This window comes from Salvelinus fontinalis, chromosome 3 (assembly GCF_029448725.1).
Source record: "Salvelinus fontinalis isolate EN_2023a chromosome 3, ASM2944872v1, whole genome shotgun sequence".
Classification (NCBI taxonomy): domain Eukaryota; kingdom Metazoa; phylum Chordata; class Actinopteri; order Salmoniformes; family Salmonidae; genus Salvelinus; species Salvelinus fontinalis.
The window spans coordinates 32,394,120-32,513,432 of record NC_074667.1 but is presented as its reverse complement, the minus strand read 5'-3'; the positions used below and the strand labels follow the sequence as shown (position 1 = coordinate 32,513,432).

Sequence of the window (119,313 nt, the reverse complement as noted above, 5' to 3'; positions counted from 1 at the left end):
TTGGGGAAGGGGGGATGGGGGTCAAGTGTATAAATTGAGCAGTATAATAAGAGTCTCGTAGCAGCAGTTGTGATGTGTGTGTAGCATGAATGTATATGTGTGTGTGTGTGTGTGTGTGTGTGTGTGTGTGTGTGTGTGTGTGTGTGTGTGTGTGTGTGTGTGTGTGTGTGTGTGTGTGTGTGTGTGTGTGTGTGTGTGTGTGTGTGTGTGTGTGTGTGTGTGTGTATGTCTGTGTGGGTGGGTGTGTGCATGAGTGAGTACATGTGTGCTATGGTGCAGAGAATCAGAGCAGGTGGTCAATCCAGTTCAAGTGTTCAGCAGTCTAATGGCTTGTGGATAGAAACGGATCTGAGCCTGTTAGTATCAGACCTCATGCTCCGATACCGTCTGCCCGTCTGTAAGGGAGTGAACAACTTGTGGCTGGGGTGTGGGTTCCTTGATGATGCTGCGTGCCTTCCTCAAGCACTTTTTTGAGTAGATGTCTTGGATAGGGTGGGAGCACGGTCCCAGTGATGTACTGGGCCATCTTCACCACCCGATGGACGGCCTTGCGGTCTTGGACGAAGCATTTCACGTACCAGGCCGTGATTCAACAGGTCAGAACGCTCTCGATGGTTCAGCGATAGTATTTCGAGAGGACCTGGGGCGGCATGCCAAATTTCTTCAGCTGCCTTAGGAAGTAGAGATGCTGTTGTACCCTCTGTAAAAGAGTAGTGGTGTTGTGGGTCCATGAAAAGTCCTCTGTGATGTGGACGCCGAGGACTCTCTCTACTGCAGTCCTGTTGATGTGGATTGGGGCATGTTCCATACTTTGCTTCCTGAAATCAACAATACACTCCTTTGTTCTGGTGGCACTGAGGAAGAGGTTGTTGTCATGACACCACAATGCCAGTTCACTTACCTCCTCCTTATAGGCTGATTCGTCATTGTTGATTATCAGGCCTACAACTGTGGCGTCGAGAGCGAACTTGATGATGGAGTTGGTGTCGTGCAAAACCACACAGCCATGGGTGAATAGGGAGAAAAACTGAGGGCTGAGGACACAACCCTGGGTGGCCCCTGTGTTAAAGACAATTTATGCTTTATCCGGAAAGTGGTCGGAGGCTTGGTATGGAGGGTGTGACGTAATTGCTGAGCCTCTGAAGGCATGCAGAGGCCAAATCAAGCTCCGTACCGCATCACCGTGCGCCTCTCAATTTTTTTAACAATGCGGAGCGCTCCGTATAGACATGATTGGTTGATGGTAGGTGGGGGCGGTAGGTCCTGTATAAATACACACTCACTTCCTTGACAACTTCCTTCACAACAGCTCTGTTCTGCTCCGCTAAGCGCAAGAAGTATGAAAGCCCTGACATCTGCGTAGGCTGCATCGCAGTAAATGCTGTACGGCCACTTCAGACTCCGGATTGACTATGCAGAGCCTTTTAAGAGTCAGCGTGGAGGAGGTGTTGTTGAGAAATCCTCACAGCCTGTGGACTGCCTATTAGAAAGTCCAGGATCCAGTTGCAGAGGGTGGTTTTCAGACCCAGGGCTCTGAGCTTGGAGTCAAGCTTGGAGGGAACAATAGTGTTGAATGCTGAACTGTTGTCAATGAACCGCAATCTCACACAGGGGTTCCTCGTTTCCAGTTATGGCTGTGTGAATAGCGATGGAAATGGCATGTCATGGATGAGTGTACCTTTGAGTGTGCCTTTGATGCACTGAGAGTAAATCATAAATCATAGACTAGTAAATTAATACTGTATCTGGACTGACATAACAGTCATCTTCAGGATAAATTGTTATTTAGCCTATACCCCAGTTTATTTTGAGCTTTTGCTTACATGAAGTTGAGCACAGAGTTGAGCACAAAGTCAAAGATGGCCACCTGGACAACTAGGGCTACATCTGTTCATCTCTATCTTCCCCCAACCCCTGCCTCTCTTACTTAGTCCATCTTCCTGAAACCCACCTCTCCCCTTTTCTTTTTTGTTGTTGTCACTATGTCAGCCTTTGTGCTTTTACTCACATACCCTCTATCTTCTTCTCTCCATTCTCAAGACAATCCTATACAGTAATATGACAATTATAGGCAAACTATGTTGAAAGAAATAGATACAATATTGAATGAAAATGCCGCAAATAAATATTATCCCCCCCCCCAACTCCAGAAGCATAATGAGATTACTTTGCTTTCCCTAATGTAACCCCATAGAATTAGGAATTAGAATACTAGGATCTCTATGTGTAACCCTTGGTGATATGTAGGGCTACTGTAACTTGCTTGGTGATATGTAGGCCTAGACTGTAACTTGCTCTATAGACTGGTACAGTATACTGTACGTGGGAATACATTTTTGCTTTTTCACGCAGTCTCCCTGGCTGTGCCCCAATTTCTCCCAGCTGGCAGGCACAGCATACTGTGTACACTATACTGTATGTAATCGGTGACTTTTATGAGCTATACAGCACAGGAAGTCTTATATGGTCTTGGCAGTCAACATGGCTTTCTACTACTTCCACTTGTATACAATATTTGGTTAAATCATATCGGATAACAAAGATAAAACGTGTTGTTGGTCAAATGTAAGCTGCACTGACATATTCTTTCTTCGTCTTTATGAGAATGATGAAACAACATCAGGGATAAAGGTACAGTACCTTCAGGGCGGTGTGTTTGTGTGGCTTGGTACCCATGGTTACACTGTCGTAACAGGACTCCCTGAGCTGAACTCACCATCCCCACAGGGTCTGTCTCTGTCTGTGTACCAGTAGCTACATCATTCCCACAACTCCCATTCCACCTGTAGCTGTGACATGACATCTGTCTCTGGGTGATCTTCTTTATGTATTATGTATAAAGGCAGGGAGGTACCGGAGTATCTGAGTGAGGTCATGGGATTGACAATGTTTGACAATTCGTTTGTGGTTTAACCACTGTATAATCAATGCAAGGCAGATGTCTTGAGTTGGAAGCGGAATCAGCCAGTTAATTGGCTTGTTTGGTTGCTGCTTTGCTTCCCAGATTTACCTGGTCCCATGGGGCTCTGGGGGTAGTCATTTGAATCCCCTGCACTGCCCCACCTGGTGCACAAACATCCTGCTGGGCCCAATTACCTGGGAGTGCAAGTCAGAGCACAGCCTTGTTGCTTGGGTGCATGTGTTCTCTGATGATTACCCCATGCCCAAAGATGAACTCACAGTCACACCAAATGGAAGATCTCAAAGCCTTTGTCTGCTATTATACAGTGGACTAGAGTTAAATATTAGAGCTAATGAAATATTTAAATGTAGAGTTTATTGTTTGAATAATTAATCAAAAACATTTGACCTCTCTAATATTAGATACTAGTTATTAGTGGCTGGTTCTGTATTGCTCATTCGTGGTTTTAAGTGAGGTAAGATTAGTTGTGTCTCATATAACCTGATCAATGACACCTAAACAAAATAAACCATAAAAATGTATAAAATCTAAAAACACAAATGAAAAAGCAATTGTTGAGGATATACACTCCCCTTTGTATTTATTTGGAAGTGAAACAAACATTTTTTTGCGCCCTATCCTCCAGCATTTTGGATTTGAGATAAAATGTTTCATATGAGGCGACAGCACAGAATGACACCTTTTATATTAGGGTATATTCTAACATACGGTATCTGTTTTACTGTTTAGAAATTAAAGCACTTTATGTATCTAGTCTCCCCATTTGAAATGTCTTATTTTTTTCATAAGTATTTGCACAAATTCACAAAGATCATAACCCCCCCCAAAATGCTACCCTCCCCTGTTATTGGTGATGAGAGGTTAGCATATCTTGGGGGTATGATCTTTGTGCCTCGGTACCTTTCTCACTCATCATTATTCACAATCCACAAATGATTATCTGTTATCATGGTAGCATCCACATTAACCCACTTATTCCCAAATTTGTATGCCATTAGTGACACTAAAATGGAATTCTTATTATTATTTATTATTACACGTAAAAAGGTATGTTTTATTCTTGGTCACAATTGTAACCGATGTGAACGTACAGTGTTCTGCCTATAATACAATTTACCACTATTCCTCAGCCCCAATATCTATATACCTCAGCCCAATTACCCACACACCCCAGCCATGTTACCCCATGCCCTAACCCCCATATCCTACCCTTAAATTACCTATTAATTACTCACAGACCCCAGTACCTTTGCCAATATACCTCATCCATGTTGCTTGACTATCTCATCCCTGTTTTCCACTTTCCTTAGGCTTATATTGCCCAAGTCGCCAACAGTAACCTATATCCAGATATTCGCTGCACACTCCAGCCCTGTCTATATCTTATTCCTGTGACCTCTCACCTGTATACGCTATTCATTTCATAGATACACTCAGTACAGTGGTATAACACATGTGCCGCAGCCCCATTCACTTTCTTCTTACCACAAACGTGTTGCAAGAAAGGATTTGACTAGGAAATAGACATCCATCCAGACCCATTACCTGTGTGAGCCTTGACTATCCCTACACCACATTACGCATATAAACCAGGTAAATCCATGGGCATACTCATATAAAACAGTTCTACCCCAGTGCCCAAGCCTCAACTTTCATACAAACCAGGTCTACACTAGTATATCACCCCCAATATTCTTACAGGCCAGATGTACACCTGTATGTCTAGCCCAATATTGATTTGTTTTAAATAAATAAATAAAAACAGGTCTACTGCTATGTCAACCACACTTGTCATAAAAGTAGGTGTACTTGTGCATTTCAGTCCCAATATTCATACAAACCAGGTTTACACCTGTACTTCAACTCCAATTTACAGATATACAATGTCTGCACCTGTGCTTTAACCCATTTAGTCAACTAAGCCAGGTCGAAATGTGCTTTATCCTATCCTAGGTATTCCTTAAAGAGGTGGGGTTTCAGGTGTCTCCGGAAGGTGGTGATTGACTCCGCTGACCTGGCGTCGTGAGGGAGTTTGTTCCACCATTGGGGTGCCAGAGCAGCGAACAGTTTTGACTGGGCTGAGCGGGAACTGTACTTCCTCAGAGGTAGGGAGGCGAGCAGGCCAGAGGTGGATGAACGCAGTGCCCTTGTTTGGGTGTAGGGCCTGATCAGAGCCTGAAGGTACGGAGGTGCCGTTCCCCTCACAGCTCCGTAGGCAAGCACCATGGTCTTGTAGCGGATGCGAGCTTCAACTGGAAGCCAGTGGAGAGAGCGGAGGAGCGGGGTGACGTGAGAGAACTTGGGAAGGTTGAACATCAGACGGGCTGTGGCGTTCTGGATGAGTTGTAGGGGTTTAATGGCACTGGCAGGGAGCCCAGCCAACAGCGAGTTGCAGTAATCCAGACGGGAGATGACAAGTGCCTGGATTAGGACCTGCGCCGCTTCCTGTGTGAGGCAGGGTCGTACTCTGCGAATGTTGTAGAGCATGAACCTACAGGAACGTGTCACCGCCTTGATGTTAGTTGAGAACGACAGGGTGTTGTCCAGGATCACGCCAAGGTTCTTAGCACTCTGGGAGGAGGACACAATGGAGTTGTCAACCGTGATGGCGAGATCATGGAACGGGCAGTCCTTCCCCGGGAGGAAGAGCAGCTCCATCTTGCCGAGGTTCAGCTTGAGGTGGTGATCCGTCATCCACACTGATATGTCTGCCAGACATGCAGAGATGCGATTCGCCACCTGGTTATCAGAAGGGGGAAAGGAGAAGATTAATTGTGTGTCGTCTGCATAGCAATGATAGGAGAGACCATGTGAGGATATGACAGAGCCAAGTGACTTGGTGTATAGCGAGAATAGGAGAGGGCCTAGAACAGAGCCCTGGGGGACACCAGTGGTGAGAGCACGTGGTGCGGAGACAGATTCTCGCCACGCCACCTGGTAGGTGCGACCTGTCAGGTAGGACGCAATCCAAGCGTGGGCCGCGCCGGAGATGCCCAACTCGGAGAGGGTGGAGAGGAGGATCTGATGGTAGGATCTAAGGAATACCTAGGATAGGATAAAGCAATCCTTCTGCCCCCCCCCCCCCCCTTAAAAGATCTAGATGCACTATTGTAAAGTGGCTGTTCCACTGGATGTCATAAGGTGAATGCACCAATTTGTAAGTCGCTCTGGATAAGAGCGTCTGCTAAATGACTTAAATGTAAATGTAAATGTAATGGTTCACAGTATCAAAGGCAGCCGATAGGTCTAGAAGGATGAGAGCAGAGGAGAGAGAGTTAGCTTTAGCAGTGCGGAGCGCCTCCGTGACACAGAGAAGAGCAGTCTCAGTTGAATGACTAGTCTTGAAACCTGACTGATTTGGATCAAGAAGGTCATTCTGAGAGAGATAGCAGGAGAGCTGGCCAAGGACGGCACGTTCAAGAGTTTTGGAGAGAAAAGAAAGAAGGGATACTGGTCTGTAGTTGTTGACATTGGAGGGATCGAGTGTAGGTTTTTTCAGAAGGGGTGCAACTCTCGCTCTCTTGAAGACGGAAGGGACGTAGCCAGCGGTCAAGGATGAGTTGATGAGCGAGGTGAGGTAAGGGAGAAGGTCTCCGGAAATGGTCTGGAGAAGAGAGGAGGGGATAGGGTCAAGCGGGCAGGTTGTTGGGCGGCCGGCCGTCACAAGACGCGAGATTTCATCTGGAGAGAGAGGGGAGAAAGAGGTCAAAGCACAGGGTAGGGCAGTGTGAGCAGAACCAGCGGTGTCGTTTGACTTAGTAAACGAGGATCGGATGTCGTCGACCTTCTTTTCAAAATGGTTGACGAAGTCATCCGCAGAGAGGGAGGAGGGGGGGGGGGATTCAGGAGGGAGGAGAAGGTGGCAAAGAGCTTCCTAGGGTTAGAGGCAGATGCTTGGAATTTAGAGTGGTAGAAAGTGGCTTTAGCAGCAGAGACAGAAGAGGAAAATGTAGAGAGGAGGGAGTGAAAGGATGCCAAGTCCGCAGGGAGGCGAGTTTTCCTCCATTTCCGCTCGGCTGCCCGGAGCCCTGTTCTTCCCCCTGAAATAACAAAATATGAAGTTTTACAGTCAAAATCAAAAAGTCAAAAGTTTTACAGTCAAAAAATTTTCCTCCATTTCCGCTCGGCTGCCCGGAGCCCTGTTCTTCTCCCTGAAATAACAAAATATAAAGTTTTACAGTCAAAATCAGTGATTTAAACATACTCTACATGACCAAAAGTATGTGGACACCGGCTTGTCGAACATCTCAGTCCAAAATCATGGGCATTAATATGGAGTTGGTCCCTCCTTTAATGCTATAACAGCCTCCACTCTTCTGGGAAGGCTTTCCACTAGATGTTGGAACATTGCTGCATGGACTTTCTTCCATTCAGGCACAAGAGCTGAGGTCGGGCGATTAGGCCTGGCTCGCCATTGGTTTCCAATTCATCCCAAAGGTGTTCAATGGGGTTGAAGTCAGGGCTCTGTGCAGGCCAGTCAAGTTCTTCCACACCAACCTTCCCCAAACTGCTGACAGAAAGTTGGAAGCACAGAATTGTCTAGAACAGGGGTGTCAAACTCATTCCACGGAGAGCCTAGTGTCTGCAGGTTTTTGGTTTTTCCTTTCAATAAAGCCCTAGACAACCAGGTGTGGGGAGTTCCTAACTAATTAGTGATGTTAATTCATCAATCAAGTACAAGGGAGGAGCGAAAACCCGCAGACACTCGGCCCCCCGTGGAATGAGTTTGACACCTGTGGTCTAGAATGTCATTGTATAATGTAGCGTTACGATTTCCCTTCACTGGAACTAAGGGGCCTAGCTCAAAGCATGAAAAACAGCCCTAGGCAATTATTCCTCCTCCACCAAACTTTACAGTTGGCACTATGCATTGGGGCATGTAGCGTTCTCCTTGCATTCACCAAACCCAGATTAGTCCATCGGACATCAGACATTTTACGAACGGACTTGTTGGAAAGTTGACTTCCTATGACGGTGCCACGTTGAAAGTCACTGAGCTCTTCAGTAAGGCCATTCTACTGCCAATGTTTGTCTATGGAGATTGCATGGCTGTGTGCTCGATTTTATACTCCTGTCAGCAACGGGTGTGGCTGAAATAGCTGAATAGCTGATTTGAAAGGGTGTCCACATGCTTTTGTATATATATACTGTATATTGTATGTAAAGGCTAATGGATAATGGTAAAATAATCTGTAAGATCATCTTAAATCAAGTATATCTATAACCAACTCACCTTCAATCTACTGAAAAAAATAAATACTCTTCTATGATTAAATATATATAATAAGTTAGAGCCACTGTATTTTCCCATTGGTCATAAATGTAACTGCTGAGATATTTTCATATACCACGAGCATCATGGATCCAATGTATTGAAAATGAAGGCACATATGTTATCTACAGTAGCTAGACCCATTAAACATTATATTTACAAAAAAATATATGACAAAAAAAAAATCTACCAAGTATTTTTTTTTCAAGCTGTTGAATTCAGACTTCTGGTGCCAAATTTGTCCGTAAAAGTAGGCCTTGGAGATGTATGTGTCACGTGTGCTCCCTCTCCGGCCTCTAGATCGCCAGGCTGCTCGTTATGGCGCACACCCGCCACAATTGTTACGCGCACCTGCGCATCGTCAGACTCACCTGGACTCCATCACTTCCCTGATTACCTTCCCTATATATGCCACTCCCTTTGGTTGCTTCCCCAGGTGTCATTGTTTCAGTTCGTTTCATGTCTGTGTGTTGTTAGTGCTTCTTGTTTTGGATTATGTTTATTTTAATAGAACACTCACTCCCTGAACTTGCTTCCCGACTCTCACTGCATATCATTACAGTATGCTTGTTCTTATGGCCATTTAGAGGATTCCTATGAAACTGCTCTGAATCATACTACACAACTTAGTAATGCATAATACATTACTTTCTTGACATGTACAACTTTAATCTAGAGCCTGTAAAGTAAAACATATTTGTATCTCTCCATTGTGACCGATGGGATTATATAGGTTGTAGAAGTGTTCATAAACAGATTATATTCTTATTAAAAATAAGTGACTCCAAAATTACACAATATATGATGTACCGTTCATTTCTATTGAGCACAACAGACTCCGAAACACAACCAAAACAAACAGCAAATGTACCCAACAAGTTGGTATAGTCACAAGCTGTAATCATTGTGTGCTATGAATATGGGACCAAAGACTAAACTTTTGACTACTTTAATACACATATAAGTGAATTTGTCAAATACTTATGACACCTTCCAATGGGGGGACAAGCACATAAAGTGCTTTCATTTCTAAATGGTGAAACAAATAAAAGGTTATGTTCTGTACTGTCAACTTATATGAAACATTTGATCTCAAATCCAAAATTCTGGAGAAGAGAGCAAATTAAACATTTTAGCTTCACCGCCCAAATAAATAAGTAGGGGAGTGTATAGTTAAACCAGTCAAAAAAGAAAACTGTTGCTAGGCTATCAGCTAAATTGACATAGCCCTAAATAGCTCAGCTGTATAAACTTCCAGTCAGTGTTACAGGTGTGTAAAGCTAGTCTGGTGGTCTTTTCTCTCAGTTAATTTCAGTACCACCATGTCTATGACTCCATGGCCTTTTGTCAGTTTTACCTGCAGGGACCCAAACAGTGCGCAGCCTTATTTTATTTCAGTTTAGTACTAGTCCAGCACACCTGAGTTGAACAAATCAACTAATCATCAAGCCCTTGATCAGTTGAGTGAGGTACTGTATGTTAGTACTGTCTTAGAGAATATGTTTAGATACTGCTTTAGAAAATATGTTTAGACTTGATAGATGTATGTATTCTGACCAAGAATGTACTTTTACCTCAAGGTTTTACTATTACTTATACCTTATACCTTTTACTGTGTTTACACTCCAATAGGAGTTCAATTATGATGTTGTTCTGTATACCCACGCACTTTGTTCATTCATTTGAATCTTCAATGTGAGCTCAGGTCATAGGGGAAAGGTGTGTTTGAGACGAGGAAGAGAAGCCATGCCGGATAAGGCGTGGTTCTCAACTGTAAAGCTGATGTCATACATGCACGAACACACATACCCCAGTGGACTCTCAGTAGGTTGGCCCGACCAATCACATTGAAGGAGACACACCTGCTTGGTGCTTGGTGCAAGGTGATTGGTTACATCGTGGAGAGACACTGAGGTAAGGCTGGTAGGTGTACATGTAAACCAAGCCCTTTACAATTTCAGACTCTTTGCATTAAGAGCTTAACCAGGTAACATCACTACCACTTCGGGGCCCCTTGTCGATGGACATCACCCGAAACCTCTACCTCTGATGTCTTCCTTCTACATCAACTGATCAACTGATCCTGAATCTCGGAGGCCTCTGCCTTTTGAATATGACCCAGCTATGGAAGAAATCATTCATCGTTCAACAAGAGGAGGAAAAGGGAAGAGGAAGAAAAAATGCAACAAGACCCGGCAACACAATGGTATCTCTTGTTATGTCTTCTGGCTCTCTGGCTGCTCCAAGGAAGGATAGAGTAACTCGTAATTATAAAACCAAAGTTTTTAAACAGTCCTATCTTTATACTTTTTTCTTAATTGTTGTCAGATTTTTTACTTTAACTTTTATGCAAGGGACTTTTTGAAAATAATCATATCACTACCACAGAATAATATTATTTGAAGGACCGTATTTGTATATTTTCCTGTTTTACTTATCTGCAGTAAGATTGTTCTTATGGGAAAATAAGTCAAGTTTGAAGGGTGTTTGACTGTGATGGCATCAGATTAGAGACACCTGTCATTTCACTGAGGAAGCCTCTCTCCCTAGCTTGTGCTCTAAACAGAGGAGAATGGAAAACCTCTATTCTTTGACTAGACAAACCAGTTATGGCACATATGTCTAAAAACTCTAAACAGAATGAGTTGTGTCAACAGTTTCTCAATGCCACTATGTACAGGATAAGCAAATCATGATGGCCTCGTGGATGAATTTACTTGATGCTGTGGTTGATATGCTGTAAAGAGACAGTTTCTCTATTCAATGATTCAAAGAAAATTATGCTCAGACAATTGTTCGGCTCCAGATTTAAAGGGGAAAAGGCGGAGAGTGAAAGAGCCTCTTCTTTTCAGTACAGTAGATGTACTGTAATGCTTGTCTTCTCTCAGAATAACTTCAAAAGGCTCTGGTCAGGCTTGTTCTTACTTGTATTTTACTCATATGATTAGAGAAGAGACTAAATAAGAGCTTTCCCCCTTCTCATTCAACTGGAAGTTGCGATAGGAAAATGCATTAAAACAGTCTGTTTTAGGCAGTAGTTGATGCTACTGTATACACAACTAACACCTGTCATCTACAGGTAATGATAATGTCATTTTCTCAAGATATCATTGCATATGGCTTTTTACGATTTCCTCCTGCGAGAATAAGATACATCATGTGGCGATGTGCATAGCCTCATATACACTACGTGTGGTAAAAATGTATAAAGATATAATGTTGTTCACAGGTGAGAGGTCAAGTAGTGCATAGCTTGGTTTTGTGTGGTTAAGACCATGCAGCCATTTTGTCAGAATGACTAAGCACCCGGTTGGGTCCTTTGTTTCATTTCTGTTTGTTCACGCATGCAAAACACTCAGGGTAGGTGGTGACCATGCAGATGCTGATTTACCAGTATGGCTTTGAAGCAAAATAGATTTTTGCATATTGCGTAAAGTCATATATATATTTGTATCAGTTGAAATGTATCAATATTCTGTTCAAACAATTTAGAGGTTTATTAAATTATTCAAGAACAAAGCTATTAATTGTTAAAACGTCATGTAAACCCAATAGTAAGGTTTTACTCAGGAGTATTGAAAACAAGTTTCATCCAAGGAGAATATAATATCACATCCTCCTTAGCCCCGAGGATAGATTAGGGACAAGACTAGGGATAAGGATCAGATTATTATCTGATAGAGTCCAAATATGTAAATTGTTTGTATATCAAATTGCTTCCTTATTTAACTGTGCTTTCAGCCTCCTAAAATATTTGTTCTCTATTTTCTTTCCCTCTCTCCTTTTCTCCCTTTGAGGGCCTCTAGTGCTGGTCTGTCTACTGAAATGGTGCCTGGCTGAAGACTGGGAGGGAGCAGGGCATGTCTGTGGGGTTTGCCTTTCGTGGGGCCTTGAATGACCGAGAGAGACTGGATGTGGCTCTCTCTTGAGCTCCAAGGGGAAATTTGAGATATGTCCCCCTCTACGTTCTCCCTTTACAACTCCTCACTTTTTAAAAATTACTTTTTTTCTTTACTGCTCTACTCACAAAGGTAAGATTACAGGTGTTTCTGTTTGATTTCCTTCTCAGTCCACTCCTCCCCTTTTGCCCCCCTCCCCTTTTGCCCTCCTCCCCCTTTGCCATCCACCCCCCTCTCCCAGAGTATTGTCCTACATTTTTACATGCTCCCGCTGCCATTCAACCTTTCCTGCTCTGACAACATTTGCATCAAGTAATGTTTGCTTTGTTTGTTTCAGAGCAAAACCTTTTCTTTATGCTTGTTCTGACAGCAATGGAGCTATGTATTTTGAACATTAATAATTTTTTCACCTTTATTTAACTAGGCAAGTCAGTTAAGAACAAATTCTTATTTACAATGATGGCCTGCCCTGGAACAGTGGGTTAACTGCCTTGTTCAGGGGCAGATTTTTACCTTGTCAGCTCGGGGGAATTGATCCAGCAACATTTTGGTTACTGGCTTAACGCTCTAACCACACCTGCCACACCAAAAGAAAGAAATCAAATAATATTTTACTTGTAGACTGTCAAACATCTACTACTGAAAGTAATGTTACTTCACATGAAAGGGCTAATGTAATCGGACAATATGCATATGGTAAAATAACACAATAACAATTTTTAAATGCTATATTAGTGTATTTACCAGTGCAGGAACTGTGTGATCTGTGCACAGTGCATACAGGTTGTACATATAGTTATTTAGGCTTGCCATAACAAAGTGGTTGAATACTTATTGACTCAAGACATTTCAGCTTTTAATTCCACTTTGACATTATACAATATTGTGTTTAGATCAGTGAACCCAAATCTCAATTTAATCCATTTCAAATTCAGGCTACAACAACACAACAAAATGTGTAAAAGCAAAGGGGTTTGAATACTTTCTGAAGGCACTGTAGATGTTGTGTAATGTATAATGTTTGCCATGAAATGTCAATGAGGGCATTCTACAACGGTGGTGGCAGTTTGCCAATGTGGCAATGATAAGGAAATAATAGAGTTAACTGTATTATGGTTCAACAGTCATAATCTAGTATGACTAGGATTGCAAAGGGAGGGTATATTACTGGAAACTTTCACATTTACCAGTAAACTACCAGAATTTCGGGTTCTTTCAAGGATGTTATGTAATCTATTGCGAGACATCTAGTGGCCAATTTGGGTACTTCAGATGTCTGTAATAATCTCTGACCCTCTGCGTGGCTTCATCACATGTAAAAGATATGAAATAATGAAATAAGAGATTTAAAAATATATATAATTCAATGACAAAGCTGTAAAACATTATCCTAAATATAAACCATAAACTTAGTGAATACCATTGGTGTTTAATATGAGGGCTTCAGCATGAAATATCCTTTATATTTGTTTTTACACACTTTTATTTATTTTACTATGTCAATATGTATTTGATGTCAATGTTTTAGATTCAAATTGGTGGCAGTTGTGAGTATATGGAAGACAGGCAATAGTTAGAAGAATTGCATAAAAAATAATGCCATTGAAAATAACGCCATTGTTGATTAGATGCTTTTTATTATTAATTAGGCGATTTTCTCTTGAACCATATGGCCTCTTTACTAGAAACTCATGGACAGCGTGGCCACAGATATAAAAAAATTAATGCTTTATATGATTTTTTTTTTTTTTTTAAGTTATTCAAGTATAAATTAACAAAATTACGATAGATTGCCATAGATTTTCTGTTCATTACCAAAATTCCTGAAGATTCCAGTAACTTCAGTAAATTACCGGTGGCTTTGCAACCCTAACTATGACATAGTCTGATAAATCTAGACATGACAGTAATCTGATTTCTGAAGTCAGTCCAGTTTTTCTGATATTCTTGTCACTGTGGTACTCTAGAATACTAAATTATCGACGTTATACTTTAGCGGTTTGATGCAGCTGAAGCTTGACTTTGCGATGGCCCAGTGCCATACTTTTTTAAAACTAACAGCGCAAATCGCATAACGTCAAGGAACTTTTGTAAAAACGCAGCCTCTTAAACTATACTTTAGGTTCTTGGATCATAAAAAGGAACGGTTATGATGTGTTTGGATAATTATTAACAGTGACTTAGTCTACTGATGTTGTCGCACAATTATGGAATGAAACCATCAAAAAAATCCGACAGGTGTTAGTAAACACAGCAGTCAGTAAGTGCTTTTCTTGACCAGTAGCCTCCCCTATTGACACTGTCCGCATCTGTGTTGCTCTTGTAAATGAAATGTTGATATTTGGATGGCCATCTCCATCTTACAAGGCAGTTTTGGATGTCATAACTCTCTCTAATACTGCCTGGTAATGATGATGATGACCCTCTGCAAGCATCATAGAGTAAACACATAACACACAAACACAATCCCGTTTAGCACTGTATTTTCTTAGTCCTTGAGCCAGTGTGTAGTAATATCGAATGAGTTGCTGGTAGCTTTGAGTAGTATTTTAAGGGTTGTGTAGACTTAGATATGCTCTGAGTTGGATATAGATAGATATAGTTATGTGCTTTTGATATTCACTTTCTCTGGCTTCCAGGACACATCTTACCTGACAGTGCTCGGCTGTACACAGATGTTCTAACACTGTCTGGTAATGATGTTCCCTGAAAGCCCTTCAAACAACCACATCAATAATCCCAACAACCAATAGGGGTGCAACTGCACTGTAGCATACCTGAAGCAGGAAGCATTTGCTGTTTGTAAATAGTTTTTAGTACATTTTCTGGTCAATGCTATATGTTTAATAGTGAGGCCCTTGTATGGCATTATCATAGTTCAGCTGTAGACTCCAAATCAGGTGATCTCCAGTTTACAGTACAGCACATGAAAATATGGATGCTGTAGTAGGGTAGTTATTTTTAAAGGACTACATAGGTAAATAATTAGATGATGGAACAACTGGCTGGAGGAAGCAACCAGAACAGGTGGCAGACTCTAGACAGTGGCGGCTGACAGAGATAGTCCCATAGGAAAAGAGATTGACGCTGTCTGTGGTGAACACCTTCTGCCTAACCCCCATTTTGTGATAGGTAGTTCCTCCCTGCCTCCTGCCCTTTGTGTAGATTTTCCACCCAACCCAGTTGTTAAAGAATACCAGTGAAATTACTGTTGCAGTATGAGCCACTTCCTCTACCCCTCCCCCAGTCGGAGCTGAGCCTGGGCTTTTGTTGGCTTGTGATTGGTCCAGCGCTACTGTACCTGCGTGGCATATTGTGCAGCTGACACCTGAGATCTGTGTGAGAAAAATAAACACAACGACCTCTATTGCTCTCTCTCTCTCTCTCTCGCTCTCTCTCGCTCTCTCTCGCTCTCTCTCGCTCTCTCTCGCTCTCTCTCTCTCGCTCTCTCTCGCTCTCTCGCTCTCTCTCTCGCTCTCTCGCTCTCTCTCTCGCTCTCTCTCTTTCTATTCTCCTTTATAACTCTCAACCTATTTATAACTCTCAACCAATTGGCCTGATTTACTATTCAACACACTATTCTCAAGGAAAAGTGAAGGGAGACGAGGAACTAGGCGGCTCCCACCTGGTACTCTACCCTGCACCTTAGAGACAGCTGCCCTATGTACATAGAGTCATTGAAAACTGGTAACTTTAATAATGTTTACATACTGTTTTACCCATTCTATATGTATATACTGTATTTTAGTCATGGATCATCCTATATAACTACTGTTGAATCATCCTATACAACTACTTTTCTTTTCATATACTGTCTAACACACTACATTATATGCATATACAGTACCAGTCAAAAGTTTAGACCCACTACTCATTCAAGGGTTTTCTTTATATTTACTATTTTCTACATTGTGAAATAATAATGAAGACATCCAAACTATGAAATAACACATATGGAATCATCTAGTAACCAAAAAAGTGTTAAACAAATCAAAATATATTTTATATTTGAGATTCTTCAAAGTAGCCACTCATTGCCTTGATCACAGCTTTGCAAACTCTTGGCATACTCTCAACCAGCTTCATGACGTAGTCACCTGGAATGCATTTCAGTTAACAGGTCTTCCTTGTTAAAAGTTAATTTGTGGAATTTCTTTACTTCTTAATGCTTTTGAGACAATGTTATTTTGTGACAAGGTGGGGTGGTATACAGAAGATAGCCCTATTTGGGGAAAGACCAAGTCCATATTATGGCAAGAACAGCTCAAATAAGCAAAGTAAATCGACAGTCCATCATTACTTTAAGACATGAAGGTCTGTCCATGCGGAGAATTTAAAGAACTTTGATAGTTTCTTCAAGCGCAGTCGCAAAAAACATCAAGCGCTATGATGAAACTGTCTCTCATTAGGACCGCCATAGGAAAGGAAGACCCAGAGTTACCTCTGCTGCAGAGGATAAGTTTCATTAGAGTTACCAACCTCAGATTGCAGCCCAAATAAATGCTTCACATAGTTCAAGTAACAGACACATCTCAACATCAACTGTTCAGAGGAGACTGCATGAATCAGGCCTTCATGGTGGAATTGCTGCAAAGAAACCACTACTAATGGACATCAATAATAATAAGAGAATATTCTTGGGCAAAGAAACATGAGCAATGGACATTAGACTGGTGGAAATCTGTCCTTTGGTCTGATGAGTGCAAATATGAGATTTTTGTTTCCAACCGCCGTGTCTTTGTGAGACGCAGAGTAGGTGAACGGATGATCCCTGCATGTGTGGTTCCCACCGTGAAGCATGGAGGAGGAGGTGTGGGCGTGCTTTGCTGGTGACAGTGTCAGTGATTTATTTAGAATTCAAGGCACACGTAACCAGCTTGGCTGTTGGAAAAGCATTCCTCATGAAGCTGTTTGAGAGATTGCCAAGAGTGTGCAAAGCTGTCATGAAGGCAAAGGGTGGCTACTTTGAATGATCTAAAATCTAAAATACTTTTTTGGTTACTACATTATTCCATGTGTGTTATTTCCTAGTTTTGATGTCTTCACTATTATTCTACAATGTAGAAGATATATAAAAAATAAAGAAAAACCTTTGAATGAGTAGGTGTGTCCAAACTTTCGACTGGTACTGTATGTATTTATATTCCAGTCTTTGACATAGAAACTTCTGATATTTCTTATTTTCTTAATTTTTTATCTGGATAATGTGTATATTTTTACTTTTTTTTGCATTCCGCTGCATCTACAATAATTTCTGCAAATCTGTGTATGCGGCCAATAAACTTTGATTTGAAAATGTATGCACGGATGACTGTAATTTGCTTTGGATAAAAGAATCTGCTCAATGGCATATTTTATTATATTATAATTTGAATCATTTTTTCAGACTGTGAGTTCTCAAACAATAGGTTGACTGTACAAGTCAATGGACAACAGAGATAAAAGCATAAGGTGATTGAGGTGTTTCAAAGGTGATGTTTGTCAAGGGCTGTACTTCTGAGTTCTGGTTTAACACACGAATATCAAATCACCCCTTTGCGTACTCATTCTGAACTCTCGGAAATTGTAGGCCAATTACATACGGTATTAATTTGCATGTCCTTTTAAAGTTCAAATTATTGAAAGATTGTGTCATCTTGCTTTTTGACATGTTTTGCTAAACTGATAAACTATTACCTCTGATAGATTTTTTATTTTTTCACCACTGGTATCTTGATGATGTATTTCTATAAACTATTCCAATTCTCCAACTTATTTCTGTCTTCTGTCTTTACAGCTTGTCTGTCATCAAGCTGCTGTAGCAACAAAGACCCTGGCTACTTTTCTCTGATGCTACTACCTAAACCTTGTAATTGTCGTCTTACCAGACAAGTTTAGATCTAGCTACTCTGTCTAATACTGTCTGGTAATGCCGTCCATTACAAGGTGTCTCATCGCTCTTTCTCTGTCAGTCTCTTGGACAATCTGTACAAATGAACTGGTATCGGGTCATGTGATGTTTTCACCCCTCAATGATTTCTCCAATTACTAGCTTAGAATGTTTAATTGCAGGTAAAATTTTTTTGTTGAATTATGTATTTGTATGTAAAATGTCTTGAACAGATATTTGCTAACAGTATTTTGTTGATTATGTTAATAAAGATCATCAACGTTCTTTTGTGCTTTTCATTATCATATGAATCATTATAAACAGCATGAGCGAGCGCCCACGAATTCACACACACACACACACATACACACACACACACACACACACACACACACACACACACACACACACACACACACACACACACACACACACACACACACACACACACACACACACACACACACACACACACACACACACACTGAGCAACTCACACACACACACATATTATTAAGCAATAATGCCAGAAGGGGTGTGGTATATGGCCAATATACCACAGCTAAGGGCTGTTCTTATGCACAACGCAACGCGGAGTGCCTGGACACAGCCCTTAGCCGTGGTATATTGGCCATATATCACAAACCACTGAGGTGCCTTATTACTATTATAAACTGGTTACCAACGTAATTAGAGCAGTAAAAATAAATGTTTTGTTATTCCCTGTGGTATACGGTCTGATATACCACGGCTGTCAGCCAATCACCATTCAGGGCTCTAACCACCCAGTTTATAATTGCTGATGAAGCATGATTACACCAACTAGAACAGACTGATGCTGCCACACATGAAGCATAGATGGGAGTCTCATTTTTTTTTTTATATCTACCGCAAAAAAATGCTCTGGTTGTACTATACTTTTTGTGCACTAGGGTGCGGTAAAGTTCCATTCTGAACTCAGACCATTAAAAAAATGCATTTCCGGCACAGTGCACAGTGTTACTTCCGGTTTCTACCACAGTAGCCGTTACAGTTTTCATTGATAAATCGCACAACATTCGCTACTTTGCAGTTTTAATATATTTATTTATACAATTACTCTAGATTTGTTAAGTCACCATGTCGGGAATACCACCAGATACATGGCAGCCACCAACAGTGAGCCTGGAGACAACGTAAGTTCTCATAGCTTGCTAGCCTACGTTAGCTAACTAGCCTTAGCTAAATGTTTTGAGTGAATGAATAGCTAACGTTAGCTAGTTAGCTAACTCGTTAGGAGTTACGCAAATGGTTGCTGATCAATCATTCATGTTTTTCGAATACCAAATGCTGTCCATTGGTTCATTTAATATCCGATGGGAAATTAATGCTCTATCTTAGCAACATGTCACGCTCTCTTGTGTTCCAGAATGGGTACAATTGCAGTGGAACTATACTGGAGACATGCTCCCAAAACCTGCAAGAACTTTTCTGAGTTGGCCAGGAGAGGTTACTATAACAACACAAAGTTTCATCGTATCATCAAGGACTTCATGGTGCAGGGAGGAGACCCCACAGGAACAGGTGAGACAGACACACACACAGATATACACACACTAACATAGATGAGGCCTGGAGAAATTCTTCAGAATGCCACTTGTTCCACTGCCAGGCTTTTGTCTTCCTGAGCATGAATCAGCTGTACACTTTTTTAGATGCATTCAGAATGTTCCAGGGAGACAGAAAAGAAGACTCACTAACTCAAATGATGACTAAATCTGTTGATGTCAACATCAGATTCTTACTCCCTGTAATGTGTGTTGCTTATAGGTCGTGGCGGTGCCTCCATATTTGGCAAAGAGTTTGAAGATGAACTTCACCCTGACCTGAAATTCACAGGTAACTATAGTCTCACAGTAATAAAATGGAGAAAAAACATATCATAGTACCAAAATGTTATATTTTTATGGTGCTTTCTACTGCTCTTTTATGGTGTTCTCTCCCTAGGTGCAGGGATCCTAGCGATGGCCAATGCAGGACCAGATACAAACGGAAGCCAGTTCTTCCTGACCCTGGGGCCAACTCAGTGGTTGGATGGGAAGCACAGTATCTTTGGAAGGGTATGCCAAGGTATGGCAGTGGTCAACCGCGTCGGCATGGTGGAAACAAACACACAAGACCGACCTGCCGATGACATAAAAATCCTCAGGACGACTGTACCCAACTGAGATACATTCATACAACCAAGGGCTACATTTTTTATTTGTACAGTCATTTTGTCATGATTTTTTTGTAATAAAAATGCCTTTCATTCATTTTACTATTCTCAAATAAATAATGTAACCATTGTCATAATCGCTTAAATTGTTGTGGGTGACCAGTAGTGGTGTGTGGGTAAAATCACTGGGCAAGGCCCACCCCCATCTTTTTTTTAAACTTTTGCTCTATAATCTGTTAGTTCATATGCCTTGCAACCGTATAGGCCTAAGGCCGAGGCAATAAGACGGAGTGGCAGAATAAATTCAACCACACCTATGTTTCATCATAAATCCGGAGAGCAACCTCAGTTACATGACTTACAGCATGGTCAAGCAAGTAAATGCTTCCAACATTTTCGGACTACTAAACAACTTGATTTAGAACCACAGAGTACCGCAAGTCGCAAAGAAAACAGGAGCTGCCTCCACTATTCCAGCAACCATTTCAACATCATCAAATCACCTATGCTTAGTCTAGAACTAAATGATACCAAAAACAATTTGGTGCAATCACAGTAAGCTAAATATGATGTGGCTGTCCATAGTTCTGATTTCTCTGTGCGTATGTGCATGTACGTATTTGTGCAAGTTGAAAAAATATGCTGACACCCTATTTGTATAGAAATGCCAATACCATCTTCCTCTCAAGTTGACGAAAAAGTCTTGACTGTCGTACAGTACACACTTTTATTTTTTGTTTTCGTAGGCTACATGGCTAAAATGTTCTCGCTAGCCTAACTTTCTTTCATTGGCAACAATGCGCCAGGCCAGCTAGTTAACATTAGCCTACTACATCTAGCTACATATCAAACTTTCATCCTCTCAAGCCAGGGGCTTTGACGTTATTGGCCAGTACGGAGAATTAAGTAAAACCGCAAGTCCAAATCCCTATTTCCATCCATTTCTAATTTAGGGAACTAGCAACCAGAGGACAACAACACAAGGCTACAATTCAAGTTTTATTTTCTGTCAAATGCATTTTGCTCTCAATGTAACTTTAGTGAATCCAAATCCAAACTGGCTTCCCTTGACACTTTTTTGTGATGCGCCTGGACCATTCATAGCTGAGTTCCCTCAGTTTAGCTCAACAGTTGATTGTTTATTATTTTATACTTTTTTTATCAAGGGAGGCCAAATGCTCGCTGGCTTCCCATGCATACAATGCTACAGGCGGCAACAATGTCATATTCCTTTTGACCAGACAGCATCAGATAGATGGCCTACACATACAGATATAGAGGGGCGCTGTTTCGCTCCCTCGGATGCTTTCTCTGGTGAGATACAGTACATTCAGCCTCTTGCAAACTGAAAGAAAATTATGAAGCACAGAGAGACGAAAGATACATTATTTTTCAGAAATGTGTTATTGGTCAATTTTGAATACACACCACTGTGGGTGACATGGTCGGAGTGACAAACTTGAAATAAAGCTGCGAGCAGCAATGAACGGGGTTCACAGTATGACTGAAAGGACACAAGATCAGTTGAATAACAAAGTAAGAACTCTGTCATGTAGGAACTATCTTCATTTATGCGCAATCATGAGTCTAAATACAAAATGGAGTGAATCTGAAGTTTGGTTCATGAGGAGAAGGTGATTGCAGATTATTTTGCATGAATCGTTTCCTTATTTTTTGAGATATATAAAACTGAATAACAAATTCAGTGTGGTTAATCTTGGGGACGTCCATGATAGCGATGACAAGTTTAAAGTTGAAAAGCTGCTGTGGAGTTGATTTACAGTGGTTTTAATTGACACGTACAAACAGATTTTTGATTTGTCTATACAGTGGCTTGCGAAATTATTCACCCCCCTTGGCATTTTTCCTATTTTGTATCATTTGATTTACACAACAACACTTTGAAGATGCAAAATATTTTTTATTGTGAAACAAACAAGACAAAAAAACAGAAAACTTGAGCGTGCATAACTGTTAACCCCCCCAAAGTCAATACTTCATTAGAGCCACCTTTTGCAGCAATTACAGCTGCAAGTCTCTTGGGGTATGTCTCTATAAGCTTGGCACATCTAGCCACTGGGATTTTTGCCCATTTGCCCAGCTCCTTCAAGTTGGATGAGTTCCACTGGTGTACAGCAATCTTTGACTAGGCCATTCCAAGACATTTAAATGTTTCCCCTTAAACCACTCAAGTGTTGCTTTAGCAGTATGCTTAGGGTCATTTTCCTGCTGGAAGGTGAACCTCCGTCCCAGTGTCAAATCTCTGGAAGACTGAAACAGGTTTCCCTCAAGAATTTTCTGGTGTTTAGCGCCCTCCATCATTCTTTCAATTCTGACCAGTTTCCCAGTCCCTGCCGATGGAAAAACATCCCCTCAGCACGATGCTGCCACCACCATGCTTCACTGTGGGGATGGTGTTCTCGGGGTGATGAGAGGTGTTGGGTTTGCGCCAGACATAATGTTTTCCTTGATGGCCTAAAAGCTAAAAGCTCAAGTTTAGTCTCGTCTGACCAGAGTACATTCTTCCATATGTTTTGGCGAACACCAAACGTGTTTGCTTATTTTTTTCTTTAAGCAATGGCTTTTTCCTGGCCACTCTTCCATAAAGCCCAGCTCTGTGGAGTGTACGGCTTAAAGTGGTCCTATGGACAGATACTCCAATCTCTGCTGTGGAGCTTTGCAGCTACTTCAGGGTTATCTTTGCTCTCTTTGTTGCCTCTCTGATTAATGCCCTGCTTGCCTTGTCTGTGAGTTTTGGTGGGCGGCCCTCTCTTGGCAGGTTTGTTGTGGTGCCATATTCTTTCCATTTTTTAATAATGGATTTAATGATGCTCCGTGGGATGTTCAAAGTTTCTGATATTTTTTTTATTTTTTATAACCCAACCCTGATCTGTACTTCTCCACAACTTTGTCTCTGACCTGTTTGGAGAGCTCCTTGGTCTTCATGGTGCCGCTTGCTTGGTGGTGCCCCTTGCTTAGTGATGTTGCAGACTCTGGGGCCTTTCAGAACAGGTGTATATATACTGAGATCATGTGACAGATCATGTGACATTTAGATTGCACACAGGTGGACTTTATTTAACTAATTATGTGACTTCTGAAGGTAATTGGTTGCACCAGATCTTATTTAGGGGCTTCATAGCAATGGAGGTGAATACATTTGCACGCACCATTTTTCCTTTGTAAATTTATTAGCATTTTTTGTAACAAGTTATTTTTTTTGATTTCACTTCTCAAATTTAGATGTCCATTGCAAATAAAACATCTATTTGAATTACAGGTTGTAATGCAAAAAAAATAGGAAAACGGGATGGCGGATATGAGGATGCGAGACTGCTTTTAACAGTGCCAACTATAGGCCAATCGGTGGCATTCTTTTAGAACAATTTTCTCATGGCCTCTAGTTTCTGTGTGCAAATCTAGAAAAAAAGTTATCAATCTAGGCTTGAGTTAGTTGACCATGTCAAGGGTAAAAAAATCTAAGAATAACAGATTTCACAGCTTAGCTGAGAACCCCTAAATATGCCTGCTGTTTCTTATCTGATGCTTGCAGATAAGTCTCATCCTATAACTTGAACAGACTACCTCTGGAGGGAGACAAACAACAAAGCATACAACAAAGCATAAAGGCCTTCTAAAGGCCTTCTATTTCATTAGACGGTTATGTGACATAAGAAATTACCAACTCTTGTGGACACAGATAGGATGTTTTGGTTATACTGTTTGGTTAATCTCCCTATGGCTTAAGGCAGGGTTCCCCAAGTGGCATTAAAAAAAAAAAAATTGGCCCCACAAGTTTTCTGAGCAAATATTATATCATTATATATTATATCTGTTTGGGCTTCTTTTGCAGTCTATTTGCAGTCTACAAATTATTTGTAATTATGTTCCACCCCCCGACCATTCACTCAAGAAAAAATCGTCCTGCGGCTAAATCTAGTTGATGATCCCTTTTTTAAGGGTTATCCAAGTTCACCTGGCATCTGCCCTTAGCAGGGTTTCGACTACTCATTTACCGGCTCCCACGGTTCATTGCATAGGATGCCAAACTTGCGTGCCAATTTGACAAAGGACCAAATTCACTGAAACGTTTTGTAACATCTAAAAGGTCCCTTATACAACCTTGGAAATCTGCCAATTTAGGAGGATTTTATGGATCCTAATTTTGTCTGTAGGCTATATTATAACACAGTTCTGAGTCTCGAGTACACAACTTGGTCAAAGACAGAACGTGTCCTACGAGATAACATTTATTTAATCATGACATTTTCAATGATCATTTTTAGCATTCAATGTGTAAGCAAATTTGGATCGGTTACAGGAAGGTATAAGGAAGTAGGTATAAGGAAGTAATACCTAAGACAAGATTCCAACATTAGTAGGAGACCACTGCCATATCTTTAACTCATCATAATGAATCTGAAGTAGAGTTTCTCCATGAGCAAGCAAATCTTATATAACTGAATTAAGTGTTAACAGGTTTTTTGACAAAGTAGAGAGGAGAAGTTGGTTTTCACAGCCTGCCGTCAACTTTACATGACTTAATCATGCCAGGAGAAGAAGCAAAACTGAAATGTTTTCATGGGGCTGTACACACCTACAACATTAAACACAAATCCTCCATCAACACAAATGTCTCCATAAAAAAAGAAAATCCATATTTTAACTAAATCGATTTGTGGCCGCCCCTCACTTTTTTTGCTGACCTTAGCTGATCTCTGTGAGATAAAGCGGTGCATCACTGTTACACCAAACTCACTCAGCTAAGAAAAGTGCTATCTTCTTCTAATCAGTTGAGCGAACACATTTTTGTTAAGTCCACCAGACCAAACAGATGTGTTATGAAACGTTCCCCTTTATCCTCTTCAAGCAGAGGTCTGGATCAGAGTTGGGGTTATTGGGTTTGAAATGGAATGCCGACTGCGAGCCAGGCCTAATCGCCCAACATCAGTGACCGTCCTCACTAATACTCTTGTGGCTGAATGGAGGCAAGTACCCACGGCAATGTTCCAACATCTAGTGGAAAGCCTTCCCAGAATAGCGGAGGCTGTTATAGCAGCAAAGGGGGAAACAACTCCATTTTAATGCCCATGATTTTGGAATGAGATGTTTGAGCAGGTGTCCACATACTTTTGGTCATGTCGTGTATTTATGTCAAACTCTTTCAATTTTGGCATTTTCAATTCAAATCCCTTAATTGAAAGACTTCATTTCGAATTGACTCCGACGCCGGTCTGTATCACATATTGTAGGCTATATGATACATAGGCCTACATCCCACCAGACACTCTTACTGACAGTTGTGGCTGCTTTGCGTGATGTATTGTTGTCTCTACCTTCTTGCCCTTTGTGCTGTTGTCTGTGCCCAATAATGTTTGTACCCTGTTTTGTGCTGCTACCATGTTGTGTTGTCATGTGTTGTGCCGCTACCATGTTGTTGTCATAGGTCTCTCTTTAAGTTACAAAAATAAACTGGAATAGGCAAAAAAAGGGCAGATTTCATGGACACAGAATAAGCCTTGTCCTGGATGCTATGTTGTTGTCTTAGGTCTCTTTTTATGTAGTGTTGTGTTGTCTCTCTAGTCGTGACGTGTGTTTTGTCCTATATTTTAATTAAATGTATTTGTACTTTTAATCCTAGCCCCCGTCTCCGCAGGAGGCCTTTTCGTAGGCCATCATTGTAAATAAGAATTTGTTCTTAACTGACTCGCCTGGTAAAATAAATACAAATAAGGAGTAAGAAGGATCAGTGTTCTGTTTTAAAGTATTTTATTACAGAAACGTTAACAAAAATATCTTATAAAACAATATTAGTTCAAATAGAACACTTCTACATACGTTGATATAATGAGATACAGGTAACTGCGAAAATAAAGGAAACACCAACATAAAGTGTCTTAATAGGGCGTTGGGCCACGAGCCACCAGCGCAGCATCAATTCGCATTGGCATAGATTCTACAAGTGTCTGGAAATCTATTAGAGGGATACAACACCATTCTTCCACAAGAAATTCTATAATTTGGTATTTTGTTGATGGTTGTGGAAAACGCTGTCTCAGGTACCAGTCCAGAATCTCCCATAAGTGTTCGATTGGGTTGAGATCTGGTGACTGAGACACACAAACATACTTTAAACCCCTCTTTGCTCCTTTGAGACCCCTCTTTCAAAGTCAGAGATCTCTTCTTCTAGCCATGGTAGCCAAAACAATGGGCAACTGGGAGTTTTTATACATGACCCTAAGAATGACGGGATGTTTTAATTGCTTAATTAATTCAGGAATCACACCCGTGTGAAAGCAACTGCTTTCAATTGACCTTGTATCCCTCATTTATCCCTCAAGTGTTTCCGTTCTTTTGGCAATTACCTGTATATACAATGTTCCAGGTGTACTTGTTGACTTTCAAAAAATACATAAAAAACCCTGCTGTGGTAGATTTGTATTGCAAGACCAACACTTCCGCAAGATACAACATGATACACACAGGGGGTTTATAACATTATTCTATAGAATTAGATCCTGAGGTTGTTCATTTTGGTTGTTCAAATAATAATAGTTCATTACAAATGGGGTGATTGCATGTCAATTTACCCGGTAAAATAAAAGGTACACGTCAATGCCTTGATTTGATGAACTACTGTATACTGAGTAAATGCACAGATTAAGCCTAATCCTGGACTAAAAAGCATGTTCAATGGAGATTCTCTGTGTGTGGGAAACCGGCCCAAAATGTTTAGGTGATCTAGGTGTAGCTATTTTATGATTGGTCTACAACACACTAATCATTTCAATCTTAAGAAAAATATATTTCTATGATTTCACACATTATGCTATAGATATTAAGTTGATTAAGCTAAATAAAACTATGATATTACACTCACTATACATCATACAGTTCAAACCTAATACCCCACATTACTCAAGCACAACTCTGAGCAGCTACATGAACTATATAAAACACAAAGTCCCTTAAAAAAAACAAAAAACTTAATATATATACAGTGGCGAGAAAAAGTATGTGAACCCTTTGGAAATACCTGGATTTCTGCATAAATTGGTCATAAAATGTAATCTGATCTTCATCTAGGTAACAACAATAGACAAACACAGTCTGCTTAAACTAATAACACACAAACAATTATACGTTTTCATGTCTTTATTGAACACACCGTGTAAACATTCACAGTGCAGGGTGGGAAAAGTATGTGAACCCTTGGATTTAATAAATGGTTGACCCTCCTTTGGCAGCAATAACCGCAACCAAACGTTTTCTGTAGTTACAGATCAGACCTGCACAAAGTCAGGAGGAATTTTGGACCATTCCTCTTTACAAAACTGTTTCAGTTCAACAATATTCTTGGGATGTCTGGTGTGAACTGCTCTCTTGAGGTCATGCCACAGTATCTCAATCGGGTTGAGTCCTGACCTGAGTCCTGACCTTTACTTCTGTGTTTTGGTTCGTTGTCCTGTTGCATCACCCAACTTCTGTTGAGCTTCAATTGGCGGACAGGTAACCTAACTTTCTCCTGCAAAATGTCTTGATAAACTTGGGAATTCATTTTTCCGTCGATGATAGCAAGCTGTCCAGACCCTGAGGCAGCAAAGCAGCCCCAAACCTTAATGCTCCCTCCACCATACTTTACAGTTGGGATGAGGTTTGGATGTTGGTGTGCTGTGCATTTTTTTCTCCACACATAGTGTTGTGTGTTCCTTTCAAACAACACAACTGTAGTTTCATCTGTCCACAGAATATTTTGCCAGTAGCGCTGTGGAACATCCAGGTTCATTTTTGCAAACTTCAGATGTGCAGCAATGTTTTTTTTGGACAGCAGTGGCTTCTTCCGTGGTGTCCTCCCCTGAACACCATTATTGTTTAGTGTTTTACGTATCGTAGACTCGTCAACAGAGATGTTAGCATGTTCCAGAGATTTTTGTAAGTCTTTAGCTGACACTCTAGGATTCTTCTTAACCTCATTGAGCATTCTACACTGTGCTCTTGCAGTCATCTTTGCAGGACGGCCACTCCTAGGGAGAGTAGCTACAGTGCCAAACTTTCTCCATTTATATACAATTTGTCTTGCACATCAAGGCATTTAGAGATACTTTTGTAACCCTTTCCAGCTTTATGCAAGTCAACAATTCTTAATCTTAGGTCTACTGAGATCTCTTTTGTTCGAGGCATGGTTCACATCAGGCAATGCTTCTTGTGAATAGCAAACTCAAATTATGTGAGCGTTTTTTTAATAGGGCAAGGCAGCTCTAACCAACATCTCCAATCTCATTGATTGGACTCCAGTTTTTTTTATTTTACCTTTATTTAACTTGGCAAGTCAGTTAAGAACAAATTCTTATTTTCAATGACGGCCTAGGAACAGTGGGTTAACTGCCTTGTTCAGGGGCAGAACAAGAGATTTGTACCTTGTCAGCTCAGGGATTCAAACTTGCAACCTTTCGGTTACTAGTACAAAACCCTAACCACTAGGCTACCCTGCCGCCAGGTTAGCTGACTCCTGACTCCAATTAGCTTTTGGAGAAGTCATTAGCCTAGGGGTTCACATACCTTTTCCAACCTACACTGTGAATGTTTAAATGATGTATTCAATATAGACAAAAAATAAATAAATTGAGTGTTATTAGTTTAAGCACACTATGTTTGTCTATTATTAAGATCAGATAAAATTTGATTACCAATTTATGCAGAAATCCAGGTAATTCCAAAAGGTACACATACGTTTTCTTGCCACTGTGTATATATATATATATATATATATATATATATATATATATTTTTTATTTTTTTTAAATTACAAAAATAGACAAAAAAAAAGACACATATTAAGCCTAGTCCTGGACGAAAAAGCATGGTCTCAGTCCCACTAGGCTTAATCTGTGTCTGGGAAACCAGCCCGAAAAGTAGTAGTGGAACAGTCAGTCTATAGATTATTGCTGTATGTCTTCTCATCGTCAGTAACATGATCCAGAGCATAGAGACCTACCATCTCCTCCTTCATCATCATAGGAAGGTCATCTGCTGGCCGACAGATTGTCTGGAGGCGCTTGGGAGCAAAGGGATCTCAAAGTAAGTATAATCAATGTGCTTCAAAAGTATTCTTACAAATCTCAGAATAGTGCATAAACTATATGCTAGAGATGAAAGAACCAGATGAAAGGTCCCAGCCTTTCCGATCAGATTAATTTTATTTAGCCTTTCTAATTTACATTTTCTAGATTGTTAACTTTGTAAATATGACAAAGTGCAACAACAAGAATTTGATGCAATCATTCACACTTTTAAATGTTCCAGGGAAAACTTCCCATCATACTGACCTGCCAGAAAGTCCCTTTGCCCCGGTACAATTTGTAGACCATGGTGATGGGAATGAGAGATAGGGAAGACATAGCCAGGAACCAGCCTAGCCAGTAGGCCCACCACGGGTACACATATGTGTTGTTGAACTTCAAAGGGCTGTACTTCAGCAAGGAGAATACAAAGGTTCCCTTGAAGAGAGAAAAGAAGATGTCAGAAATATGTTGTTTCATTGTTGTTTTGATTATGTCTTGCCTTGCCATTGATAGACAGCAGAAAGTTTTGTAAGCATAATTGCAGTTGTATCCATAAAAAAGAAGGAACGAAATAATGATAAAAATGGACTGGGTTTAAACTCACTGTGCAGATAGTAGGGGTAATGTAGAGCCAACAATACTTGACCAGGGAGGAGGGCCTATAGCCAATCATGTCCTCAATGTTGTCACAGAAGCGTTCAGCACCTTCGGAAGAGACAGACATGTTACAGGATGTAACGTGTACGCTAAGAATTGGGAAGCAAGTACAGGGAGTGCATTTCATAAAAGTTACATGGAACAAAACAAGAAACACGAGTAGCGTACAGACATGAAACATATAAACAGAAACAATAACGCCTGAGGAAAGAACCAAAGGGAGTGACAGATATAGGGGAGGTAATCAGGAAGGTGATGGAGTCCAGATGAGTCTCAAGAGGCACAGGTGCTTGTAACGATGGTGACAGGTGTGTGTAATAATGAGTAAACTGGTGACAATGAGTGCCAGAGAGGAGGAGCGGGAGTAGACGTGACAGTACCCCTTCCCTGACACATGGCTCCAGCCGCAGGACACCGACCAGAGGGACGGTCCCAAGGACCAGGGTGGTCGTTTCTGTTGAGACACGGGAGCCCGACGAGCCGGCTGAGGTGCGAGAACCTGCAGAGCCGGCTGAGGCGCGAGAACCCGCAGAGCCGGCTGAGGCGCGAGAACCCGTAGAGCCGGCATAGGCGCGAGAACCCGCAGAGCCGGCATGAGGCGCGTGAACCCGCAGAGCCGGCATGAGGCGCGTGAACCCGCAGAGCCGGCTGAGGCGCGAGAACCCGCAGAGCCAGAGCCGGCATGAGGCGCGTGAACCCGCAGAGCCGGCATGAGGCGCGTGAACCCGCAGAGCCGGCATGAGGCCCGTGAACCCGCAGAGCCGGCATGAGGCGCGTGAACCCGCAGAGCCGGCATGAGGCGCGTGAACCCGCAGAGACGGCATGAGGCGCGTGAACCCGCAGAGCCGGCATGAGGCGCGTGAACCCGCAGAGAAGGCTGAGGCATGGGAGCTCGATGAGCCCGTGGGATCCCGACAATCCGACTGGGGCATGGGAGCCAAATGAGCCAGCTGAGGTACGGGAGCCCGACCAGCTGAGGTATGGGAGTCTGACGAGGCAACAGTTGCGCGTAACGATGGTGACAGGTGTGCGTAATGATGAGTAAACTGGGGACAATGAGCGCCAGAGAGGAGGAGCGGGAGTAGACGTGGCAGTACCCCTTCCCTGACGCATGGCTCCAGCCGCAGGACACCGACCAGAGGGACGGTCCCAAGGACCAGGGTGGTCGTTTCTGTTGAGACACTGGAGCCCGACGAGCCGTCTGAGGCGCGGGAAGCCACAGAGCCGGCTGAGGCACGTGTACCCACAGAGCCGGCTGTGGCGAGTTGCTTCAGCAGCCGGCCTTGGACCTGACGTCACCAGTAAAAAAGCAAAAAAAATACAATTAATCCCTGTTGCTTCCCTTTGGTGAGGCGTTATTCTGTAACGTGTATGCTAAGAATCGGGAAGCAACTACAGGGAGTGCAAATTTTATAATAAATGAAAACTAGTACAAAAACAAGAAACACGAAAAGTGTACAGACATGAAATCGAGTCAATAATGCCTGGGTAATGAACCAAAGGGAGTGACTGATATAGGGGAGGTAATCAGGAAGGTGATGGAGTCCAGGTGAGTCTCATGAAGCGCAGGTGCGCGTAACAATGGTGGCAGGTGTGAGTAATGATGAGTAAACTGGCGACAACGAGCACCAGAGAGGAGGAGCGGGAGCAGACGTGACAGAAGCCCACTTTAAATCGTATCTTTTTAACTAGCTCTTCTGTGTGTTTTTTAAACGTTAGATCTTTATCAATCCAAACGCCCAGATATTTATAGGCGGGAACACACTCGATGAGAGAACGAGTCCAATTAGTAAAAGTGTAGTCCATCTGAGACATTTTTGCGTGAATTATAGAATAGGCAAATCAAAATATATTTTATATTTGAGATTCTTCAAATAGCCACTCTTTGCCTAGATGACAGCTTTGCACACTCTTGACATTCTCTCAACCAGCTTCACCTGGAATGCTTTCCCAACAGTTTTGAAGGAGTTCCCACGTATGCTGAGCACTTGTTGGCTGCTTTTCCTTCACTCTGCTGTCCGACTCATCCCAAAACATTTCAATTTGGTTGAGGTCGGGGGATTGTGGAGGCCAGGTCAACTAATGCAGCACTCCATCACTCTCCTTCTTGGTAAAATAGCTTTTTTTATGAGTAGGGAATGGTCAACGGTGTTGAAGGCTTTGGAAAGGTCTATAAATAAGGCAGCACAATGATTTTATGATCTAGGCAATTTAACACAACATGTAAAACAAGCATAGACTTAAAAGAGTGCTATGTCCAAATCTAAACCAGACTGGTTCACATTCAGAAAAAAGTGAGAAAGTTAAAAAATTAGCTGTGAGTTGGTCAGGGATTCTAATACCTTGGCTAGGCAGGTTGAGAACTTCAAGTTCCTTGGTGTCCACATCACCAACAAACTATCATGGTCCAAACACACTAAGACAGTCGTGAAGAGGGCACGACAAAGCCTATTCCCCATCAGGAGACTGAAAAGATTTGGCATGGGTTCTCAGATCCTCAAAATGTTCTACAGCTGCACCATCGAGAGCATCCTGACTGGTTCCATCATTGCCTGGTATGGCAACTGCTCAGCCTCCGACCACAAGGCACTACAGAGGGTAGTGCTTATGGACCAGTACATCACTGGTGCTTTGCTGCCTGCCATCCAGGACCTCTACACCAGATGGTGTCAGAGGAAGGCCCTAAAAATTGTCAAAGGTAATCAAATGGCTACCGGGACTATTTCCGTTGTGTGCCCCCCCAACTCCTCTTTTACGTTGCTGCTACTCTCTGTTGATCATATATGCATAGTCACTTTAACTATACATTCATGTACATACTACCTCAATTGGCCCGACCAACCAGTGCTCCCGCACTTTGGCTAACCGGGGCTATCTGCATTGTGTCCCACCCACAACCCGCCAACCCATCTTTTACGCTACTGCTACTCTCTGTTTATAATATATGCATAGTCACTTTAACCATATCTACATGTACATACTACCTCAATCAGCCCGACTACCCAGTGTCTGTATGTAGCCTCGCTACTTTTATAGCCTCGCTACTGTTATTTTCACTGTCTTTTTACTCTTGTTTTTATTTCTTTACTTACCTATTGTTCACCTAATACCTTTATTGCACTATTAGTTAGAGCCTGTAAGTAAGCATTTCACTGTAAGGTCTACACCTGTTGTATTCGGCGCACGTGACAAATAAACTTTGATTTGATTTGATCATTGCATAATGCAGAAAATGCACGGGAGTTCAGGGGCCTTGTTTTAACAAAGTTAACCATTTTAACTGTAGTGCCCAAAATATCTTTCAAGCTGTCAGGCATTCCCTTGGCAGCAAGAGCCTCTCGGTGGTTGCTGCAGTGTACCCAAGTGGCGTTGGGAGCAACTGCTTGCACGCGCGTTACCTCTCCACTGTGTCTCCCTGTCATGGCTTTTGTGCCATCAGTACAGATACCAACTCATCTTGACCACCAAAGTCCATTTGATGTCACAAAGCTGTCCAGTAGTTTACAAATATCCTCTCATGTTTTCCTTGTTTCCAGTGGTTTGCAGAAGAGGATGGCATCCTTAATTGACCCCCCATAAACGTAACGGACATATACCAGGAGCTGTGCCAGGCCCGCCACGGTCTGTTGACTCAGCTGTAACGCATAGAATTCACTGGCTTGTATGTGAAGCAGTAATTGTTTCAAAACATGTCACTGATGCGTCGTGAAACAGTGTTGTTTGATGAAGTCATTGTCTGTATAGTTTTTGGGCCTTTTCCCCCAGCATTGTCCCAGCCATATCTGCAGCAGCAGGTAGAATTATGCCACGCTCAAAAACTCCCGTGGCTTGTTTTTTTACATTGTCATGTTTCGTTTCTATATGTCTGTGCAAGAGTGAAGGTTTCCCGCGAAAGAGTAACGGTTAATGCGATTGGATGTTCATTATTTGACTAGGCTGCCTGTATTTGACATTGTGTTGTTATTTCGCTGAACACTAGATGGTTTAATTTTATTTTTGTCAGTGAAACAAGGCTACTCAGGCGAGAAAAAAACCTCACCCAAATGTATAGGCCCATTGGAAAATATAAATGTACTGAAAATGAAAAAAATTTGAAAATATGATTCACATTTTTATTTGGCGTTCCCCCGACGGCATTGTGCGTACCCGTACCCCAGTTTGGGAATACCTGATATAGGGGACAGATCAGAGTGACAGCAAGTCGCAAACCTGTCATGGTTGAGTGGCTGGCCTTGTCCTTTTGATCTGTTTGTCCCTGTAGTCACTGTCAGTTTAGACGCCTTTGTCAAGGCTTGCAAGTGATATAAAACACCAAATATCAGTTGGTATGCTGTAATATATAGTTACATATTCACTATTAGAAATTCCTGAATAGATTTTCAATACAATTCAACAATAACGTACTGTATTGTTGTTTTGCTGTATATTTAATGCTGCATACTATAAATGATGGTGCATTGTAGAAAAGTATTGTGAGAGGGGAAAGAACCGCTGGCTCATTAACATATTTTAAGGCATGCCTTGAAAGTGGCTATATTTGTTCCACCCGGTTAGTGAGAGTCCTGTATCAATTTAAGTGATATGTGTTAGTAGTTCCCTAACAATTCAAAATGTATATAGGGGACAGATCAGACTGGCAGTGGATCTTAAAACCTCTACAGGATCGGTGGGTCCCCCATGGGACGGTTGAGCTAACGTAGGCTAATGTGATTAGCATGAGGTTGTAAGTTACAAGAACATTTCCCAGGACATAGACATATCTGATATTGGCAGAAAGCTTCAATTCATGTTAATCTAACTGCACTGTCGAATTTACAGTAGATTTTACAGTGAAAGAATACCATGCTATTGTTTGAGGATAGTGCACAGTTATAAACCAATTAGGCACAGTTGGGCAGTCTTGATACCAAATGTTGAACAGAAACGCAATGGTTCATTGGATCAGTCTAAAACTTTGCACATACACTGCTGCCATCTAGTGGCCAAAATCAAAATTTCACCTGGGCTGGAATAATACATTTTGGTCTTTCTCTTACATTTCAAAGATGATGGTACAAAAAAAAAATACAAAAAAACACATGTTTCTTTGTATTATCTTTTACCAGATCTAATGTGTTATATTCTACTATATTAATTTAACATTTCCACAAACTTCAAATTGTTTCCTTTCAAATGGTATCAATAATATGCATATCCTTGCTTCAGGTCCTGAGCTACAGACAGTTAGATTTGGGTATGTCATTTTAGGTGAAAATTGGAAAAAAAGAGTCCGATCCTTAAGAGGATTTATTAAACCTATAATGGTTGAATATTCAACCATGTCCATTTGATCTGTTTTACCCTGTAATCACAGACAGTTTGAAAGCCTTTGTTTAGGCCTCTAGAAGTGCAAGTGATATAAAACACCTAGTATTAATATGCTGTAATATACAAATGCCTAGGAGCCAACCGACTTGCTCCAATCCCTCGTAATAAGGGGCTGGAACCAGTTTAGAGAACAGAATTAAAAAACAGAAAATAATACAATTATTTGAGGAACAGAATTAGAACCGGGATCTATATTTTTCTGGAACAGAACCGTTATTTTAAAAGCAATGGAACAGGTAAATAACATTATTTAACCTGTTGGGGATGGGGGCGCTGTTTAGACTATTTATGCTAATGTGGCTAATTTTTTAAACGGCTTCCCACAAAATCCTTGATCGTACAATATGCATATTATTATTATTATTGGATAGAAAACAGTCTATAGTTTCTATAGGAGTTGAAATTTTGTCTCTAAGTGGAACAGAGCCCATTCTACAGCAATTTCCCTGACATGGAGTCAGATTTGAGAAACGTTGGCCACTTTTCTGAAGTCATTTAAACGGGCACTGTCGTTGCTATGACTATACGGACACTTCTTACGTCTTCCCCTGGATGCCTTTACGTGATGACGATTCCAACGGGCTCGATTGCTCGTTCACAGGCCCTACAAATGAAAAAAACCTTTAGCTAGCAAGTCTTTTCTTGCTGCGTAACGCGCGTGGAAGACACCGACCCTCTCCTGTTCCAAGCATTAGTTTAGCCTGTTATATTTCTCCGGTCATCTTTTCACTCGTTATAGGAGTTACAAACATCACAAAGTAGTTAATTTAAAGCGTTTTATAGCAATTTATATCCGTTTAGTGCGATTTTGTGACATTTATTTTTGCAACGATGTGAAAAGTTGGACACGCTTTTCAGTTCATCCCGAACGTAGTTGACATTTCCACATGGCAAGAGGACAGCTTTCCACCAAAAGACGATTTCTCCCAAGAAAGGATCCTTTGCCCAAGATACTGATGGAAGAACAGCTCAAGGTAGGACATTTTTATTATGATAAATCGTGTTTCTGTCGAAACATTTTAGTGGCTTAGGACGCCATGTTTTTTGACGTAGCTTCGCTTGGCGCAAACTGTATTGAAAAGTAAGGATAAATTAAAAAATGTAATAACGCAATTGTATTAAGAATTAAATTGTCTATCAATCCCTGTCCACCCTATATTTTTTAGTCACGTTTATGAGTATTTATGTATAAGAGTAGATCACTGTCTAAGTGGCGCAAGGACAAATTCTGACCAGCCGAGTTACATTTCACATTGTCTAACCATGATTTTGGTGGCTAAATATAAACATTTTCGATCAAACTGTATATGCATGTTGTAATGTGATGTTACAGGAGTGTCATCGGAAGAATTCTGAGAAGGTTAGTGAAAAAATTAATATCTTTTGGCGATGTTGACTTTTATCGCTCACTTTGGCTAGAATCAATGCTGGGCTGCTAATTGCTATGTGCTAAGCTAATATAACGATTTATTGTGTTTTCGCTGTAAGACACTTAGAAAATCTGAAATATTGTCTGTATTCACAGGATCTGTGTCTTTCGATTCGTGTATGCTGTGTATTTTTACGAAATGTTTGATGATTAGTAGTTAGGTAAACACGTTGCTCATTGTAATTATTCTAGTCCATTTGTGATGGTGGGTGCAATTGTAAACTATGCCATATACCTGAAATATGCACTTTTTTCTAACAAAACCTATCCCATACCATAAATATGTTATCAGACTGTCATCTAATGAGTTTTTTTGTTGGTTAGGGGCTATAAATATCTTAGTTTAGCCGAATTGGTGATGGCTACTGGTGTTGGTGGACAAATAAAAGATGGTGGAATATGCTAATGTGTTTTTAGGTAATAGATGTACATCTTTACATATTGTGTCTTCCCTGTAAAACATTTTAAAAATCGGAAATGTTGACTGGATTCATAAGATCTGTGTCTTTCATTAGCTGTATTGGACTTTAATGTGTGAAAGTTAAATATTTTAAAAAAATATTTTTTTTGAATTTCGCGGCACTGGTTTTTCAGTGGGGGGGGGGGGGGTGTGCCGCTAGCGCCACGCTGATCCTAGACAGGTTAATGTTACAAGTCTTTTTTTCCAGTCCCACAAAAATCACAACAAAGTTCCTATGCAAGCCCTCACTCTGTCACTCAAAAGTATTCTAGTGTCTGCCTGCCAGCTGGAAATCTTTGCCAGTGTGTGTGTGTGTGTGTGTAAACTGCCGGGCCCTTCCCCTCCGAAGCATTGCTTATTATAGCCTACTGACGACATTACAAATGTGATTCAAAAATTAGGAAGAGAGATTTTTAAATAGTGAGGAATGGATTAACTTTTTCAAAATGTAGTTAAGGATACTATAATTATCAAGTTCCACATTGGATTTATTAACTACAGAAAGGTATGTTGTGTTTTAATTCTAGTGCTGCTCTGCACACAAGATTGTTAGCTCTGATCCAACGTTAACCTGTTGAGGACAGAGGGCGCTGTTTTCACTTTGGGGGAAAATCGTGCCCAATTTAAACGGCCTCGTACTCAATTCTTGCTCGTACAATATGCATATTATTATTACTATTGGATAGAAAACACTCTCTGGTTTCTAAAACCGTTTGAATTATATCTGTGAGTAAAACAGAACTCCTTTTGCAGCAAACTTCCTGACAGGAAGTGGAAAATCTGAAATCGATGCTCTCTTCTAGGGCCTGCCTATTAAAGTCCTTGATATTTAAAAGTTTAGATGCACTTCATACGTCTTCCACTAGATGTCGACAAGCAGTGAGAGAAGAAATTGAGTGTGTAACTTGATCTGGGCTCGAATAATAGCTCTTGTCATGACGTGTCACCAGTTTCCTGTTTTCTGGAGAGCGCGAGAAGGGACCTGGATTTGCCTTCTAATAAACTGTCGTTATGGACGACTAATATCTCCGGCTTTGATTTTATTTGATACATGTGACAATATCATCGTAAAGTATGTTTTTTCAATATAGTTTAATCAGATTATTGAAATTTTTTCGGGAGTTTTGCCGTGTTCCGTTCTCTGAGTTTGTTGACGATGGAGAGATTCGCGCCACTTGGCAAGTGTGCTTGCTAAATCGAGAGGGAAAAAGGCCGTTCTAAAACCAAACAACGATTGTTCCCGACAAAGGACCCCTTGTACAACATTCTGATGAAAGATCAGCAAAAGTAGGACCCATTTTATGATGCTATTTCATACATCTGTCGAACATGTTGTACTAGTCGTTTGCGCCCAGCTTTTGGGTACTCTCTCGCTATACCTAAGCTGGATGTCGTAATTAAGTTATTTTTAGAATTCTAACACAGCGATTGCATTAAGAACTAGTGTATCTATCATTTCCTATACAACATGTATTTTTTAGTTATGTTTATGAATAGTTATTTGGTCAGAATATGTGTGTCAGAAAAAGAGTCAGAAAAATATCCGGACGTTGTGGGAAAAAGATGCTACGTTAGCACAATGTATAACCACTGATTCCAGCTCTAAATATGCACATTTTCGAACAAAACATAAGTGTATGTATAACCTGATGTTATAGGACTGTCATCTGATGAAGCTTATCAAGGTTAGTCAAAAATTATATATCTTGCTGGTTTATTCGCTATCTCTAACGTGCCTATTGCTATCGCTAACGTGCCTTGATGAATGAATGCGGTAGTGTGGTAGGCTATTGTAGTAAGCTAATATAATGCTATATTGTGTTTTCGCTGTAAAACACTTAAAAAATCGGAAATATTGGCTGGATTCACAAGATGTTTGTCTTTAATTTGCTTTACACCATCGATTTTTCAGAAATGTTTTATGATGAGTATTTAGGTATTTGACGTTGGTGTCTGTAATTATTATGGCTGCTTTCGGTGCAATTTCTGATTGTAGCTGCAATGTAAACTATGATTTATACCTGAAATATGCACATTTTTTGAACAAAACATAGATTTATTGAATAACATGTTATAAGACTGTCATCTGATGAAGTTGTTTGTTGGTTAGTTTGGTTGGTTCTTGGTTAGTTAGGTTGGCTTTATGTATGCTACCTGTGCTGTGAAAAATGTCTGTCCTTTTTTGAATTTGGTGGTGAGCTAACATAAATATATGTGGTGTTTTCTCTGTAAAACATTTTAAAAATCGGACATGTTGACTGGATTCACAAGATGTGTATCTTTCATTTGCTGTATTGGACTTGTTAATGTGTGAAAGTTAAATATTTCAAAAAAATATCTTTTGAATTTCGCGCTCTGTCTTTTCAGTGGAATGTGGGAGGAGTTCCGCTGGCGGAACGCCAGAGCCAGACACCAAATCTCTGAAGTTCAAAGACATTCAAAATTCCTCCATAGAAGCCTAATTCCGGTAAATCATGTCATAACAAGATGCCCAGCACTTCAAGCCAAGCCTCCTCCTCCACCCTCTCTCCCCACCTGCAAAATTTCAGTCGCATCTCACACCCTACACGTGTCTGTCCATAGTGACTGGCAGCACAGTGCAGTGTGTGTGTTTGTCTTTCATTATGATTAAATTAAACCATGCTGTTACAGCAAAATACAATTTGCTCTTAACGACTTCCCTATAAAGATGAAATCCCTTACCCACTCCATAGCAAGCTGCTCGATCCGCACTGATTGGTGAAGTAATTTAATGTTCAGCTAAATGTTTAAAAAAATCAATGTCAGAGGTTTCTAAAGGAACAGAAAAGAACGATATAAAGCAGTACTTTTTTTTGGTTCGAACCATTTCAGAACTTTATTTTGCTGTTCGGAACAGTGCAATGAAAAAAAACATGTTTTACGAATTACAATTTGTATTATATGTTACGAATTTACTAAACGTACAACATGTTACGTTTTTGCAAAACGTATGGTATGTTATGAATTCTAGCTAGGTGGCTAACTTTAGCTAGTTTATAAGTTAGGTTAAAGGGTTAAGGTTAGGAGAAAGGGTTAGTAAGGTGTTCTTAACGTTTTGTACACTCCGTGTACAATTGAATATAGGATGGAAAAGATTTGTTTACGTTTCTACGTGAAATATTCCACACACTTTCAACGTATACATAGTTCTGATGATTATGTTGAAATTAAATTGATGTAACAACCTGTTAGTCAGGTTAAGTCAATGTATTCAAGTTGAAATTTTACCCTTATTTCAATGTTTACAAACACTGGTTGAAATGAGATGAAAGCAGTACTGGTTGATGACTTTTTTTTAAATCCAATCTATTTTCCACGTTGATTCCACATCACAATACGTTGACCAATTACTTTGAAACAATGTTGATTCAACCAGTGTCTGATCAGTGGGTATCCTGTGTCACGTCTACTCCAGCTCCTCCTCTCTGGCGCTCGTTGTCGCCAGTTTACTCATTATTTCGCCCACCTGTCACCATCGTTACGTGCACCTGCGCCTCATTAGAATCACCTGGATTCCATCACCTTCCTGAATCCCTCCACTATATCTGTCACTCCCTTTGGTTCTTTCCTCAGGCGTTATTGTTTCTGTTTATATGTTTCATGTCTGTATGCTAGTCGTGGTTCTTTGTTTGTTCCATATACCGTTATTTATTAAATACACTCCCTGTACTTGCTTCCCAATTCTTAGCGTACACGTTACAGAATAACGCCTTACAGAATAACAGGGATTTTCTTTTGCTTTTTTTTACTGGTGATGTCAGGTCGAAGGGCAGCTGCCGAAGCAACCGGGGTTATCTCAGCTGGCTCGTCAGGCTTCCATGCCTCAGCTGGCTTGACAGGTTCACAAGCCTTGGTTGGCTCGTCAGGCTTCCATTGCCGAAGCTACCAGGAATGCCTCAGCTAGCTCGTCGGGCTTTCATGCCTCAGCTGGCTCGACAGGTTCTCAAGCCTCAGTTGACTCGTCAGGCTGTCATTGCCAATGCTACCGGGGATGCCTGAGCTGGCTCGACAGGTTCTCAAGTCTCGGTTGGCTCGTCAGGCTTCCATGCCTCAGCCGGCTCGCCGGGATCCTATGCCTGAGCCAGCTCATCAGGCTCCCGCGCCTCAGCCGGCTCGACAGGTTCCCGCACCACACCCGTCTCTACAGGTTCCCGCGCCTCAGCCGGCTCTACAGGCTCCCGTCCCTCAGCAGACCATAATTCTATCCTCCTGATTCCTGCTTACAAGCAAAAATTTAAGCAGGAAGCACCAGTCACTAGATCAATAAAAAAGTGGTCAGATGAAGCAGATGCTAAGCTACAGGACTGTTTTGCTAGCACAGACTGGAATATGTTCCGCGATTCCTCTAATGCCATTGAGGAGTACACCACATCTGTCATTGGCTTCATCAATAAGTGCATCGATGACATCATCACCACAGTGACCGTACATTCATACCCCAACCAGAAAACATGGATTACAGGCAGCCTCCGCATTGAGCTAAAGGCTAGAGCTGCCGCTTTCAAGGTGCTGGACTCTAACCCGGAAGCTTAAAAGAAATCCTGCCATGCCCTCCGACGAACCATCAAACAGGCAAAGCATCAATACAGGACTAAGATCGAGTCGTACTACACCGGCTATGACGCTCGTCGGATGTGGCAGGGCCTGCAAACCATCACAGACTTCAAAGGGAAGCACAGTCGAGAGCTGCCCAGTGGCACAAGCCTACCGGACGAGCTAAACTACTTCTATGCTCGCTTCGAGGCAAATAACACTGAAACATGCATGAGAGCACCAGCTGTACCGGAAGACTGTGTGATCACGCTCTCCACAGCCAATGTGAGTAAGACCTTTAGACAGGTCAACATTCACATGGCCACAAGGCCAGACGGATTATCAGGACATGTACTGCGAGCATGCGCTGACCAACTAGCAAGTGTCTTCACTGACATTTTCAACCTCTCCCTGTCCGAGTCTGTAATACCAATATGTTTTAAGCAGGCCACCATAGTACCTGTGCACAAGAACACTAAGGTAACCTGCCTAAATGACTACCGACTCCATCACCTTCCTGATTACCTCCCCTATATCTGTCACTCCCTTTGGTTCTTTCCCCAGGCGTTATTGACTCTGTTTCTGTTTCATTTCTGTACACTTTCCATGTTTCTTATTTTGTACTATGTTCAATTTATTATTAAATGTGCTCTTCCTAAGGCCTCCCGGGTGGCGCAGTGGTCTAGGGCACTGCATCGCAGAGTCTCTGGGTTCGCCCCCAGGCTCTGTCGCAGCCGGCCGCGACCGGGAGGTCTGTGGGGCGACGCACAATTGGGCTAGCGTCGTCCGGGTTTGGCCGGTAGGGATTTCCTTGTCTCATCGCGCTCCAGCGACTCCTGTGGCGGGCTGGGCGCAGTGCGTGCTAACCAAGGGGGCCAGGTGCACGGTGTTTCCTCCGACACATTGGTGCGGCTGGCTTCCGTGTTGGAGGCGCGCTGTGTTAAAGAAGCAGTGCGGCTTGGTTGGGTTGTGCCTCGGAGGACGCATGGCTTTCGACCTTCGTCTCTCCCGGGCCCGTACGGGAGTTGTAGCGATGAGACAAGATAGTAATTACTAGCGATTGGATACCACGAAAATTGGGGAGAAAAGGGGATAATTATTATTATTATTATATATTTTTTTAAAGTGCTCTTCCTGTAGTTGCTTCCCAATTCTTAGCGTACACGTTACAGTTTCAGTAAAAAAAATTATATGAGACACCAAACCTGTTCACAGGGATGGGTAACTCTCAAAGTTCCAATAGTCCATACTGGTCTAGGTAGATCCACTTTCAGTTTTAATGTGCAGTTGCCATACCAGACGGTGATACAAACAGTAAGGATGTTCTCAATGGTGCAGCTGTAAAGTTCCTAAGGATCTGAAGGGCCATGCAAAATCGTTTCAGCCTCCTGAGGGAGAAGAGGGACTACCGTGCCTTCTTCCCGACTGTGCTGGAGTTAGAGGACATTGATGTGTACACTGAGGAACTTGAAGCTCTTGACCCTCTCCACAGCGGCCCCGTTGATATGGATGGGGGCGTGCACCTGCCCCTGTTTCCTGTAATACATGACAGCTCCTTGTTCTTGCTGACATTGAGAGAGAGGTTGTTGTCCTGGCACCACACTGCCAGGTCTCTGACCTCCTCCCTGTAGGCTGTCTCATCGTCGTTGGTGATCAGGTCTCCCACTGTCGCACCTTCAGCAAACTTGAATTTGTTTTTAACTGACTTAACTGACTTGCCTAGTTAAATAAATACAAATAAAATACAAATAAAAATGTGATGATGGAGTTGGAGTTGTGCATGGACACACAGTCGTGGGTGAACGGGGAGTACAGGAGGGGCTAAGCACACACTCCTGGGGGGCCCCGTGTAGCATGACGTTGAAATGAGGTCAATTAAAATACGTCTAGTTAAATCTCAAATTCAACATACACTGAATAAATAAATACGCAACATGTAAAGTGTTGGTCCCATGTTTCATGAGCTGAATTATAATTTTCTTTACATCCCTGTTCGTGAGAATTTCTCCTTTGCCAAGATAATCCATCCACCTGACATGTGTAGCATGTCAAGAAACAGCATGATCATTACACAGGTGCTGGGGACAATAAAAGGCCACTCTAAAATGTGCAGTTTTGTTAAACAACACAATGCCACAGCTGTCTCAAATTTTGGGGGAGTGTGCATTTGGCATGCTGAGTGCAGGAATTTCCACCAGAGCTGTTGCCAGAGAATGTAATGTTAATTTCTCTACCATAAGCCACTTCTAATGTCGTTTTAGAGAATTTGGCAGTACGTCCAACCGGCCTCACAACCGCATAACACGTGTAACCACGCCAAACCAGTACCTCCACATCGGGCTTCTTCCCCTGCGGGATCGTCTGAGACCAGCCACACGGACAGCTGATGAAATTGTGGGTTTGCAGAACCAAAGAAGTTCTGCACAAACTGTCGGAAACCGTCTCAGGGAAGCTTGTCTGCGTGCTCGTCGTCCTCACCAGGGTCTTGACCTGACTGCAGTTTGGCGTCGTAAATGACGTCAGCGGGCAAATACTCACCTTCGATGACCACTGGCACACTGGAGAAGTGTGCTCTTCACGAATGAATCCCGGTTTCAACTGTACCAGGCAGATGGTAGACAGCTTGTATTGCATCGTGTGGGCGAGTGATTTGCTGATGTCAACGTTATGAACAGATGGTATCAATGGGGTTATGGTATGGGCAGGCATATGCTACAGACAACAAAGACAATTGAATTTTATAAATAGCCATTTGAATGCACAGAGATACCGTGATGAGATCCTGAGGCCCTTTATTGTGCCATTCATCCGTCGCCTTAATCTCATTTTTCAGCATGACAATGCATGGCCCCATGTTGCAAGGATTGGTACACAATTCCTGGAAGCTGAACATTTCTCAGTTCTTCCATGGCCTGCATACTCACCAGACACGTCACCCATTGAGCATGTTTGGGATGCTCTGGATCGACTTATACGACAGCGAGTTCCAATTCTCTCCAATATCCAGCAACTTCGCACAGCCATTGAAGAGGAGTGGGACAACATTACACAGGCCACAATCAACAGTCTGATAAAGTCTATGCGAAGGAGACGTGTCGCGCTGCATGCCGAAAATGGTGGTCAACAAGTCAGTTCATAAAATTTCTGCCCTGCTTGAGCTGCCACGGCCAACTGTAAGTGATGTTATTGTGAAGTGGAAACGTTTTGGAGCAACAATGGCTCAGCCGTGAAGTGGTAGGTCACACAAGCTCACAGAATGGGACCGCTGAGTGCTGAAGCGTGTAGCACGTAAGAAATCGTCTGTCCTCGGTTGCAAAACTCACTACCGAGTTCCAAACTGCCTCTGGAAGCAACGTCAGCACAAGAACTGTTGGCCGGGAGCTTCATGAAATGGGTTTCCATGGCCGAGCAGCCGCACACACCATGCGCAATGCCAAGTGTCGGCTGGAGGGGTTTAAAGCTCGCCGCCATTGGACTCTGGCGCAGTGGAAATAGGTTCTCTGGAGTGATGAATCACACTTCACCATCTGGCAGTCCAAGGAGAAATCTGGTTTTGGCGATGCCAGGAGAATGTTACCTGCCCCAATGCATAGTGCCAACTGTAAAGTTTGGTGGAGAAATAATGGTCTGGGGCTGTTTTTCATGGTTCGATATAGGCCCCTTAGTTCCAGTGAAGAGAAATCTTAACACTACAGCATACAGTGACATTCTAGACAATGCTTTGCTTCCAACTTTGTGGCAACAGTTTGGGGAAGGCCCTTTCCTGTTTCCGCATGACAATGCCCCCATGCACAAAGCAAGGTCCATAGAGAAATGGTTTGGCGAGTTTGGTGTGGAAGAACTTGACTGGCCTGCACAGGGCCCTGACCTCAACCCCATCGAACACCTTTGAGATGAATTGGAACACCGACCTCGAGCCAGGCCTAATCGCCCAACAGTGCCCAACCTCACTAATACTCTTGTGGCTGAATGGAAGCAAGTCCCCGCAGCAATGTTCCAACATCTAGTGGAAAGCCTTCCCAGAAGAGTGGAGGCTGTTATAGCAGCAAAGGGGGGACCAACTCCATATTAATGCCCATGATTTTGGAATGAGATGTACGGCATGCAGGTGTCCACATTCTTTGGGTCATGTAGTGTATCAGTGTAACCAACAACATATCAGTGTAATTTCAACCACCCAGTCAATGTTCCCTCTAAGCGGCCACACACTTCCTCCAGGACTGCCGCGCAGAAGAAATGCCAGCCCTTACAAAGACGCAGGAGATTGAACTTCACAGTTCGCTCCATTAGTTTGCACTATAGATCAAAGTTTTCTCTAATGTGATCTAATCAACATAATATCAGCCTCTTTTCAATGCAACAAACCAAACCAAATTGAACTTTGCAAGATTGAGTCTGTGATTTTGTTGTAGTCAGCCAGAGTGCATCGAAGTAGAATTCTATTGACCCTAGCCCACGAGCAGTCTTTCAATCACCCGCCAGTGGATGCCCTTTTCAGATCAGGGCGCAGAGCCACGCGTGTGCACATTTGTTGATGTTCTTTGCTAGTTAGCGAGTTATTAGCCCAGGAATTACTTCTTCCTACAAGAGCACAAAACGTGTACATTTCAAACTGTCTTTGAAAAGCGAGTCAGGAAAAAAAGCTTGTTTATTTGTATTAAAGGGACAATGTTGTATTTTGAAATAGGCTTGATTATGCAAATACGCCAATAGGCAGAGGGTAGCCTACATTGTCTCGTTCTCGGTATAATAATAATAATAAATGATTCATTTTAAGTGGTCTTGCATCATGCAAGATAATACAATGCAATTACAGTCACATAATTACAGTCACCTATTTACAGTCACCTATTTGGCCCATGGTGTTACAGACCAAGTAAAAATACATAAATTAATGTCAAGCCCTGCATAATCTAAAAAAGTTTTTAAAGGTCTCATTATGGAATGTAGGCTGTTTTGAACACTACATATGCTGCTGTAGGCTATATCATAGAAATCAAAAACTATTTCCATGTTAAAATGCTAATGGATTTGCCACTCTTATTGACCTACATTATGCTCAAATAGCTACAATAGCCTATTGGCTACAGTCTAAAACGGTAACTTAAAGTGGGTACAGCCTCAGTTTTCACTGTAAACACAAGCCGGAAGTTGCACAGAATTCTCACAATTCTCGCTCACAAGACCTGAAATGTTCTCAGTGCCAAAAATAATTAGAGGGAACATTGCACCCAACAAACAGTATATTGAATATAGGATGAAAAATACTTTGGTTTCTATGTGGAATTTTCTATTAAATTTCAACGTATAGGTAGTTCTGTTGATTATGTTGAAATTAGATTGATGTAAGAACCTGTTAGTCAGGTTAAGTCAATGTATTTAAGTTGAAATTTTACCATACTTTAAATGTTTACAACACTGGATGAAATGAGATGAAAACAGTACTGGTTGAGGACTTTTGAAAAATCCTATGTATTTTCCACGTTGATTCCATGTCACAATATGTTAACAAATGACGTTGAAACAACATTGATTCAACCAGTGTGTGCCCAGTGCGTACTCATGTCCCTTTCAGGACATTCAATTATTAAAACATTTTATAGTGAGAGAAAATCTGTAGAGGAAGCTAGATTTGCATATGTATGTGCTTGCCCATGAATACATAGTGTAATTTCTCTATTCTTACCATATATCCATCCAATACTGAGTGACTGGCATATGGAGAGGAGCAGCAGAGTGGCACCACTGCACACATAATGGTCAAACAGCTGGATGATGTAGAGGCCACCCTGCGGGGAAAAGAATGAGGCTTCAATATACAGTACAATCAATGTTTACAGATCTACAGTGCATTCGGAAATTATTCAGACCCATTGACATTTTTTATGTTACAGCCTTATTCTAAAATGTATTAAATTAATCTGTCACGATTTCCACCGAAGGTAGTTCCTCTCCCTGTTCGGGCGGCGCTCGGCGCTCGGCGTCGCAGGTCTACTAGCCATCACCGATCCCTTTTTCCTTTTGTTTGTTTTGTCTTTGGTTCTTTCACACCTGGTTTCATTTGCCTTAATTTCTGTGTGTAGATATTTACCCTGTTGCCTGCCTAGGTTTGTGCGAGATTATTTTTTTTATAGTGATGTAGCTCGGTGAGGTTATGCCCTATTTCTTGTTTTCACGGATTTAACAAGAGTGTGTTATTGTCGGAGCGTTGTTTGTTCCTCTGTGCGTGAGTACGGGTTCTCTGTTGTCGAGGGCGTTTTACTTTTGGATTGTGCCATACCTTTATTGGTGGACTTGCCTATTAAAGTACGCTTCTCAGACATCTCTGCTCTCCTGCGCCTGACTCCTTCACCTACCTCCTAACGCAACATTGTCACATAATCGAAATTAAGCTCAGGTGCATCCTGTTTAATTTGATCATCCTTGAGATGTTTCTACAACTTGATTGGAGTCCACCTGTGGTAAATTCACACACCTGTCTATATAAGGTCCCACAGTTGACAGCCATGAGGTTGAAGGAATTGTCCGTAGAGCTCCGAGACAGGATTGTGTCGAGGCACACATCTGGGGAAGGGTACCAAAACATTTCTGCAGCATTGAAGGTCCCCAAGAACACAGTGACCTCCATCATTCTTAAATGGAAGAAGTTTAGAAACCCCAAGACTCTTCCTAGAGCTGGCTGAGCAATCGGGAGAGAAGGGCCTTGGTCAGGGAGGTGACCAAGAACCTGATAGTCATTCTGACAGAGCTCCCTTAGTTCCTCTATGGAGATGGGAGAACCTTCCAAAAGGACAACCATCTTTGCAGCACTCCACCAATCAGGCCTTTATTGTAGAGTGGCCAGACAGAATGCACTCCTCAGTAAAAGGCACATGACAGCCCGCTTGGAGTTTGCCAAAAGGCACCTAAAGGACTCTCAGACCATGAGAAACAAGGTTCTGTGTTCTGATGAAACCAAGACTGAACTCTTTGGCCTGAATGCCAAGTGTCATACATGGAGGAAACCTGGCACCATCCCTACGGTGAAGGATGGTGGTGGCAGCATCATGCAGTGGGGATGTTTTGCAGGGACTGGGAAACTAGTCAGGATCAAGGCAATGATGAACGGAGCAAAGTTGAGAGAGTTCCTCGATGAAAACCTGCTCCAGAGCGCTCAGGACCTCAGGCTGGGGCGAAGGTTCACCTTCCAACAGGACAACGACCCTAAGCACATAGCCAAGACAATGCAGGAGTGGCTTCAGGACCAGTCTCTGAATGTCCTTGAGTGTTCCAGCCAGAGCCCGGACTTGAACCCGATCGAACATCTCTGGAGAGACCTGAAAATAGCTGTGCAGCAACACCCCCCATCCAACCTGACAGAGCTTGAGAGGATCTGCAGAGAAGAATGGGTGAAACTCCCCAAATACAGGTGTGACAAGCTTGTAGCGTCATACCCAAGAACAATGTTTAAGAACCTGTTTTTGCTTTGTCATTATGGGGTATTGTGTGTAGATTGATGAGGCTAAAAACAATTTAGTCAATTTTAGAATAAGGCTGTAAAGTAAGAAAATGTGTAAAAAGTCAAGGGGTCTGAATACTTTCCGAATGCACTGAACAAAAATATAAACGCAACATTTAAAGTGTTGGTCCCATGTTTCATGAGCTGAAATAAAAGATCCCAGACATTTTCCATTTGTGCAAAAAGCTTATTTCTCTCAAATTTTGTGCACAAATTTGTTTACATCGCTGATAGTGAGCACTTCTCTTTTGTCAAGGTAGTCCATCCATGTGACAGTTGTGGAAAATCAAGAAGCTAATTAAACAGTATGATCATTATACAGGTGCACCTTGTGCTGGGGACAATAAATGGCCACTCTATAATGTGAAGTTTTGTCACACAACACAATGCCACAGCTGTCTCAAGTTTTGACGGAGCGTGCAATTGGCATACTGTCTGCAGGAATGTCCACCAGAGCTGTTGCCAGAGAATTTAATGTTAATTTCTCTACCATAAGCCAATGTCGTTTTAGAGAATTTGACAGTACGTCCAACCGGACTCACAACCGCAGACCACGTGTAATGTCCACATACGGCTTCTTCACCTGCGGTATCGTCTGAGACCAGCCACCTGGACAGCTGATGAAACTGAGGAGTATTTATGTTTCTAATAAAGCCCTTTTGTGGGGAGAAACTCATTGTGATTGGCTGGGCCTGGCTCCCCTGTGGGTGGGCCCATGCCCTCCCAGACCAACCCATGGCTGCGCCCCTGCCCAGTCTTGTGAAATCCATGCTTTAGGGCATAATAAATTCATTTAAATTTATTGATTTCCTTATATAAACTGTAACTCAGTAAAATCCTTGAAATTGTTGCATTTTGCGTTTATATTTTTGCTCACTATAGTTATTGTAATACACAACCATAAAGGACTTGGATCAAAAAGTGCTACCCAGATCCACCCTTTTATTGCCATTGTTTTGAAGTTATTTAACTAAGGTGCTTCAATTTATGTCTGTGATATTATATGTTCAGATATCAGAGAACCACCTCTGTAGTCACACAACAACAACTACAACAACAGTCTGAGAGCTGGTGTGCAGTGGAGACCTGTGTCTGTGACCTCTCACCTCTGTGACCATGATGAGTCCGACCAGGTAGCAGCAGCAGCAGATGAGCAGCAGCAGCATCTCCCTCCGGTAGCCTTTTCTGATGAGGTTTGGGTAGATGTCCGTTACTGAGGTCATTAGGCTCTCAAGGCCGACAAACTGGGGAACATGAGAGAGGGCAATGTACTGTACATGGGAAGGGAAGGTAGAGGAAAGAACAGCAGGGACAAGACACCCAGGTGGAGGTGTTGGTGGAGGGCGTGGTGAACTCTAACCTGGCCGTCCACTCCCAATAGGATGATCATGGTGAAGAAACAGACGGCCCAGAACTGAGGGCAGGGGAGCAGGGACACTGCCTGGGGGTACACTATGAACACCAGGCCAGGACCTGCAGCAGGGCAACAAGGAAAACGTTATAGAATATGTGTACCCAAACGTAATTTGAATCAACGCAATTGCGCATTAAATGCAACATTCTCAGTAGGATGGGCCTAGTATGTTGATATTTGTTGCTTACTGCATTCGTTTTTACTAAACAGTATGTTCTAAATAGTATGTAGTACGATTAGTACACAGTATGTTGTTTTAGTAAGTAGTAGGCAAGACGTACAGTACTTCGGACACAGCTAGTGCTTTTACCAGACGAGGTAGACAAAAATTAAGTTCAGATGAGGAAAGTGGGCAGTTATGTTGTCAGACAATATTTAGGTTGATCAGGAGCATAATAAGGAGTCACACCCTTGTAGATGAATGTCCTTTAGAGCCTCACCTGACTCAGCAACCACAGAGATGTCCACACCCTGTTCTTGAGCCATATAACCCAGTATGGAGAAGATCGCAAAACCAGACACGAAGCTGGTCCCACTGTTCAACAAGCACAGGTAGAAGGAGTCTCTGCAAGGCACGGAACATTTTTCAACCTTTTTCAACACATGAAATAGTCATCCTCTTTAACATGCAGTGTTGTCATTGGCAAGGGTCTAATAAGATGTAAATACAGGTGATTAACATTCATGGCAATTGAGGTAGTGTTGTGACATGACATGTTGTGCCATGAGTCCTCCTGGCGTACTGTATTTGAAGGAGACAACTTTTATTATATGCTCTGAAGAGATCTTGACCTGCAGTGTTTACCAGATGAAAACCTACTGTACGCAGCTTGCTGTCGAAACATTATTCAGTGACGAGAATGAATGCATCAGAGCCATGAGATTGTGCAGCTTTTCTTTTCTACGTGTTCTACTCCTCCAGCCAGAACCTCGCCTACCCAGATGTGCCTTTTTACTGTCTCCAGACTGGCTGAAGGAATCTTGTGGCTATGGATCCTCATGGCACTGCTAAATAAGCCAACTATGCGAGATCTTCAATGTGCCCCATTTTTGATTAAACCCACAGCCTAGTTGTAAACTCACTTGTAACAGTTGTTGTTGTATTTGTTGTAGCTTCCAAGAGAGGTCAGGTAGCCCAGGCATATGGCGTAAGAATAGAATATCTGCGTTCCTGCATCCATCCAAACCTTATTGACGAACAAACAGACAAAGAAGACTTCAACTGAAGTTATAAACTGAACATGTCACAACAGAAATGTATACCAGTAAGATGTGGTGAGAATAGAGAAAGACTTAGAGGGCTGGTTCCTTGGACACTGATCAAGCATACTCCTGTACTAAGACTCAATGGCCTTGTGGTTAGACAGTTCTCCCTGAGATTGCAAGGTTGGGAGATCAATCCCTGGCTGTGTAAAAATGGGACCTGATGTGTTTCTGCTTGCTGCTCAGCTTTGAGGAGATAGATTGGGGGTAAGGCCCTGTGATAGACTAACATCCTGTTTAGGGGGTGTACTTGTACATCAAGCTGCCTCATGTGACAGGAGATACAGTAGGCTCCTGTTCCTATGATCTTTTTAGTCCAAGACTAGACTTAATCTGTCTGGAAAACTGGCCCATAGATTTATACGACAGATTATACTACAGATAGTACCTGTGGATCAGCTAGCCGTGTTGTATTGGGATACAAGTAGTAGAAGATGCCATCTTTAGCTCCTGGAAGGGTCACTCCTCTGATAAATAACACCACTAGCATGACATAGGGGAAGGTAGCCGTGACGTACGCTGCCTATGAATTAGTAGTACAGGGTTAGTGCAATACAGAAAACACAACATAGCCACACATACCGGTATTACCACACTAACGACGGACCCATTGTCTCACCAAGTAACTTTACAGCTACAGAAAATAACCGTTTTTTTCAGGTTTGTTTGTTATTTTTGACCTCTGATTTGAAATTTGATTGAGATTGGAATGATGCATAGTTATGAAACTACTGTCTGACTACAATATCTTATAACCCTCACCTTCCCGGTAGACTTCACTCCTTTCCAGACACAGAAGTAACAGACAATCCATGACAGCAGAAGACACAGAGCCAGCTCCCATCTAATACCTCCCAAGGACTCAATCCCATCTGATATCCGTAGCACTCGCCGCCTGTAAGGAGAAATGGTTGACACTGCAATACATTTTGATTCCCAAAGAAAATGTATTGTATATAAATGTGTTGCAGTCTATTGTAGTTTATTGTATTCTTATAACAACAATTTAAACATTATGATACAACTCCCTTTAAACAAAATAAGACTATGGTACCTTATTAATTTCTCATGTAAGTAGTCAAGCATCTAGTCATGAAAGATGCAGTGGTGAAAAAAACACAGCATTAATTATAGACTTACTGCCAAAACTCCACAACGGAAGATGACGAATTCAGGAGGGAACCAGTCCAATTGCTGCTGGCATTCTTGGTGCCAAATGTCACACAAGCATCTGAAATACATTGAAGTCTAGTTGTAGCATGTTAGAAACTTGACAGCTATAAGTGGATATGCTAGCTAATATCCAGCTCCTCTTAATGTGATTGACTCAAAAGCGACTTGTAAATGCTAAACGCTATGGGGCAGAATGATCAAACCTGGTTTGAATAGGACAGTTCTAGCGTCTGTTTACTTTTTTAAAAAGAGAGTGGGTCTTTCCACGAGAAGAGTGCACCAATATTGCATTTTAATATAGACCACATGGAGAATTCAAAGTGTCACATTTCACCCTCTGTGACTTCTAGGAAGATTTTAACCCACCTAACCCCAACATTTCTCCAAGTTTTCACCATCATTGCAATGCTCTAGGTATTTTGTTGTGTTTACAAAGTAATCTATGAAGATGATTATTTATTTAATGTGATTAGTGATTAATTTGCATCTGTCCCTCATTTTAAGGTCAACCCTGTTACGTGAACTGATTTCTCAATTGAATATAGTGAAACTAGTCCTTTTAAAATATTTTTTTACAAAAGTAACATCTAATAGTCAGATCATAGCGTAAAAGCAGGTGAGCTGGTTCTACTCTTTTTGGCAATTTTCTGGTGTTTAGTGGTGGAAATCTGAGCGGGTCGAGCACAACGTGTCAACCCTGTTGCCCATAGATTAGCCTCTGCTGAGTCCCCAACAACTGGATGTTCCGGTTTTCAGGGAAAATGGAAAGAGAGCCTGTGTACATTAACAAAAGCTTTTGGAGAATAACAAGGCAACACTCCATCTTAACTCCTCCATCAAATTTGCTGGTTTAGTTGAACAGTGCAGAAGTCAACCTCCCCCAACAGTTTTTTTCTTCTTGTCAAGACCAGTATGTAGGGGATTTAGTTTCAGGCGTTTCTTTTACAGCTGCTATGTTAGGTTACCCGTAGATAGACAGGCTAGAAATGTTTTTTAAAAATCAATAAAATGCCATTCCCTGTTGCACACAAGCTTCCATTCTCCCTGTCACAAGGGGATTTATGACTGATTTAAGATGAAATCATTAACCCTGTTCCTTTATTTGGCACTTAATAGGAACGTACTATAATCATTTGTTTTTGTATGTAACCTCTTGAGATGCGAAGTTTATGAAGTTGAACATGTGCTCTTTATGACAGAAGGCCAACATTTGGAGAAAAACTTTTTTTTTTTTTTTTACACTTCTCAAAAAGCACCGAATTGGCGGAACGCCCAGAGTATGATTGAATGTACTTAATTCAATCTGAGCAAAGAGGTCCGATGACAAGGTAAAAACGTTGATGTGGGAGGGGGGGGGGGTGGAGGTGAGAGGTAGAAGACAGCCCACAGAAAGCACCCCTCCCCCACTATTCTCACTGTTTCATCTGTCTTCACTGTCTTCTCTTAGACTGTCAGAAGGTGTTCACCTGAACACACTGACTGTTCATGATATCCACTGAACTATTGTGCCTGCAAGCAGTTGAGAATTTTGTGTGGTTATGACTGGTTGAATTTTTGTGATGGATGTTACTTGTTTGCAGTACTCTGTGTTTTACAACCAAGCTACGAAGGTAGTCGCTTCTGCAATGATTATCGAATGCCCTGTTTGATTTCCCCCAAAAGGGACATTTTCTCACGGACATTACCTGCAACGATTACTATTATCCCACAACTGAAAATATTTATTTCATATATGTTTTTAATTTCAATCATTTTTTAATACGTAGACCATATAACGTTTTTTAAATAATTTTATCAGTCAGTCAGTGGGCAGCTGGGGCCCGTTTCAATCGAAACCTATGAAACATAGCAGTTTGCCTCTGCACCAAGTTTCAGTAGAGTCACCAGTACTGTAAATACCTGTGTTCCAGGCATTGTTGCAGTTGGCCCATGGCAGGTCAACAGCGAAGGATGAGAACAGGTAGAGGAAAGCCCACGCCAGAATCACAATGTAGGTCATACATCCATATATAGTAATCACTTGGGCGGCATAGCCCATTCCTGATGAAGACAAGAAGAGAAACATATCAACATGCTGATAAAAATCAACAACCTAACATGATTTTCCCATTTACCTTGGTTGTATTTGATTCCCAATGACAGATTGAGTCAGATTTACCACAGGGCCCCATTCATTCTGAAAATATGTCTAAAATCCAATCAATTTGTGTTACAAATGCTGTTTGATTTGCATTTTTGGAAATAACTTTTTTTATCCCTTGAAAGTTAGTGTGCTTGCGTTAGCTGTAACTCAGACTCAGTTGGTAATAGTGTGGCTCTAGCAATGCCAGGGTCATGGGTTCAATTCCAAGGGTCTGCTAAATGGCATATATTATTTTTAATTAAAAATGTTTCATAAAAATGTAATGCAGACTGGGTCTTCAGAAAGGGACACTGTTGTAATATGAGTTAGATATATGAGTTAGTGTTTTAAACATATTCTCAGAATGGGAGAGGCCCTATATAACTGCACAGACATCTTAATGAATGAAGATCACGAACCAATTTTTTGCTTTGTGAACGCAAATAACGAACGCACACCCTATCATAGAGCCTACTCACTCTACTGTAAGTCTCACTCTACTCTTCATTGCTGTGTGCCTTATTTAACTTAAATAACGTTTCAACTATACATAGATGTACCTTCATCTTTTAACTTCACAGTGACTAACAAGACCATGCTACGCACATCTACATTATGACGTTATCTGTGAAGCAGATAACAAAGGCTCATCCTGCCAGAGTGTTTGTCACAATGATAACAATGTAACTTACCTGTGCTGCGGCAAAGGCATTTGAAAAAGTAACTTTTAACTTAAGTGTACAGGACTGTACAGGAAAACTCACCTTCAAACACCGGGCAGATCTTTCTCCAGCAGGTGATGCCCCCCTGGCTGGTGTACTGGCCCAGAGCCGTCTCCAGGATGAACAGAGGGATGCCACAGGTAACGAGGTACAGGATGTACGGGATGAAGAACGCCCCTATAGTACAGGAAGGAGTCATATATATTAGGCCTCCATGCAATGCTTAATGTTAATCAATTTTCAAACGTTAAACTTTAGTTGACACAAATCTTTTGTGACAGCCTTATTAATATAGCTGATTTGGTTCTGGGTGCTGAGATTCGTTGACACTGACAGCCTACATAGTTCTCTGTATCTTTCACCATTACACATCTGAACAATCCCATTTTGATCTGGCTCTCGTGGATCACGCCCTCAACGTGGCTCTCATGATATACCCGGTTTTAGTATTCACATTCCCGTTGCCTGCGACAGATGTCCTCTCAGACGGGTTCAACCTCCATCAATACTGAACAGGTCACGCCACTGATATCTAAGTCTAGTGTCAACTAACTCCCTCCATCTGAGAGACACCAAGCAAACCAAGAAAACTGCTGAAAGTGCAGTGTGGAAAATTATGGAAAGGTATAAATCCTCCTCATTCAACAATCATCAATATTATTTGAAATTGTGACCATGCAAGGTGAATGAATGTGTACTTAGTTATCGCATAGTGATGGGAATGAGAAACCAGCACAATGACCATGGGGTCATCTGTGTTCACACAGTTCCCAGGGGCTTTCACTAAAGTATTTGGATGCAGATTTGGTTCTTTGTGTCATTTCAAGGAGCTTTATATTAGCTAAACAAAAAAACAATCCTCCTCTTTCCTCTTTTTGACCGATTTAACATCTGACCAGGGAACAAATCAACAACGCATTTGTAAACAAGAGAGAGAGAATGTGGAATAGGATAGGATAATTGCATCATCGTAATATTATAATTATGCTCTCACAATCAAACTTTTTATAAAAAACTTGGATGTAATGTTATTAGGAATGGTATATGTGTTATAAAACATTATATTTTCTAGTATCTATTGTATAATTTCACACAAGTTAAGCCTGTAGTATACACTGTATTATAAACTGTATTATAAACTGGGTGTTTTGAGCCCTGAATGCTGATTGGCTGACAGCCGTGGTATATCAGATCATATACCACGGGTATGAAAAAAACATTTATTTTTACTGTTCTAATTACGTTGGTAATCAGTTTGTGGTTTGTGTTGGGCCTAAGAACAGCCCTTAGCTGTGGTATATTGGCCATATATCACACCACCTCGGGGAAAAATATAACATAAGATCAAATATATTTTGGGTTAATTTTCATGTTCTCTGTGGTGACACTGAAAGATATTTAGGTACAACACGACAATACATTTAGGACTTGCCTGTGAGTCACAAAGTAAAAAACTGTAACTGTTAAATAAAAAAATAAAGACAGAGCTGATGACTATATTTACAGTATTTTCATGAGCCGTAACCAACTCTTAGCTAGCAGACTGGTTCAATGTAAGAATAGCTGTTATGAAAGACTAGATCAGCTGCAACATACCTCACACACCTATTTTTTATTTTCACTAAACTGACCCATAAATATGGTAAGTATTTTGGAAGTTCTAAAGAAGATTTTGGAAGTTCTAAAGAACCTTTTTCAAGGGACTGACCTCCTTACCCCCCACCGACCCCACAAAAAGTATGTAATGTATGCACATATTTAACCAACAAGCAAAAATAAGACTGTTGACTCACCCCCACCGTTCTTGTAACAAAGATAGGGAAATCTCCATACATTTCCAAGTCCAATAATAGCGCCAGCCACAGTTAGAATAAACTCCATTTTGCTATCCCACTGGCCGCGCTCCTTCACACTTTGTTGGGTGTCCTGCACCGTCCCTGGGAGAGTCTCATGCTTGCCTGCAGAGTGAGAAGCAGCCATCCTGCGAGTGAGAGAGAAAGGGTTCGGGAGGCAAGTTCCGCTGGTGGAGTCAATGGTTGGTGCAATTGTCTGCTGCTACTGGAGCTTTTATGGACAACAGCACTGTCAAGATGCCAGCTGCTTCTGCCTGAGGGGGGACCCAAAGACATGTGGACTAGATAGTTGAATGAGAGCTGCACCTTTAGTGTGACTAACTTGTCATTTGACACGGTCCAAAATAATGCCTGCAGGACTGTGATTCTTTTAGCAGGAATGGAAGAGATTGATGTTTCAGCAGAGCTACACAGAATGACAAGTACTGTTTTTGTGTGTGGGGGGTATTTCTTTTTGCCATTGGGCAAAGAGAAGAATTTGCCGTTTTAAAGCTAATCTCATGCTATTCTACACATTTTGCCATGAGGCTGAGAGAAAATGTTGCTGTTTTAAAGCTAATTTCTTGAAGTCTTCATATTTCTCTGAAGTGTTCATATTCTATCTGGGGGGCCCAACCTTTACATGGATCTCACAGATCCATTTAACACATTTCAACAGGTGAGGACCCTATAAAGGGCCATTTTCCCCTTGTACATGAACTGCTATGATTATTATTATCCCACAATTCAAAAATACCTATTTCATATAAGTGTTTCATTTTAGGCAATTATACAGTGTATATGCCCTATAAAGCTGTTTAATCATCAGATTTGCATTCAGAATCACTTGGTGGGGGCCCATTACATTAGAAACTGGAGAAACATAGAACTGCGTCCGCCTCTGTATGTCAGTCCTACTATGGAAAAATATGGAACATAAAACTGAATACGCATCATTCCTGAAGCCTTGACCTTGGTTGGGCCTTAAGTCCATCATTATGCCAATGCCTTCTGGGTTTGAGTTCATCAAGGGCATACATCTTGAGGTCCCAGATACCAGTGCAATGGGGAGGCCAACCTGAAATACGGTTGGCATTTATGTATATAGGGCTGCTGACTTCTTAACTCTGTGAGTGACAGGCAGCATATGGTGACTCCTAGAAGTGCAGACAGAGAGGATAGGGGTTAGGGCACGAGGCTTAAGGCTAACCAGGAGCCTTTGGATTTCTTGTATTACATACAGTACAGTATTCTCGGAAATACAGTGATACTCTTTTACAAAAGATGAAAAAGGGTTTTTATCGTGTGTCTCGTGTTCCGTGTCTGTCTCGTGTTCTGTGTCTGTCTCATGTTCTATGGGTGTGTACAATATTGGTGATGGTACTATAAGTATGCTGACGGGTCAAGTGTGGGTCCAGATCACTGACTTTCACCTTAGGAACAAAAGTTTCTAGCTGCACCTTTAAACTGGGCACACCACAAGGGATCTTAAGCTAGTGTCCCATTAGTAAATAATGAGCCTGAAGACAGCTGAGGAGAGTGAATGAGCACACAGTCAAAAGTATTTGTCCTTTCATGCTACGAGGGATGTCTCCTTTTCATTTTAGTGTAGGCCTACATGAGTTCTTTCAAACAGGTGAACAGGTGAACTGTGGCAAAAGGAACTTGAAAGGCTAGACTACAGACGTTTTTGAATTTGTTGAAATGATTCAGGGGTTGAGTAAGCTTCAATGTGATGATGATGATGATAATGATTATTATTACTATTATGAGACATGAAATCTGAATGAAAAGATGGAGATGATACACACAGTGCCTTCAGAAAGTATTCACACCCCTTGACTTTTTCCACATGTTGTTGTGTTACAACCTGAATTTAGAATTGATTCATTGAGATTTTGTGTCACTGGCCCCATAATGTCAAAGTGGAATAAAGTTTTTATTATTTCAAATTAATAAAAAATGAAAAGCTGAACTGTCAATAAGTATCCAATCCCTTTGTTATGGCAAGCCTAAATAAGTTCAGGAGTAAAAGTTTGCTTAAGTCACACAATACGTTTCATGGACTCACTCTGTATGTAATTACAGTGTTTAACAGGATTTTTTAATGACTACCTCATCTCTGTACCCCACACATACAATTATCTGTAAGGTCCCTCAGTCGAGCAGTGGGTTTCCAACACAGATTCGACCACAAAGACCCGGAGCACCTATTGCAGACATTGAATATCTCTTTGAGCATGGTGACGTTATTAATTACACTTCGGATGGTGTGTAAATACACCCAGTCACTATAAAGATACAGGTGTCCTTCCTAACTCAGTTGCCGGAAAGGAAGGAAACCACTCAGGGATTTCACCATGAGGCCAATTGTGACTTTGAAACAGTTACAGAGTTTAACGGCTGTGATAGGAGAAAACTGAGGTTGTTGTAGTCACTCCATAATACCAACCATAATGACAGAGTGAAAAGAAGGTAGCCTGTACAGAGAAAAAAAAGCATCCTATTTGCAATAAGGCACTAAAGTATTGCACTAAGAAATTAACTTCATGTCCTGAATACCAAGCGTTATGTTTAGGGGAATGCCAACACAGCACATCACTGAGTGCCACTCTTCATATTTTTAAGCATGGTGGTGTCTGCATCATGTTATGGGTATGCTTGTCATCAGCAAGGACTAGGGAGTTTTTTTTGTTGATAAAAAGAAACGGAATAGAGCTAGGCACAGACAAAATCCTAGAGTAAAATCTGGTTCACTCTGCCTTCTAACAGACACTAGGAGACAAATTCACCTTTCAGCAAGACAATAACCTAAAACACAAGGCCAAATATACACTGGAGTTGCTTACCAAGACGACATTGAATGTTCCTGGGTGGCCTTATTCATAGACTGTTTTCTTGCATCATGTCTGACTTCTTCAATAGCTGAAGGCATCATGTCATGTTACCAGTGTGATTGAAGAGAGTGGCTTGCCTTGTCTAATTAGACCATGAACTACAATAGGGTTATACCATAGAGACTGTATAGATTAAATGCTAGCACTTTATTTGGATGGTCCCAAATAGATGGTTTGTAGATGTTCAACTAACTGTCAACAACATTTCAACTAACTATCCACTAACCCTAACCCTCTCCTTAACCTTAACTCTTACCCTAATCCTACTATAACCATAATTGTTCATGTCATAATAAACATACATTTCAAATGTACATTCAATTTAAAATAAAATAATAAAAATACTAAATAATTAAAAAACAATTAAGAGGTGTAAAAATGATCAGTATGGTTCCTGAAGGGAAAAGTGCATGCGTTATTACACACCAGAGGTGTAACAATAGTTGTCTATGAATGCAATGTCTTGTGTTTTTCTAAAACAAGAAAAACAAGAAAACAATTAAGACCTTGAGCCAATAAAAAAAACTTCCCTTGCCTCACATTTGTTCACCCAGAATTGCAGAAATATCTATGTACCCAGAATATCGCCTTATATACATTTTTGATTTATTCAACTCGGTGAGTTGACTGAGAAAACATTCTCATTTACAGCAATGACCTGGGGAAAGTTACAAAACATAGAAGAAATACATAGTTATTAACATACAAAATATATAGGCAGGCTAAAAAACACAAGCACAATAGAAAGGCTAAAACATAAGACCAAGCATAGAATCTGTCACGCCCTGGCCTTAGTATTCTTTGTTTTCTTTATTATTTTAGTTAGGTCAGGGTGTGACATGGGGAATGTTTGTGTTTTGTCGGTTTTTGGGTGGTTATATGGTAAAGGGGGTGTTGGGTGTAGTGTATGGGTTTGTGTTGAGTGAATGTGTCTAGCTGTGTCTATGGTTGAGTGTAGGTTCTAGGAAAGTCTATGGTTGCCTGAATTGGGTCTCAATTAGAGACAGCTGGTTATTGTTGTCTCTGATTGGGAACCATATTTAAGGCAACCATAGGCTTTACCTGTTTGTGGGGAATTGTCTATGTCGAAGTGTTTTGTGTCAGCACTGATGTTTGTATAGCTTCACGGTCGTCTGTTCTGTTTGTTGTTTTGTTTTTTTCCTTCTTTAAATTAAAAAAATATGTACTTTCCACGCGCTGCGCCTTGGTCCTCTCTCAGTCCCGTTGACGATAGTGACAGAATCATTAGAAACAAACACATTTCTTCCTTAAAAGGTCCTCATTCAGCTGTCTTTCTGATACAGAGTGCAGTGATGTGTGCTGAAACAATAGCCTGTAACGATTTTCCTCCTCTTTAGACGAGGAGTATGAAGGATCGAACCAATGTGCAGCGTGGTAAGTGTCCATAATAGATTTTTAATAAATCAAAATGAACACAGAACAAAAATAACAAAACACGAACAAACAACCGAAACTGTCCCGTATGGTGCAAACACTGAAACAGGAAACAACCACCCACCAAACACAATAGAAAACAGGCTACCTAAATATGGCTCCCAATCAGAGACAACAACTGACACCTGCCTCTGATTGAGAACCATACTAGGCCAAACACATAGTAATATAACAACAGAACAAAACATAGAAAAACAACATAGAATGACCACCCCAACTCACACCCTGACCAACTAAAATAAAGACATAAAAAAGGAACTAAGGTCAGAACGTGACAGTACCCCCCCCCCCCCCCCCCCCCCCCCCCCGGCCGCAAAACCTGAACCTATAGTGGACCTCACTCCACCATAGTCTTGGCCCACTTATGTGCCTTTTTGGAGCGGCGACCCTCGCCGCCGACCTCGGACTGGGGACCCTTTCAGCGGGCCCCGAATAGACGGGAGACTCTATTGAGTGAAGGGCGACTCCGGCAGCGCCGGAGTGAAAGGCGGCTCTGGCAGCTCCTGACTGACGGACGGCTCAGGCTGCTCCGGCCGGACAGGAGGGAGACTCTGGCTGCTCCGGACAGGAGGGAGACTCTGGCTGCTCCGGACAGGAGGGAGACTCTGGCTGCTCCGGACAGGAGGGAGACTCTGGCTGCTCCGGACAGGAGGGAGTCGCTGGAGGCTCCGGACTAGAGGGCGTCGCTGGAGGCTCCGGACTAGAGGGCGTCGCTGTAGGCTCCGGACTGACTTCCTTCGTAGGAGGCCTCATGCCATGGATCCTCACCGGAGGCTTCATGCCATGGATCCTCACCGGAGGCTTCGTGCCATGGATCCTCACAGGAGGCTTCGTGCCATGGATCCTCACAGGAGGCTTCGTGCCATGGATCATCACTTTAGGCTTCGTGCCATGGATCATCACTGGAGGCTTCGTGCCATGGATCATCACTGGAGGCTTCGTGCCATGGATCATCACTGGAGACTTCTTGCCTTGGATCATCACTGGAGGCTTCGTGCCATGGATCATCACTGGAGGCTTCTTGCCATGGATTATCACTGCAGGCTTCTTGCCATGGATTATCACTGGAGGCTTCTTGCCATGGAGTATCACTGGAGGCTTCTTGCCATGGATTATCACTGGAGGCTTCTTGCCATGGATTATCACTGGAGGCTTTGTGCCATGGATTATCACTGGATTGGAGAGACACACAGAAGGCCTGGCTCTGGGAGAAGGCACAGGACTCACTAGGCTGGGGAGACATGCAGGAGGGTTAGTGCTTAGCACAGACAGAACTCACCATGCTGGGGAGACATGCATTAGGCCTTGTCCTTGGCCGAGGCACCGGATGCACTGGACCGTGGAGGCGCACTGGCGGTCTCGAGCGCAGAGCTAGCACCACTCGTCCTGGCTGGATCCCCCCTGTAGCCCGGCAAGTGCGGGGAGTTGGAACAGGCCGCACTGGGCTGTTCTGGCGAACTGGAGACACCGTACGTAGGGCTGGTGCAGTATACCCCGGGCCGAGGAGACGTACTGGAGACCAGATGCGCTGAGCCGGCATCATCCCTCCTGGCTCAATGCCCACTCTAGCCCGGCTGATTCGAGGAGCTGTGATGTAGCGCACCGGGCTATGCGTGCGCACTGGAGACATCGTGCGCTCCCCCGCATAACACGGTGCCTGCCCAGTCACTCTCTTGCGACGGTAAGCACGGGGAGTTGGCTCAGGTCTCCTACCTGAATCCGCCAATCCACCCATGTGCCCCCCCCCCCCCCCCCCCCCCCAAAGAAATTCTGGGGCTGCCTCTCGTGCCCGTTACCTCGCGCCAATTCCTCGTAGTGGCGCCGCTCCGCTCTAGCTGCCTCCAGCTCCTCTTTTGGACGGCGATAGTCCCCCGGCTGTGCCCAGTGTCCTTTGCCGTCGAAAATTTCCTCCCATGTCCAGGAGTCCAGAACCCTCTGCTCCATGTTACCATGCTGCTTGGTCCTTGTTTGGTGGGTGGTTCTGTAACGATTTTCCTCCTCTTCAGACGAGGAGTATGAAGGATCGGACCAATGTGCAGCGTGGTAAGTGTCCATAATAGATTTTTAATAAATCAAAATGAACACAGAACAAAAATAACAAAACATGAACAAAACACCGAAACAGTCCCGTATGGTGCAAACACTGAAACAGGAAACAACCACCCACCAAACACAATATAAAACAGGCTACCTAAATATGGCTCCAAATCAGAGACAACGACTGACACCTGCCTCTGATTGAGAACCATACTAGGCCAAACACATAGAAATATAACAACAGAACAAAACATAGAAAAACAACATAGAATGCCCACCCCAACTCACACCCTGACCAACTAAAATAAAGACATAAAAAAGGAACTAAGGTCAGAACGTGACAGTACCCCCCCCCCCTCCCAAAGGTGCGGACTCCGGCCGCAAAACCTGAACCTATAGTGGAGGGTCTGGGTGGGCATTTCACCGCGGTGGCGGCTCTGGTGCGGGACGTGGACCTCACTCCACCATAGTCTTGGCCCACTTACGTGCCTTTTTGGAGCGGCGACCCGCTCCAAAAAGACATAAAAAGACATAAAAAAGGAACTAAGGTCAGAACGTGACATAGCCTGTAATAAAGTGTAATGCGCTATGATAAACTGCGTCCAGTGGCTTCAACACAGTGGCAGATGCATTCATATAGACGATATCATCATAGTCTAAGACTGAAATTAATGTCAAATGAATTATTCGTTTTCTGCTATTTAATGAAAGGTGGGGGGGCGTCATGCACCCATTATTTTAAAGGGGGCACAATGTACACGAGGATGAGTAGGGGTGGCTGGAATATAGAGAATTTTCCATTTTTAAACACCTGAATGGAAATTGGGAACATATATAGCTGGCTAGCTAAAGCCAACTTCATAACATTGCTAGGTTACAGAGAAACAACAAAACATGTTAGTTGTATTTATCTGTCAAGATGGAGTCAATATGCTGCATAGCTTGATCAAATTCATGAACAAACATACTTCCTGCGACTCCTGCCCATCACTGGCAGTTAAAATCAAATCAAACGCTGTGTGCGTCACTTGACACTCTCTCTCCTCCTCCATTGACGATCTGCATGTACACTTTCTAGCATCCTGCCAAGCATATCTTTGCTATGTGGTGCACCTAGGAAGGAACCACTTACTCTCACTCTTTGCCTGGTCCAGTCAGTGTGCCCCCTTCGTAAAATACAGCTGAAAGATCTTTTTATAAATAATTCTGATATAACGTAGGCTTAAAAATTAAGTTTAGTAATTCATTTAACATCTGAACATTTTATTTAAAGGTATTTAAAAAATGTTCCCTTGTGACCCCTATGGGCATGAGGCCTCTGCCTATTCCTATAAAATAAGCATATTTTAATTCTTAACTTCTTAACTAACTCATCAACATGCTTTTTGAAGCCAAGCTTTCATCAATCCAGATGCCTTGATATTTATGAGTAGGGACACAATCAATGAAAGCACTATCAGATACATTTTTGCTTGACTTTGAAAATAACATATACTTTATTTTACCTGCATTAAGTTCCAATTTCAGTTCAGTTCAGTTCAGTTCAACAAAGGCTTTCTGTAAGGAATATGGACTCGTGTAGACATATAAGTTGTGACACATTGTCAGGATGAGTGCAGCCATAAAGCATGGAGAAGGCTATTATTACTGAACTATACAATTGTAAAAGTTTTAAAGTTGGCCAATGATTAACAACTTTTGGTGATTTTAATAGCATCAACGATATTTAGAATGGAAAGAACTGATTCATAGGCTGGTGTTATAAAACTGTTTTAAAAACTGTTTTTGTTATGTATCATAGCAGCGTTACAAAAGAGTATTACTAAAGAGCTTGAACAGATCAGTTTCAAGATAACTGTAATTGACAGTTTAACAAGATAATTTCACACCTTTCCACTTATCATATCAAGTCTGTCATTTAATACAGCAAGTGAATGAATAGGGCGTTATTTGGACAATTATCTTTATCAGTTGAATCCAAGGTGTTAATGGTTGGATAACTGATGTGTCCTTACAGGGAATTGAAATGAACTTGATGTGCTTCTGGAGTTCAATAAGAGACGTGGAGTTCCATACATGAAGTCCCATAAGAAGTGGAACATCTTTTGCGCCTTTGGTGAATTCCTGAAGAATTAGCTCCAGAATGACTGTCCTGTTAATTACTGTCTTGACGCCTGCCAATCCTGACAATATTTCCTTCAGATGTCCAGAAACAGTCTGCTCAATTCCTGCTGCTTTCTTTCCTGCTTAGCTTATATCAATTGCATATCAATTTGAGCTGAGGAAGTAAGAAGAGTCAGCCGATAAGTAATCACTCTTGCCTTGTCTTTAAGGGATGATATACTGCTTTTGCGCCTTTGTGAATTCCTGAAGAATTACCCCCAGAATGACTGTTCTGTTAATTACTGTCTTGACACCTCTGAGAAAAATGCTGCCACTGTTTCCTTCAGATTCCCAGAAACAGTCTACTGCATTGGTTGCTCAATTCCTGCTGCTTGTCTATTTTTCTTGCGCGTATACGTTCGCTCATCAATTTCAGCTCATTTGCTGAATTCCTGCGATTTTCTTTCCTGCTTAGCTTATGTAAATTGCTCATCAATTTGAGCTGAGGAAGGAAGATAAGAAGAGTCAGCCGACAAGTAATTACTCTTGCTGTAAGTACCTTGAAAACAATTTAGAATGAACTAGCCAGCTACCACTACGCTGCATTTTAGAGATTGAAGACCTATGCACATAGAGTCATTGAACACTGGTCACTTTAATAATGTTAGATACTGTTCTGACCACTTTATATGTACACTACCCGTCAAAAGTTTTAAAACACCTTCTCATTCAGGGGTTTTTCTTTATTTTTTTACTATTTTCTACATTGTAGAATAATAGTGAACTGTGAAATAACACATATGGAATCATGTAGTAATCAAAAAAGTGTTCAACAAATCTAAGTATATTTGAGATTCTTGGCATTCTCTCAACCAGCTTCATGGGGTAGTCACCTGAAATGCATTTCAATTAACAGGTGTGCCTTTTTAACCTTTCATACATGAGTTCCAAATATCTGTAACGGTTGCCCCAGCATGAGTTTTTCATGCACGTGATGTTAGAATGTTCTCTCCATTCCAGAATGTGATTGTTACACAACAGTACATTTTGTATTTATCTAGGCTATTAATAACAGATTCTTCTTTACAATGACAGCCTAGGACCAGGGTTAACTGCCTTGTTGAGGGGCATAACAAGAGATTTTTACCTTGTCAGCTCAGGGATTCGATCTAGCAACCTTTCGGTTACTGGCCCAACGCTCTAATCACTAAGCTCCCTGCCACCCCTTGAAACGGGAGGGAGCGGGTCTCGAACCCTCGACCTTCTAGCCCGAAGTCCGGCGCGCTATCAACTGTGCCGCAAAAGCATGCTCAAGCGGCAGAGTCGATTTCCGCGCTTATAAACCCAGGGTCGTTACACTACTCCCTCCTTTCAAAGAGCGCGTCCTCGCGACTTTACGTCTTACAGGAACGCGCTCACCGGCCAAGCACACGCACTGTCGTGGATGCGAGGTCCGATCACTTCCGACACCAATGTAATGAAACAGGCAGGGAGCAGGTCTCGAACCCTCGACCTCCTAGCCCGAGGTCCGGCGCGCTATCGACTGTGCCGCAAAAGCATGCTCCAGCGGCAGAGTCGATTTCCGCGCTTATAAACCCAGGGTCGTTACAATATATTCCTTATACACGCAAGGTAACGTTACTCATTTCATAACCTTGATGGTGTTATATTCAATCGTGCTTATGTAGCTCGCTACATTCTTCTATTAGCTCTGTAAAACAATGCTAATTTCGTCAGAGAAGTATTAGCTTGTGTTGTATTTTGAAGCTACCCTGGCCTTATGAATCCCAAGTGGCGCAGCGGTCTAAGGCACAGCATCTCAGCGCTAGAGGCGTCACTACAAACACCCTGGTTTAAATCCAGGCTGCGTTTCTATTAAAGTAAGTGCCTTATTACGTTATAATAGTTTCAGTATGTCTTGTTATGCCGTTTCTACTGTAGCTCACTGTATGTATGGTGCATAATATATGTGTGTATATTCCTTATAACCGTGGACACGCGAGGTAACGTTACTAATTTCAGAACCATTATGGAATTATATTCAATCGTGCTTATGTAACGTTAGCTAGCTACATTATTATATTAGCTCTGTAAAACAATGCTAATTGCGTCAGAGAAGTATTAGCTTGTGTTGTATTTGGAAGTTACCCAGGCCTTGCGACTCCCAACCCAGGTTCGAATCCAGACTGTATCACAACTGGCCGTGACAGGGAGTCCCATAGAGCGGTGCACAATTGGCCTAGCGTCGTTGTAAATAATAATTTGATGTTAAGTGACTTGCCTAGTTAAATAAAAATTATATGACGATGGTTTGTTTTCATTTGGCATATTTAACACAGCGCTGTTCTGCCCTGCCCTGCCCCCTTGTGGAGCTCAAAAGTTGCTGTTTCTTACTGTTTTAACTCAAATTTGTGATTTTGTCAATGCAATATACTATTTTCATAGCAGTGTTTATTATGCTACTTCTTTGTAATATTGTTTTATTGCTATATCCTTATATTGTATTCTAATTACTAATAATTCCCCTTTATTCTGTACTTTAAGAAACCACAAACAGTATTTGCCAATATCATAACTGGAACTGGAGCTGGACATCTTACAAGCTGAAGGTTGAGGCCAGCTTTGTATGCTAGCGTACACTCCTTAACAGTTTTACTGGATGAAAACACAGCAAGAAAACACATACTGTATGCCAATATGTAATAGTCATCTATTTTATTGCAGTATTGGTTGTGGTTGGTTGAACAACAACAACAAAAACTTGTTTTACTAGAGGAAAAAAATGGAATATGCATAACCCATATTTCATATTCATGCTGTGACTGAACAATAACTGCCCCAAAGTGGTCCTCAGATTCAGGGTTCTCAATGGCTGAAAGGTTGGGGCAGCTCCTCACTGTCAGAATCTGATTCCTGACCTTCAGACTTAATGTCAGAATTTTAAAAAATCTCCAGAATTTCCGCATTTGTGAGTTGTCTCCTTTTGAAAGACATTGCTAATGCTACAGCTTAGCTCACTAGCTACATACATACAGTTGAAGTCAAAAGTTTACATACACTTAGATTGGAGTCATTAAAACTTGTTTTCAACCACTCCACAAATCTCTTGTTAACGAACCATAGTTTTGGCAAGTCAGTTAGGACATCTACTTTGTGCATGACGCAAGTCATTTTTCCAACAATTGTCTACAGACAGATTATTTCACTTATAACTCACTGTATCACAATTCCAGTGGGTCAGAAGTAGAGGTCAACCGATTATGATTTTTCAACGCCGATACCGATTATTGGAGGGCCAAAAAAGCCGATACCGATTAATCGGACGGTTTTTAAAATGTATTTGTAATAATGACAATTACAACAATACTGAATGAACACTTATTTTAACTTAATATAATACATCAATAAAAATTCATTTAACTTCAAATAAATAATGAAACATGTTCAATTTGGTTTAAATAATGCAAAAACAAAGTGTTGGAGAAGAAAGTAAAAGTGCAACATGTGCCATGTAAAAAAGCTAACGTTTAAGTTCCTTGCTCAGAACATGAGATCATATGAAAGCTGGTGGTTCCTTTTAACATGATACTTCAATATTCCAAGGTAAGAGGTTTTAGGTTGTAGTTAATATAGTATTTATAGGAATATTTCTCTCTATACCATTTGTATTCCATATACCTTTGACTATTGGATGTTCTTATAGGCACTTTAGTATTGCCAGTGTAACAGTATAGCTTCCGTCCCTCTCCTCGTGCTGTGCTTCAAGCATTGCGCTGTTTATGACTTCAAGCCTATCAACTCCCGAGATTAGGCTGGTGTAACCGATGTGAAATGGCTAGCTAGTTAGCGGGGTGCACGCTAATAGCGTTTCAAACGTCACTCGCTCTGATGGGTCACCATGCTCTGCATGGGTAACGCTGCTTCGAGGGTGGTTGTTGTCAATGTGTTCCTGGTTCGAGCCCAGGTAGGCTGGTTCGAGCCCAGGTAGACCCAATGCTTGAAGCACAGTGAAGAGCTGCTGGCAAAACGCACTAAAGTGCTGTTTGAATGAATGCTTACGAGCCTGCTGCTGCCTACCATCGCTCAGTCAGACTGCTCTATCAAATATCAAATCATAGATTTAATTATAACATAATAACACACAGAAATACGAGCCTTTGGTCATTAATATGGTCGAATCCGGAAACTATAATTTCGAAAACAAAACGTTTATTATTATCGCATATAAGAAGTGACACAATTTCACCTCGTTAATATTGCCTGCTAACCTGGATTTCTTTTAGCTAAATATGCAGGTTTAAAAATATATACTTCTGTGTATTGATTTTAAGAAAGGCATTGATGTTTATGGTTAGGTACACGTTGGTACAAGTCATTTTTCTGCGAATGCGCACCGCATCGATTATATGCAACGCAGGACACGCTAGATAAACTAGTAATTTCATCAACCATGTGTAGTTAACTAGTGATTATGATTGATTGATTGATTGTTTTTTATAAGATAAGTTTAATGCTAGCTAGCAACTTACCTTTGCTTCTTACTGCATTCGCGTAACAGGCAGGCTCCTCGTGAAGTGCAATGAGAGGCAGGTGGTTAGAGCATTGGACTAGTTAACTGTAAGGTTGCAAGATTGAATCCCGGAGCTGACAAGGTAAAAATCTGTCGTTCTGCCCCTGAACAAGGCAGTTAACCCACCGTTCCTAGGCCATCATTGAAAATAAGAATGTGTTCTTAACTGACTTGCCTAGTTAAATAAAGGTGTAAAAACTTGTTATGAAAACTTGAAATCGTCCCTAATTAATTGGCCATTCCGATTAATCGGTCGACCTCTAGTCAGAAGTTTACATACACTAAGTTGACTGTGCCTTTAAACAGCTTGGAAAATTCCAGAAAATTATGTCATGCTTTAGAAGCTTCTGATAGGCTAATTGACATCATTTGAGTCAATTGGAGGTGTACCTGTGGATGTATTTCGAGGCCTACCTTCAAACTCAGAGCCTCTTTGCTTGATATCACGGGAAAATCCAAAGAAATCAGCCAAGAACTCAGAAAAAACATTGTAGACCTCCACAAGTCTGGTTCATCCTTGGGAGCAAATTCCAAACGCCTGAAGGCACCACGTTCATCTGTACAAACAATAGTATGCAAGTATAAACACCATGGGACCACGCTGCCGTCATGCAGGAAGGAGACGTGTTCTGTCTCCTAGAGATGAATGTACTTTGGTGCGAAACGTGCAAATCAATCCCAGAACAACAGCAAAGGACCTTGTGAAGATTCTGGAGGAAACAAGTACAAAAGTATCTATCCACAGTAAAACGAGTCCTATATTGACATAACCTGAAAGGCCGGTCAGCAGGAAGAAGCCACTGCTCCAAAACCGCCGTAAAAAAAGCCAGACTATGGTTTGCAACTGCACATAGGGACAAAGATCGTGCTTTTGCAAAAAATGTCCTCTGGTCTGATGAAACAAAAATAGAACTGTTTGGCCATAATGACCATCATTATGTTTGGAGGAAAAAGGGGGAGGCTTGCATGCCGGAGAACACCATCCCAACCTTGAAGCACAGGGGTGGCAGCATCATGTTGTTGTGGTGCTTTTCTGCAGGAGGGACTGGTGCATTTCACAAAATAGATGGCATCATGAGAAAGGAATATTATGTGGATATATTGAAGCAACATCTCAAGACATCAGTCAGGAAGTTAAAGCTTGGTCGCAAATGGTTCTTTCAAATGGACAATGACCCCAAGCATACTTCCAAAGTTGTGGCAAAATGGCTTAAGGACAACAAAGTCAAGGTATTGGAGTGGCCATCACAAAGCCCTGACTTCAATCCTATAGAAAATTTGTGAGCAGAACTGAAAAAGTGTGTGCGAGCAAGGAGGCTTAGAAACCTGATTAAGTTACACCAGCTCTGTCAGAAGGAATGGGCCAACATTCACCCAACTTATTGTGGGAAGCTTGTTGAAGGCTACCCGAAACATTTGACCCAAGTTAAACAATTTAAAGGCAATGCTACCAAATACTAATTGAGTGTATGTAAACTTCTGACCCACTGGGAATGTGATGAAAGAAATAAACGCTGAAATAACTCATTCTCTCTACTATTATTCTGACATTTCACATTCTTAAAATAAAGTGGTGATCCTAACTGACCTAAGACAGGGAATTTTTACTAGGATTAAATGTCAGGAATTGTGAAAACTGAATTTAAATGTATTTGGCTAAGGTGTATGTAAACTTCCGACTTCAACTATATATACAATTACTAATCAGGGGAATTGGAATAGGTGTGCGTAATGAGACAGTTCACTGATGTCTAGAGGCCGGTGACGTAGACCTCCGGAACTGGTGCATGGAAGGGCAGCAGTGCCGGGGGAATCCGTGACAATATCTCAGTTTCAAGGTCTCAGCTTGGAGAGAAGAAGCCTCGTGCGGTATTGGTCAATCACATACATGAAACAAACGTTAATGATGAATTAATTATGAATAATATAAATCATGCAAATATAACTTGTCAGTGTAAGCAGTATATATGAGAACTAACAGGACTGCCCCGGTGGAGCTCACTTCAAACTGAGTTGAAATGTATTTGGCTAAGGTGTATGTAAACTTCCGACTTCAACTGTAAACAACAACACTGAATGGCTCAGAGTGGGAGTGAGAGGTTACGTGATTGACTGCCGGCACGCGCCACTTGTATCAATAAATCACGATCAGAAAATGTTTTGTGTGGTAATTATTGATATATTTACTGTTTTATTCACATGTTTTCAAGTACTGATGACGAATCATGCATTCCAATTCTTGCATAGATTGTACTGGGGACATAATATGTGTGTAAAAACCTTTTTTGAAGTTAAAATACTTTTTTGAAGGTTGTACTGATTATAATGAGCTAAGCTAATTCCAGCTATGTGTGGAGCCATGTTTGTTGACATACAATGCATTCTGGGTTTCACGTAATCGTCTGTCGGACCAAAAATGTTATAACAAAATGAGGTGAGTAAGGGTTCACTCATTTTTTGAGAACTTCCGGAAGTGAATGGTGGGATGTGAACGATGGTAGACGACACCCCCCCTTCAACATGCATACTATAAACAGACCAAACTCATCTTGTCTTCTCTTATTATCTTTGGTTTCTGTGAGAGAGAAAAAGAATGGCAGTGCACAGAAACTACCCATCGTCGGATTACTTTCGATTTCTAGAGTGTTTTACTAAATAATTTTGCTCAATGCTGTGAGTAATTATAAATAGTAATTGCTATTAGCTAATTCATATTGTAGCTTATGTCAGCCGAGAGTTAAAAAAATATGACCGCTTGTGTTAAGTCAATCTTTCCTCAGTTAGCGCTAGGACAAATGTAGCCTACATTTTTCTGGTTTGGATGATTGTGTTATGCTGTAGATACTTCTGTGAATGTCTGAACATTGCATCCAAAAATAAACTGCTCACATTCTGGACATAACTTTGTAAGGACTGTGTTTGTGCAAAATGTTTCTGAAAAAATTGTGGCCAGCTAAAATGCTGATTGTAGCTTCATTCGAAACTGGCCATTCTAAATAAAGGTTCTAATCACACCGGTTTGATCGTATGCTACAGGGACCACTGTAGAATGATCACATCCATGTGTTGGTACGTGTGAAAAGGTTAAAAGTTCATTTCAGGAATTTCTTTCCTTAATGTGTTTGAGCCAATCAGTTGTGTTGTGACAAGGTATGGGGGGTTTACTGAAGATAGCCCTATTTGGTAAAAGACCAAGTTCATATTATGACAAGAACAGCTCAAATAAGCAAAAAGAAACGACAGTCCATCATTACTTTAAGACAGGAAGGTCAGTCAATGCGGAACATTTCAAGAACTTTCAAAGTTTCTTCAAGTGCAGTCGCAAAAAAAATCAAGCTCTATGATGAAACTGGGTCTCATGAGGACCGCCAGAGGAATGGAAGACCCAGAGTTACCTCTGCTGCAGAGGATAAGTTACCAGCCTCCGAAATTGCAGCCCAAATAAATGCTTCACAGAGTTCAAGTAACAAACACATCTCAACATAAACTGTTCAGAGGAGACTGTGTGTTTCAGGCCTTCATGGTGGAATTGCTGCAAAGAAACCATTACTAAAGGACACCAATAGAAAGAAGAGACTTGTTTGGGCCAAGAAATACGAGCAATAGACATTAGACAGGTGGAAATCTGTCATTTGGTCTGGAGTCCAAATGCGCGATTTTTGGTTCCAATCGCCGTGTCTTTGTGAGACGCCGTGTGGGTGAATGGATGATGTCTGCATGTGCATTTCCCACCATAATGTATGGAGGAGGAGGTGTGATGGTGTGGGGGTGCTTTGCTGGTGACACTGTCAGTGATTTATTTAGAATTCAAGGCACACTTAATCAGCACGGCTATCACAGCGATACACCATGCCATCTGGTTTGGGCTTAGTGGGACAATCATTTGTTTTTCAACAGGACAATGACCCAACAAACCTCCAGGCTGTGTAAGGGCTATTTTACCAAAAAGGAGAGTGATTGAGTGCTGCATCAGATGACCTGGCCTCCACAATCACCCAACCTCTACCCAATTGAGATGGTTTGGGATGAGTTAGACCACAGAGTGAAAGAAAAGCAACCAACAAGTGCTCAGCATACTTGGGAACTCCTTCAAGACTGTTGGAAAAGCATTCCAGGTGAAGCTGGTTGAGAGAATTCCAAGAGTGTGCAAAGCTGTCATCAAGGCAAAGGGTGGCTATTTGAAGAATCTCAAATATTTAGATTTGTTTACACTTTTTCGTTACCTACATGATTCCATGTGTTATTTCATAGTTTTGATGTCTTCACTATTATTCTACAATGTAGAAAATAGTAAAAATAAAGAAAAACCCTTGAATGAGTAGGTGTTGTAAAACATTTGGTGCATTCGGAAAGTATTCAGACCCCTTCCAAGATTGTGTCAATGCACAGATCTTGGGAAGGGTACAAAAAAGTGTCTGCAGCATTGAATGTCCCCAAGAACACAGTGGCCTCTATCATTCTTAAATGGGAGAAGTTGGAACCACCAAGATTATTCCTCGAGCTGGCCACCCGGCCAAACTGAGCAATCGGGGGAGAAGGGCCTTAGTCAGGGAGGTGACCAAGAACCTGATGGTCACTCTGACAGAGCTCCAGAGTTCCTCTGTGGAGATAGGAGAATCTTACAGAAGGACAACCATCTCTGCAAAACTTCACCAATCAGGCCTTTTTAGTAGAGTGGCCAGAAGGAAGCCACTCCTCAGTAAAAGGCACATGAATGCTCGCTTGGAGTTTGCCAAAAGGCACCTAAAGACTCTCAGACCATGAGAAACAAGATTCTCTGATCTGATGAAACCAAGATTGCACTCTTTGGCCTGAATGCCAAGTGTCACATCTGGAAGAAACGTGGCACCATCCCTATGGCCCAGCCAGAGCCCAGACTTCAACCCGATCTAACGTCTCTGGAGAGACCTGAAAATAGCTGTGCAGCGACGCTCCCCATCTAATATGACAGAGCTTGAGAGGATATGCAGAGAAGAATGGGAGAAACTCGACAAATATGGGTGTGCCAAGCTTGTAGCATCATACCTAAGAAGACTCAAGGCTGTAATTGCTGCAAAGTGGCTTCAACAAAGTACTGAGTAAAGGGTCTGAATACTTATGTACATTTGATAGTTCCATTTTTTTTTTTTATAATACATTTGCAAAAATTTCTGAAAACCAGTTTTTGCTTTGTCATTATAGGGTATTGTGTGTAGATTGATGAGGAAACTTTAAAAAAAAAACTTCTTAGTGATCCCTTCGCGTGCCAATCCCGTTCACGGGATTGATTTGACAACACCCAGTGAAATAGCAGCGCGCCAAATTCAAAAACAGAAATACTCATAATAATAATTCATGAATTATACAAGTGTTATACATCGGTTTAAAGATTAACTTCTTGTTAATCCAGCCACAGTGTCAGATTTCAAAAAGGCTTTACGGCGAAAGCAAACCATGCTATTATCTGAAGACAGCACCCCATCAAACAAACACATGAAAATCACATTTCAACCCGCCAGGCGCGACACAAAAGTCAGTAATAACGATATAATTCATGCCTTACCTTTGAAGATCTTCTTCGGTTGGCACTCCAATATGTCCATTAAACATCACAAATGGTTCTTTTGTTCGATAAATTCCATCGTTATATCTCCAAAATGTCAATTTATTTGGCACGTTTGATTCAGAAAATACACCGGTTCCAACTCGCGCAACATGACTACAAAGTATCTAATATAGTTACCTGTAAACTTTATCCAAACAACTTTCCTAATCCAACTTTAGGTATTTTTAAACCTAAATAATCAATAAAATTTAAGACCGATTAAACTGTGTTCAATACAGGACGAAAACAAAGTGGAGCGAGCTTTCAGGTCTTGCGCCCAAACCACAACAGTACACTAGACTCAACCCTCGTTCTGAACAGCCAAACTTCTTCATTACTCAAAGGAAAAACATCAACCAATTTCTAAAGACTGTTGACATCTAGTGGAAGCGATAGGAACTGCAAGCAAGTGCCTTAAAAATCTAGATCCACATTGAAAGCCCATTGAAGACAGTGACCCCCCCCCCAAAAAAAATCCTGGATCGTTTGTCCTCGGGGTTTCACCTGCCAAATAAGTTCTGTTATACCCACAGACATAATTGTAACAGTTTTTGAAACTGTAGAGTGTTTTCTATCCAAATCTACCAATTATATGCATATGCTTGCTTCTGGGCCTGAGTAGCAGGCAGTTTACTTTGGGCACACTTTTCATCCGGATGTGAAGAATGTAAGAATTAATAAGGCTGTAACGTATCAAAATGTGTAAAGAGTCAATGGATCTGAAAACTTTCTGAATGCACTGTATATACTGTATTCTAGTCATGGCTCACCCTAAATAACTACTGCTGTACCCACCTTTTCTATTTACATACTGTCCATATACTGTCATTCACATACATTTATATTTATTTTACTAAATTCCTGCAATTCTATCCATTTTGCCATGGGGTTTTGTACTGTGTATTTAAATACTGTATTCTTGACATATTTCATTCTATTATTTCTACTACTGTACATTGCGTTTTAGTTACACTGTTTATACACACCACATATTTATTTATATACTGGATTCTTGGCATAGCTCACTCTAATATATCTACTGCTGTACATATCATTCTTAGTATATGTTGTGTAAATTCAACCGGGTAAAAAATATGTACATATTGCATTTGGATTACTTTTACAGTGCTATTTGGTTTGTTAAATGGATTCGTTCCGACAATTCAAGATTGAGTGTTTTTCATTTATATTTTTTATATACACTGCTCAAAAAAATAAAGGGAACACTAAAATAACACATCCTAGATCTGAATGAATGAAATATTCTTATTAAATGCTTTTTTCTTTACATAGTTGAATGTGCTGACAACAAAATCACGCAAAAATGATCAATGGAAATCAAATTTATCAACCCATGGAGGTCTGGATTTGGAGTCACACTCAAAATTAAAGTGGAAAACCAAACTACAGGCTGATCCAACTTTGATGTAATGTCCTTAAAACAAGTCAAAATGAGGCTCAGTAGTGTGTGTGGCCTCCACGTGCCTGTATGACCTCCCTACAATGCCTGGGCATGCTCCTGATGAGATGGTGGATGGTCTCCCGAGGGATCTCCTCCCAGACCTGGACTAAAGCATCCGCCAACTCCTGGACAGTCTGTGGTGCAACGTGGCGTTGGTGGATGGAGCGAGACATGATGTCCCAGATGTGCTCAATTGGATTCAGGTCTGGGGAACGGGCGGGCCAGTCCATAGCATCAATGCCTTCCTCTTGCAGGAACTGCTGACACACTCCAGCCACGTGAGGTCTAGCATTGTCTTGCATTAGGAGGAACCCAGGGCCAACCGCACCAGCATATGGTCTCACAAGGGGTCTGAGGATCTCATCTCGGTACCTAATGGCAGTCAGGCTACCTCAGGCGAGCACATGGAGGGCTGTGCGGCCCCCCAAAGAAATGCCACCCCATACCATGACTGACCCACCGCCAAACCGGTCATGCTGGAGGATGTTACAGGCAGCAGAACGTTCTCCACGGCGTCTCCAGACTCTGTCACGTCTGTCACATGTGCTCATGTGCTCAGTGTGAACCTGCTTTCATCTGTGAAGAGCACAGGGCGCCAGTGGCGAATTTGCCAATCTTGGTGTTCTCTGGCAAATGCCAAACGTCCTGCACGGTGTTGGGCTGTAAGCACAACCCCCACCTGTGGACGTCGGGCCCTCATACCACCCTCATGGAGTCTGTTTCTGACCGTTTGAGCAGACACATGCACATTTGTGGCCTGCTGGAGGTCATTTTGCAGGGCTCTGGCAGTGCTCCACCTGCTCCTCCTTGCACAAAGGCGGAGGTAGCGGTCCTGCTGCTGGGTTGTTGCCCTCCTAAGGCCTCCTCCACATCTCCTGATGTACTGGCCTGTCTCCTGGTAGTGCCTCCATGCTCTGGACACTACGCTGACCGACACAGCAAACCTTCTTGCCACAGCTCGCATTGATGTGCCATCCTGGATGAGCTGCACTACCTGAGCTACTTGTGTGGGTTGTAGACTCCGTCTCATGCTACCTCTAGAGTGAAAGCACCGCCAGCATTCAAAAGTGACCAAAACATCAGCCAGGAAGCATAGGAACTGAGAAGTGGTCTGTGGTCACCACCTGCAGAACCACTCCTTTATTGGGGGTGTCTTGCTAATTGCCTATAATTTCCACCTTTTGTCTATTCCATTTGCACAACAGCATGTGAAATGTATTGTCAATCAGTGTTGCTTCCTAAGTGGACAGTTTGATTTCACAGAAGTGTAATTGACTTGGAGTTACATTGTGTTGTTTAAGTGTTCCCTTTATTTTTTTGAGCAGTGTATATTTATTTTATTTGTGTACTTGTTTGACATTTAACTGCATTGTTAGGGGCTAGATACATAAAAACTGCACCCGCAACAACATCTGCTAAACTGTTTATGCAACAAATAAACTTTGATTTTGATTTGGAAAAAGTTAGTGTTCCACCAAGTCTATCGAAACCCCTTCAATGTAGCATCACCATCTACAGTACATCGTAGTAATTTTACATCTTAAAATTATCTGAAAAGATAGAAGTAGCAGAAAACTCCCAGTAACCTTTATAAAAGCCCCATCACAAAAACATTACATTTACATTTACATTTAAGTCATTTAGCAGACGCTCTTATCCAGAGCGACTTACAAATTGGTGCATTCACCTTATGACATCCAGTGGAACAGCCACTTTACAATAGTGCATCTAGATCTTTTAAGGGGGGGGGGGGGGGGCAGAAGGATTGCTTTATCCTAGGTATTCCTTGAAGAGGTGGGGTTTCAGGTGTCTCCGGAAGGTGGTGATTGACTCCGCTGTCCTGGCATCGTGAGGGAGTTTGTTCCACCATTGGGGTGCCAGAGCAGCGAACAGTTTTGACTGGGCTGAGCGGGAACTGTACTTCCTCAGTGGTAGGGAGGCGAGCAGGCCAGAGGTGGATGAACGCAGTGCCCTTGTTTGGGTGTAGGGCCTGATCAGAGCCTGAAGGTACTGAGGTGCCGTTCCCCTCACAGCTCCGTAGGCAAGCACCATGGTCTTGTAGCGGATGCGAGCTTCAACTGGAAGCCAGTGGAGAGAGCGGAGGAGCGGGGTGACGTGAGAGAACTTGGGAAGGTTGAACACCAGCCGGGCTGCGGCGTTCTGGATGAGTTGTAGGGGTTTAATGGCACAGGCAGGGAGCCCAGCCAACAGCGAGTTGCAGTAATCCAGACGGGAGATGACAAGTGCCTGGATTAGGACCTGCGCCGCTTCCTGTGTGAGGCAGGGTCGTACTCTGCGGATGTTGTAGAGCATGAACCTACAGGAACGGGCCACCGCCTTGATGTTGGTGGAGAACGACAGGGTGTTGTCCAGGATCACGCCAAGGTTCTTAGCGCTCTGGGAGGAGGACACAATGGAGTTGTCAACCGTGATGGCGAGATCATGGAACGGACAGTCCTTCCCCGGGAGGAAGAGCAGCTCCGTCTTGCCGAGGTTCAGCTTGAGGTGGTGATCCGTCATCCACACTGATATGTCTGCCAGACATGCAGAGATGCGATTCGCCACCTGGTCATCAGAAGGGGGAAAGGAGAAGATTAATTGTGTGTCGTCTGCATAGCAATGATAGGAGAGACCATGTGAGGTTATGACAGAGCCAAGTGACTTGGTGTATAGCGAGAATAGGAGAGGGCCTAGAACAGAGCCCTGGGGGACACCAGTGGTGAGAGCGCGTGGTGAGGAGACAGATTCTCGCCACGCCACCTGGTAGGAGCGACCTGTCAGGTAGGACGCAATCCAAGCGTGGGCCGCGCCGGAGATGCCCAACTCGGAGAGGGTGGAGAGGAGGATCTGATGGTTCACAGTATCGAAGGCAGCCGATAGGTCTAGAAGGATGAGAGCAGAGGAGAGAGAGTTAGCTTTAGCAGTGCGGAGCGCCTCCGTGATACAGAGAAGAGCAGTCTCAGTTGAGTGACTAGTCTTGAAACCTGACTGATTTGGATCAAGAAGGTCATTCTGAGAGAGATAGCAGGAGAGCTGGCCAAGGACGGCACGTTCAAGAGTTTTGGAGAGAAAAGAAAGAAGGGATACTGGTCTGTAGTTGTTGACATCGGAGGGATCGAGTGTAGGTTTTTTCAGAAGGGGTGCAACTCTCGCTCTCTTGAAGACGGAAGGGACGTAGCCAGCGGTCAAGGATGAGTTGATGAGCGAGGTGAGGTAAGGTAGAAGGTCTCCGGAAATGGTCTGGAGGAGAGAGGAGGGGATAGGGTCAAGCGGGCAGGTTGTTGGGCGGCCGGCCGTCACAAGACGCGAGATTTCATCTGGAGAGAGAGGGGAGAAAGAGGTCAAAGCACAGGGTTGGGCAGTGTGAGCAGAACCAGCGGTGTCGTTTGACTTAGCAAACGAGGATCGGATGTCGTCGACCTTCTTTTCAAAATGGTTGACGAAGTCGTCTGCAGAGAGGGAGGAGGGGGGGGGGAGGGGGAGGAGGATTCAGGAGGGAGGAGAAGGTGGCAAAGAGCTTCCTAGGGTTAGAGGCAGATGCTTGGAATTTAGAGTGGTAGAAAGTGGCTTTAGCAGCAGAGACAGAAGAGGAAAATGTAGAGAGGAGGGAGTGAAAGGATGCCAGGTCCGCAGGGAGGCGAGTTTTCCTCCATTTCCGCTCGGCTGCCCGGAGCCCTGTTCTGTGAGCTCGCAATGAGTCGTCGAGCCACGGAGCGGGAGGGGAGGACCGAGCCGGCCTGGAGGATAGGGGACATAGAGAGTCAAAGGATGCAGAAAGGGAGGAGAGGAGGGTTGAGGAGGCAGAATCAGGAGATAGGTTGGAGAAGGTTTGGGCAGAGGGAAGAGATGATAGGATGGAAGAGGAGAGAGTAGCGGGGGAGAGAGAGCGGAGGTTGGGACGGCGCGATACCATCCGAGTAGGGGCAGTGTGGGAAGTGTTGGATGAGAGCGAGAGGGAAAAGGATACAAGGTAGTGGTCGGAGACTTGGAGGGGAGTTGCAATGAGGTTAGTGGGAGAACAGCATCTAGTAAAGATGAGGTCAAGCGTATTGCCAGCCTTGTGAGTAGGGGGGGAAGGTGAGAGGGTGAGGTCAAAAGAGGAGAGGAGTGGGAAGAAGGAGGCAGAGAGGAATGAGTCAAAGGTAGACATGGGGAGGTTAAAGTCACCCAGAACTGTGAGAGGTGAGCCGTCCTCAGGAAAGGAGCTTATCAAGGCATCAAGCTCATTGATGAACTCTCCAAGGGAACCTGGAGGGCGATAAATGATAAGGATGTTAAGCTTGAAAGGGCTGGTAACTGTGACAGCATGGAATTCAAAGGAGGCGATAGACAGATGGGTAAGGGGAGAAAGAGAGAATGACCACTTGGGAGAGATGAGGATCCCGGTGCCACCACCCCGCTGACCAGAAGGTCTCGGGGTGTGCGAGAACACGTGGGCAGACGAAGAGAGAGCAGTAGGAGTAGCAGTGTTATCTGTGGTGAGCCATGTTTCCGTCAGTGCCAGGAAGTCGAGGGACTGGAGGGACGCATAGGCTGAGATGAGCTCTGCCTTGTTGGCCGCAGATCGGCAGTTCCAGAGGCCACCGGAGACCTGGAACTCCACGTGGGTCGTGCGGGCTGGGACCACCAGGTTAGGGTGGGCGCGGCCACGCGGTGTGAAGCGTTTGTATGGTCTGTGCAGAGAGGAGAGAACAGGGACAGACAGACACATGGTTGACAGGCTACAGAAGAGGCTACGCTAATGCAATGGAGATTAGAATGACAAGTGGGCTACACGTCTCGAATGTTCAGAAAGTTAAGCTTACGTTGCAAAAAAATAAAAATAAAATACAAGATCTTATTGACTAAAATGATATAGTACTGCTGGCTGGTGAAGTAGCCTGGCTAGCAGTGGCTACGTTGTTGAAAGTGAAGCTGGCTAGGTAACCTCGACAATTTCACTAAATTTCTCTAAACTACACAATTATCATGGATACAAGGACAGCAAAGACAACTAGCTAACACTACGCTAATCAAGTCGTCCCGTTGTAATGTAAGTTTCTACAGTGCTGCTATTCGGTAGAAGTTGGCTAGCTAGCAGTGTTGGCTAGGTAGGAGGACGGCAGCGCGGCAGGCGAAAAATAGCTGGCTAGCTAACCGATAATTACTCAAAGCTACACAATTATCTTAGAAAAAAAGATAGCAAAGAAAACTATGTAGCTAGCTAACACTACACAAGTCAAGTCGTTCCGTTGTAATGTAATCGTTTCTACCGTGCTGCTAATCGGTGGCTAGCTGGCTAGTTAGCAGGGTTGACTACGTTACGTTACGTTACGTTAGGGCGAGAATACCTGGCTAGCGAACCTCAGCGAACCTTGATAACTACACAATTATCACCGATACAAAGACGGCTATGGAGCCAGCTAAGTAGCTAGCTAAGATCGAACAAATACAAATCAAAGATAGCAAAGACAACTGTGTAGTCAGCCAACACTACACTGATCAAGTCGTTCCGTTGTAATGCACTCGTTTCTACAATGCTGCTATTCGGTGGCAAGCTGGCTAGCTAGCAGTGTTGGCTACGTTGCGTTACGTTAGGGCGAAAATAGCTGGCTGGCGAACCTCAATAACTACACAATTATGTTTGATGCAAAGACGGCTATGTAGCTAGCTAAGATCAAACAAATCAAACCGTTGTACTGTAGTGAAAATGAAAATCAGACCGTTGTACTATAATGAAATGTAATGAAAAGTTTATACTACTATTCGGTAGACGGTGGACGTTTGCTAGCTGCTGGGCAGATAAGTGTGGACTACGATAGACGACGGAATACGATAATTACGCAATTATCTTTTATACACAGACGGCTAAGTAGCTAGCTAAGAAGAAATTGCTAAGGTTAGACAAATTAAACCGTTGTACTATAATGAAATGTAATGAAAATGAAATGAAAAGTTATACTACCTGCAGAGCGAATGCAAATGCGACCGCTCGCTCCAAACCGGATGTGACCAAACATGTCTGCCATCCACTTCTAAAGTGGGTCCTATATACATTATAGGTAGTATCTCTGAGGTAAGAAATAAACTACCTCAACACAATATATGAGATGTGATAAAAGAAAATAAATCATGAATAGATTTTAATATTTGCATATATTCCTAAAATATGTATGGACTGTTTCATTAGGCACTGAAAATATTGTATCAAAGTACTATGTATCATGTTTTGAAATTAGCAAGATATCATGTGTGCATCTCTAGCTCAACTATGCCACTTCCCTTGTACTCTTGATTTGCGGTTGGATTAAGAGTGGAATCTGGGTTCTGAGGACACTGTTCAGGAGTGTGCTGCTTCTGGTTAAAGGCGCTGTTGGTTTAAGGGCGAAATTCTTCAGCTTCATCAGCTGTCTGGGTGGCAGGTCTCAGACAATCCTGCAGGTGATGGATGTGGAGGTCCTGGGTTGGTGTGGTTACACATGGTCTGCGGTTGTTAGGCCAAATTCTCTAAAACAACGTTGGAGGCGGCTTATGGTAGAGAAATTAACATTTAATTATCTGGCAACAGCTCTGGTGTACATTCCTGCAGTCAGCATGCCAATTGCACGCTCCCTCAAAACTTGAGACATCTGTGGCATTGTGTTGTGTGACAAAACTGCACATTTTAGAGAGGCCTTTTATTGTCCCCAGCACAAGGTGTACCTGTGTAATGATCATGCTGTTTAATCAGCTTCTTGATATGCCACGCCTGTCAGGTGGATGGATTATCTTGGCAAAGGAGAAATGCTCACAAATAGGGATATAAACAAATTTGTGCACAAACATTTGAGAGAAATAAGCTTGCTCTGCATATGGAACATTTCTGGCATCTTTTATTTCAGCTCATGGGACCATGTTGAGTTTAGATTTTTGTACAATGTAGTTTACCAAGCAATGTATGCCATGGGCCCAGGAAGATGGCATCTCCTCGCCACTTTTGTATTCTCTTGAAAATGTAATCTCCTCATTGAATTATAAAAATAAATAAATGTACCTTTATTTTACCAGGTTAGTCTCATTGACATTAACACTTTCTTACAAGAGAGACCAGGCCAAAATAGCATCACACAAAGTTGCAGACACATCTACAACAAAACACAAAGCACTACAATTTACATATTGAACAGCAAGATGGTTTGGGGATCAAAGCAAGATGGTAACTAGGGATCAAAACATTTACAGCCCCCACTTCATTTTCCATCATAGGGTTTAACCTAGCTTTAAACGTATTTAAAGCGATGAACTCCTGTAATTTCAGGATCCTTTTGAAGCTTGTAACAAGCGGATGGGGCAGAGAAATGGAAAGCTTTTTATGGGCCTTTGGCACAATCAACAACAGTAGTCTTACCTGCCAGACTGTTAATTTGAACCGATAAACCTTCCAGATAATCCACAGAGGTACCAGTCATACACCCAGTCAGGGTACACATATTTTGTTTAACTTTAGGGGCTTGTACTGTACCAAGGTACCCACCCTGAAGAGAAACACACAATAACATAGGCATGTCATTATATCATAAATTGTTGAGGATTGTTATTGTTTTTGTAGGCATGATGCATGAGATAATATCATTCAATATTAATAACAAAATATTATGGTTATAGGCATACCATGTCATCATAAATAGTAGTCAGAGTTTTTTTGCAGGCATATTGCATGAGATATCATTCATATTAAAAACGTAATAATATTACGGTTGATGTTTTTTATGTATATTTTCCTGTGTTGGAAAAAGTACCTAATTGTCGTACTTGAGTATAAGTAAAGATATCTTAATAGTAAATGACCCAAGTAAAAGTGAAAGTCACCCAGTAACATACTACTTGAGTAAAAGTCTAAAAGTATTTGGTTTTAAATATATTTAAGTATCAAAAGTAAATGTAATTGATAAAATATACTTAAGTATCAAAAATAAAAGTTAAAGTATAAATCCTTTCAAATTCCTTATATTAAGCAAACCAGACAGACCCATTTTCTTGTTTTTTATTGATTTACGGATAGCCAGGGGCACGCTCCACATCATTTGCAAGCAAAGCATTTGTGTTTAGTGAGTCCACCAAATCAGAGGCAGTAGGGATGACTAGGGATATTCTCTTGAAAAGTGTGTGAATTGGACCATTTTAATGTCCCGCTAAGCATTGAAAATGTATGGAGTAAAAAGTACATTATTTTCTTTAGGAATGTAGTGAATTAAAAGTAAAAGTTGTCCAAAATTTAAATAGTATAGTAAAGTACAAATCAATTCAAATGTTATTGGTCACATACACATATTTAGCAGATGTTATTGTGAGTGTAGCGAGATGCTTATGTTCCTTGCTCCAACAGTGCAGTAGTATCTAACAATTCACAATTCAAACAAATCTAAAAGTAAAAGAATGGAATTAAGAAATATATAAATATTAGATAGAGCAATGTCAGAGTGGCATTGACTAAAATACAGTTGAATAGAATACAGTATATAGATATGAGATGAGTAAAGCAGTATGTAAACATTATTAAAATAACTAGTCTTCCATTATCAAAGTCACCAGTGAGTCCAAGTCTATGTACTATATAGGGCAGCAGCCTCTAAGGTGCAGGGTTGCGTAACCGGGTGGAAGCCAGCTAGTGATGGCTATTTAACACTCTAATGGCCTTGAGATAGAAGCAGTTTTTAGTCTCTGGGTCCCAGCTTTGATGCACATGTACTGACCTCGCCTTCTGGATGATAGCGGAGTGAACAGGCCTTGGCTCGGATGGTTGACATCCTTGATGATCTTTTTGGCCTTCCTGTAGGTGTCGTGGAGGACAGTGGAGGACAGTTGTGTGTCTCCGGTGATGCATTGGGTAGACCGCACCATCCTCTGGAGATTCCTGTGGTTGCGGGCGGTGCAGTTTTCGTACCAGGCAGTGTTACAGCCCGACAGGATGCTCTCAATTGTGCATATGTAAAAGTTTGTGAGGGTTTGGGTGGCCAAGCCAAATTTCTTCAGCCTCCTGAGTTTGAAGAGGCACTGTTGCGCCTTCTTCACCACACTGTCTGTGTGGGTGGACCAATTCAGATCATCAGTGATGTGTACGCAGAGGAACTTGAAGCTTTCCACCTTCTCCGCTGCGGTCCTGTCGATGTGGATAGGGGCGTGCTCCCTCTGCTGTTTCCTGAAGTCCACGATCAGCTCCTTTGTTTTGTTGATATTGAGTGAGAGGTTATTTTCCTGCCACCACTCTCCCAAGGCCCTCACCTCCTCCCTGTAGGCTGTTGCATAATTGTTGGTAATCAGGTCTAGTACTGTTGTGTCGTCTGCAAACTTGATGATTGAGTTGAAGGGGTGCGTGGCTACGCAGTCATGGGTGAACAGGGAGTACAGGAGGGGGCTGAGCACGCATCCTTGTGGGACCCCTGTGTTGAGGATCAGCGAATTGGAGGTGTTGTTTCCTACCTTCACCACCTGGGGATGGCCCGTCAGGAAGTCAGACCCAGGGCCCGAGCTTAATGATGAGCTTGATGATGAGCTTGGAGGGTACTATGGTGTTGAATGCTGAGCTATAGTCATTCTAACATAGGTATTCCTCTTGTCCAGATGGGATAGGGCAGTGTGCAGTGCGATGGTGATTGCATCGTCTGTGGGTCTATTGGGGTGGTAAGCAAATTGAAGTGGGTCTAGGGTGTCAGGTAAGGTAGAGGTGATATGATCCTTAACTAGCCTCTCAAAGCACTTAATGATGACAGAAGTGAGTGCTACAGTGTTATAGTCATTTAGTTCAGTTAGCTTTGCTTTCTTGGGTACAGGAACAATGGTGGACATCTTGAAGCAAGTAGTGACAGCAGACTGAGATAGGGAGAGATTGAATATGTCTGTAAATACTCCAGCCAGCTGGTCTGCGCATGCTCTGAGGACGCGGCTAGGGATGTCATCTGGGCCAGCAGCCCTGCGAGGGTTAACATGTTTAAATGTCTTACTCACGTCGGCCACGGATAAGGAGAGCCCACAGTCCTTGGTAGCGGGCCGCGTCGGTGGCACTGTGTTATCCTCACTGTATTATCCTCAAAGCGGGCGAAGAAGGTGTTTAGCTTGTTTGGAAGCAAGATGTCGGTGTCCGTGACGTGACTGGTTTTCCCTTTGTAGTCTGTGATTATCTGTAGACCCTGACACATGGGGCTCCCGAGTGGCGCAGTGGTCTAAGGCACTGCATCTCAGTGCGTGAGGCGTCACTACAGACACCCTGGTTTGAATCCAGGCTGTATTCAACTGGCCATGATTGGGAGTCCAATAGGGCAGTGCTCAATTGGCCCAGTATTTGGCCGGTGTAGACTGTCATTGTAAATAAGAATTTGTTCTTAACTGACTTGCCTAGTTAAATAAATAAAATGTAAAAAACATACGTCTTGTGTCTGAGCTGTTGAATTGCGACTCCACTTTGTCTTTGCACTGACATTTTGCCTGTTTGATTGCCTTACGGAGGGAATAACTACACTCTTTGTAGTCATCCATATTCCTTGTCACCATGTCATGGTAAAATGTGGTGGTTCGCACTTTCAGTTTTGTGCGAATGCTGCCATCTATCCACGGTTTCTGGTTTGGGTAAGTTTTAATAGTCACAGTGGGTATAACATCTCCGAAACACTTCCTGATGAACTCAGTCACCGTATCTGTGTCTTCGTCAATGTTATTCTCAGAGGCTATCCGGAACATATCGCAGTCCGAGTGATCAAAACAATCTTGAAGAATGAATTCTGATTGGTCAGACCAACGTTTAGTAGACCTTATAATGGGTACTTCCTGTTTGAGTTTCTGCCTTTAGGAAGGGAGTAGCAAAATGGAGTCGTGATTAGATTTGCTGAAGGGTGGGCATTTGTAGGCATTTCGAAAAAGTTGAGAAGTAGTGGTTCAAAGTTTTTCCAGAGCGAGTACTACAGTCAATGTGTTGGTATCACTTCGGTAGCGTTTTCCTAAAATTTGCTTTGTTAAAATCCCCAGCTACAATAAATGTGGCCTCTGGATATGTGGTTTCCAGTTTGCATAAAATCCAGTGCAGTTCTTTGAGGGCTGTCGTGGTATCGGCTTGAGGGGTAAATACACGGCTGTGACTATAACCGAAAATAATTATCTTGGGAGGTAATACGGTTGGCATTTGATTGTGAGGTATTCTAGGTCGGGTAAATTGGTACAGATAGCCCAATTAAGTAGCACTTTAAAGTATTTTTTACTTAAGTATTTTACACCACAGATATTTTCATTGAAGAAAGATTTAGGAAAAGCAGAGAATCACTCACCAAACAGGCTGTAGGGGAGATGTAAAGCCAACAGTACTTCATCCCCAGGGACGATACCCAGTCAAATCTTCTATGTTGCCATAGAGACGATCTGCTCCTGTAAGTAAACAGTATAATACAGAGTCTGGGTCTACTAAATTTACACCAGCAAATTCAGGAAATTAATTTATATGATTTTCGGTCTGTGAATTATTAAATTCTTGCACTGAATTTACTCCGAGGGATGCTTTTAAAGGTTTAATCTAAAACACAAGTATTTTATGACCCCCAAAAGGTTCAACCGAAAGGTTCAGCTAGGTTGAGTAAGAACATATAGGGGTGAATTACAGTGTCCACCGTAATTATTGGGACAGTGAAGCATATTTTCCCCAAAAGTTTTCTTTTGAAATCAAACAATGACTATGAAGTTAAAGTGTAGACTGTCAGCTTTAAGTTGAGGGTATTTTCATCCACATCGGGTGAATGTTTAGAAATTACAGCACATTCTGTACATAGTCCTCCCATTTTAGGGGATTAAAAGTATTGGGACAAATTCAGTATGAAAATGTATGCAATCACTACTGTAAGTCGCTCTGGATAGGAGTATCTGCTAAATGATTCAAATGTGAATGTTAAAAAAAATGAACACACAGCTGGTAAGTATTCCAGGTGCGACAAATCTAGGGCCTTTAGGACCTGTCTGGTTGACTGAGATGTCAAAGAGGCAGAGCAATGGACAGATCTCATCCCATTTTAGAAACTATTGAGTCTATATGTTTGGACCATTACAATTTGGTAATTAGAGTTACACCCAGAAATTAAGTCTCCTCAACTTGATCAAAAGCCACATTATTCAATAATAGATCTAAACAAGATTTAGCGTTGAGCGAGTGATTTGTCCCAAAAATTATCCTTTTAGTTTATTTGAAATTTAGAACCAGCCTTTTGCTAGTTACTCATTTCTAAAACTGACTGGAGCTCTATGTTAAGTGTCTCAGTTATTTATTTTACTGTTGCAGCCAAAGTGTATACTGTTGAGTCGTAATCATACATAGACACACAGGCTTTTTTCAAGATCAGTGGAAGATCATTTGTAAAAACAGAAAACAATAATGTCCCTAGCCGGCTGCCCTGCAGTATACCACACTCGACTGAATTTGCATGAATCAATCCATCAATCCACAATAAGGCAGAAGATGCAAATCCATAACAATTAAAACTATCCAGCAGTTACGAATGATGACATCAAAAGCTGCACTGAAGTCTAATAATAAAATATTAATAATAATAATAATAATTTATTCAATTTCTATGGTACTTTTCATTAGAATAATAATCTCAAACCGCATGAAAAAGCAAAACAAACAAGTATCAAATAATACAGATACAGTGCATTCGGAAAGTATTCAGATCCCTTGGCTTTTTCAAAATGTTTTTACATTACAGACTTAAATAGTTTTTTCCCTCATCAATCTACACACAACACCCCATAATGACAAAGCAAAAACAGTTTAGATATTTCTGAAAATGTATTAAAAACAAAAAAACAAAAATATCACATTTACCTCAGTATTCAGACCCTTTACTCAGAACTTTGTTGATGCACCTTTGGCAGCGATTACAGCCTTGAGTCTTTTTGGGTATGACGCTACAAGCTTGGCACACCTGTATTTGGGGAGTTTCTACCATTTCTTCTCTGCAGATCCTCTCAAGCTCTGTCAGGTTGGATGGGGAGCGTCACTGCACAGCTATTTCTGCACAGGTCTTTCCAGACATGTTAGATCAGGTTCAAGTCCGAGATCTAGCTGGGCCACTCAAGGACATTCAGATATTTGTCCTGAAGCCACTCCTGCATTGTCTTGGCTATGTGCTTAAGGTTGTTGTCCTGTTGGAAGGTGAACCTTCGCCCAAGTCTGAGGTCCAGAGCACCCTGGAGCAGGTTTTCATCAAGAATCTCTCTCAACTTGGCTCCGTTAATCTTCCCCCCGATCCTGACTAGTTTCCCAGTCCCTGCCGCTGAAAAACATCCCCACAGCATGATGCTGCCACCACCATGCTCCACCGTAGGGATGGTGCCAGGTTTCCTCAAGAAGTGACACTTGGCATTCAGGCCAAAGAGTGCAATCTTGGTTTCATCAGACCAGAGAATCTTGTTTTTTCATGGTCTGAGAGTCTTTAGGTCGTTTTGGCAAACTCCAAGTGGGCCTTCATGTGCCTTTTACTGAAGAGAGCCTTCCATCTGGCCACTCGACCATAAAGGCCTGATTGGTGGAGTACTGCAGAGATGGTTGTCCTTCTGGAAGTTTCTCCCATCTCCACAGAGGAACTCTGGAGCTCTGTCAGAATGACCATCGGGTTCTTGGTCACCTCCCTGACCAAGGCCCTTCTCCCCCGATTGCTCAGTTTGGCTGGGCGGCCAGCTCTAGGAAGAGTCTTGGTGGTTCCAACTTCTTCCATTTAAGAATGATGGAGGCTACTGTGTTCTTGGGGACCTTCAATGCTGCAGCCATTTTTAGGTACCCTTCCCCAGATCTGTGCCTCGACACAATCTTGTCTCGGAGCTCTACGGGCAATTCCTTCAACCTCATGTCTTGGTTTTTGCTCTGACATGCACTGTCAACTGTGGGACCTTATATAGGCAGGTGTGTGCCTTTCCAAATCATGTCCAATCAATGGAATTTACCACAGGTGGACTCTAATCTAGTTGTAGAAATATCTCAAGGATGATAAATGGAAACAGGATGTACCTGAGATCAATTTCGAGTCTCATAGCAAATGGTCTGAATACTTATGTAAATAAGGTATTTCTGTTTTTATTTAAATATACATTAGCAACATTTCTAGAAACCTGTTTTCACTTTGTCATCATGGGGTGTTGTTTGTAGATTGATGAGGGAAAAAATTATTTTAATCCATTTTAGAATAAGGCTGTAACATAACAAAATCTGGAAAAAGTCAAGGGGTCTGAATACTTTCCGAATGCACTGTACTTAAAAAGTAAAAGAAACGCCTTACACTAGATCCCCCACATTCTGGTCTTGACCAGAAAAAAAAAAACTGTATTGGAGGTTCCCTTCTTCACGGTTCAACCAATCCAGTAAATGTGGAGGAGGAGTTAAGATAGGGCGTCGGCTTGCTAACATCAAAAGCGGAAGTCATGGCACAGGCTCTCTTTCCATTTACCCTGAAAACTGGAACATCTGGTTGTTGGGGAATCAGCACAGGCTACTGCCACTGAGGTATAATAAGAACTGGAGACTGTGTCCAAGATGTCCAACTGTTATTTTCAAGGTAATCTACTAACATTCGCACACGCCGATTCAAGTACCATCTACATTGATGTACAAAATATTAAAACATAATGGAGTGGGGGTGCAACTCAATATTAGGAAAGTGTTCTTAATGTTTTGTACACTCAGTGTTTATCCGCATCACATGCACACTAGCAACATTATGCGCACAGGGAGCAGTGAGAGCAGCGACGACATCATCGCCTGCTCCAAAAACATGGCAGACATAGGATGAATATAAAATATTATTATCTTCAGCTGTGAGTGATGGAAAAAAGTTTGGACTCAGCAACAATTATTTGAATATTTCAGGGGATGTTTGGTGCAAAAAGGTGATGACTAAAGTGTCTTATTCTGAATTTTCAAAATTGACTTCTCTATGTGGCCCTCTATGGAAATTGTCTTTCTGGGCCGGACGTCAGTTAAACGGCAGTACTGAAGCAAAACTGTAGGAGTTTTAGGACCCTGGCCCCTTGGTTACTTCAGACACAGTGATCTGAGCTATCTGATTTGCCAGCGGTAGGCCCATAGGTGAACTTAATGTGGTCTCCGGGCCCAAATAGACAGAGTTTGTACCTTCAGACACATGAAATGGTTCAAAATGGGAACACTTCGACTACACGGAACGTGAGGCAGCTGAATCAAGTGCACCTACCGCATGCATTGTGAAACAAATAAAAAAAAATAGGAATGCAAGGCTTTATCGTTGAGCTTTTCACATAAACGTTTGGTGATCAACGAGGAAAGCCTTGGATCGCGATTGACAGGTTGGTGACCACTGCCCTAGGGAGAGAGGCTATCTATGTTTTACAACCGATGACAGTCTATTTCCATAAAGCAATAAACATTTGCAAAGGTAGTCAAACAGCCACCATTTCCAATAACATGCCAGGTTTATCTTGAACATATTATGAAAGTGTTCAAGATGACATAGTAAAACTGCATCACTCTGCACATGAGTGAAAATGGATCCTTATGAAAACACTATGAAACCTTATGGTAAACCCATGTGGATCTAAAGTTTTCACATGCACTTGCCCTTGGTCGGTCAATGGGAACAGCCTTTCTGGTTTGCAATCAAAGCCGAAGTGGCTGTGACGGCAGACTTCCTTTTTCAAGGGACCCTGACGTCCATCAAGCTTATATCCTCAATGGGAAAGTCGAATATACTATTATACACAGCTGACAACAGTGATGAAGAGAACAAAGATATATCTAGCCAAAGAGCACAAAAAGATGAAACCTAACCGGAGAGAATGTCTATTTTACAGAGTAAAGACCAAGAGGGGCAGATCCAGAGGACATACACTATATATACAAAAGTATGTGGACACCCCTTAAAATTTGTGGATTCGGCTATTTCAGCCACACCGTTGCTGACAGGTGTATAAAATCGAGCACACAGCCATGCAATCTACATAACCAAACATTGGCAGTAGAGTGGCCTTATTGAAGAGCTCAGTAACTTTAAATGTGGCACGGTCATAGGATGCCATTTTTCTAACAAGTCAGTTCGTCAAATTTCTGCCATGATAGAGCTTCCCCAGTCAACTTTAAGTGCTGTTATTGTGAAGTGGAAACGTCTAGGAGCAACAACGGCTCAGACGTGAAGTGGTAGGCCACACAAGCTCACAGAATGGAACCGGCGAGTCCTGAAGCACATAGCGCGTAAAAATCATCTGTCCTCAGTTGCAAAACTCACTACCTAGTTCCAAACTGCCTCTGGAAGCAACGTCAGCACAATAACTGTTTGTTGGGAGCTTCATGAATCAGCTGCACACAAGCCTAAGATCACCATGCGCAATGCCAAGCGTCGTCTGGAGGGGTGTAAAGCTCGCCACAATTGGACTCTGAATCACACTTCACCATCTGGCAGTCTGACAGATGAATCTGGGTTTGGCAGATGCCAGGATCACGCTACTTGCCCGAATGCATAGTGCCAACTGCAAAGTTTTGTGGAGGAGGAATAATGGTCTGTGGCTGTTTTCCGTGGTTTGGGCTAGGCTCCTTAGTTCCAGTGAAGGGAAATCTTAACGCTTCAGCATACAATGACATTCTAGACGATTCTGTGCTTCCAACATTGTGGCAACAGTTTGGGGAAGGCCCTTTCCTGTTTCAGCATGACAATGCCCCCGTGCACAAAGCGAGTTCCATACAGAAATGGTTTGTTGAGATTGGTGTGGAAAACTTGACTGGCCTGCACAGAGCAATGACCTCAATCCTGTCGAACACCTTTGGGATGAATTGGAACGCCGAATGCGAGCCAGGCCTAATCGCCCAACATCAGTGCCCGACCTCACGAATGCTCTTGTGGCTGAATGGAAGCAAGTCCCCGTTGCAATATTTTAACATCTAGTGGAAAGTCTTCCCAGAAGAGTGGAGGCTGTTATAGCCAGTAACTGAAAGGTTGCTAGATCGAATTCCCGAGCTGACAAGGTAAAAATCTGTCTTTCTGCCCCTAAACAAGGCAGTTAACCCACTGTTCCTAGGCCGTCATTGTAAATAACAATTTGTTCTTAACTGACTTGCCTAGTTAAATAAAGGTTACATTTTTTAAATAAATAGCAGCAAAGGGGAGACCAACTCCATGATTTTGGAATGAGATGTTCGACGAATGGGTGTCCACATACTTTTGGTCATGCAAGGTATAGATGGTCATGGTTTTAATAGTGTTACTGAATAGGCTTGAGAATCAAGTGTAATGTGAAAGTCAACAACGCCATTTTTAGAAGTCCCTATAATAGTCTTAATGATCTACTTCCTTGAATAGCTGTTTTGGCTTCTTTGCCCTTTGCTTTAAATGTGCTTAGGCTACTTACTGAGTAAAAGTTTGAAAGAAAAGTATATCAACTGACCGAAATGTTAAGATCATTTGCAATTTGAAGATTTGAATGTGATATATTAGTCAAAGACAGTGTAGACTGCACCTAATGGGGTGGGAGGTAGCCTAGTGGTTAGAGCGGTGGGCCAGTAACCAAAAGGTTGCTGGATCAAATCCATGAGCTGAGAAGGTAAACAGCTGTTGTTCTACTCCTGAAAAAGGCAGTTAACCCACTGTTCCCAGGTAGGCTGTCATTGTAAATAAGAATTTGTTCTTAACTATTTGCCTAGTTAAAAAATATATATACTGTATGCATGTGTTGTCATAGGAAAAAATCATATTCCTTGTGTATGTGGACATTTGAGCGAAGTTCAAGATGCTCCGCCTTCTGGTCTGCCTACGTGTGACTGAAAAGCTATCTCTATTTTAAAATGGTGGATTTTGATGGGGATTTTTTATTATGTTACTTAGAATGAGGCAGGTGTGTGTCAATAGACTCAAGGATTTTAAAGGTGCAATATGCTGAAATCACTCTGCCATTTCCTGGTTGCTAAAATTAAAATAGTTTGCCCAATTTCAGTTTATGTGACAAAACAAGCACAAGAGAATCATTGTACCATCTAAATGCTGTGAAATATGTATTTTCAGTTGTTTGAAGCTGGTGTACAAAACCGAAAGTAAAAGACTCAAAAACGAAACTCAGGAAAGGGACGCGTAGAAATAAGGCGCATAGAAGATATTTACCACTTACTTCTTAGACTCACGTTCAATTAAAATTACAGATCTATAACTCACTTTTCTATGTGCATTTGGTCAGTTTGCCATAAAAGTTACATATTGGAGCTTTAAATGCTCCGGAGTCGAGAATATTGGTATATATATCCAGTTACCAAAAAGCTGAACGGATAAAAAATATATATATTTGCAGGAGGGAGGAATTGCATTAAATCAAAATAATAATTTCCAATGATTTACCGTCTGCAAGGACGGATGCCGCTAGTCAATTATATTCCCATCATAAATCAAAGATCCCTGAGAAGAAAGAATTTAAACTAGACAGTGTTACACCCCTGAAAAAGGGTAGAAAGAATCACGAGAGCGTGATACGGAATGTTTACTCATGGAACGTTTAGTGCAATCATTTTACAAAAGTAACACATTTTACAGAATAACAGATCTACAGGAAATAGAGTTTTGTAGGGTACAAGGCTTATTCAAATCATAACAGTATACACTGTACATCACTGAAACAAATACTATTTTCAATATAACTGTCAAGCAAAGCTTTAACTCAGTAAACCAAAACACAATTTATCAACAGGCAATAAAGTGTTTGAAAAACCATTACACAAATATCACCGCAAAATATCTTATTAACAATGCACAGGTTCATTCACAATCGACATAAAATGGCAGCTACGTAGCAGTACCTAGCAGTGCGTAGCTAGCTGCAACCGAGCACGGCTCATATTACTCTGCAAACTTAACTAACTTCCTCAATATGTTACTAAAACAAACCTTAAACACTCTTGACATGTTAGCAAGTTATTACATTTAAATTACTCTTTTTAATCATCAATAACGTACCTGAAAAAGGGTAGAAAGAATCACGAGAGCGTGATACGGAATGTTTACTCATGGAACGTTTAGTGCAATGAGAAAAAAGACCGCGAATTCTCCGTGAACTTGAGTGGAGACCAGAGCAATCGATCTCAGGCTCATAGATTAAGAGCATTTAGTAGATCACAGATTAACACTTTTATCCACGACAACATAAAGTAATCAACATAACGTTTACACATTCCTCTCACAATTCGTACCCTTTGTATGCTTGACGGATTTTAACAGAATTATATAAATGTTATCAATCTATCAACTAATACTGAATGCATGATCTTCTTAACCTTAAATGTTTTAAGATCCTCACATACTATGAATTTACTAATACTTTTTAATGTATAACAGGCTATTAGTATTTCCTTTAACCTGTCACACTCTCCCCGACAAAATAAATGTTGTCCCAACATTACCAACATTGTCTTCTTCAACAGTCTGTATGCACTGGACTTAGAAAATCCTCTTCTGTAAGGTAGTACTTGAGCAGAGGTCAAGGGTCACAGTTCAAATATAAGTAACAAGTTATTCACAGTCCATATCTGTTGACCAAGCTGTATAACATAAACAGTCCTTTCTCATACTATTGATCAACAGTCCATCAATTTTAATGATCTAAATGCATAGTCTGCAAATTGTCTCGTGACAGTCTGTGAAATCAGTCAGTAGTCCATGGTCAAACATGTCAACTCTGTAGCCTCATGTTTGCTGAAGCCCATACATGTAAGGTGGCTGAAAGTAACATTGCTGTAGTGATGGCAGCCATGGAACCAGTCCTGGTGCAGAGTAGACAGGGAACAACTGTGGCTGGATACTGTAGCAGGAAGGGATACCGAGCTGATCATAGGTGATACGTCTTGGAGGCTGTCTCTCTCTTTGTGGCAGCTGGTAGGCTGGTTCCTCAGGTTCAGCAGCATCAGTTAAGGAAGGAAAGGCACTTGGTGGACGATCATCAGGCAAATTTTCAGCAGGCAAGTTCATCTCCTCAGCAGGCAGGTCTTGAACTGTTGTTGTCTCCTCCAGCCGCTTTTCAACAAGAGGCTGTGCTGGTAGCGTATCAGGGACTGGCACCGCAACTGTCTGTTTCACTGGTGGGGGCCTGTGTTCCCACTCTCTCGCTGGTTCAGCATTCCTCTCCTCAGGTACTGTAGGAGATGTGGGAACCTGTAGCGGCTCATGATGAAGGTCATATTCATCCCCGCTGTCATCAGAATCTAGAGGATGTGATGCAGGCTGATGTCTCCTTTTTTTCAGACTTTTGTCATCTTTGGTCACTTCTGGTTGTGTCTCAAAAGGTAAGTGGTCACAGGACATGAGCAGGTTTCTGTGCAGGACCCTGGAGCGTCCCCTACCCTTTTCTGGTCTCAATTCATAAATCGGCAGGTCTGAACCCATTTGTCTCACTACTGTGTGAATTGTATCTTCCCAATAGTTACGGAGTTTGCCTGGTCCTCCTCTTGGTGTCAGGTTTTTAATCAGAACTCGCTCGCCAGGCTGTAGCACTGAACTCCTAACTTTAGTGTCATAGTACTTCTTACTTCTTTCAGCAGCTTTCTGAGCATTTTCATTTGCAATTGCGTATGCTTCTTCCATCCCTCGTTTCCAGTTCTCCACGTAGTCTCGATGGTTACTGGAACCTGCCTCTGTGCACAATCCAAAGAGCATATCAACTGGAAGCCTGGGTGATCTCCCAAACAGAAGATAAAATGGTGAATAGCCAGTCACTTCGCAACGGGTGCAGTTATAGGCATAAACCAGTTTGTTCAGAGACTCCTTCCAATTTGACTTTTGTGTCTCAGTTAGTGTCTTTAACATTTGCAACAATGTTCTGTTCATGCGTTCCACTTGACCATTCCCCATCGGGTGGTAGGGTGTTGTTCTGGACCCCGCCATGCCACTGAGTTTCTTTAACTGATGGAACAACTGATTTTCAAATTCTCCCCCTTGGTCATGGTGGATGCGGGACGGGAACCCAAATTTCAGGGCAAAGTCATTGAAGATGAGATTTGCAGCAGTTTTACCTGACTTTGATGTGGTGGCGTAGGCTTGAGTGAAACGTGTAAAATGATCAACAATCACGAGGATGTACTCATATCCCCCTTTGCATCTGTCGAGATGAAGGAAGTCTATACATACCAGTTCAAATGGCTGTGTTGTCACAATGTTTGTCAGAGGAGCTCTTGCTTCATGGGCTGGCTTTTTCTGCTTGACACAGCTACAAGTTTTAGTCACATAGTGCTCGATGTCAGATTGCATATATGGCCAGAAGAAGCGGTCACGTACTAGTGATACAGTGCGGTCAGTACCTTGGTGTCCCATGTTATTGTGCAACTCTTCCATCACTTTACCTTTGTACTGCTCTGGTAGAACTAACTGCTTGCGGGCTGTAGTGATTCTGTACAGAATGCCATCACTGTCTATTGTCAATTTGTCCCATTCTCTGAATAGGCATTTTGTCTTTGGACTGAATTCCTTTTGCTCTTTAACTGGCGGTTTGAAACCCGACAGTTTAAAATTGAGCACAGGACGGATGACCGGATCAGATTCTTGTGCTTCTCTTATCCTATCTTTTGGGATCGAGCTGGTTGTTGCAGTGGTTGTCTCACCTTCAGCTGACACTGACATAGCTGCAGCTGAAAGTGACCAAGGTACAACAGCCTCTTTCTGAACCTCGACTGCTTGTATCGTGGCGGCAATGGTGTCTGGTGGAAGCTCCTCAGAACATTCTCTCATCAGTGACTCTACATCCAGTGGCATCCTTGACAACGCATCTGCATCACCGTTCTCTCTGCCTGGCCTGTACTTTATTGTGAAGTGGAAATCAGCCAATTCTGAGACCCACCTGGAAGTGGTTGCGTTCAGTTTCGCAGTAGACAGAATGTAGCTGAGCGGGTTGTTATCGCTGTATACAGTGAAGGACGGAGCATAGTACAAATAATCATGGAACTTATCAGTGATTGCCCATTTTAGAGCTAGAAATTCTAGCTTGCCTGAGTGATAGTGATAGTTCTTCTCAGCTGTTGTTAAGGTTCGAGAGCCATAAGCAATGACCCTAAGCTTCCCATCTTGCTTTTGATAGAGAACTGCTCCCAAGCCTTGGTGTGACGCATCAGTGTGTACAACAAATGGCTGAGTGAAATCAGGGAAACCTAAGACTGGTGGGTGAAGCAAACACTCAATCAGCTGTTCAAGTGCCTGTTGATGCTGGTCAGTCCACAGGATTGGCTTGTTTGAGGGCACCACATGACTTAGTTTCTTTGTTTTTGTTTTCCGTGGGTGGTCAGGTAATTTCTCTGAGTCTGCTTTCAGGAGGTCATACAGGCAGCTGGCCCTCCTAGAAAAGTCTTTGATGTACTGTCTGTAGTAAGTGAGTAACCCAAGCATTTGTCTGAGCTGGCCCACAGTCCCTGGTCTGATTTCTTTCAATGCTCTTACTGCTTCAAAATCGGCTGGGTCAACTCGGCTGCCCTCTGCAGACACTACTCTGCCCAAATAACGGACCTGGGGTTTAAAGAGATCACACTTACTTGGTTTGAGTTTAATGCCATACTCTCTGAGGCGCCTCAAAACTTTTCGCACATCATTCACATGGCTGTCGAAAGTTTTACTGAAAACAAGCGTGTCGTCCAGATAAGGAATGCAGATGTCATCCCGGAGCCCTTCCAAACACTCCTCCATACACCGCTGAAAAGCTGCAGGAGCGTTCATGAGGCCGAATGGCATCCGTATCCACTCATAGAGTCCCCACGGAGTCACAAATGCTGTCAGTGGTCTGCTTTCTTCAGAGATGAACCCTGGTGATAAGCTTTTCCCTGATCTAAGAGGGAGAACCAGGAATTACCACCTAAACTGTCCATGATGTCTTGGACCCGAGGGATGGGCTGGCGGTCGGGATGTGTCTTTCTGTTCAGGTCTCTGTAATCTATACACAACCGGAGGGTCCCATCCTTCTTACGAACGCACACGACAGGTGAAGAATATGAAGAGTTTGACTTCCTAACCCAGCCCTGGGCTATGAGGTCATAAAGGTAACCCTTCATCTCCTGATACAGTGGCCTGGGCACTGACATGTATGTGCGCTTGACTGGTTCAGAGTCCTTTAGAGAAATAGTCCTTTTCAATCGTTCAATGCAGCCAATGTCATTGTCTGACCTGGAGAAGGAGTGACACTCTTCTCTAAGCATTTGCCTAACAACCTCTCTCTGCTCTTCAGTTAGGTGAGTTAAACCTACTGGTGGATCCCACTGTTCAGTAGCAGTACATGGGGTTCGAACGCTGGTGTGATTCACTGTGGCTGGGGTAACAGTTTTTTCAAAGACTTGGGCAGGTAACACAGTCATAATGGTTTGTACTGTACCGATTCTTGTGCGTCCTAGCAGGGCAATGTCGTGGTCAGTAGGGTTAGAGACATCAAGCCTGATAACTGGAAAAACACCTTTCCTGACTCTGACTAGTGTGTCAAAGAACTCAAGGTCGTCTGGCCACTGCGGGTTCAGGTCTGGCTGGAAAAGCATTGTCATGTCCTCTTTGAAAGGCTGGGAAGCTACGCGGCACTCAATCTGAATGCTACTGTGTTTTGGGATAGCAACCTTCTCTTTCTTGGTTTTCACTGCATATTCATCTGTCTGTTCTGCGCTAACAGCCTGTATAAAAGCACTCACCTTGTTTCTTTTGAGGCTTGGGAAAGCTGTTCTTATTGTACTGTATCGTTTAGTCTTTTCGGTCATTGTCAGGATGTGCTCGATAACATTGAAACCTATAATGGGATGAGATAGGTGACAGCCTTTCATTACCAGCACTGGGATGATCAGTTCCTTTGTTTCGTCAGTTTCAGAGGCTAGCCGAAAAGTTGTTTCAATCCATCCCAGGTACGGCATTTCAGTCCCATTTGCTGCAGTCAACCTGAGATCAGCAGGTGAGTCCAGGATTTCTGAAACATCCCTCAGCCTTGCGTTTGGGAGAGATTCCTCTTTCCATCGTTCATCAATGACCGATACCTGAGAGCCTGTGTCCCATAGAGCTTGGAGGTGGTGGCGATTCAGGTGACACTCAATAAGGCACTGTCTGCCGACTAGCGAGGTGACCTTACGGGGGTGGCGACCTTGAGCTAGGGATGGTAAGGAGTGGGCATTTTCCTCTGTGCAGGAAAACCTTCCACTGGTAGAGTTACTTTTCAGGTGAGTGCATTTTTCCTTATGTTTAATCCAATGTTGATTTTGACATACTTTGGAACAGTACAGTGTCTCTTTACATGATGAACATTGTTTCAGGTTCTCAAATGAATCTTCTCTGGCACAATTTGCACATTTCTGGAACTTTTTGGTAGCTATGGTTAACACTCGTCCCTCAGCGGTAACCTTTCCCCGTTTAAATGGCCCTCCCTTGATGGTCTGACTCCCCGGATTTTACATCCAGCTTGAAAATGTTCTCCACTCCCACATCGGAAGCAGTGTGTGCAGCGTGCATCTGTTCTGGCCTGCTGGCAGACAAAACACCTCCTTGGAGCTTGAGCAGAGCGGTTGGCATACCGGTTAGGTGCATATTGATGCTGCGCAGGGTCAGGTGCTTGGGACTGACTGTAGTTGCTGTAATACTGCTGCTGGGAAACAGGTGGCTGGGGGCCCCAATCTGGCCTCCTAACTGGAGGTGGGGCATAGGCACAAGGCGGTGACTGAAACATAGGCTGCTGTAATGTCTCCTTAATCTGAGCAATCTCTGCACTGAGACCTTTTAGAGAAGCTACACCTGTCTTAAGTTCAGCTAACTCTGTTAACAGTTCTACTGGTATCTTGACTTTGGCTTCCTTCACAGGACACTTTGTGGATGGCGTATCATCTAACTGGACTACACTTACAGTTGTAGCAGGCTGTGGGGCATGAAACCGCTTTTTGTTTCGTCTTTCTATCTCATTAGCACAAGCAATGTTAAGCTTCTCTAGCAAAACCTCATCTGATGTTTCGCTATCTAGCAGGAGAGGCTGCATGTCTATCCTGATACTGTCACTCTGGAGACCTGTAAGGACTGTGTGTAAACACATGCGCTGGACTAGAGCAGGGTCATACTTAAGCCCTGATTCTGACTCCTGGGATGCAAACAGTACTTTTTGCCTCAAATCTAAAACACGCATCAGGAAGCTTTGAGGGGTCTCCTTGCTATACTGTGCTTCTGAAGCTAGCTGTTTGTAAAGCTCTGTAGCACTCTTCTCTTGGAAGTGGGAACGCAGGATACATCTAAGTGTGGGAAGAGTTAGCTGGGGTTTACCTTCCAAGTAACTGCGTAGCTGTGAGCCTGGAGAAATAGCCCTGACTACTGCGTCTACTATTTCTACCTCAGGATAGCCTCTGTTAAGTCCACTCTCGATCTGATGGGCAAGGCTGGAAAAAATCAGTTTATCTTTCTGGCCCGGTTCACCTATCTGACCAGATATTTTAAACTCTTTGCGCCAGTATGAGCTGGGCTGTGCATTGGGTGAGAGCGGCACGCTCCCCTGAAGATTGGCATGGGGTTGGGGCTGACGCAGAGAATCACTGGCTTTGGCTGCAGTAATCTGCTCAGTTCCCACCCTTTTTTGTGGGGTTACAGTTCTCAGTTCCTCTATTCTGTGATGTATTCCGGCTGTTTCAATATCATGGTCAGTTTGCCATGTTTTGTTATCTATGCCATTGATCATCTCTGTCATTTTGTCTTTAAGTAGCAACAATTCCGACATGCCTCCATCTTCTAACTCTGCAACTTCCTCTCTTTCAAGGAACATCATAATGTGAGTCATCAATGATATGCGGGATTTGTCTTGAACATCTCTTCTCTGTTCGCCTGATATGTCAAGGAAATCACATATCTCTAGTAACTTGTCTTTAGTCAGGGTGCGCAATTCCCCTACTACCTCTTCCTGTAGTTCTTCCAAGGCGGTTGTCATGTTGACAGAACAGGAGGAACTTTTACTGTGCAGGAGTTGACTCTGAATTAGATGGTCCTTACTGTCTCTGATGGTCGATCAATGGCCTCAGTTGACACGTACTTAACCACCAACTTCCAGCTCTCCTCGAACAGCAACACTTTCCTCACTGCAGCCTGCCTGAGTTATTATGTGGGGATTTAGCTGGCTCGGAATTCAGCGACCAGGATGTGGAAACTGGACATCTGAGCAGCTATCTCAGCGGAGCCTCCAAAAATGTTACACCCCTGAAAAAGGGTAGAAAGAATCACGAGAGCGTGATACGGAATGTTTACTCATGGAACGTTTAGTGCAATCATTTTACAAAAGTAACACATTTTACAGAATAACAGATCTACAGGAAATAGAGTTTTGTAGGGTACAAGGCTTATTCAAATCATAACAGTATACACTGTACATCACTGAAACAAATACTATTTTCAATATAACTGTCAAGCAAAGCTTTAACTCAGTAAACCAAAACACAATTTATCAACAGGCAATAAAGTGTTTGAAAAACCATTACACAAATATCACCGCAAAATATCTTATTAACAATGCACAGGTTCATTCACAATCGACATAAAATGGCAGCTACGTAGCAGTACCTAGCAGTGCGTAGCTAGCTGCAACCGAGCACGGCTCATATTACTCTGCAAACTTAACTAACTTCCTCAATATGTTACTAAAACAAACCTTAAACACTCTTGACATGTTAGCAAGTTATTACATTTAAATTACTCTTTTTAATCATCAATAACGTACCTGAAAAAGGGTAGAAAGAATCACGAGAGCGTGATACGGAATGTTTACTCATGGAACGTTTAGTGCAATGAGAAAAAAGACCGCGAATTCTCCGTGAACTTGAGTGGAGACCAGAGCAATCGATCTCAGGCTCATAGATTAAGAGCATTTAGTAGATCACAGATTAACACTTTTATCCACGACAACATAAAGTAATCAACATAACGTTTACACATTCCTCTCACAATTCGTACCCTTTGTATGCTTGACGGATTTTAACAGAATTATATAAATGTTATCAATCTATCAACTAATACTGAATGCATGATCTTCTTAACCTTAAATGTTTTAAGATCCTCACATACTATGAATTTACTAATACTTTTTAATGTATAACAGGCTATTAGTATTTCCTTTAACCTGTCACACTCTCCCCGACAAAATAAATGTTGTCCCAACATTACCAACATTGTCTTCTTCAACAGTCTGTATGCACTGGACTTAGAAAATCCTCTTCTGTAAGGTAGTACTTGAGCAGAGGTCAAGGGTCACAGTTCAAATATAAGTAACAAGTTATTCACAGTCCATATCTGTTGACCAAGCTGTATAACATAAACAGTCCTTTCTCATACTATTGATCAACAGTCCATCAATTTTAATGATCTAAATGCATAGTCTGCAAATTGTCTCGTGACAGTCTGTGAAATCAGTCAGTAGTCCATGGTCAAACATGTCAACTCTGTAGCCTCATGTTTGCTGAAGCCCATACATGTAAGGTGGCTGAAAGTAACATTGCTGTAGTGATGGCAGCCATGGAACCAGTCCTGGTGCAGAGTAGACAGGGAACAACTGTGGCTGGATACTGTAGCAGGAAGGGATACCGAGCTGATCATAGGTGATACGTCTTGGAGGCTGTCTCTCTCTTTGTGGCAGCTGGTAGGCTGGTTCCTCAGGTTCAGCAGCATCAGTTAAGGAAGGAAAGGCACTTGGTGGACGATCATCAGGCAAATTTTCAGCAGGCAAGTTCATCTCCTCAGCAGGCAGGTCTTGAACTGTTGTTGTCTCCTCCAGCCGCTTTTCAACAAGAGGCTGTGCTGGTAGCGTATCAGGGACTGGCACCGCAACTGTCTGTTTCACTGGTGGGGGCCTGTGTTCCCACTCTCTCGCTGGTTCAGCATTCCTCTCCTCAGGTACTGTAGGAGATGTGGGAACCTGTAGCGGCTCATGATGAAGGTCATATTCATCCCCGCTGTCATCAGAATCTAGAGGATGTGATGCAGGCTGATGTCTCCTTTTTTTCAGACTTTTGTCATCTTTGGTCACTTCTGGTTGTGTCTCAAAAGGTAAGTGGTCACAGGACATGAGCAGGTTTCTGTGCAGGACCCTGGAGCGTCCCCTACCCTTTTCTGGTCTCAATTCATAAATCGGCAGGTCTGAACCCATTTGTCTCACTACTGTGTGAATTGTATCTTCCCAATAGTTACGGAGTTTGCCTGGTCCTCCTCTTGGTGTCAGGTTTTTAATCAGAACTCGCTCGCCAGGCTGTAGCACTGAACTCCTAACTTTAGTGTCATAGTACTTCTTACTTCTTTCAGCAGCTTTCTGAGCATTTTCATTTGCAATTGCGTATGCTTCTTCCATCCCTCGTTTCCAGTTCTCCACGTAGTCTCGATGGTTACTGGAACCTGCCTCTGTGCACAATCCAAAGAGCATATCAACTGGAAGCCTGGGTGATCTCCCAAACAGAAGATAAAATGGTGAATAGCCAGTCACTTCGCAACGGGTGCAGTTATAGGCATAAACCAGTTTGTTCAGAGACTCCTTCCAATTTGACTTTTGTGTCTCAGTTAGTGTCTTTAACATTTGCAACAATGTTCTGTTCATGCGTTCCACTTGACCATTCCCCATCGGGTGGTAGGGTGTTGTTCTGGACCCCGCCATGCCACTGAGTTTCTTTAACTGATGGAACAACTGATTTTCAAATTCTCCCCCTTGGTCATGGTGGATGCGGGACGGGAACCCAAATTTCAGGGCAAAGTCATTGAAGATGAGATTTGCAGCAGTTTTACCTGACTTTGATGTGGTGGCGTAGGCTTGAGTGAAACGTGTAAAATGATCAACAATCACGAGGATGTACTCATATCCCCCTTTGCATCTGTCGAGATGAAGGAAGTCTATACATACCAGTTCAAATGGCTGTGTTGTCACAATGTTTGTCAGAGGAGCTCTTGCTTCATGGGCTGGCTTTTTCTGCTTGACACAGCTACAAGTTTTAGTCACATAGTGCTCGATGTCAGATTGCATATATGGCCAGAAGAAGCGGTCACGTACTAGTGATACAGTGCGGTCAGTACCTTGGTGTCCCATGTTATTGTGCAACTCTTCCATCACTTTACCTTTGTACTGCTCTGGTAGAACTAACTGCTTGCGGGCTGTAGTGATTCTGTACAGAATGCCATCACTGTCTATTGTCAATTTGTCCCATTCTCTGAATAGGCATTTTGTCTTTGGACTGAATTCCTTTTGCTCTTTAACTGGCGGTTTGAAACCCGACAGTTTAAAATTGAGCACAGGACGGATGACCGGATCAGATTCTTGTGCTTCTCTTATCCTATCTTTTGGGATCGAGCTGGTTGTTGCAGTGGTTGTCTCACCTTCAGCTGACACTGACATAGCTGCAGCTGAAAGTGACCAAGGTACAACAGCCTCTTTCTGAACCTCGACTGCTTGTATCGTGGCGGCAATGGTGTCTGGTGGAAGCTCCTCAGAACATTCTCTCATCAGTGACTCTACATCCAGTGGCATCCTTGACAACGCATCTGCATCACCGTTCTCTCTGCCTGGCCTGTACTTTATTGTGAAGTGGAAATCAGCCAATTCTGAGACCCACCTGGAAGTGGTTGCGTTCAGTTTCGCAGTAGACAGAATGTAGCTGAGCGGGTTGTTATCGCTGTATACAGTGAAGGACGGAGCATAGTACAAATAATCATGGAACTTATCAGTGATTGCCCATTTTAGAGCTAGAAATTCTAGCTTGCCTGAGTGATAGTGATAGTTCTTCTCAGCTGTTGTTAAGGTTCGAGAGCCATAAGCAATGACCCTAAGCTTCCCATCTTGCTTTTGATAGAGAACTGCTCCCAAGCCTTGGTGTGACGCATCAGTGTGTACAACAAATGGCTGAGTGAAATCAGGGAAACCTAAGACTGGTGGGTGAAGCAAACACTCAATCAGCTGTTCAAGTGCCTGTTGATGCTGGTCAGTCCACAGGATTGGCTTGTTTGAGGGCACCACATGACTTAGTTTCTTTGTTTTTGTTTTCCGTGGGTGGTCAGGTAATTTCTCTGAGTCTGCTTTCAGGAGGTCATACAGGCAGCTGGCCCTCCTAGAAAAGTCTTTGATGTACTGTCTGTAGTAAGTGAGTAACCCAAGCATTTGTCTGAGCTGGCCCACAGTCCCTGGTCTGATTTCTTTCAATGCTCTTACTGCTTCAAAATCGGCTGGGTCAACTCGGCTGCCCTCTGCAGACACTACTCTGCCCAAATAACGGACCTGGGGTTTAAAGAGATCACACTTACTTGGTTTGAGTTTAATGCCATACTCTCTGAGGCGCCTCAAAACTTTTCGCACATCATTCACATGGCTGTCGAAAGTTTTACTGAAAACAAGCGTGTCGTCCAGATAAGGAATGCAGATGTCATCCCGGAGCCCTTCCAAACACTCCTCCATACACCGCTGAAAAGCTGCAGGAGCGTTCATGAGGCCGAATGGCATCCGTATCCACTCATAGAGTCCCCACGGAGTCACAAATGCTGTCAGTGGTCTGCTTTCTTCAGAGATGAACCCTGGTGATAAGCTTTTCCCTGATCTAAGAGGGAGAACCAGGAATTACCACCTAAACTGTCCATGATGTCTTGGACCCGAGGGATGGGCTGGCGGTCGGGATGTGTCTTTCTGTTCAGGTCTCTGTAATCTATACACAACCGGAGGGTCCCATCCTTCTTACGAACGCACACGACAGGTGAAGAATATGAAGAGTTTGACTTCCTAACCCAGCCCTGGGCTATGAGGTCATAAAGGTAACCCTTCATCTCCTGATACAGTGGCCTGGGCACTGACATGTATGTGCGCTTGACTGGTTCAGAGTCCTTTAGAGAAATAGTCCTTTTCAATCGTTCAATGCAGCCAATGTCATTGTCTGACCTGGAGAAGGAGTGACACTCTTCTCTAAGCATTTGCCTAACAACCTCTCTCTGCTCTTCAGTTAGGTGAGTTAAACCTACTGGTGGATCCCACTGTTCAGTAGCAGTACATGGGGTTCGAACGCTGGTGTGATTCACTGTGGCTGGGGTAACAGTTTTTTCAAAGACTTGGGCAGGTAACACAGTCATAATGGTTTGTACTGTACCGATTCTTGTGCGTCCTAGCAGGGCAATGTCGTGGTCAGTAGGGTTAGAGACATCAAGCCTGATAACTGGAAAAACACCTTTCCTGACTCTGACTAGTGTGTCAAAGAACTCAAGGTCGTCTGGCCACTGCGGGTTCAGGTCTGGCTGGAAAAGCATTGTCATGTCCTCTTTGAAAGGCTGGGAAGCTACGCGGCACTCAATCTGAATGCTACTGTGTTTTGGGATAGCAACCTTCTCTTTCTTGGTTTTCACTGCATATTCATCTGTCTGTTCTGCGCTAACAGCCTGTATAAAAGCACTCACCTTGTTTCTTTTGAGGCTTGGGAAAGCTGTTCTTATTGTACTGTATCGTTTAGTCTTTTCGGTCATTGTCAGGATGTGCTCGATAACATTGAAACCTATAATGGGATGAGATAGGTGACAGCCTTTCATTACCAGCACTGGGATGATCAGTTCCTTTGTTTCGTCAGTTTCAGAGGCTAGCCGAAAAGTTGTTTCAATCCATCCCAGGTACGGCATTTCAGTCCCATTTGCTGCAGTCAACCTGAGATCAGCAGGTGAGTCCAGGATTTCTGAAACATCCCTCAGCCTTGCGTTTGGGAGAGATTCCTCTTTCCATCGTTCATCAATGACCGATACCTGAGAGCCTGTGTCCCATAGAGCTTGGAGGTGGTGGCGATTCAGGTGACACTCAATAAGGCACTGTCTGCCGACTAGCGAGGTGACCTTACGGGGGTGGCGACCTTGAGCTAGGGATGGTAAGGAGTGGGCATTTTCCTCTGTGCAGGAAAACCTTCCACTGGTAGAGTTACTTTTCAGGTGAGTGCATTTTTCCTTATGTTTAATCCAATGTTGATTTTGACATACTTTGGAACAGTACAGTGTCTCTTTACATGATGAACATTGTTTCAGGTTCTCAAATGAATCTTCTCTGGCACAATTTGCACATTTCTGGAACTTTTTGGTAGCTATGGTTAACACTCGTCCCTCAGCGGTAACCTTTCCCCGTTTAAATGGCCCTCCCTTGATGGTCTGACTCCCCGGATTTTACATCCAGCTTGAAAATGTTCTCCACTCCCACATCGGAAGCAGTGTGTGCAGCGTGCATCTGTTCTGGCCTGCTGGCAGACAAAACACCTCCTTGGAGCTTGAGCAGAGCGGTTGGCATACCGGTTAGGTGCATATTGATGCTGCGCAGGGTCAGGTGCTTGGGACTGACTGTAGTTGCTGTAATACTGCTGCTGGGAAACAGGTGGCTGGGGGCCCCAATCTGGCCTCCTAACTGGAGGTGGGGCATAGGCACAAGGCGGTGACTGAAACATAGGCTGCTGTAATGTCTCCTTAATCTGAGCAATCTCTGCACTGAGACCTTTTAGAGAAGCTACACCTGTCTTAAGTTCAGCTAACTCTGTTAACAGTTCTACTGGTATCTTGACTTTGGCTTCCTTCACAGGACACTTTGTGGATGGCGTATCATCTAACTGGACTACACTTACAGTTGTAGCAGGCTGTGGGGCATGAAACCGCTTTTTGTTTCGTCTTTCTATCTCATTAGCACAAGCAATGTTAAGCTTCTCTAGCAAAACCTCATCTGATGTTTCGCTATCTAGCAGGAGAGGCTGCATGTCTATCCTGATACTGTCACTCTGGAGACCTGTAAGGACTGTGTGTAAACACATGCGCTGGACTAGAGCAGGGTCATACTTAAGCCCTGATTCTGACTCCTGGGATGCAAACAGTACTTTTTGCCTCAAATCTAAAACACGCATCAGGAAGCTTTGAGGGGTCTCCTTGCTATACTGTGCTTCTGAAGCTAGCTGTTTGTAAAGCTCTGTAGCACTCTTCTCTTGGAAGTGGGAACGCAGGATACATCTAAGTGTGGGAAGAGTTAGCTGGGGTTTACCTTCCAAGTAACTGCGTAGCTGTGAGCCTGGAGAAATAGCCCTGACTACTGCGTCTACTATTTCTACCTCAGGATAGCCTCTGTTAAGTCCACTCTCGATCTGATGGGCAAGGCTGGAAAAAATCAGTTTATCTTTCTGGCCCGGTTCACCTATCTGACCAGATATTTTAAACTCTTTGCGCCAGTATGAGCTGGGCTGTGCATTGGGTGAGAGCGGCACGCTCCCCTGAAGATTGGCATGGGGTTGGGGCTGACGCAGAGAATCACTGGCTTTGGCTGCAGTAATCTGCTCAGTTCCCACCCTTTTTTGTGGGGTTACAGTTCTCAGTTCCTCTATTCTGTGATGTATTCCGGCTGTTTCAATATCATGGTCAGTTTGCCATGTTTTGTTATCTATGCCATTGATCATCTCTGTCATTTTGTCTTTAAGTAGCAACAATTCCGACATGCCTCCATCTTCTAACTCTGCAACTTCCTCTCTTTCAAGGAACATCATAATGTGAGTCATCAATGATATGCGGGATTTGTCTTGAACATCTCTTCTCTGTTCGCCTGATATGTCAAGGAAATCACATATCTCTAGTAACTTGTCTTTAGTCAGGGTGCGCAATTCCCCTACTACCTCTTCCTGTAGTTCTTCCAAGGCGGTTGTCATGTTGACAGAACAGGAGGAACTTTTACTGTGCAGGAGTTGACTCTGAATTAGATGGTCCTTACTGTCTCTGATGGTCGATCAATGGCCTCAGTTGACACGTACTTAACCACCAACTTCCAGCTCTCCTCGAACAGCAACACTTTCCTCACTGCAGCCTGCCTGAGTTATTATGTGGGGATTTAGCTGGCTCGGAATTCAGCGACCAGGATGTGGAAACTGGACATCTGAGCAGCTATCTCAGCGGAGCCTCCAAAAATGTTACACCCCTGAAAAAGGGTAGAAAGAATCACGAGAGCGTGATACGGAATGTTTACTCATGGAACGTTTAGTGCAATCATTTTACAAAAGTAACACATTTTACAGAATAACAGATCTACAGGAAATAGAGTTTTGTAGGGTACAAGGCTTATTCAAATCATAACAGTATACACTGTACATCACTGAAACAAATACTATTTTCAATATAACTGTCAAGCAAAGCTTTAACTCAGTAAACCAAAACACAATTTATCAACAGGCAATAAAGTGTTTGAAAAACCATTACACAAATATCACCGCAAAATATCTTATTAACAATGCACAGGTTCATTCACAATCGACATAAAATGGCAGCTACGTAGCAGTACCTAGCAGTGCGTAGCTAGCTGCAACCGAGCACGGCTCATATTACTCTGCAAACTTAACTAACTTCCTCAATATGTTACTAAAACAAACCTTAAACACTCTTGACATGTTAGCAAGTTATTACATTTAAATTACTCTTTTTAATCATCAATAACGTACCTGAAAAAGGGTAGAAAGAATCACGAGAGCGTGATACGGAATGTTTACTCATGGAACGTTTAGTGCAATGAGAAAAAAGACCGCGAATTCTCCGTGAATTTGAGTGGAGACCAGAGCAATCGATCTCAGGCTCATAGATTAAGAGCATTTAGTAGATCACAGATTAACACTTTTATCCACGACAACATAAAGTAATCAACATAACGTTTACACATTCCTCTCACAATTCGTACCCTTTGTATGCTTGACGGATTTTAACAGAATTATATAAATGTTATCAATCTATCAACTAATACTGAATGCATGATCTTCTTAACCTTAAATGTTTTAAGATCCTCACATACTATGAATTTACTAATACTTTTTAATGTATAACAGGCTATTAGTATTTCCTTTAACCTGTCACACTAGCACCCAGAGGGTGATAACACCTTTTGACAGGATTTCAGTACATCTGACATGAAAATCATTTCATGACACACACTCTCATAGCCCTTGGGCATTGGTCACCAACCTTTTCTGGGCCGAGATCAATTTCAGAGTAAAATGTTTTTATTCAACATGACTTATGCAACATTAACCTAAAAAACTGTTCTGTAACAATGAGGTTTGTGCAGAGGCTGTAGGCTCAATACATTAACACTGTATATTGGCTATTCTTGAATTGCCCTGCCAATGTTGTTCTTCTCAGACCATTTCAAAATTGTATTTCAAAACGTGAGGTATATGATCACACTGGTAATGTATAATTAGTGGTATTACTTGTGAGCCACAAATTAAATCATTAGCAGTTTTTGTGTTCAGATTGATGAGGGAAAAAACTATTTAATCCATTTTAGAATGTGGCAAAAAATGCAAAAGACAAAAAAGGAACATGTTAAGGTGTGGCACACATTTAGGTGGATGTATCCACAACCGCATTCATCCAAAATGATTCAAACCCATTTAAGAAGGTCTAAATATTTCAACATAGTAATTTCTCACTCAGGATAAATCACAACTCAAAACATGAACTGAACTGTCGCTTGGGGCAAATAACTAACTCCTGAAGAGACACATTACCTAATTGTCCTGCATTTGTTATCACCAGAGAATCTGGAGGACTTATCATAAATCCAACCGACTGCTAGAAACTGACAGACAGAGAGCAGGAGGAGATTGTTGCCACTCCCTACAGCAGAAAACAGGCATTATCATACAGTGTGAAACTATGAATAATTCTGTACACAAATACACTGGTATCTTATGATCACAACATTTTAATAAAAATGTTAAACTAGGATGATAGATTAGTACGATAAGTATGTGATTTTTTAGGTAACTAGAAAATAGTAGCCAATAGTATGTGTAGTACCTTAAAGGAGGACACGGGTGTTAGCTAATTTATGTGCAAGGATACAAAACTCATACTGTATGCCCCCAGAAAAGCAGCTAAACCCGTCTCAACCTCTGGTAGAGGGGAGGCCCCATCAGCGGTCTCACTAGACTAGTGTACGGAGAGTGTTGAGACATTGGCTAGGTCAGGACATAACTTTGTTCCAGTGTTGTTGACTACTGTAAACTACTAACACAGCAGGAATGAAGGAAGAAATCCCAGCTAACAATTCAAGTGAGAATGTTCCCCAGATGTTTGTGAGTGTCCAGTTTCCCGTTAGTTAGAACATTTTATGTATGTTAGCAAAAACCACCTGAGAACCTATTTATAATATAATACATAATAATGTTCTAGGCATTTTTCATGGGAACTTTGCAAGAACATTCATGTGTCCAGTTTTCTGAGGGTTAGGAGAATATTCCATCTACGTCCCACCAAAAATACACAGAACATGGTTCAAATCAAATCAAATTGTATGTGTGGACAAACAGTGAAATGCCATGTTGTCAGAATATAAGATATGAATTAAGCAATAAGACATGCAAGGCAGTGCTGTATCATGAATACGGTCATAGGTAAATGGCGTACCGCACCCCAACGCTATAGCCAGTCAACCCATTTACCTGTCACTCTATTCATGATACAGCACTGCTTCCCGTGCTTTATTGCTTCTTTTTTTTTATACAACGGGTGGGTCTAATCCTGAATGCTGATTGGTTAAAACCGCATTCCAGCCGGTGTCTATTCCACAAGTTACCACAGGCTAAATCAGATTTTTTTAAATACCTATTTACTCTGTTCCATCTGACTGCGCAATCCACTGTCTCATCAGCCCAGCCAGTCAACTTATAAACGTGATCTCTACTATAAAAAGCATCTAGACATTATCTCACATTTCTTTTAGACTAACATGTTTAGTCTAACAATGTTTTCAACAGTGGATATTTGTATAAGCCTTGGCGTCAGTCTCTCCGACATTTGCAACATTGTTTCAATATTTAGTGTCCCATAGTAATGAACGCGTTGTGACGAGACAGACAGGCAGGCAGCGTTTCTCAGCCAGTTGAAATCATGAATCAGCTGGCATCATTTGTATGTATGTATACAAAGAAATGGCAATAGAAAAAAGGTAAAACGAAACGAAGTGCGGTTTGTTTGCAGTCTTTCCAGCTTCAGTGATTGTGTTAGCTGTGTTGTTGGCTACCTCCTATGAAAACAGTGTACTGATGAGTGAGCACATTTTCTATGCCAGGCGAAATCGCGCCACATTAGCTCAATGTCACGGATGTATCCAAATCCTGGCTGCACTTCTTGACGTGTAAGCAAGGGATAAGAACGTTGCCAGCCAGTATGGCAATGGAACATTTAGAACGAACGACTGGGTCGTGTTCATAGGCACAGAACAAAAAGACTGAACGACTGGGTCCTGTCTCTAGCAACCGAACCAATAGAACAAACGACCAGCCGGCTTGGGTAGCAACCTTCGATTTGTGTAGGGACTATGGGTGTGTTCATAATTCACTCTGGTTTAGGGTCAGTAACTGAAAGGTTGCTAAATTGAATCCCTGAGCTCACAAGGTAAAAGTCTGTCGTTCTGCCCATGAACAAGGCACTGTTCCTAGGCTGTCATTGTAAATAAGAATTCGTTCTTAACTGACTTGCCTAGTTAGATGTAAGCAATAGGGCGAATTTTCATTTATCTGGTTGTTTCAGATCTACACAACATGCTAGGGTATGCTTCTGGACAGGCCCTAACAATACTGGCCCAATGGCAACTGTTGCAGTTAATTTACGGCAACTTGAGAACTTCTTGAAAACAATTTTAGGAAACTTGTGGCGAACATTCAGTATGAATATGCAAATTGGAGCAGGTTTTTGGTTACTGTGTTTTAAACAGTGACATGTATCTACACAAACCAAATCACAACTTTAAATTAACTTACTTCAGAGAAAAAAAACTGCATATTAAATGTAATAAATATACTAAAGATGTATTCAACGTCTTTAACAGATAAAAAAATTAATCCAATACAACTTGAAATCATCAGCATGGTAATAAGGAACATAGCAAAAACTGGATATTAACCAAATAAATTGTTTATTTAATATTTATGTTGCTACAACATTTACATGAGAGAAATGTGGACACTATGGGGATGTTGACCTTAGGCTCCTTAAAGGGACAACTACGAACTATTTACATGAGCAAAGTGATAACTGAGAAATCGATTAACCAATGGAAGTTTAAGATAATGAACACAATTATAATTAAAACAAAAAAATGTAAACCAGTTCAGAACTATTCCCTCTTTGAATGAACTTGAGATGGCGCCCTGTGGAAGTCCTTTATCCAAAGCGTGTTGAATGCATGCACTGAAACAATCAGAAAACAAAACACAATTAGGATCCCGAAAACAATTACTGAAAATAATTTACATTTTGTCATCTTAAAAAGGTAGAAATATGTCTCCCGGGTGGCGCAGTGCCACCAGAGACTCTGGGTTCGAGCCCAGGCTCTGTCGGAGCCGGCCGCGACCGAGGTCCACCAGGCGATGTACAATTGGCCTAGCGTCGTGCGGGTTAGGGAGGGTTTGGCCGGTAGGGATATCCTTGTCTCATTGTGCACCACCACTGTGGTGGGCCGGGCACAGTGAATGCTGACCAGTTCACTAGGTGTACGGTGTTTCCTCTGACACATTGGTGTGGCTGGCTTCCGGCTTGGATAATTGGATACCACGAAATTGTGGAGAAAAATAAATAAAGTAGAAATGTACTGTAGTTATTCAAAATGAATTATTGTTACTCAAAAATGCTGGGTAAAAAATAACCACATTTTGTTAATTTTGTGTCAATATTGGACAAACACAGTAGTTGATTAATTTATGTAATCTTTGGTTTATTTTCAGTGCCATCGTAATTTAAATTTTGCTTGCATATTTTTGCCTTTCTACTATTTCACCCCATCCCTTTCCTACACACACAATCAAGATACAATGTTGAATTTCAAATACTTAATTATAGCCTGCATTTCAGAACATACATCACGTCAGAGAATGTACAAGAATATATATATATATTTTTAAATAGCACATCTAAAAAAGTCCTATTGCCCAAATATTTATTATTTTACAAGATAAGATTTCATAAGATGATTATTAGAATTTATTTATATTATTTAACGAACCAAATATCCGACTAAAGTGTCAGTTGAACTTGATGTGCACACTCAGATTGCAAATAATATCAGTCTTATCCATAATAATCCCATAATGTATACTGAACCAAAATATAAACGCAACATGTAAAATATCGGTCCCATGTGTCATGAGATGAAATAAAATATTTACAGAAATTTTCCATACACACAAAAAGCTTTTCTCTGTGAAATTTTGTGCACACATTTGTTTACATCCCTGTTAGTGACCAGATTGGGCACATTTGCTAAATAACGTAACAGTAGAGCTGAAAATGCGATGGAAACCCATTTAACTTGTATTTTTTTCTACGTCATCAGCACAGCCTTTTCTCCGCAAAAAAGTCAGTTTGCTGGAATCATCTCCGGTGGGAAAATGCGCATATTGTTTGAGGCAGATTTTTAAATATTTGCATGGAAATCTGTCGCAAATTGGATGGAAATGTTCCTAATGTCTTGGAGTGTGCAGATATTCGTAACAGATTTTGGAATAGTGTTTTTTTCAAGGTTTACAAAATGCCATCTAATTTCCACATCAATCTCACTATGCCTACCCACTATTTAAACTTACAGGCTGCAAGTTAATGGACTTTCTGGTCTCATTGAAGCTGGTTCGGAATGTCTTCCTCTTGTAGACTGGTGTTGGGAGGACCACTGGCTGAAGTCTTAAAGCGGTGTCAGCTTGTGTATCTGGAGAGAAGAATGTTTAGTGAATAACTTGATTGTTTCAGACTAAAAATGAATGAGCATCTGAGGCACCACCAGCAGGGTCATTTCGAAATATACCTGCACATCTTGGGCCTGCTTCTCTCTGGGCTGGCAAAGCTACGATTTTTGTCCTTGAAGACCGCGATCCAGTTATCAGTGAGTTTCCCCGAACAGTCCGGGTTTAAAATGTAGAAGTCCTGAGCAATCTGTAGTAAAGCAGACAATTACTTAAATATATTTTACAATAGATCACATTTACATATCTACAAACATTAATGGCATCACAGTTGCTCAGATCCACATGTTCCCAAAGTATTCACACCCAAAGCTGTTTCTAATGCTTGTGATACTGACTTCAAATTGTGTCATGTTGGAGCCAGAAAATTACATTTCCATTGCAGTTAATCACTAGTCTGGCTAACACCTAACTATTGAAGTACTCCTGACTTCAGAGTCTGGAATGGCTCTTTGAGGTTGTCGGCACAATGCGTTGATAATGAAGGGGGCTGTGCTTTTACAGGTTGGTGCTCCTCTGTGTCTTTCTCACTCAAACACCCACAGTCACTGAGCGCCACCCCCCTTCTATTACAATGGTAGAATTATCAAATCCAAACAATGAGAGATCTCAAACCCGAAGAGAAATCAACTTTTGAGAGAACTAATCAAACCCTGTTGCACAATTTATTAGCGAATATGGCATTAACATACAGCCTCCTTTCCAGACCAGTGTGGTTACAGCTCCCCCTGTGCTGTGAGTCACGTGGGCTGTCTCAGCCAGGCTAGTTCATCACAACAAACAGGATCAAATTCAAGTCTAATGTTTATGTAAAACATTTAACCCACCATGCCTGGAGTATCCAGCAGAAGCCGATACTCTTGGAATATCTCGGACTGTCTTGGCCTCAGTCAGTCTGGTCCACTGAGCCCTCTGGATCGCGTTCTCCTTCATGTACTCCGCAACCTGGTTTGCCGACCAGATGTTGTTCAGCCACTTGGTCCTCTGGGCTGCCTTCTCACATATGACTGCTGTGAGCACAAAGTATTCAATGAATTATCAATCATTTTTAACAAAGTTTTCAAAATACACATCCTTCATCGTGTACCTGGCAAGACCCGGCTACTGCTCCTGCTTGGTGTGTTGCTTGGTGTGTCCACAGTCCTATGTATTCATGTGTGTGTCCCCAAGGACCTCCTCTCGTGTATAATAAAGGTTGGACTATAATAAAGACTGTTGGAAAAGCATTTCTCATTAAGCCGGTTGAGAGAATGCCAAGAGTGTGCAAAGCTGTCATCAAGGCAAAGGGTGGCTACTTTGATGAATTTAAAATCTTAAAAATATTTTGATTTAACACTTTTTTTGGGCTACTACATGATTCCATATGTCTTCACTATTGTTATACAATGTAGAAAATAGTAAAAAATAAAGAAACTCTTAAATTAGTAGGTGTGGCCAATCTTTTAACTGGTACTGTATGCACTTACATATCAACAAGGACGCACACTGGCCGTGGCTAACACAATGAAAGCTAACTGGTGGGAAAACACAAGGATGGCTGGAACTTTTCTCACTTGACTTCTCTCGAGCTGATCTTCTCTGAACTGGAGATCGCCCAGCATGCTCTGCTCCACTTCACCGGTGGGCAGAGCTACAGCCCTGATATAATGAACTGACACTGATATGATTAACTACAAATACTTCACAGCCTTTTGTACATTGTCTTTCAAGTTTCCAATAAGATTGTACTATTGGTTATCGATGACAATTCGGAAGATGTAGATGCTGTTTTACATAGGGTCAATGAAAATCCGTGTTC

At 42.3% G+C, this 119,313-nt stretch overlaps 2 protein-coding genes and 2 long non-coding RNA genes across 7 annotated transcripts; 2 read left to right on the top strand and 2 right to left on the bottom strand.

The window, feature by feature from the left end:
• Positions 1 to 18,944: 18,944 nt before the first annotated feature.
• ppil1 (peptidylprolyl isomerase (cyclophilin)-like 1) lies at positions 18,945 to 20,290 on the top strand. The gene is made up of 4 exons (XM_055912635.1): positions 18,945 to 19,138; positions 19,372 to 19,526; positions 19,773 to 19,841; positions 19,950 to 20,290. Exons 1-4 carry the CDS (start codon positions 19,083 to 19,085, stop codon positions 20,168 to 20,170), a joined length of 501 nt encoding a protein of 166 aa, XP_055768610.1. The 5' UTR covers positions 18,945 to 19,082; the 3' UTR covers positions 20,171 to 20,290.
• A 5,622-nt stretch (positions 20,291 to 25,912) lies between these two features.
• Positions 25,913 to 100,538, bottom strand: slc6a11a (solute carrier family 6 member 11a). Of its 3 annotated transcripts, XM_055912389.1 has the most exons (16): positions 96,772 to 97,491; positions 89,095 to 89,191; positions 57,675 to 57,862; positions 55,924 to 56,058; positions 54,937 to 55,077; positions 53,005 to 53,095; positions 52,627 to 52,759; positions 52,253 to 52,387; positions 51,685 to 51,788; positions 51,042 to 51,166; positions 50,548 to 50,660; positions 50,294 to 50,431; positions 47,376 to 47,478; positions 29,827 to 29,927; positions 29,487 to 29,657; positions 25,913 to 29,215 (listed from the first exon to the last, which is right to left on the bottom strand). In XM_055912389.1, the coding sequence occupies exons 3-16, from the start codon at positions 57,859 to 57,861 to the stop codon at positions 29,093 to 29,095; spliced, it is 1,800 nt and encodes a 599-aa protein (XP_055768364.1). In that variant the 5' UTR covers position 57,862; positions 89,095 to 89,191; positions 96,772 to 97,491; the 3' UTR covers positions 25,913 to 29,092. The 3 variants fall into 3 exon arrangements, 2 of the variants coding, with proteins under 2 accessions (XP_055768364.1, XP_055768368.1); XM_055912393.1 differs by lacking the exons at positions 89,095 to 89,191; positions 96,772 to 97,491 and having other exon boundaries at positions 57,675 to 57,985; XR_008757888.1 differs by lacking the exons at positions 25,913 to 29,215; positions 29,487 to 29,657; positions 29,827 to 29,927; ... (9 more) ...; positions 55,924 to 56,058; positions 57,675 to 57,862 and having other exon boundaries at positions 89,099 to 89,191; positions 96,772 to 100,538.
• Positions 67,498 to 72,933, top strand: LOC129844422 (uncharacterized). Of its 2 annotated transcripts, XR_008757952.1 has the most exons (3): positions 67,498 to 67,837; positions 67,973 to 68,085; positions 68,750 to 72,933. It is a non-coding gene; the product is annotated as an uncharacterized LOC129844422 (long non-coding RNA). The 2 variants fall into 2 exon arrangements; XR_008757951.1 differs by having other exon boundaries at positions 67,498 to 68,085.
• A 15,183-nt stretch (positions 100,539 to 115,721) lies between the features above and the next one.
• Positions 115,722 to 118,515, bottom strand: LOC129844438 (uncharacterized). Its single transcript, XR_008757953.1, has 4 exons — positions 118,343 to 118,515; positions 117,578 to 117,705; positions 117,363 to 117,481; positions 115,722 to 115,971 (listed from the first exon to the last, which is right to left on the bottom strand). It is a non-coding gene; the product is annotated as an uncharacterized LOC129844438 (long non-coding RNA).
• Between the last annotated feature and the right edge of the window lie 798 nt (positions 118,516 to 119,313).

What these genes read in the sequence shown, in the direction of transcription:
- ppil1 (XM_055912635.1), top strand. Translation starts at nt 19,083, where the DNA reads ATGTCGGGAATACCACCAGATACATGGCAGCCACCAACAGTGAGCCTG. An exon ending in AGGAGACCCCACAGGAACAG is followed by an intron (nt 19,527 to 19,772) that starts GTGAGACAGACA and finishes TGTTGCTTATAG; the next exon opens with GTCGTGGCGGTGCCTCCATA. An exon ending in CCCTGACCTGAAATTCACAG is followed by an intron (nt 19,842 to 19,949) that starts GTAACTATAGTC and finishes TTCTCTCCCTAG; the next exon opens with GTGCAGGGATCCTAGCGATG.
- slc6a11a (XM_055912389.1), bottom strand. Translation starts at nt 57,861, where the DNA reads ATGGCTGCTTCTCACTCTGCAGGCAAGCATGAGACTCTCCCAGGGACG. An exon ending in TTGTTACAAGAACGGTGGGG is followed by an intron (nt 56,059 to 57,674) that starts GTGAGTCAACAG and finishes CCTGTACTATAG; the next exon opens with GGGCGTTCTTCATCCCGTAC. An exon ending in TATTGGGAGTGGACGGCCAG is followed by an intron (nt 50,432 to 50,547) that starts GTTAGAGTTCAC and finishes CATGTTCCCCAG; the next exon opens with TTTGTCGGCCTTGAGAGCCT.